At 42.9% G+C, this 144179-nt stretch overlaps 2 protein-coding genes and 1 long non-coding RNA gene across 5 annotated transcripts; 2 read left to right on the top strand and 1 right to left on the bottom strand.

Annotated features, from left to right (window-relative positions):
* Window positions 1-31681: 31681 nt before the first annotated feature.
* SLC16A12 (solute carrier family 16 member 12) lies at window positions 31682-95461 on the top strand. 3 transcript variants are annotated; one of them, XM_044240072.1, is made up of 8 exons: window positions 62531-62732; window positions 69943-70055; window positions 72307-72556; window positions 81416-81519; window positions 84412-84555; window positions 86080-86659; window positions 88927-89186; window positions 92840-95461. In XM_044240072.1, exons 3-8 carry the CDS (start codon window positions 72447-72449, stop codon window positions 93100-93102), a joined length of 1461 nt encoding a protein of 486 aa, XP_044096007.1. In that variant the 5' UTR covers window positions 62531-62732; window positions 69943-70055; window positions 72307-72446; the 3' UTR covers window positions 93103-95461. The 3 variants fall into 3 exon arrangements, with proteins under 3 accessions (XP_044096008.1, XP_044096007.1, XP_044096009.1); XM_044240073.1 differs by lacking the exons at window positions 62531-62732; window positions 69943-70055 and adding an exon at window positions 31682-31708; XM_044240074.1 differs by lacking the exon at window positions 84412-84555.
* Window positions 95462-111654: 16193 nt separating this feature from the next.
* On the bottom strand, window positions 111655-122877 carry IFIT5 (interferon induced protein with tetratricopeptide repeats 5). Its single transcript, XM_044240070.1, has 2 exons — window positions 122719-122877; window positions 111655-114576 (listed from the first exon to the last, which is right to left on the bottom strand). Exons 1-2 carry the CDS (start codon window positions 122721-122723, stop codon window positions 113133-113135), a joined length of 1449 nt encoding a protein of 482 aa, XP_044096005.1. The 5' UTR covers window positions 122724-122877; the 3' UTR covers window positions 111655-113132.
* Window positions 122852-139415, top strand: LOC122900909. The gene is made up of 3 exons (XR_006383330.1): window positions 122852-123019; window positions 132854-133041; window positions 138013-139415. It is a non-coding gene; the product is annotated as an uncharacterized LOC122900909 (long non-coding RNA).
* The last annotated feature ends 4764 nt before the right edge of the window (window positions 139416-144179 follow it).

The following is a 144179-nucleotide window of genomic DNA, read 5'->3' as shown; positions in this document are numbered from 1 at the left end:
ACTGAATCAGAATGACCAATGAGAGCTGACCTAATTCCGTTCGACGCCAGGCCCCTTCCCAGTTGGTAGCAAGTCCTAGAGGTCAGCAGGCCAGGCAAGCACTGTGGGCTGGACTGGTATTATCGAAATGAGTGATTACTGGGGCGCCTGGGTGGCTCAGTGAGTTAAGCCTCTGCCTTCGTTCAGGTCATGGTCTCAGGGTCCTGGGATCGAGCCCCGCATCAGGCTCTCTGCTTGGCAGGGAGCCTGCTTCCTCTTCTCTCTCCGCCTGCCTCTCTGCCTTCTTGTGATCTCTCTCTGCCAAATAAATCAATAAAAATCTTCTAAAAAATGAGTGATTACTGATATTATTTATTCATTCGCAAACATTGTCTCTCTTAATGATCTATTATAACCATGTGGGTATTTACATATCGGAGATACTGAAAGGAAAAAGGAAAGAAAGCTTCTTGTTCTGGAGAAGCTTGTTGTCTAGCATGTCAGGCAGATTAAATAAACCACCAGCTAGAACATGGGGTTGGAAGAAGGACAGGACCTAGCTGTGCATAAGGTGTCAAGGTATCCTGAAGGGGTGGGTGCTTGCCTTGTCAGGGTGGGGGAAGCTTTCCAGGGCAGGCTCGGATTAAGCTTGACTTGATGTGTGAAGAGGAGTCAGCCTAGATAAGCAGAGAAGGCACAGAAGGCTGAGGGAGTACAATCTATTCACAGAACCGTGAATGGCGGTGTACAAGAGAGTACCGATGACTCGGGCAGCCATCGGAGAAGAGCCCAAGAGGTAATTTCAGCAGACATCATTATCTGGTGTATAATTTGCCTTGTCCTGACCCCACCTCATTTCCTACAAATGCCCTCCCTGTTCCAGTCCCACTGGCCTCCTTGCTTTTCCTCCAAGACACCAAACACACTTCAAACTGCAGAGAGCCACAGGCCCACTCCCTCAGCTCCTTCCGGTTCCTGCCTAAGTGCCACTTCCCTGACTATCCTGTCAGGCATTTTTCCTGTGTGGTCTCTCTCCACGGCGCTCATCACGGCCTGACACACTGTATGCTCCACCCGTTACTAGTCTGTTGCTTGGCTCTGCCGCTCTGCCCTCCGGGATGAGAACAGAGCCTGACCTTTGCCAGGCAACTCACATATCTTTTATGTTTAAATGAACGCCACACGATTGCTGTTAATTCGAAGTTACGACAATACATCTCACGGGATGATACTTTTGTTCCTGTTTGTACATTTGTTTTTGCTGTACTGTCATGTAAAGGCTAAAGACATACAGAGTTCTTACCTGATCTTTCCCTATGTATGAAAGCAGCCAGGGCTATGATCAAAACAATTTAAGTTGCTCCTAAAAGATGTTACACATCACTCATCATGAGGGAAATACAAATCAAAACCACAATGAGATAACACCTCACACCTGTCAGAACAGCTAAAATTATCAATGCAGAAAACAGCAGGTGTTGTCAAGGATGAGGAGAGAGGGGAACTTTCGTGCACTGTGGGTGGGAAAGCAAACTGGAGCAGCCACTCTGGAAAACAGTATGGAGGTTCCTGGAAAAGTCGTAGGTTGACTACCCTATGACCCAGCAATTGCACCACCAGATATTTACCCAAAGAATACAGAAATACTAATTCAAAAGGGTACATGCACCCTCATGTTTATAGCAGCATTATCTACAGTAGCCAAATTACGGAAGCAGCCCAAATGAACATTGACAGATGAATGGATAAAGATGCGGCATAGATATGCAATGGAATATTACTCAGCCGTCAAAAAGAATGAACCCTTGCCATTTGCAAAGATGTGGATAGAGCTAGAAGGTATTATGCTAAGTGAAATAAGTCCATCAGAGAAAGACAAATACCATGTGATTTCATTCATGTATGGAATTGAAGAAACAAAACAAATGAGCAAAGAGGTGGGGGAGAGAGGCAAGCCAAGAAACAGACTCTTAACTATCGAGAACACATGGATGGCTGCCAGAGGGGAGGTGGGCAGGAAGAGGAGGATGGGGGAAACAGGTGTTGGGGATTAAGCAGGGCACTTGTTGTGATGAGCACCTGGCATGGTATGGAATGTGGAATCACTGTATTTTACACCAGAAACCAATATAACACTGTTTGCTAACTGGAATTTACATAAAAACTTAAAGAATTTAAGTTGATCCTGGGAAATGATGATGGAGAAATCTGTAAGAATTTTTTTATTCCTTTAAAAGGGGTTCACACATTCCTCATATTTAAGGAACACTGTTAGAGTATCTTGGTGTGTTTTGTTTTGTTTTGTTTTCAGTTTGTAAGGAATAGTAAGAGTTAAACATTAAACATCTTAGTACCACCACCTACAAGCTCTCTGTTCTTGGGCAAATTATTCACCTGCGAACCACCTGACTATCGTTTCTGAGCGGATTAGATGAGATAATGCATGAGGAGTGTTTAGCACAGAGCCAGAACATAGTAGGCTCTCCATAAACTGAGCTATGTTAGGCTAATTATAGAGCTGAATCATTTTCAAAGTCATATCCTTTCCTCCACAATATGTATTTGAAATACAAATTCCCTATGTTTTTGAAAGATGAGCATTTCTCTCACGAGATCTCAGGAGCTGTGTGGGTTTTGCCCATTATCGCTCTCTAGTATCTAGCCCTGTGCCTGGTTTGCTCAAGTGTTGACCGTCTCTCAGGTCAGCATTGAAAGGCCATGTAAGTTCCAATACTGAACACAAGAGGGCAGTGTTGTCCCACTTATCCCCACCCTGGCTCCATGCAGATAACTCGCCTGAGGAAAACGTATTGTTCAAGCCTACTTAGAGTCAAGGAAGCAAGTCCTTCATTTCTTGAAGGCTCAGGCTCTTCGTTTTTGCTCCATTTCTGCCTAGAATATAAACTATCCTTCCCACAGAAATAAAAAGAAATTCTAAAAGCTTGACTGTGTTTGTACCCAAGACTTCATAGTTTAAACGACAAATTATTTAAATCAAAGCAATTTAAACTGGTTATCCCTCTCTATTGGGTAACATAAAATATAATGATATTGCAATTAACATGATTATGTGGACCCTCTGAAACACTAGTTTGCTTGTGAATCATTGTGAACAACTTTCCAAAGGTAGTTGCTAACCTTGAACACTTCATTCTACAAATATTTACTGAGTGCCTTCTAGGTGCCAGGGATTTTTCTGGGCACTGGGGAGTTAAGTGAGGAAGACAGAAAATTGTTGTGTCTTTGTGTTTAGACTGGTGGATATTCTAGAAGGACAGAGAGGAAGAGAGATATATCTGCTTGCAGAGGCTCAACACCCTTGAAAGAATATCTTAGAAACATCTAGATGTATTTAGAGAGAAGGGGATTTAGAGATGATCTTGTGGAAATTCAGATGTTTAGAGGGGCTAGACAGATGATATAAATAAGTAAAATGGGCCAGGTGGGAACTAGCATTAAATGAAGAACAGCATCCAATTTAAAGACCACACCCTCCCCATCAGCTCAAGCTAGAATTTTCTTCTCTCTCTCTGTATGTGTGTGTGTCTCTCGCTCTTGTCTCGCTCTCTCTTTTTTACAACCAAAACCCCCCTCCCCTCAGCACACACACACCATTTTCCTCAGGTCACCAAACAGAAAGAACAGCTCTCAGAAAGGTGGCTTCCAAGAACCATCATCATCAGGTGCTACAGAAGAGGAAGGAGCTGGGTGAGCAGTGCCTTCCTATTTGCAAACATGAGACGTGAGATGTGGAAGGGAGTCTCAGAGGCCAGAATTTTCCAGGGAATTCAGATTTGGATTTTGCAGAAGAAACCAAGAATCTGGACTTCCATGGGCAATCTCCCAATTTTAGAAAGGTGCCTATGAATGAAATTTTTTTCTTTAATGCCATGAGGGCCAATCCAGGAGCTCAGCTGAGAGCTAAATTTGCCTCATTGCCTAGTAGCTTCATCTCTAATCTAGTTCAGTCCTCTAATTTCATAGTGCAAATAACAGACTCAGACATTAATGACTGCCCAACATCCCTATTCTTTCCATTCAGTAGTAAAACTGATAAAAAAAAAAAAAAGTGGAGGAAATGTCTGACAACCATGAGATAACTCCTGTCAACTTTAAATAAGTTGGGCTTGATATGAACCATGCTACTTGGCAGTGTTGGTGCTGAGACGATTCAAAGAATGTGATTCATCCCAACAATGAATGTAGTACCTAATGTGAAAAATGATGTTATTGCCCCGGCGGTTGGGAGGGGGGTGGGGAGAAGGGCTGGATAAAAGCACAAGACGTGCTCCAATGGCTGCCAGGGGTTCCAAATGGGCACTCCGATGGCACTGTCAAACGTAACATGGACACAAACCCGCATGGGAAACCAGCTGCAGGGTAACATGTCAAGAAATCCCGGGTAAGTGGGCAGTTGCATTATTTCACAAGACTCATCAGAGAAGGGCATATGCCTTTTACTATTAAATGAAGAAAGAAATGGCTCCGTATCACACAGGAAACACAACGGCCATGCGGATCTGGTGAAGGAGCTCAAATGAACAAGGGGATGAGGAAATGTTCAGGAGAGGGCAGCTGGGGCTTCAAATTCTGGGGCCGTTTCCAATGCATTGGAAATCCTTTTTCATGGAAACAGGAGCTAAAAATATTGTGGTACTCTTCAAGAAAGTTCCATTGTCTTGACTGTTCACTCTGTGTGGCTAATTCCTGTGTTTTGCTATTCCAAGGCGATGGCCAAGTGCTGACGTCACCCTCTGGATTTGCTAAGTCTTCTTGACCTCCCATTTATTCTGTTAGGGCAGAGTGGATGTCTCCATTCTCACTGTCCTATTCCCAGCGCGGTTTCTGGCACTCAGACGGCCCTCAGTAACTGTTTCTTTAGTTGGGTTGAGTTGGGAAAGGGGAACTGAGAAATCAGAAGCAATTGGAAGGGACCTTAGAGCTAGTTCTCATGGTCCCCACCCTCTGTCACCCCCTGAGTGTGACAAGGCTCCCTCCTCTCACACATCCTTTTCCGTCAGTGATGGGAAATGCAATGTACTATCGAGCCATACTTGGCAAGCAGCCAAATTGAACTGCTCTAGACCCTCCCTAGATGATGATTCCTAACTCCAAAATAGATTGTCCTAATGTTCTTGGCCAAAAGCCCATAGTTTTAAAATGAGACTTCGTGTGATTCATGGGTTTTAATATAACCATAATAAGTATTAATAACACATGCTGTGTAATCAATTGGCATTCTCCCACGAAGAACTCTAACTCTTCTTATTTCTTATTGTGATATCTTTATGCTTACAGATGAACATTAATAAATCTCTCTTCATAAGGGGAAAAACGAGCTTTTGGCTTCATGGAAGTTTCCTGACAGCAATGTGATCTAGCTCCGCTAGTTTGGAAGAGCAAAGGGCTGGGGAATTTCATTTTTTTAAATTTATTTTTTAATTTTATTTTTAAGTAATGTCCACACCCAGCATGGGGCTCATACTTACAACCCTGAGTTCAAAGGTTGCCCACTATACCAACTGAGCCAGCCAGGCATCCTGTGGGCTTGGGAACTTCAGTCACTGAGATCACCCTAGAATGATGTTTAATTTCTGAATTGCACACTCTTACCCCACCCAAATGAGAGTTTCTAACTTGTCTAAATCAGGGACTTTTCCACACCTTGAAAACTTGGGGTTCTTTTATCCATTCATCTAATAATCAAATTCCTAATATACGCTGGGCACTGTGGTACACGTAAAAGACAGGTTCCTGTTCACCTTGAACTTTTAGTTTAGAGCAGAAAAAAATGAAAGCAAACAGCAACAAAAAACTCAAGTTGCAAAAAAAAAAAAATTATGAAGGAAAACATAGGCTAAGATGGAGAATAATGGAGACTCAGGGAGACTGGGTTTAAGTGGCACGGTCTCGGGAGACCTCTGCGGAGATGACACTGAAGCGGAGGTGTTTGCAGAAGAAGATGCAGAGTTGTCCAGGAGGAGGAAAAGGAGATGCAAAGGCTTCTACCTCCTTGTCTTGATGCCAAGCAAAGAACCCAGCCTGGTCACAGTTCTAGGGAGACATGGGATGTGGCTCCAGGTGACGTAGGGGGTCTGACACACTCGCGCGCCGTGCTCCCAGGAGCCCAGACTTTGTTTTGGGCCTTTTGGAGCCGCAGAAGAGTTTTCGGCTGCAAGGCAATGTGATCCCAATTAAGTTTTGAGGAAAATGTTCTTGATGCTCTAATGGGACTGGCCTGGAGGAGGCTAAGAGCAGTCACAAGCGGAAGGGTTAGGAGTCGCAGACCAGACGGTGTGGGCAATGCCCCTGGAAAACAAGTGGGGCAGATCAGGTGTCGTGTTTTGATGAGGTCATGGATAGGATTTGCTGATGGATTGATGGGGGAGGTAAGGGATGACTTGGCTTGACAAATGGAATGCATAGAATCCTAATATAATAAAACCATAAGTAGAGCTGTTCTATTTAAGGAGGACGAAAAAGAAAAGGGGCAGGCTGGGTCCAGTCTGCTGGGTGCCTTCCTCCTCTCCAACCACCCTTGGGTCTCCCTTGATTACCCATGTATGGTTCTCAGTTTTTAGGGAGCTGAGCCACTTGGAAAGCTTGTTAAATACTGGTTCCTACAGGTAGTGTTCCTGGATCAGAGCATTTAGAGCAGATACAGATAAGATGGTTAATATGGATGTGTCTGCTGATAAGAACTACTATGAATCCACTGGTTTCAACTAACCTGCAGATTGCTGGGTAGAAATACCTTTTTTTTTTTTTTTTTTACAGATTTTATTTATTTATCTGACAGAGGTCACAAGTAGGTAGAGAGGCAGGCAGAGAGAGAGGAAGGGAGGCAGGCTCCCTGCTGAGCAGAGAGCCTAATGTGGGGCTTGATCCCAGGGCCCTGGGATCATGACCTGAGCCAAAGGCAGAGGCTTTAACCCACTGAGCCACCCAGGCGCCCCAGCTTTTTCTTTTTTTTAAAGGAGCTTTTTTTTCTTTTTTGACTTTGTGCTTTTCTAGTCTTCACTCTCTACTGAAATACAATAGGACAAATGGCTATTATTTATATTCCTAGAATTTCTATGATTGGTTCTTCCAGTAGTTGGGATGAGTTGTACTTTTTTTTCTTCTTTTTTTTTTTTAAGGTAGACGCCATACCCAGTGTGGGGCTTGAATTCACGACCCGAGATCAAGAGTCATGTGTGCTACCAACAGAGCCCATCAGGTGCCCCTGAATTGTACTTTCTTAACTTAATGATGTTATCATAACGTCATCTAGAACCACAAGAACTAAGTAATAAGGCTGTGTAAATATGTGTTTCTGCTGCAGACAGTACATACAACAGAACCCGTAGCACAGCTTGTAGGAACTTGCAGATGTACTTACAGCGTATAAAAAACTAAAAGTTACAAAGGATTTGGTCATTATTTCCCTTGATGCTTTAGTTCTTTGGACTGGCTTTATCCCCGTCTAACATGTTCTTCAATTTACACATGCTGAACTTATTAAAATGAATAAAGGTGAAGCAGAAACGTGCTAATTAATCCATTAAGAAGATCAACACAGAGGGTCAAAAAGGGTAAATCAGCCCCAAACAAAGCTGGCTGGCTTTCGTTTTCTGTTGTGTGGTTTCGTTTTCGGTTTTTGCAAACGAGTGTCATCAGTCCCTACTGTGTTTCTGTTGTTAGTTAGCAGGTGAGACGTCCAGCTTGGACCACGCATCCCTCCAGATGACTTAACTGAAGCCGCATGGTCCCATTATCACTCCTTCTCTCGGAAGAGAATGTTTCCGCTCTGCCGGTGTGTGTCTCCGACCTTCTCCGAGGGGTTATCACACTTCTCTGACTGCTCTGGCGCTTGTGACATCCTGCTCAGCGGGCAGCGGCACCTCTTGCTTATCTCCCCCACTAGACATTGCCGACATTCCCTGAGGTCCAGTCCTTGCCCTTCTGCTCTGGTTTCATCCCCGCTTGCTTGCACTGAAGGCTTTCAAGCCGGATCTCTAATGCTGCCCTTTCCCCTTGGCCCAGACCTGAATTCCCAGCAGCCTGCTGGGCATTTCACTCCCACCTCAAGTTCCGCCATCTAACACGGAACAGTTCACCAGCTGCTCCCTCCTAACTTCTCTGTTAATGATCACCATCCTCGGGCTGGAGACACACACACTCCTCACGCCCCTTCCACTCTATCTCATCAGGCACTTTGTCCTATTGATTTTCTCTGCTCTCATCAAAAGGGCTTATTTACTCCCTGCCAAATACACCTTGCGCTTTCCCTTTGCTGGTATTTTACCTGTCGCTAAGCCTACCGAGACAGGCCTCCCAGCTGCTTCTTGAAAGGCTCCCAGAAAGAGTTCCAGCCCCACCTGTCAAGTCAGCCCCCACCCGGGCAGTCCTCTGCCAAGCCTTCCACTTCTGAGTTCTAGCAAGGGCTGACTTCCTTTCTTTTCGAGACACAAGGTTATGGTGCAGGGTTCTTGAAATCATTTATTGTTATCCAGTTTCTCTCATTTCACGGCTACTTATGTGTCAATTAGATTGTAAATTCCTGGAAGACAGGAACCATGTCTTAGAATACGGTGGTACTGTGCAGAGTGCCTATACAGACCAGACACTCAAACTGCTGGTTGATTTGTTTGCACGGGGTTCGTCTGACGATAGAAGTGAAGGAGAAACACCTGCTGCGGTTCCGTTTGCAATTCAGCTGCTCATTCCATTGACCTACTAAATGCAAACTCTTTCCAAATATATTGCTCACAACATGTTTTTTCCTCCTTGAGTACTTGAAAAGAACAAAATAGCATGATAAAAACTGGGGGAGAAAAGACTTCTAGTAGAGGTGATGACGTTCTAGAACCTAGGTGAGGTTTGGTGGACTGAGGTCCAGAGCCCATGACCAAAAAAGAATTCTTGAGACATCTTTGGTGCAAAATGGTGGTTTATTAAGCAGGGGACAGGACCCGTGAGCAGGAAGAGCTGCTGCCCCAGGTTGTGAGGGATGGCAGGTTCTGTACCCTGCAGTTGGGGGAAGGTGAGGGGAAGAGAAGTTTCAATGGAGTTTTCATATGCTAAAGAGGGCCTACAAGGTGCCAGGATACCCGAGGCCCTTGCGGCTTGATCAATGTTCTTTTGGCAAGCCATTCACATTTCTGCTATCAAGCATCTTTGTTAGTGAGATTTGGGTTTAGAAGAAATTTAACTTTATTTAGGGCTGAGGAACTGAGTTATTTGCCTCTGGAAATTTGTGCTATTGATAAGGTAACTTCTTTGTAGATCTCTAGGACATTTGTAAACCAAGCGAGACTCTGTCTTGCAGGACTGTGATCTCTGCAAGTTAACTATTTGTTTCTCATTTATGGCAGTCAGGGGTGCCTGAGGAATGTCACACACCAAGGGGAGGGGAGCGGGTGGAGAGGGGGTGCAAGGTGCCAGCTTTTGCTTTGTCCTCAGCCAGCCTCCTGCTCCCTCATCAGAGGGATTTGCAAAAACATATCTCTTCATGTTATTGGCAGGTGCAAAGGAGATCTGCCGGCATTGTGAATTTATATTCTTCCTTGGTTAAATGATGATGCATGGCAAACAACCACAACACCTCAGTGGTTATGATGGTAAACCTTTATTTTTGTGTATGAGTGTGTGGGTTGGCTGGGCAGTTCTGCTGATCTGAGCTGTTCTTGGGGGGCTCACTAGTGCACCTGAAGCCAGCTGTGGGGACGGTAGCCAGTTTTGGTGATCCTGGCTTGGCTCTCCTGGTGTCTGGAGCCTTGGCTAAGGTGGCTGAACTGGGTTCTCCTATCATCCCACAAGCTAGCCCAGGCTTGTTCTTGTGGCCATGCAGCGTTCAGAGAATGAGGGGGAGAGAGAGAGAGAGAGAGATTAAAGAGGCATGGCCCCTTTAGACTCAGAAATGGCCCCAGGGCAGCTGGGTGGCTCACTTGGTTGAGTGGCTGCCTTGGGCTCAGGTCATGATCTCAAGGTCCTGGGATAGAGCCCCACATTGGGGGTCCCTCCTCAGCGGGGAGTCTTTCCCTTTCCCTGTCCCAATGCATTCTCTCTCTCTCTCTCTCAAATAAGTAAATAAAATCTTTAAAAGAGAGAGAGAGACTCAGAAATGGTCCTCTGCTATTCCTCTTTCCTACTGGCTAAAACAAGGGCCAGACTAGCCCCAATTCAGGGGTGGGGCAATATGGTTGGGGAAGATAAAAATTCACATCACAAAGGGTATGGAAACATCGGGAGAGGGTGCCCGCTGTTTTTGTATCCCGGCTACTCCAGACTTACGCCAGGTTCTACGGACCAGCACTGCTTCCTAGTTGCGCAATACTGGGCAATTCGTGTAACCACTGTGTAGGGGCTGCGGACAGGCCTCCCCAAGACCAGCCGCTGCGGTATGAACATTAGTTTGAGCTACAGGCAATTCTAGACCTGCTGGCTTGAGAAATTTTGCCCCTCAGCTAACTGCATGGAAAAATGTCAGTTGGGTGGGGGTGGGTCTTTCCCCAAATAAGGGTTATCTGGCAGAGGTGAATTTTATCTAAATGACCATCTATATGGCAGGGCAAACATCTACATACCAAAACTCTGCTTTTCTTCTTCTTTCCCGGTGAACTGCATTTCTTGTCTCAGAAGTGCCAGACACCTACCCCTTCTCCTTAGTTCAGGAAGACAAATATACGGCATCTGATCTGACTGTCTTCAGAATTTCCATGTCTGTGTGGATTCCCCGTAAGTACCCTAGTACATTTGATCTTCTCTTGTTAATCTGTCTCATGTCGATTTGATTCTCAGTCCAGCGAGATGGACTGAGAAGCGGACAGACATTCTTGCTCCCCAAAACTCTGAGCCACTTTCCCTCACTTGGAAAATTGTCACTGTAAGAATGAACGAATACACAGGACCCAGGGCCCTGAGGGAATTCGGTAAACCCCTCCTGCTCCCCCACCAGCCATGCAGAGGTGGGAAAGAAGAGTATACTCGCTGCAAACATTATGGACATTAAATAACTTTATTTAATTCAATTTGGAGAACCAAAAGGCTAAAACCAAACACATCTTTTTGGGGAAAAAAATGACTTAAAAGTTTCAGCAATAACTTGAAAGATTTTGGGTAAATTCACTGGGAAACAAAGCTTGATGTTATTAAAATCAGTAGGGCCTTTGGGCGCCTGGGTGGCTCTATCCGTTACGTGTCTGCTTTCTGCTCAGGTCATGATCCCTGGGTCCTGGGATCGAGTCCTGCATCGGGCTCCTTGCTTAGCAGGGAGTCCGCTTCTCCCTCGGCCTGCTGCTTCCCCTGCTTGTGCTCTCGCTCTCTGTCAAATAAATAAATAAAATCTTAAAAAAAAAATCAGTAGGGCCTTACACTACTCATGGGAGCAAGAAAGAGTGGGTCATGATGTCTGTGGGCCAGGCCCATCCTCAAGGGAGGAGTGTTTGTTATTTTCAGCTAACATGTATTTTAATTTTCCCCCCAGCTTTACTGAAGTATGACTGAAAAAATTGAAGTCATGTGCACAACATGATGATATGATACATACATACTTTATGAAATGATTCCTGCAAACTAATAAAACTTCCATCATGTCTCACAGTTAGCATTCTGGTGTGCGGTGAGAACACTTAGGATCTACTCACTCAGCAAATTCCAGTATATAACAGAGCACTATTACCTATAGTTACTACATGGTACATTGGATTCCCAGAGCTTACTCATAAGTAAAAGTTTATAGCCATTTCTTCCACCATTGATAAAGGCAACCACCATGCTACTTGCTGTTTCTGGGAGTTTGGATGTTCTAGAGTCTATCTGTAAGGGAGATCATACAGTAATTGTCTTTCTGCGTCTGTCTTATTTCACATAGCATGATGTCCTCTGGGTTCATCCATGTTGTTCCAAATGACAGGATCTTATTCCTTTTTTATGGCTGAATAATATTCCATTTTAGAAATACATACCACATTTTCTTTTTCCATTCTCATCAACAGATTTTAGGTGATTTCCATATCTTCCTATCGTGAACAACTTATTAAGTCCTTACTGTGTGTCAGCTCCTGTGCTAGGCATGAGAGAAGTCTATGTCCATTTAACCTTGCAACAGTCCCACAAGGAAGGTGTTCTTCTGTCGTTTCATAAGTGAAGAAGCTGAAGGTTTGCACTGATCTGGAACTTGCCCAAGGTCATCCAGCCAGCAAGAGGTGGACCTGGCTTTGAACCCAGGTTTACCTAACACCAGAGCCTAAATTCTTAATCACGAAGGGCTAGAGTTAGATGGGAAGGCTTTTATATGTTTGTTTTGGATTTTTTTTTTGTAATTTTATCTCATTTATTTTTATTAGGATAATTTTCAAACAGAGAAAAAGTTGAAAAATTATGCATCTGCTGCTTGCTAGATTCTAGGTGAATATTCAGGTAAATTGCTTTTTCAACTGACTTTCCATCTCTGTCTCTCCCTCCATCCATTCATCTATCTTTCTTTTGGGTGCCTTTCAAAGAAAGTTACGAGCATCAGTAGAAGTTGGGATTTGAATTGAGACTTGAAGGATGTTATCAAGACTATAAAGGCAGCCGAGAGGAAGGGAGGAAGCCAAAGTCCAGGTATGGGGGAAAAGTGTGGGTGAAAGAAAAGGGGCAGGAATGTGCATGATGACTTGACAGAACAAAAAGGAGACTATGATGCAGAGTGACAGGTGGGGGGTATGATGATGAAGGATAGATAGGAAGGCTGGATGGAAGAGAACCATGGCCAACCAACAGTGGAGTTCCATTTCAGTGAGAGTAAATAAGGGGAACAGGAACTACCAAAGTTTCCAGCAGAAAGAATGTAGGGCATGAATAGTATCAGGAAGGCTCTTTGTCCAGATGGGCAGGAGTAAGGAAACACTGGACTAATGGAAGTCTAGTAATTCTAGTGAGCTATGTGTAAGGGAATCTGAGTCTGGAGATCAGTCAAAATGATAGGGAGAGAACAAAACTATTAAGAAAATTTAATGTAAGAAATGTGTCTTATTGTTGCTTAAACTCAAAAACAGCACCTGCTAGGATAGAATAATAATGTAGAACAACACAATCTAAATTAATTTTTTTTTCTGAAAGTGTTTCTCAACTGTGAGTTTCAGAAAATTCCTCCCCTTGACAGAGCTTCAGGAGTGAGTAGATATCCATATTCTGCTGAGGCTGACCTGGTCAGGCTCTCTGCGGGCTGCCTTCAATGCCCAACAGTCTCATGGAATCCTCACAGACCCAGAGAGGAAGTCCCTTCTGCTCCCCCTAGAATTCCTCTAACCCAGTGGTTGCTAACAGGAGGTGATTTTGTCCCTGGCCAGGGGACGTGTGGCAGTGTCTGCAGGCAGTTGGGATTGCCATGACCAGAGGGTTACTGCTGGCATCTAATGGGTAAAGACCAGGGGTGTTGTTGAACATCCTACAATGCACAGACATCCTCACGATGAAGAATTATCTGGTCCAAAATGTAACGAGTGTGAAGGTTGAGAGTCTAAACTAATTAGCACAGAATCGGAGATAAGTATCTGCCCAAGCCATGTTTTTTGAAAGGTACTGTTGGTCTAATTTTATAAATGAGAAACATGAGGCTCAAGAGAATTAGGAAATTTCCTAATTTCCTCTTGCCAAGGACTGACAAAGATGGAAGTTTTTTTTGTTGTTGTTGTTGTTTTTAAGATTTTATTTATTTATTTGACAGAGAGAGAGGTCACAAGCAGGCAGAGAGAGAGAGAGGAGGAAACAGGCTTCCTGCTGAGCAGAGAGCCCGATATGGGGCTCAATCCCAGAACCCTGAGACTATGACCTGAGCCGAAAGCAGAGGCTCAACCCACTGAGCCACCCACATGCTCCAAAGATGAAGTTTTTACTCTGGTCTTTTGATTCCAAATTCAATGCCTTTCAGTTATACCACGACTCCATGAAAAAGAGAAAGGGGTTAAAATCATTCCATTGTTTCAAGTCACAGGAGATGGGAGAATTTCAGCACCAAAGACCAAGGCAGTGATATCAAAGAGGAGAAAATAGAAAGTCTGGGCTTGGGGGGGTGGGGCGGAAGCTAACCACAGAGTGTACTGATAACTTCAGTTCCTGAAAGGTTAACATTTGAAGTAATGGGGTAGGGAGAAGGTAAATGACAGTGTCTAGTGGGGATCTGGCGAGAAGCCCTGGAGAGAGGTCAGAACCAGAAATGTATTGCCTCTCAGACAGGTGTTAGCCACAGGCATGACAGGAGGGGTGTAGGATAGGGGTGAAGAAAAGAGAACAGAAAAATAGGGGCTGAATTCTAAGAAAATGTTCATAAGAAAAGAAGTGCTGAAAAAGGAACCAAGGAAGACAATAAAGAAAGTGGGAACCCAAAGCAGCCCATAGGATGTGATTTTATTAAAGAAGCCAGAAAAATAGGAGTTTGAGAAGAAGGTCATTCAGAAATCCGTGCTTCTCGGAGTGCCGGGAAGAATTTCCCTGCTTCGTGTTCCGCGTGTTGCCCTGATTTGTATAACTGACTGCAGACAATCTTTTTAAATGATGTTTGTAGTTATTCCGAGAATCTTTATTACTCATGAAAATAAACTTTCAACTTCTATTTAGGCAAAAGCCTCAAATTGTCAGTCCCAGGCCCCGCCCCCCAGCTTCTGTAGCTTCCAGTCTGATGTGGACACCCCAAATATTACTTCTCTGGAGCCAATGTTCTCATTTCTCTCTGCTGAGTCCACATACCCTTGTTTGACCAAATAACAGGAACAAACAATTCCTTCCATAATGTACTCTAAGGTGTCACAATTCTGAGAATTTCTACGGAAAATTGATTCCCCCGAACTATGGTGCAATATGATTTTAGTTAACACACTTCCTATTTATTGGACCCAAATGGTAGGGATTTGAGCAAGTATGCTGAGCCTCAGGCCAGAAGAGTACAGGTGGTGCCCAGCTCTGAGCAGGGAGGAGGGGAGGACAGGAGGAGTCGGGGCAGAGCTATAAATGGTTGCTGAGGGAGGAAAGCGGCTGAACCATGTCAGCAAAAGGCTATTTAACTAATAGTGATGTAACTGTAGGACTATGTCCCCCCGACAACTTTTCTTTACAGTAAAATAACTGTTAATGCTTATTCTGGTAAGATTTTTTGCACATTTACTCTATGCAGGGATGACATTCATTCCCTGGAATGATTATGGATTAGCCAATTCCGACCCTCCCAAGGACTCAGTGACCTCAATTTCATGATCAATTCCTACACCCATCTTAGGACAGCTGAGGTCCTGACAAGGATTTGGAAAAGCTGGAACACTGGGGCTTCCTTTTTCATCAAAATCCTGGCTTCTAAGCCACCACGGTAACTAAAATTTGTGTGATGAAAAAAACATCTTATCTGCCATCTGGTACGGTAGCTACTAGCCACACGCAGGGATGGAGCAATTGAAACTTGGTTGGTCCAACAGACTAGCACTAATGCACACTGAACACTAATGCACACAAAAACTGTGAGTTTTCATTAAAATATAAATGTAAATAGCCACACTTCGTAGCCATATGGACCACGCAAATGCAGAACATTTCCACCCATACAGAGTGTTCTGTAGGGTAGTACTGTTTAGGAGAAATGTTGTCTTTTTCCTTTCCTGCCTGGTTGGATTCCAAGGCAAGCAGAAGGGTCTTTTTCCTTCCCTTCCCAGCTCCTCCAAACCCCCAGCCTCTGAGAACGGAGATTCCTCTCCTCTGACCATCTTCCCCTACTCCACGTCCACACTGCTCATCTGCAAGCCATCAGCTTGTTCAACAGCTTTGGGTGGGCAGATGGAACTGACCTTTCCAACTCAGGCACTGTCAGGCAGCCTTACCCTCCTCCTCATCAACAATCTGCAATTACCCCACTCACACAAGACAGAAATCATCCTGCCAGAGCTACAATCAGGCAGACTAAATCTGAACATTCCAAGAATCAAAAACAAACACAAAACCCAAACACATAGCATTTAATGAAATAAACAAAGTGCATGCTGCGGGCTTTGCTAGAGCTTCTCTGTGAGTGATGACTTCAGTCAGATGGAAGGAAGGTGAGGTTTCTATTCTCAAAAACTTTTTCTTTCCAAAACTTATTTTTTAAAGATATTTTAATTTACTTATTTGACAGAGATGCGGGGGAGGGAGAGAATACAAGCAGGGGGAGTGGGAGAGGGAGAAGCAGGCTTGATCCTAGGACCCTGGGATCATGACCTGAGCTAAAGGCAGATGTTTAACGACTGAACCAAATAGGTGACCTCAAAACTTTTTTTAAAAAACTGGTTGTCCTACATTATTTAAATGAAGAATGGACCTTATTTGCCACCCAAAACAATGTTCTGAAATGTGAAAGTATTCAAGTCTTGAACCTAAAGACCTTCACAGGTGAGCATTCAGGGCTCTCCAAGGCTCTAGATTGATAAATCTGTTTTCAATGCTAATGAATTCTTTTACAAGCCATATTTGCTAATTCTTACGTGTGTTTTAGACATAGATGTACTAATCATTATTCAGTGGTAACCCAAAGGTTTTTGCAGTGAAAATAAGACATAAATCCAGATTTATAAAGAGCAGGAGATTAGAGAAAGGAGAAGAAATAAAACAGCCAGAGGGTAAAATGAGGAAGGGTTTCCTAGTCTATTTTTAAAAATAGACTAAAGTATTATATGGCTACTGCTCAGTAGCTTTGAAGCCCCTTTTTAAGATTTTCCAAGAAATTCAACTCTTACCAAACTTTGATGTACCACTGACTAAATCACCTAGGGATTCTTGTTAAGACACAAATTGTGATTTAGAGGTGCCGGGGGGGGGGGCGGTGAGCCCCAGATTTCGCGTTTCTAGCAAGCCCGCACATGACAAAGATGCCGCTGAGTGGCAAGGGTGTAGACCCCAAGAAACTGGAATCAGACAGACAATTCGGAGAACCTGCTTCTGACAGGCTGATTTACAGGAAGGTTAGCCTAGAATCTGCCTTACGCGGGGTACTTCTGGGCAAACCCGGGAAGCTGCCTCCCTAGGTCATTGAAACCGCCGCCTTTAAGGCAACATTTGAGGAATGGGGACGAGCCGCACACAATCAACAGCAGTAACGTCGACCGGGGGCGTGTGACATGCTCAGCGCTGCACTTCCCTTCATTGTGTCCTCTCGGCGAACACCTGAGCGGACTATTATTATTCTCATTTCACAGGTGAAGAAACTGAGGCCCAGGGACTTAACTTGCTCAAGGTCACAAGATTTTCAGGAGCGTTGGATCCAGGTCCAGCTATAACTCCCAGAGACAACGCTTTTAACTAACACTCCGGGGGCTCGGGGTCGTGCGCTGTGACCTGGGAAGCGCGGCCGGCGGCATCCCTGCCAGCTACTCTAAGGGAGTCCTTGAATTCCTTCTCCAGACGTTGCTTGTCGACCCTGCAGGGGAAAGTTCTTTTGCGAACGCCCGGCCGCCTCTGCTCGCTTGGGTCAGGGGCGCGCGCGGCTGATAAGGGTCACGGCGGACCCCGCGGAGACGAGGGCGGTGCCGGGGCGAGCTGGCTGCGGACCCAGCGGGCTGACCCATTGCATAACCGCGAGGTGTCCCTCCGCCCCCGCGCCAAGCCTCGGCCCAGAGAGCGGATCCCGGGGATAAACCCCTTTCGCCCACCCGGCAGAGTCCACGGCGGCGCTGGCGGGGCGGGGGTGGACCCGCCGGCGCGTTTCGCAGGCCGCACTCTGGGCGCTTCCCCGCGACGCTCTCCTCCTCCTGCGCTGCCCGCGGGGCCCCCGGCCCCGGCCCCGCCGGCGCCTCCGCCCCGAGCGCTCCCCGCCCCTCGGAAGCGCGGACCGCGGCGGCTGGGGCCCGGGAAGGGGCCACGGCACTGGGAGTCGGCCCGGTGGGTGCGCCCGCGGGGCATGTCCGCGCGCCGCCGCCCGGGGTACATCGGTCCACGCGAGGTGAGGACGCGGCGGGACCGGGCGGGGGCCGGGAGAGGGGGTACTGCGCGCCCGGGGCGGACTGCGGGGCTCGGGCACCGGCCGGGCGGGACTGCCCGGGGCGCAGCCTCCCGCGAGCGGCTGTCTCTCTCCCCGTTTCCCAGCGGCGTGGGGGCTCGGGGGGACCCGGGGCATGCAGCGTGGCGGGGCGGCCTTGGGCTGGGCATGTTGGAGCTGGCGGAGGGCGCTCAGTGGCTCCCGCGGCTCCAGCGCCCCCGGAGCCTGAACCCCTTCCCCAGCCCAGGTCATCGGGGCGTATGTTGGGATTGGGTTAGAGGGACAGACATGTGCTCCCTCGTCCTGTCGGCGTTGGGCCCGCGCTCCAGCTGTTTCTGGGCAGGTGGCTGGAAAGGAAGCGGCTTTGATCTCCGTGTCCTGTGCTTTCCAAAGATAGATTTCCCGGTGTTATAGAGACTGCTTTTCTGCTGGATTGGGCTTCCAGAGACTTTTTTCCCCCCTTTTTCTTAATCGTCTTCTGCTCAGGTAATAATATTTATTTCTCGTGTACGGTGTACTAACAACACACCGACTAGCCTTCAAAACCCTCAAATGACTGAACTTAATTTCTCAGCTCTTTCTTTCTTTTTTTTTTTTTAAAGATTTTATTTATTCATCTGACAGAGAGAGATCACAAGTAGGCAGAGAGGCAGGCAGAGAGAGAGAGAGAGAGAGGAGGAAGCAGGCTCCCTGCTGAGCAGAGAGCCCGATGCGGGACTCGATCCCAGGACCCTGAGATCATGACCTGAGCTGAAGGCAGTGGCTCAACCCACTGAGCCACCCAGGCGCCCCTTCTCAGCTCTTTCTTGTCCATAAGGAAGGCCGTGTGATCCCTGTAGTGCAAACTCAGGGACAAGTGTTGACAAGCAAAATTCTAAGCATGATTCCATTAAGTACTGAGGCCATTGGTTAGCCTTCCGTTTTCACAATTCAGCTTTCTGACCATCTTACAACTTTTTTTTTTTTTTTTTAAATGTTGAGTCAGATGGAACCTACCAGAACACCGGTTAAACCATTCCATTCTGATGGGACTCTAATTCGTCCATCCTGTTTGCTTCTTTGCTGAGATCTCGGTACTCTGAAGTTGCAGCCGGCTTAGCCCAGGAAGAAAGACAAGGCCTGACCAATTTAGAAACACACTGTCTCCACGGATTTCTGAGATCACTAGCTTTTAAAATCATCAAGGGGAGGGGGGGTGGCCTGGGTTGGTCCGTACATTGGGTGTCTGATTTAAGCTCAGGTCGTGTTCACAGAGTCCTGGGATCGAGCCCAGCATCCAGCTCCTTGAGCAGCGGGGAGCCTGCTTCACCCTCTCCCACTCCCCTTCTGCTCTCTCTCTCATTCTGTCAAATAGATAAGTAAAATCTTTAAAAAAAGAAAAAAGAAAAAAGATAAAATCATCAATGGGCCCTGCAGTTTGTCTCACCCTCCCTCCACCAACGTCCTGCTCAACTAAGCCAATGTCCTGCCGAATTAAGCCGAGGGTGTCTGACCCTCCTGAGGTGCCCAACGTCTGTCTGTTAAAGAAATAAATGGTGAAAATAAGGAATGGTAACTGAGTGACTGGATTTGGTCATGTAATGGCAGGATCTTAAAAATTGAAAAGGGGTTTTAGAGATCATCTATTCAAACCCTTCACCTGGCAAGCCAGGAAGCCAGGATTCCCATTGGCAAAGATTGGCTAAACTCACATTGTTCATTGGTGATGGAGCCAACACCACAGTCCATGCCTTCTTCTTCCCACTTGATGACACTGGCAAAGCATATTGTTGCTAGGCATTTTGAACAAAAATGATGAAACTAGAATCACCTATAATTATATTCCTATTCTTCTTATTTATTTATTTTAACTGGTGGAATTTTGAAATAAATGAGAGGTTGATTTAGCCAAACCACTTCTGTAGTACAATTTAAACAAATACAAACCTTTAAATTTAAATAATATTTACTTTCTTCTTGAACAGTGATGAATATTCAGATACATCCTAGGTGAACATCCAGAAAAGAAAACTAATCAAAGCAGGTGGACTAAATTTACCTGCACCTCTCCCTGGAATCTCAGCTCCTTCTGGTGATGATTGGTTAGAGTAAAAGGTGTAACATATGACTTCGGAGCCAACTTGAAAAAAGGGGTTTATATGAGGATCGTTTGTGTGTTGTGATTAACACCATGACCTTATAACAGAGCTGAGAAAGGGACTTTAAGCTGACTTCTTTAGCATTTTAGGCATTGCATACTTTTTTACGTTTCTCAATTTTTAACAGAGCTTTTTATTTACCTGCCGTATTCTGCAGTGACTACTGTGTGCCCGGTGCTGTTCTGGGCATTTGGGATCATCAGTGAATGCAGCAAAAAGATTTATTCCTGTGGAGTTCAAGTTATAATTCAATCATTAGAATGTTTCTGGATTTTGTTTGGCAGATAGAAAAGAATTTTGGTTTTGCCTAAAGTAGGGAAATGAACTTAAATGTTCCAGATTCTCTTCCTTCAATCCCCTGATCCTGCTGATTTTATAATCACTGGAAACAAAGAAGGGAATTCAGATAAATTACTTTGACTTCTTTGAAAGGATATCCTCCCACGAAGAGCAAGTGCCACATTTGGTTATTTTATGTATGTTCATTTGGAGTCCCTTAAATTATATTTCCTTTAGTGCAGGGACATCATTGTGGTGACATTAAACTTAATGAAGCATGGGAGGGTTCGTTTTCTCACTAGCGTTAGCGTGCCCGTGGTCATGTTGCTATTGTAATGGTACCAGTGGGTAAGATGTAGCTGCTTACTTATTTATGCAGATGGTGTTCTGCTTTCATTTTTTCTCACTTTATATTTTGTCCCCCACTCCTCTCCATATTCCTAGGCTTCACAGTGTTGTGACTTCTTGGTAAATCCGTTACCACGGAAGGCTTTTTTCAGACATTCCAGGTTTAAGCATTTTCTAATTCCCTCAACTGCTTTTTCTTCAAAACGGCATGGTTTGCAAGCTTAGGCATGTTTATTGTTTTTAACAAAGGCTTATCAAAATGAACTTGGCAGTTTTTCAGTCATATACAGCCAAAAAAAGTATTCAGTGCAGACTTTGGGGTTGTTTATGCATTCCTTACTACCCTATTGGTGTGCTTTTAAAAATCGCTAATTTGGAAGCTATTTGCTTATAAGGACCTTTGTAGGATATCTCAAAACTCACCCATTAAAGTGGTATGGTATAACAGTTTAATTGGGGGAAAACCAAATCCACATTTAATGTTGGGAGATTTTGAGTACAAAGATTTTCCGTCTGTTTTTATCTTCTCCATCAAAAGACATCAGGAAGTGTCATTATCTAACAATGTCCTATTTGAAAGTGGTCTCTGTGAAGCCCTTGGAGAAGAGTCATGATTTCTGATGGCTGCTAGGCACCCAGACTCGTTGATTTTCTTCAGTTGCCCTCTGCTTCTCCCCATTAGTCACTCATCCCTAAGCTCATCCCTCCTCTCCCTCTTCTTTGACCCCATGTTGATGAATGGGCTGAGTTGCTCTAGCCAGGTAGGAAATGCCTAAATAAATTAATTATTTAATGTGCTCCTTCTTTACTTAATAAATAAATAATAAATGCTTAGTGAATTTCTCCTTTTTTTAAAAAATATTTTATTCATTTTATTTGACAGAGATCACAAGTAGGCAGAGAGGCAGGGAGAGAGAGAGGAGGAACAGGCTCCCTGCTGAGCAGAGAGCCCGATGCGGGGCTCGATCCCAGGACCCTGAGATCATGACCCGAGCTGAAGGCAGCGGCTTAACCCACTGAGCCACCCAGGCGCCCCTCTCCTTATTAAATATTGGTATAAAGATTGTGTTTTGAGCACCTTCCCCCCCCCCCCCATGCTCTGGCAGCAGGCAAGGCAAAGACACAGACCTGCCTCCGAGGTAGCTTTCAGCCAGGTATGGAAAAAACCAAAAAGATGTTATGTGACTGGCTGTCATCCGGGTTATGAGCTTCATGAGGTAGATAAGTACTCTGGAAATTAGAAGGGAGGAGAGAAAGCATGCAGGCACTATAAGTAATCAGGGTTTAGGGAAGACTTATAGAGAGAGGACACGTTTGAGCTTCTCCTTGACAGTTTGGTAAAGCTTTCTAGAAGTAGAAGGGTATATCTATCTTTATGGGAATGTATCTCTGGTTTTTCTCTTTGTAGACCTATGGAGGACTTCCTTTTGGGGGGCCAGGTAAGGCTGTGTTGGGTTGTATAATGAACCCTGACCGTTTCTACACCCTCTGCATGCTTCCCTCTCCATCTTGGATAATGGCATACTGACCGACGCTACAACAACTCAGGGCACCTGCGTGGTTCAGTTGGTTAAATGGCTGCCCCTTGGTTTGGGCTTGGGTCATGATCTTGGGGTGGTAGGGTGGAGTCCCACCTCAAGCCCAGTGTTGGGCTCCATACTCAGTGGGGAGTCTGCTTCAGAATTCTCTCTCTCTTACCTCTCCACCCACTCTCTCTCTAAAATAAATGAATAAATCTTAAAAAAAAAAACAAAAAACAAAAAACAACCCAACTCAGGGTTAGCCATTACTCTTCTTCCCTCCGGAACCCTTCCTGGTTGCTCCTCAGCACAGAGGCTGCTGTGGGAAGTAGCTGTCATCACGATGAACTGGTGTACTTTGCTTTTATCAGCTCAGGGCCATGCTCATAGTTGTGTTTGCTCATAGTTCTGTTTATCACTAGCCTACCCCTAGTACTTGCTATTGTAATTTTGCAATTTAATGAAATATTACATAAAATGATACAATGTAAATGCCGAAGAATGTTTTTTCTATAAAAACTGAATGGATCGCCCTATAGGCCCATAAAAGTGAGTCATTTCTAAATAACGATGTCAACACATGCTACAGTGTGGATGAACCATGAAAACATGATGCTGAGTGAGAGAAGCCAGATATAAAAGACCACATATTGTGTGATACGTCCAACGTAGGCAAATCCACAGAGACAAAAAGTAGATTGGTGGCTGACATGGTATGGGGGTGGGGAAAGTGGAGAGTGACTGACAATGGTATGTGGTTTCTTTGGGGGATGATGGCTTTATTCTAGAATTAGATGGCAGTGATGGCTTTATAACATGGGAGTACACTAAAAAATCACCAAACTGTAGTCTTTAGGATGATTAAAAGGGTAGATTTTATCTCAAACCACACCCTGCAAAAGACAGTGAAGCTAAAAAGAGAAAGAACAACATCAGCAAGCAGGCTTCTACTCCTTACATGTGGAATGGACAGCTGTAGAAGATGGTTGTTGAACTCTAATAAAACGGATCTAGGAAGATTTGGCACCTGGGCTTTTCCACAAGTAACTTTAAGGTACAAATGCTTTTACTGTCTTCGAGAAAGTGTGGCAAGATGATAGACAAGGTGATAACACTGATCTAGGGGCGCCTGGGTGGCTCAGTGGTTTAAAGCCTCTGCCTTTGGCTCAGGTCATGATCTCAGGGTCCTGGGATCGAGCCCCACATCGGGCTCTCTGCTCAGTGGGGAGCCTGCTTCCTCCTCTCTCTCTGCCTGCCTCTCTGCCTTCTTGTGATCTCTGTCTGTCAAATAAATAAAATCTTAAAAAAAAAAAACCAACACTGATCTAGTGGACTTCTTAAAACTGATCTTAGTTGTTTGTTTGTTTTTTTAAAAGATTTTATACATTTGTCAGAGAGAGAAAGAGTACGCACAAGCAGGAGGATCGGCAGGCAGAGGGAGAAGCAGGCTCCCCACTGAGCAAGAACCCTGGGATCATGACATGAGCCCAAGGCAGATGCTTAACCAGTTGAGCCACGCAGGCATCTCAGAACTGATCTTATTTTTAATGACATTTAGTCTTATTTTACTCTCAACAGTAGTGGGAATTCTCACCCTCAGTTACCAGTTAGCTGTCCCCAAATGTGTTTTCACTGTTGATTTTTGTATTAAATGTAGTACTTCTGGGGCGCCTGGGTGGCTCAGTCAGTTAAGCCGCTGCCTTCGGCTCAGGTCATGATCCCGGTGTCCTGGGACCGAGTTCCGCATGGGGTGCCTTGTTTGGCGGGGAGCCTGCCTCTCTCTCTGCCTCTGCCTGCCACTCTGCCTACTGGTGCGCTCGCTCTTGCTCTCTCTGATAAATAAATAAATACATAAAATCTATAGATAAATGTAGCACTTTCATGGATCTTGATCAGTCTGAACTGTGTTTTACGGATTTCTGTGGGTTTCGAGGACTCTCGGGACATGAAGGGCATGGGGACGGTGTGGGGAAAGATGTCCTACATCCAGCGTGGCGATCCTTTTGGTGATCTCTGTGGCAACCCGAGTGCTGTGCTGGTCTTGATTTCACATTTTGGGTTTCCAAGTAAGATTTTCTCTGAACAAGGGATTTCTTGGTGAAAACAAGTTTGTAAATGATTAGGCCACATGTTTATAAGTTTCTGCTTCCCTTTCTCTGCCAGATTTGGTGTATGTCATTCTGGTAGCTCCTAATTGTTTCAAAATACTACCGTGCACCTGTGTTGAAAAAGCATGGGGGGGCGCCTGGGTGGCTCAGTGGGTTGAGCCACTGCCTTTGGCTCGGGTCATGATTTCAGGGTCCTGGGATCGAGTCCCGCATCGGGCTCTCTGCTCAGCAGGGAGCCTGCTTCCTCCTCTCTCTCTCTCTGCCTGCCTCTCTGCCTACTTGTGATCTCTCTCTGTCAAATAAATAAATAAAATCTTAAAAAAAAAAAAAGAAAAAGAAAAAGCATGGGAAGACATTGGTCTTATTAACTTTATATCCTCTGTGCCTGTGCAGAGAGAGCATCAAATGAGTAATGAGATATTCTGAGCAAGAAGCATAAATTGGAAGTCATTAGCATAGAGACTCAGTTTAAGTCCTGTGTGTGTGGAAATAATCACGCCAGGAGGGTGTTGATGGAGACACGTGAGGTGGGTCAAAGATGAAATCCTGAGGAATGGCTGTGCTAGGTCAGGTACTCTCTGTACTCACATTTTGGTCAGCGAAGTTCCTTCTTTAGTTTGCTATTTCCCCACATATGCTCGGGCATAACTGTCGAAAGAATTGGAGCATGAGTGTATATGTGTGTAGGTGGGGGTGTGGGGTAGGGTCAGAGCATAGGCCGTGGAAGCCAGCCAAGGAAGTTTCTCTTTGAGGGCTCCTTCTATATGTGTACTGATGTCCAGAATGAGAAGATAAACTTGAGTGTTTGCCTCATGGGTTTGGTAGTGAGAGAGCCATTGTGGTATTTTTGGCTTGCAGTGATTTGTTAAGAAGCATTACAGTTTCTTGATTTTTAAAATCCAGACATCCCCCCCGCCCTGCCCCCACCATGTCTTCATTTCCCTTGTGGGACTAGAGTGGTGACTACTAGGTTCTGGGTAAGGTCCCAGTGAGACCCCAGGTAAGTCCCCACGCCACGAAGGTCTGAAGTTTTATTTTGTGTCATTGACACAGACTTTGCCTTCAGTGTTGGCCAGCTGTTTAGCAAATGTGTTACAAGTCTCAACAGGCAACAGTGTATTAACATAATTTATAAACCCTCTTAGAAGAAGGCAAAGTACCTGATAAAGCCAAAGGACCTGATAAAGAATAAATAAATGCTCATAAGTAAGACACTGGCAAATATATTTTACTTAATAGGGGGTTCTAATAATAAAGCAGGCATGGTATGGGGGTGGGGAAATTTGAGAGTGACTTGTATCAAAAAATTAAGCACCACACATTTTTTTCCTCTTGTTTTTTACTTCTCTCAGTTGACTTCTTCCACATTCAGAAAAGAAAAATTGTAGACAACCCTATGTTTTAATTTTATTAGAGATGAAGGTGTAATTAAAATTTCAAATGAAAGTGGGGGGGGCATCTGGGTGGCTAAGTCAGTTAAGTGTTTGACTCTTGATATCAACTCAGGTCTTGATCTCAGAGTGCTGAATTCAAGCCCTGTGTTGGGCTCCATGCCCAGTGTAGAGTGTACTGAATAAATAAATGAATAAATAAAACTTCAAAAACTAAAAGAAATTTCAAATGACATTGAATAGCTGATGCATCTGAATTGGTCTCTCAGAATCGTTCTGGCACATTCTGCTTTCTTTAGAAATTCTTGCATGATCATATACCTAATTGGCTGCAGATACAGGCTAGATTAAGGCAAAGTTTCAAGTTTTTTTTTTTTTTAAGTTTTAATAGTTTTAAGGTTGGAAGAGCCTTTTGAATTAGATGGAATAGAATTAATTACTTTTAAAGGCCCTAATAAAAACATATTGTGCTTAAGCAATGTTAAAATAACTCAGTGAGTTTACCTCTTCATCAGGCAAATGTTTGCTGAGTCCCAAGCATGTCAGGTGCTGAAGGCCCACAGAGAATAGATGGGGTCTTACCCAAAGGCTTGCAATCTCCTAGAGGAGGCAGATTACTTGTCTCCTAGGCAGACAAGTTATCAGGGCATTGTGAGTCCCTGCTTTAGTTCAAAGCCAGAGGGTCTAAATGCTGCCTGGGTTGGTCAAGCCATTAAGGAAGTGTAGAAACTCATGTGGTGAACATCCTGAGGAAGGGTGGTCTAGGCACCAGGCACAGCATGTACAAAGGCACTGAGGTGGGAAAGTAACACTGTGGACTAAAAGACCTGCGTGGCTTCCCAGGGTGGTTAGGGATGGCTGACCTGCAGGGCTTGTGTATGGCTCCATGCCAGATAAGACCAGAAGAACCGGCAGGAGCAAGATCATTTAGGGTCTTCGTGGACCGCACTAAGGAGTTTCAGTTTTGCTTTAGCTGCTAAGAGTACTTCTTGAAGGCTTTTAAACTGAGGAGCGGGGGTGGGAATGGGGTTTTGGTGATAAAATTAGCTTGTGCTCCAAACATTTCTGAATGAGGCTTGAAGAAAGGCCCAAGAGAGTGACAAATGAGCGGTCTGTTGAAATGGTGCCTGGGGAGTAAGGTTCATGCCTCATGGTAAGACTTCCGCTTTATTCATATTTATAGTCTTTGTGCTTGGTGCCCTTACAGGGCATGTGGTGGAGAGGTCTGGTAGGCATTTTGATGTTCTAGGAGAGCAGTCCAAAATGTGGGCATTATCAGCTAATAGGCTCAGTTGAACATGACAGGATTGGATGAACAAGACATAATTGGATGTAATTACCTGAGGAGCATGTAAAGAATGAAGTATGAAATGGGTCAAAAAATTGTGGAGAATAACTAGGGTGTGTTCACATTATACCCAGGGCACATCTTGGTCACTGTACCCTCCTTTTTCCATTCTAGTTACATGCCGATCTTTTTCTAGAGCAACTGCGAGGGCAGAGACTACGTCTTATTTACAGTGTCACTGCCATTGTTCACGGCTTAAGCCCTGTGTTTGGAAATGATCACCCAAGGAGAGTGTTTATAAAGAGACTTGAGATGGGTCAGAGATAAAATCCTTGCACAATTCCAGAAAGTGCTATTCATATGTCTGCGTAGTTGTGCCTCACTGTGAATAGTGCCTCTTGGGGTTGTGCTTCAGCTGTCCCTACTCAGCTGGTCACAGCAGCTGTCATGCTACCTCAGATATGGTAAGTGTCCAGTATGTTTGTTGAGTGGATGAGTAAATGACATGACATCTAATGAGTGGCCAGAGAAAGAAGGCTCTAGCAAAGGAATGTAAGAAGCATAGGTCTTTGGGCGGGGGGGGGGGGGGGGAGGAGGATAAACAGGCGGGACTCTGATGGAGGAAATTCAAGGAAGAAAGTTTCAATAATGAGAGAGCGTGCCAAGCGCTACAGAGAAGCCAGTTAATTAGGGATGGCAGAGTTACTATTGGCAGTTAGGAGTCATTGGTGTCTACAACAGCTTGAGCGGTGTGTAGGGGAGGCAGGATGCAAATTCCATTCTGCTGAGGTGGGAGTGAGAAAAGGGATGAGGACACAGTCAGTGTGGACAGGTCCTTAGGAGGCTAGGTTTGTGAAGGGAAGAAAGTAGTTGGGGGCAGCTGAAAGGGCAGTAGGGGTGAAGGGGGCTTTCTTCCCAGGTGGTAGGGGTGAAGGGGGCTTTCTCCCCTTGGCTTGAGTTCTCTTCCCTTCTTTCCTCTCTCACATTCCTCCTTCTCGCTTTCAAGATGACAGATACTTGAGGAAATTTGTAAGCTGAAGGTCTAGGTTCAAAATACAGAATGTAGAAGAGGGGACACTACCCTGAGAAATCAAATACGAAGGGAAGCCTCTTTCTTTGCCAAAAGAACAAAAGGGATGAAGGGTGCACGTGGATAGGGAAGAAGTGGAAGAATAAGCTGAAGGGGGGAAAATGGAGTAAAAACAGCCCACATTTTCTCTATAAAACAGTAACTGGCATTTTCGGGGGGGCGCTTTATATGTTCTAAGCGTTGTTCAAACTACTGCCCTGGGTGAAGTCTCTGAGTTCTAGCAACAGTCATGTGAGGATGGAGTTATTTTCCTAATGTTATAAGTGAGGCAATGGCAGCCCAGATGGGTGAAGCCTGTGGCCTGAGGTTGAACAGCCGCCCAGAGGCAGGACCAGGATGCCTTCAGCGCTGTCCACCATCCTGCTGTGGGGTACATAGAGTACTTATTTTGAATAAGCAATGTGCAAATGGAATAGGTAGAAATATTGTTGCTGAGTCATTCCAAGCACTTGGTTTGTGTTGGAAATCATAATTGTGCCATTGATTTGCGAGGTTGAGAGATCTGCTCTGGCAGAACTTGCCTTACCAGTTATAGGAATGGAAATGTTTGGATGGTCTGGGTTGATTCAAAATTGAGGACTGGTGGCTTGGAAGGAATGGGGTGTCAGAAAGAGAGCAAGTGACATGATGGAGAAGGAGCTCTAGCCTCTGAAGAGCAGGCAAGCTGAGGGGCTGCGAGGGGAGGGAGAGAGGCCAGGGGCCTGGGAGCTCAGGGAGGTTGGAAACCAGGTGCAGTAGGAGTTAGGGAATTGTGAAGGATAGAAGGTTGGGGTTTGGGACATCTCACATCAGCTCTAGTTTTCAGAAGTGAGGACTGGCATAGGTGATGATTGATTGATGGCTTTGGGAGTACATGGCTGAATTGAATGGAGGTAAATGTTATGGGACGTGACGAGGTCAAGGTTGAGGCTGAGATCCGCAGAATGTTGGGCCCATGTTGACTAGACCCTCCCTCTTGTGGGAGGATGGTGCCCAGTAGCCCTAAGGACTGGTCTGGACTTTAGAAAGCTACAACCCAAATATGCTGTGGTTCTATCGAAGGATACAGAAGGCTGATCTCTGGCATGCAATAAGTACCACCACCTGCTCCCAACAGGGCAAGTCACAGAATGGTTGGATCGCTCCCATCTTGCACTGTAGTTTTTGAAAAAAATAACTTGCAAGTATTGGTTGGCAAAACAACACCTTTCAAAGCAACTTTGGATGCTTTAGCCAAATCATCTTTATCACACTGCAAAGAAAGGACTGTGTGCTCTGATGAAACCTCCTCCTCCTTCTCCCTCTTCATTCTCCTCTCTGGGAGTGAGCGGCACAGTGGGCGGGGAAGAAACTGAGGATCATCAGGCTTCCAGCTGTTGAACTTTGTTGTGCTTTGTGGGGGTGGGGGTCATGGGAGAGGGGCCAGAACTTGAGTGGGGCTCAGTGGGGCTTCTATAGTTAGCCATGTGATGGGAACCGGCAATGCATGCTCCCTTTGTACAGCTGTGCATACCACGGTCGGCTTTGCTCTTCTGCCCATTCAGGGTTGCAGGAAATCAAAATTAGATCCGAGGTAAGCTTAGATGCCCTACATGTGAAGATCCAGAGCTACTGCTGGGGGACAGAATATGTGTGCCAGGCCTAGGCGAGTGGCCGGCACGGATAGTGAATCAGGCAGGCTGTTCTGGGGTGTACGGAACAAAAACCCCAAGCTGGACTGACGGCACTGGTAAAGAAAAGGATTTCTTCAGTTAGCAGAATGTCCCGGGCTCTGGCTTTACTTCTCTGTGATTCTCTTGGCTCCGTCCCTGTCATGTGTTCATTTCATTCTCAACCTGATTGCCCTCATGGTCTCCAGATGGCTTCAGTTGTTCGAAGGATCACATGGAGACAGGAACATCCTCTGGGGGATGGGGGGGAGAAGCAGCGTCTTCGTGTCTTCTCAGTAGTGAGCGAATCTTTCCCAGAAGCTCCCAGAAGACTTCCTTGTCCCTGGCAAAGAAGGGGGTCACAGCCCTTTCCTTAAATCAGCCCATGACTGACAGGCCCAACAGGATTGCTGTGATTTTGATTAACCACTTGGGATGGACTGGATGTTGGGAATCATGTCTATGACAGAAGGCTCAGGGGCATTGTTATAAAATTCCAGCCTTTTCAAGGGGAAGGAGCCTCAGGATGGCGGCGGTCAAGTCCCACTCCAGCATTTGCTGGCACTATGAACTCCAGCAAATTACCAACTTCCGTGAGCTTCGGTTTTCTCTGAGAGGATCATCGTGGGAGTTGAAAGCTATATAAACTTTAAAGAACGAATTTTTCATTTAATAATGATGATGATGACAATATGAATAATGGTTCCATTTACTGAGCACTTATGTGTTCCAGACTCTTGCTCTAGTAATATAATTCACTAAAACATATCAAGCAACCATCATACTTAAGGCATTCTAAATGTTTTATTTCTGACCCTGTTAAGCTGAGATCTGGAACAGTAAGGCTAGAGAAGAGGCTGGTGGTCAGTTTCCCTGTGGGTTTCAGTGCTGTGGCCAGTGTGACTGGGAGTGGCAGCTGGCTATTGGGCCTCTGACAACTGCTCCGTTGTCTGCCACTGACGGTCTTTTGCTAACTAACTAGTTCAGGGCTCCCTGCACTAGGGGTTTGCAACACACAGGTGTACACGTGCTTTTAGAACACTCGATCGATCCTTTTCTTTTCTCTTTCCCTTTACTTCCCAAATATAAGATTTTTGTGTACTTATGCTTTTGAAATAGTAGAGGGATTTACAAATGTTTATTACACGCTTATCTCTATTGTCTCATCTGAGCCCCAGGAAGAAGTCAAGCCTGAATGTGCATCTGTATTGAGGGTTAGTGGGGTCATGAGTTCCATCATGTACTGAAGGCAGTAGGTGGTGGTGGCGGCATCATTTTTTTTTTTTTTTTATGTTGCAAATTACCCTGCTTTGAACATCACTGTGAAGTGAACTTTCCCCATATTTTGGTTTCTATCCATCAGATAGTTTCCCGGAAGAAGAATCTAGGTCAATGAGTTTGAAACTTTTTATAGGGATTGCCTGATTGGCTCATGGAAGGTTTCTGGATGGTGAAAATGACACACTTGTAGCATTATTTGGGGATTAAGCACTTTCTCAGTCTGTGGTGCTTTATCTGCCTGGGATCATAAAATATTTCCAGAAAACCTGAACTGTTCTGATAACATCTAACTTACATTTTCCCAGGTCCCCCTTGCAATTATAATAAAAACTGTGATTCTGTGGCTCAGCTGATGCCATTTCCTCCCCCATTCGTTTGTAAAGTCCTGGGGAGAAACTAAACTGGTCCATCCTGATTCATCTTTTCCTTAGTGTGAGTTACTGCCCTTGAGGCTTCTCGGTCTGCATGCAAATAGACTCCCCGAAGGTCTATCTTTGATACACATCTGCTTTTTATTCGTAGTTCTGGCCCTCCTGCTGGGACTTCTGCTCTACTCTGAGACAAAATGCAAGTCGTTGATGGCGAGAACGTGAAATGCAGTATGCTGGATTTTCTGCTGATGCAGAGTGATACGGAGTATCTGTTTCGGCGTTGTGGTGGGACTACGGAGACGTGCATTCATGTGACTTGACTTCCCAAGTAATTGTCCCAAGAGTTTCTAAACGATACTTCTCCCCAACTCTGCCAAGCCCACCAGATATATTGATGAGGGAAGCTATGTGAGCAATACAAAGTCAGAAGAAGGAACCATCAGTAATCTTAAATGAATTTTTTTTCAATTTATTTATTTTCAGAAAAACAGTATTCATTATTTTTTCACCACACCCAGTGCTCCATGCAAGCCGTGCCCTCTATAATACCCACCACCTGGTACCCCAACCTCCCACCCCCCCCCACCACTTCAAACCCCTCAGATTGTTTTTCAGAGTCCATAGTCTCTCATGGTTCACCTCCCCTTCCAATTTACCCAAATTCCCTACTCCTCTCTAACGCCCCTTGTCCTCCATGCTATTTGTTATACTCCACAAATAAGTGAAACCATATGATAATTGACTCTCTCTGCTTGACTTATTTCACTCAGCATAATCTCTTCCAGTCCCGTCCATGTTGCTACAAAAGTTGGGTATTCATCCTTTCTGATGGAGGCATAATACTCCATAGTGTATATGGACCACATCTTCCTTATCCATTCATCCGTTGAAGGGCATCTTGGTTCTTTCCATAGTTTGGCGACTGTGGCCATTGCTGCTATAAACATTGGGGTACAGATGGCCCTTAAATGAATTTTGTAAAACTCATAGTTGCAACCATATATGATACAAACTATATTTGTATTTTGTCCTCTGTACATTTCCTGAGCTAATTTTAAACGAAAGTGTGTCAAGTGGGATAAGCGGAAAAAGCAAAAGTGTAGGACCCTGGAGGTGACCATCAACAGAACACACAGTGTGACCAGGCCTGGGGAGCCAGGGTGGGGGGAGAATGCCGTGGCAGCAACTGAGTTGTTTGGGGAGGGCAGGTAGGAACTGAAGACCCAGGAGGCCGCTCCTACCAGATTACAGGGCCAGTTAGGGGGAAAGCCTGCATTTCTACCCAGATCTTTATGCATTAGAATGGCACCTTCTTTATTTGCTTCTTTTTCCAGATTTGAATGTTCAAAATTACCTCTAGAATAATCAGACTTTACAGAAGGGAACAAAAGAGCATACTGCTTCCCCCACTTTCTCTCACATCTCAGGTTTACATTATTTTTGAATGTACTGTGCCAGTGCAGTTAACATACAGTGTTCTGTTAGTTTCCGCTGTATAGTATAGTGATTCAATGCTTCCATACCCAGAGTGCGCTCCTGAAGCCCCATCACCTAACCCCGCATGCCGCCACCCCCCTGCCATCTGGTGACTGTCAAGGTGTTCCCTAAAGTTATGGGTCTGTTTCTTGATTTGCCTCTCTCCCTTTGTTCTTCTTTGTTTTGTTTCTTAAATTCTACATGTGAGTAAATCAGGGTTACATTGTGTATTTTTAATCTCCCTCCTTCTGCCAATAGGGTTTCATTTTGAATTTCTAAAAAATGGCTCTTAAACGTTTGAACTTGTCTTGAATTAGTCCTTGGCAAGAACCGTTTGCCTATCATGGATTCAGTGGATCCTTGACCCTTATTGGAAATGTCAGGTTGTCTACAAAACTCTTGTAACTTGGGCAGAATGCTAACCCAAAAGAAATGTTACAATTCAAATGGGACAGAGTCGCTTAATTGCTGTGATTTGCTGAGCAACTTGAGGGAATTTAAAACAGTTACTCCCTGTCTTCCTGTCCAGGTGGAGCTCAGCTTGGAGAACCTCCCAAGACTAGGCACTGAGCTAACATTTCCCTTTTTGGTTTGATTCAACCAATTTGCCCTGATAACAAGTTTGAAGGAATTTATAATCGAATAGGAAACAAGGTAGGCATTCACCTTGTCAGGTGAAATAGGGTGCTAAGCCCATAACTCGTGGAAACAAGATCACAGAGAGAATACATAGATTCCTACAAGAAATCTTATCAGTTATTTACAGTATCCATCTACAACTAAATGATCGGTGGTGGCACTTAAGCCAGGGGTTGTAAAATCCGCCCTCTTTGGGAGCTCAAGCATGAAGTAGCCGAGCTGTGATTTAATACGGAGGGACAGGGCTCTCGCCCAGTTGCAGAGAACATCATGTCACCATTGGACAGATACTCTGATTCTGTTCTTACTGCCAAGGAAGTATCAGCTGACAAAACCAACAAAAATCCCTGCCCTCCTAGTGTTTACAGTCTCATTTGTCACTGCCTTGGAAAACAAATGACTAAGCCCGTTAGAATGATGGGCAGAGCAAAAGTAGAGGAGTCAGACGCAGTGGTTCCTGTAATAAATTGCATGGATTCCAGATTTGTTCATTTTGAGGCCTTTTTCTCATAGCCAGTGTTTCCGGGTGAGTGTGTTGACTATAATTACAATAGAAGTTGAGGTAGCTTCTTTTTGGCATTCTGCTGGTTTTGTTGCCTTAATTTGCCAAATAACCTTAATCATAAAATATTACTGGCTCTACAAGGCAGCCCCTGGTTTATTTCCTTCCAGTTTTGTTGTTGAATGGAAAATAGAGCGTTGCAAACAATTCCATCTGTCCTGTGCTGGTGGTGATGACTAATTGATAATGACTTGGGCGGGGTCGAGCGCCCCAGCAGGCGGGTTCCTTGCCTCGGGGGCTCCCCCCACCCCAAAGCCCCAGCCCCCACAGGGCCGTGCTCTTACGGGCCTGGTTTTCTGCCCTGCGGTATGACTCTGATGAGGTCACTAGAATAACAAGCCTGGGAGCTTGAACTGAGGAAGCCATGTGCCTTTTCTTTGAGCTTCTTGTGGGAAAATGGGGATAGGAACCATCTGTGACTGCACTTATCTCATTTTCCCAAATAGAACTTCTGGTCTTGCAAAGTGAGGCCAAATTGATAGTTTTGAAAAGAGTAATGCTGGCCACCGGCAGGGATCTATCTAGTCCTCTCTTCTGTTCAGGCTTCAGTGCCCGGGGGGCTGTCTTTAGCAACTGAAGGAGTATTACCAATGTGAGTGTTTGTGGCCAGGATTCCTGACTCGGGAGCTGCGTGGATGTATGTGCCCAGAGCTCCTGCTTGTCTTGCACATTGACGGGGGAGGGGGTATCTGTGTTGAGCTGGGAGGCAGCGATCTGCCCAGCCAGGGTCTCAGCATTCCCAACCTGGGGCATTTTCCCCTGGAGGGACCTGTGAGTCCTGATGGGCACACGTCTTAAAGAAGACATGGGTGTTCCTACTGACACTGTATGCCCTCGGAGGATCACATCACCCACTGAAATTGTAGCCAAACATTTCTGGGACACTTCCACCTCAATACAAAGTCCAGTGGGCACTCTAGGAGCCTAGTGTTTGTGTCTTCCCTTCATACGCTGAAGCCCCAACCAGCAGTGGTGCATTATTAGAAGGTGGGGCCTTTGAAGTTCAAGTTTAGAGGTGGTCATGAGGGTGAACCCTGTGATGGGATTAGTGTCCTTAGAAGAAGGGGGAGAGAGAGAAGAGCTGAGGAGAGGCCATGTGAGCACACAGCCAGAAGATGCCCTCTGCAAGCCCCTGCAAGCCGTGGAGAGAGCTCTCACCAGTGCCCCACCTGGCTGGCACTCTGATCCCCCCTTCCAGCTTTCAGAATTGCAGTAAAATAAATGCATGTTGTTTAAGCACCCCAGACTGTGGTATTTTGTTAGGACAGCCCAAGTGGACTAGGACAGGCTCAGTGCCTCTTCTTAGAGTCTTACCTGATCTGTCAGTACGGTTAATAATATTGTTCCCTTTTTTAAGGGGGGGGCATTTTATACTTTTATTTATATATATATATTTTTATTTACATGTAATATGTTATTACATATTTTCACGGGTACAGGTCTGTGATTCATCAGTCTTCACAATTCACAGCACTCACCATAGCACATACCCTCCCCGATGTCCATCATCAGGGTACCTTATCCCTCCCACCCCTACCCTACCCTCTCCAGCAACCTTCAGTTTGTTTCCTGATACAAATGTAGTGATCAGAAGAGACACGTGCACCCCAATGCTTATAGCAGCAATGTCCACAATAGCCAAACTATGGAAAGAGCCTAGATGTTCCTCAACAGATGAATGGATAAAGAAGGTGTGAGATATGTATACAATGGAATATTACGCAGGCATCAAAAAACATGAAATCTTGCCATTTGCAATGAGGTGGGTAGGACTAGAGGCTAGTATGCTAAGTGAAATAAATCAGTCCGAGAAAGACAATTATCATATGATCTCACTGGTACTAAGAATTTGAGAAATAAGACAGAGGATCATAGGGGAAGGGAGGGAAAAATGAAACCAGACAAAACCAAAGAGGGAGACAAACCGTAAGAGACTCTTGTTCTGTTTTTTGTTTTGTTTTGTTTTGTTTTTTGAGCTCTGACCCTGTGCTTGTCTGGATTTATCTTTACCTTTCTCAATTTCCTTGCAGCCTCTGCTTCTTCTACCCCTCCCTGAAAGATTGGGATTCCTCCAAATCCTACTCATTCTTCTCTCCCACCCACCATCAGGACATCTGGCTCCTCACATTGGGGTCTGTGGACCAGCATAGGCCTCCCTTGTGAGTTTATCAGAAATTCGAATCTCAGGCCCCACTTAGACCCGCTGAATCTGAGTCTGCCATTAACAGGAGACGCCCACAGAAGTCTGAAAGGCCTATTCTTCAACATCTCTGTGACCAGTGGCGTGCCTGGACACTGAGTGCAGGTCTGGACACCAGGTCTCTCTCCTGAGCTCTAGACCAGTTTCTCTAACAGAGCCCCTGGTCCAACCACTTCAGGGTCCCACAGGGATACCGAACTTTGCCGGGTCTAGAGTTTTGTTTCTTTTTTCCCAAATATGCTCCTCTTCCTTCGGGCAACCAATACAATATAGGGGCTCTCCAGAAACGTCTACTTTAGAACTCCTGTTTAACATTGTGCTAGATGGTTTCTTTGGGGTTAGGAGGGCTAATAGCCAGGCAAGATACTCTGATCTGGCTCACCCAGTGTTCATTTGGCCTCTCCTCTGACTGATCTGTGTGGCTAATAGTCTTTTGTTAAATACTTTGAATATTGCCCATGGTGTCATGTTCCTTCAGCAACATGTCTAAGTTTTTTCCTCTGTAGTATGTTCGAAAGCACACAGGTACTAAATAAATTAGGTGCTAATTTTACATTAGTATTACTTATTATATTTGTTATTAATTATAATATATTAAAGGTACTAGTACTTAATATATATTTTTGAGCAAGTAGGAGGTTCTCTGCCTGCAGTGCAAGATTTTCAGCATGTCTGGAATTGACCACAGCTATCCCAAAGGAAGGTTCATTGGGAATATAGTGTGACCCGATGTGTCACATGATTGAATCCTACAATATCTGTGCAATGATAGAGGATGGTGACATCAATTATAGTGCATTTGTACAAATGCTTTACAGCTATTAGAATATCAGAATACATTTACTAACATTCATGGTATCAAATGAAATGACAAGAACAAATTATATAAAATGATTATAGTTTGGGATGTTTTTTAAAGATTTTATTTATTTACTTTACAGACAGAGATCACAAGTAGGCAGAGAGGCAGGCAGAGAGAGAGGGGAGGAAGCAGGCTCGCTGCTGAGCAGAGAGCCCGATGTGGGGCTCCATCCCAGCACCCTGGGATCATGACCTGAGCCGAAGGCAGAGGCTTTAACCCACTGAGCCACCCAGGCGCCCCTAGTTTGGGATTTTTTTTGAAGTGCGGTGAAATATATACAGTACAATTTACCATTTTAATGTTTTCAAGAGTACAGTTCTGTACCATTAAGTACATTCATCTTGTTGTGCAATGATCCCCACCATGCATCTCCAGCACTTTTTTTCTATCATTTCAAACTGAAACTCCATACCCATTGAACAGTAACTCCCCATTCTTCATCCATCCAGTCCAGAACCACTGTTCTTTCTGTTTCTATGAATTTGACTATTCCAGATACCTCACATAAATGGAAGCATATAATATTTGTCCCTTTGTGACTGGGGAAAACATTCACTTAGCATGTTTTCAAGGTTCATCCATGTTGAAATGTGTCAGAACTTCCTTCCTTTTTAAGGCTGAATAGTAAGCCATTGTGTATATACACCACGTTTTGTTTCTTCATTCATCTGGACACTTGGATTGCTTCTACCTTTTGGCTGTTGTGAATATTGCCGTTATGAATGTGAATGTATGGATATCTGTCTGAATCCCTGCTTTCGCTTCTTTTGGGTATACCCCCAGTAGTGGACTTGGTCGATTGTATGATAATCCAATTTTAAATTTTAAATTACAATTAAATTAAAATTAATTTTAATTAAAATCTAAATTAATTGAAATGAATTTCAATCAAATTTAAATTTATTAAAATTCATTTTAATTAAAATTTAAATTTATCAAAATTAATTTTAATTTAACTCTAAATTTGATTTAATTTTGATTTAAATTAAAATTGATTTAAAATTAAATTTAATTAAATTTTAATTTAAATTAAAATGAAATTTAAATTAAAAAGAGCCACCATATCGTTTTCCAGTGGCGGCTGCAGCATTTTACATTTCCACCAACAATGTACAAGGGATCCAATTTTCCTGCATCCTTGCTAACACTTGTTATTCTCTGGTTTTGTTTTTTGTTTGTTTGTTTGTTTTTTATGATATTCATTGTGATGGATATATGGAAAGATATATTTACAGGGGCGCCTGGGTGGCTCAGTTGGTTGAGCGGCTGCCTTCAGCCCAGGTCATGATCTCAGGGCCCTGGGATTGAGTCCCTCATCGGGCTACCTGCTCAGCAGGGAGCCTGCTTCCCTCTCTCCCTCTGTCTGCTGCTCTGCCTACTTGTACTCTCTATCTCTCTGTCAAATAAATAAATAAAATCTTTAAAAAATTGATTAAAAAAAAGATGCATTTACATATGTACATAATATAGAAACCATTTCTCCAGAGGACCTACTCCAAATGAAAGCAGTGTAGATGATTTTTATTATTCTCTCTGATGACTATTCTCTCCCTTTTCTCTCTCCCTTTTCTGCATTAAGGATGCATGATCCGTGTAATTAAAAACGCCTGAAGCTCAGAGTCAAGCTATGTCTTCAATTCAGGCCTTGGTAGTAACTCCTGTTTGTCTGGCTGTGCAGCCTTCAGGTGGGCCTCCTACTTGCTGATTTTGGACTTGGCGCCGCTGCTGTCACAAGGACAGTCTTCACGTTAAGGCTGTCCACCGCCACTCCTATGCTTGAGGCCTGGCTCACAGGGACAGTCTTCACGTTGAGGTCCTCCACAGCCACTCCCGTGCCTGAGGCCTGGCTGCAGCTCTTTCCTCTGCCGGGTGAAGCAGCCCCAGGCTTTGTTGGCTGTACAGGAGGCTCAGAAACTGATTACAACCAGGTCTCAGCATGTGGCTTTCTGTGCCTGAGGCCACCTTCCTCCCCCAACTGGATTTTTAGCACAAAGAAATCTCCTTTTTGGGTTATGTTTACTTGGCAAGCTTTTGGCTGGTCATCTTGGTTGATTACAAATGAAAGGGAAAGTTACTTTCTTCCTAGTCTGTGCATTATATATTCTGTAATTTTCCAAAGTGTTTCAGGGCTCATTCATCACAAGAGTCTGTGTCGGCTTCAAAAGTGGTAAGGGTTGCCTATGTACCAGTTTAGAAAGACCCAAAAGAAATCCTTTCACATAGTGAATGACTACATTCATGCACAGAAGAGTTGTCCAGAGTGCAATAATATAATTTATTCCTTTCTTTTTCAAATTACTATATTGGATCACGTGCAGACCGAAAGGGTGACTTTTCTGCTTGTTTTTGAGAACTCAGGAAGGAACGGGGCATGGGTGATAAGGGAAGGCTTAGCGAATGCTCTGTACTTGTGATGGGGTGTTTTAATCAATTACCAGTGACCTTTTGTTGGAACCTTTTCCTGGTGGTTTTGTTTGGACATGATGATCCTGGCTGCATAGTTTGAAGCAAAGTCAAAGAGACTTTTGAATGGTCCAGACTTGAGCTGTTAGCACTTGGAGCTGGTTTCGTGCGGATGTGAGCAAGAGTGGTGAGATCTGATGACTAAGTCTGGGGCCTCCGAGAGATGGAGGGAGTGGAAGCTGAGGACACATCCCCTACGAGAGGCAGGAGAGCAATTCTGCATCTTCATCCTGGTCTTTCTGGATGAAGCATCACTGCTCCTTCGATCTCAACACTTCTTCCTGTGCCCAGATTTCTCGGAGATGACATCTCAAAGGAGAAGCTGTTGATAACTTTGAGTTTGGCTTTGGAGCCCCTTCCTCCCTCACTTCCAGCCTCCCAGCACGCAGGCTCCTCTTCTTCCAGGCCTGCCACTGCGCGCCGTAGCCTCACCCAGCACAGGCCTCGGTGGCCCATCTTGCATGGGGACAGCTGCAGACATCACTGCCCACAGTCTGACTGCAGGCTCAGCTTCAGGGTTCCACCGATCACCCCCATCCCCCACCCTGCCGACCCCCTTGGTCTTTCTCAGTCACTGCCTCTGACTCATCTGCTTGTGTCTCTTCCTTCTCAAGGCACATCTAGAAGGTCATGTGCTCCAGCCCTTGCTGGACTTTCCCTCCCGTCTCTCCATACAGGCTACCTCCACTCCCCGCACATTCTGTTCATCACTGTGTCCACCCCTCACAAGAAGGCAGCCACCCACTGGGAGAGGGCCTTCTCAGGTTTGTGGGATTTTATGGGGAGCTTTTATCATTCTAGGTGGGATTGGGATAGCAACTATGGATGAGAGGACATTACATGAGCAGTTCATGAGTTTTCTTCTTACCGAAGTCACCACAGCATTTTACAATCTTTAAATAAAAATAAGGTCATGTTTATATAATGAGGTTAATCAAGGACCTACCACTTCTGTAAGACACAGTTAATATGAAAAGAAAGTAATGAACAAAAAAAGATAGAAACCAGTTCCATGAGAAATAAGTCATTTTGACATATTTATAATTTAATAAGTTCTGTTATTCAAAGAGAAGGTCGCGTTATCCTTTTTGAAGCCTGTTGTTTTGAAGGATCTGGGGCTGTTTTTGAGAATCTTCACTGGAGAGAAGGGAACTAAGTGCTTGTCTGTTTTGACAAGGTACTTCTTATCAACTAGAAACCCCCAGCCCCTGACCTCAGATTATAATTTTAATTGTGGGTAGAACACGAGTTTCCTCTAAGCTTTGCTGGGCACCGTTGCTTCTCATTTTTTAAATTTTTGCCAAAGAGGTAAGAGAGGGCAGACTGCTGGCTTCTTTGGACAGATGGAGGTCTAATGGATATGAAGTTGGGGAATTCCTGATCCTCTGCCAATTAATATTTATAAGCATCATGTTGGTCTCAGTCTGTGGCAGCCAATGTGACTTGGCAGCTGGAAACATAGACGTATGCTCTTTATGGAATGGGTATCGACTTTATTGATGCCTCGCAAATGCAAAGCCAAGATGAGTGATGTTTATTTGCTTGTGTAATCCCAAGGGCTCAAGGCACTTGACACATTTTTGATAGCCCTCCAGTTGCCTGGCTCTGAAACACGGCAAACCTCTGGGCAAGATGCTGAATTCTCAGGAGCATTGCCCATCAGCTGGTGAATGCGTGCAGGATCCAGTTCTCAGTTGTACCAGGAATATTTCTATGGGCATCGCTCCTGCCTGAATTCCAGCATCATAAGGTGGGTGTGCGGGCTGTGTACGCCCCTCACTCCTCTCAGGCAGGGCTTTTCAGCGGTCGTGAATCTGTGAGTAGCCAGTCTGCATAACAGAGATGGAAAACACCATGGTAAGGATCCAATTGTCTGCTATCTATGAAGCAATTCATCTTTCATTTTCAAGAAATATTCGTTGGGACCTTGCTAAATGTTAAACTTGTTCTAGGTCTTGGGAACCCAGCAGCATTTAAATAAAATAGGCAAAATTCCCTCCCTCGTGGAGCTTACAGTTTTGTCCAGAAGGCAAATAATAAACAATTAAATTAATGAATGATACTTCAAATAGTGGTAGCTCTAAGGCAATGAAAAAGCCCAATTAGTTGGAGAGTTATTAAGGGGTTGTGGGGATAGGAGACATCATAAATTACTATGGTGGGGAAGGGGTCTCCTAGAAAGAAGCATCTGGCCTGAGATCTGTATGACAAGAAGGAGCCATCCATGTAAAGATGAGGAAAGAGGGGGCTTTCTAAGCATGAAGGGGCTTTCAAGGCTTTCAAGTGCAAAGGCTATGAGGCAGAAAAGAATTTGGGAAGTTCAGAGAACAGAAAGAAGGGCTAGGATGCTACTTCTCCATGACTGAGGGAAAGGGTTAGAGTACTAGAAGGGGAAATATGATGATTTGAAAAGTGTCAGATCATTCAAGGTCTTATGGGTTATAAGGAGTTTAGGTTGTATTCTCAGGGAAAGGGGAAACCATTAGAGAGTTTTAAGCAGGGGAGTAATATGATCTGATGTATAGTTTTGCCCAACACCTGACTTTGCATTTATAGTCCATAGTCTTCCCTTTTCATATCCTGACTTTTTTTTTTCCAATTTATTTATTTTCAGAAAAACAGTATTCATTATTTTTTTCACCACACCCAGTGCTCCATGCAAGCTGTGCCCTCTATAATACCCACCACCTGGTACCCCAACCTCCCACCCCCCCGCCACTTCAAACCCCTCAGATTGTTTTTCAGAGTCCATAGTCTCTCATGGTTCATCTCCCCTTCCAATTTACCCAAAAGCACATACCCTCCCCAATGTCCAACCCTACCCCCCTTCTCCCAACCCCCCTCCCCCCATATCCTGACTTTTTAATATATAATGTTCTAGAGGTTTTTTTTGTTTTTTTTTTGTTTCTAGAGGTTTTATAAATATTTTTATTATATATATTTGGTAAAAATGGGGTAGATCATGCCTAGTTTTGTAACATAATTCATTCACATATCTATATATCATTTTTAAAAATTTTTTTATTTTTTATAAACATATATTTTTATCCCCAGGGGTACAATCTGTGTATCGCCATGTTTACACACTTCACAGCACTCACCATAGCACATACCCTCCCCAATGTCCATAACCCCACCCCCCTTCTCGTAATCCCCCTCCCCGCAGCAGCCCTCAGTTTGTTTTGTGAGATTAAGAGTCATTTATTGTTTGTCTCCCTCCCAATCCCATCGTGTTTCATTTATTCTTCTCCTATCCCCTTAACCCCCCATGTTGCATCTCCACTTCCTCATATCAGGGAGATCATATGACAGTTGTCTTTCTCTGCTTGACTTATTTCACTAAGCAGGGTATTCATCCTTTCTGATGGAGGCATAACACTCCATAGTGTATATGGAGTATACATCTTCCTTATCCATTCATCCATTGAAGGTCATCTTGGTTCTTTCCACAGTTTGGCAACTGTGGCCATTGCTGCTATGAAAATTGGGGTACAGATGGCCCTTCTTTTTTTTTTTTTTCAATTTATTTATTTTCAGAAAAACAGTATTCATTATTTTTTCACCACACCCAGTGCTCCATGCAATCCGTGCCCTCTATAATACCCACCACCTGGTACCCCAACCTCCCACCCCCCCACCACTTCAAACCCCTCAGATTGTTTTTCAGAGTCCATAGTCTCTCATGGTTCACCTCCCCTTCCAATTTACCCAAATTCCCTACTCCTCTCTAACGCCCCTTGTCCTCCATGCTATTTGTTATGCTCCACAAATAAGTGAAACCATATGATAATTGACTCTCTCTGCTTGACTTATTTCACTCAGCATAATCTCTTCCAGTCCCGTCCATGTTGCTACAAAAGTTGGGTATTCGTCCTTTCTGATGGAGGCATAATACTCCATAGTGTATATGGACCACATCTTCCTTATCCATTCATCCGTTGAAGGGCATCTTGGTTCTTTCCATAGTTTGGCGACCGTGGCCATTGCTGCTATAAACATTGGGGTACAGGTGTCCCTTCTTTTCACAACATCTGTGTCTTTGGGGTAAATACCCAAGGAGTGCAATTGCAGGGTCATAGGGAAGCTCTATTTTTAATTTCTTGAGGAATCTCCACACTGTTCTCCAAAGAGGCTGTACCAACTTGCATTCCCACCAACAGTGGAAGAGGGTTCCCCTTTCTCCACATCCTCTCCAACATTTGTTGTTTCCTGTTTTGTTAATTTTGGCCATTCTAACTGGTGTAAGGTGATATCTCAATGTGGTTTTAATTTGAATCTCCCTGAGGGCTAATGATGATGAACATTTTTTCATGTGTCTGATAGCCATTTGTATGTCTTGATGGGAGAAGTGTCTGTTCATATCTTCTGCCCATTTTTTGATGTGTTTGCCTGTTTCGTGTGTGTTGAGTTTGAGGAGTTCATTATAGATCCTGGATATCAACCTTTTGTCTGTACTGTCATTTGCAAATATCTTCTCCCATTCCGTGGGTTGCCTCTTTGTTTTTTTGACTGTTTCCTTTGCTGTGCAGAAGCTTTTGATTTTGATGAAGTCCCAGAAGTTTATTTTGGCTTTTGTTTCCTTTGCCTTTGGAGACATATCTTGAAAGAAGTTGCTGTGGCTGATATCAAAGAGATTACTGCCTATGTTCTCCTCTAGGATTCTGATGGATTCCTGTCTCACATTGAGGCCTTTTATCCATTTTGAGTTTATCTTTGTGTACGGTGTAAGAGAATGGTCGAGTTTCATTCTTCTACATATAGCTGTCCAGTTTTCCCAGCACCATTTATTGAAGAGACTGTCTTTTTTCCACTGTATATTTTTTCCTGTTTTGTCGAAGATTAATTGACCATAGAGTTGAGGGTCCATATCTGGGCTCTCTACTCTGTTCCACTGGTCTATGTGTCTGGTTTTATGCCAGTACCATGCTGTCTTGGTGGTCACAGCTTTGTAATAAAGCTTGAAATCAGGTAACGTGATGCCGCCAGCTTTATTTTTGTTTTTCAACATTTCCTTAGCGATTCGAGGTCTCTTCTGATTCCATACAAATTTTAGGATTATTTGCTCCAGCTCTTTGAAGAATGCTGGTGGAATTTTGATCGGAATGGCATTAAAAGTATAGATTGCTCTAGGCAGTATAGACATTTTAACAATGTTTATTTTTCCGATCCAAGAGCATGGAATGGTCTTCCATCTATTTGTGTCTTCTTCAATTTCTTTCATGAGTGTTCTGTAGTTCCTCAAGTACAGATCCTTTACCTCTTTGGTTAGGTTTATTCCCAGGTATCTTATGGTTCTTGGTGCTATAGTAAATGGAATCGATTCTCTAATTTCCCTTTCTGTATTTTCATTGTTAGTGTATAAGAAAGCCACTGATTTCTGCACATTGACTTTGTATTCTGCCACGTTGCTGAATTGCTGTATGAGTTCTAGTAGTTTGGGGGTGGAGTCTTTTGGGTTTTCCATATAAAGAATCATGTCATTTGCGAAGAGAGGGAGTTTGACTTCTTTATTACCAATTTGGATACCTTTTATTTCTCTCTGTTGTCTGATTGCTGTTGCTAGGACTTCTAATACTATGTTGAACAAGAGTGGTGAAAGTGGGCATCCTTGTCTTGTTCCTGATCTCAATGGGAAGGCTGCAAGCTTTTTCCCATTGAGGATGATATTTGCTGTTGGTCTTTCATAGATAGATTTGATGAGGTTCAGGAATGTTCCCTCTATCCCTATACTTTGAAGCATTTTAATCAGGAACAGATGCTGGATTTTGTCAAATGCTTTTTCTGCATCAATTGAGAGGACCATGTGGTTCTTCTCTCTTCTCATATTAATTTGTTGTATCACATTGCATATCTATATATCTTGAACAACTTTCCTTTTTAGTAATTATACTTCAGCCCATCGTATGTAAATGAGAGATCATAGCTAATGTAATTAACCTCAATCAATTGAACTAGTAAATATTTACTTTCTATTTACTGGTTATAAAAGTAATACTTGATTCTTGTTTTATTTTGTTTTTTGTTTTCTTATTGTTTTTAAGTAGTACACAATTAGATAAATTAAAAAGTTGTACCTATATCTAACTATATCTTATGTAGTCTGAGTGCCCTTATAATTTACAATTTGGAGGGAATAAATACATAGTTAATATACATACATAAAGTATGGGTTTGGCCTCAATAAGAAAATGTTATCTTATATATTGTTAGAAAGGGCCTTCTTTAATTAAGAGAAACATGCTTTTTTTTAAAGATTTTATTTTTTTGAGAGAAGGAAAGCGAGAGAGCGAGGGGAGGGGCAGAGGAAGAGGGAGAAGCAGAATCCCTGCTGAGCGTTGGGACCTGTGGGGCTCGATTCCACAACCCCAAGATCACGACGCTCAAGTGATTGCACCACCCAGGCACCTCCAGAGAAACCTGCTTTCAATGAAATCATTCTGGGTTTTCTTTTTTTTTCTGATGTCTATACCCTTCTAATGCTTAAATCAGTAATTGTGCACCGGATAGCAATAGCATGTAATAGGATGCAGCTAAATTAAAAGTCAGGAGATTTCATCCCATTCTGCTTCTAACCAACTGTGTATGCAGGAGACTATCTGGGCCTTGATCTAATGCTCTTTCCCCTGTACCAGGGAATTGAATTCCCAGGGAATGAAGAACAAGGAATTCTCCCCATGGGCGTGCCACTACCCCCGTTGCACCGCTGTGCTTTCCAACTTAAGCTAAAAAGACCTGGTCTGCGTTTTCAGAAATTTGATACAAAAAAAGTCATATACTATAGTTTGATTTACGAATAATTAACATTTCTTATTGTTATAAAGAGTTACATGTTAACTTCTGAATTTCTTTGTTTTTACCTGTATTCTTTAAGAACACATACATAGTAATCGTACTACTGAGTATTTACCCTAAAGATACAAATGTAGTGATCCCAAGGGGCACATGCCCCTGAATGTTTATAGCAACACTGTCCACAATAGCCAAACTATGGAAAGAACCTAGATGTCCATCAACAGATGAATGGATAAAGAAGATGTGGTATACACACACACACACACACACACACACACACACAATGGAATACTATGCAGCCATCAGAAGAAATGAAATCTTGCCATTTGACAATGTGGATGGAACTAGAAGGTATTATGCTGAGTGAAATAAGTTAATCAGAGAAAGATTTATCATATGACCTCCCTGATATGAGGAATTTAAGAGGCAGAGCAGGGGGTTTGAGGGGTAGGAAAGGAAAAAATGAAACAAGATGGGACCAGGGAGGTAGACAAAATATAAGAGACTCTTAATCTCACGGAACAAACTGAGTGTTGCCGGTGGGGGGGAGGGTATGGAGAGGGTGGTTGGGTTATGGACATTGGGGAGGGTATGTGCTATGATGAGTGCTGTGAAATGTGTAAGCCAGACAATTCACGGACCTGTACCCCTGGGACAAATAATACATTATATGTTAATAAAAATAATTAATAAAAAGAAAAAAGAACACATCCATAAAACCAAAGAAGCTGGATATTCTCTGTGACCTGAGGAGAACATGTTTACCGATGTGGTGTAAGACCTGATAAGATGGTTTTGAGTGGACGCAGCATGTGGATCTAGCAGTCCCCCCTTATCCTTGGGGGATATGCTCCAAGATCCCCAGTGGATGCCTGAAACCAAGGATAATACTGAACCCTATTTACACTATGTTTTTTCCTAAGATAAAGTTTAACTTATCTTTTTTAATCTAATTTTTATCTAATTTAATTTTTTTATTTTTTATTTTATTTATTTTTATCTAATTTAATTTTTATCTAATTTAACATATCTAGGATAAAGTTTAATTTATGAATTAGGCAAAGTAAGAGATAAATAACAATAATAAGAAAATATAACCATTGTGACAGTATAGTGTAATAAAAGTTATATGGATGTGCTCTCTCTCAAAACATCTTACTGTACTCACCTTCTTGTAATGATATGAGATGGTAAAATGCCTATGTGATGAGATGCACTGAGGGGAATGATTAAACACTGTCTTCTTAAGGGTTGTTTTACCTTTTATATTTTGTTCTATAATATACCGGAAATTGATGTTCATGAATGGGGTAAGATTGGGGGCTTTGGGGTTTTTTGTTAATTTTTTTTTTTGCACACTCTCATGTGGGTATGTTTTTGTAGTGTTTTTCATCATGTATATTTTCTGTTCCTGGGACACTTGTTCTCTGAATGTTGGATCTCCTGAGTTTGTCCAGTAATTTTCTTATTTCTCCTAATATTCTATATCTTTGCGTTTTTGTCTACTTTCTGGGTAGACAGAATTTTACTTTCCAATTCTTCTATTGAATTTTACATTTTTACTCTCATATATTTATTTATTTTTTAACTTTTATTTTAATTTTAAGTAGGCTCTATACCCAGCACAGAGCCCATTGCAGGGCTTGAACTCTTGACCCTGAGATCAAGACCTGAGCTGAGATCAGGATTCAGATGCTTAACTGACTGAGCCTTCCTGGCATCCCTCTACTCTCACATATTTTTTAAAGATTTTATTTGTTTATTTGAGAGAGCGAGACAAAGAGAGCGTGCATGAGCTGGGCTGGGAGGGGGAGGGCAGAGGGAAAAGGAGAAGCAGATTCCCCACTGACCAGGGAACCCGATGTAGGGCTCAATCCCTAACCCTGAGATCATGATCTGAGCGGAAGGCAGATGCTTAACCAACTGAGCCACCCAGGTGCCCCTCTCATATTTTTAATTCCAAGACTTCTTTTTTAGTTCCCGAATGTTTCTGTGTTATAGCCTCCTTTTCCCATTTCATTCGCGAGCTGTCTTTTCTTTATCTCTCTTGAGTGGTTTTAAAATTTTTCTTTCGGGGTGCCTGGGTGGCTCAGTTGGTTGGGCACCTGCCTTTGGCTCAGGTCATGATCCCAGGGTCCTGGGATCAAGCCCCACATTGGGCTCCCTGCTCAGCTGGGAGCTCGCCTCTCCCTCTCCCTTTGCTACTCCCCCTGCTTGTGCTCTCTTGCTCTCTCTCTGTGTCTGTTGAGTAAATAAGTAAAAATCTTAAACAAAAAAATTTTTTTCTTTCATGTCCTTGTCCTTTTCTTTTATGCTCTGAATTGTCCTTATTTCCTCTGTGTTCATTACCCGCCCCCACCCCCACTCCTGAGCCCTCCATCCCAGCTCTTGTATTAGAGTCTTTTAATTAGCTGGTGATCTTTGGTTGTCTATTCGTTGAGGAATGAGACACTCAGGAGCTGATCAGGATGGGAGGACTTGTGAACTGGCAGCTGTGTTATGGTGAGCAGTTCTGTTGGATTTAGTTCCTGCATCTCCCAAGTGAAAATGCTTTTTTTCTCAGTGTGGTCTGTTTCTCCAAGGCTGCATCTCTGGGTTCTGCCTGGTGGTCGGAAGACTGACGGCTAGTCATATGGCGCCAGGGTGATTTACCATTTAGCATGATATTGATTTAATCCGCTTGTGTTCATGTAGTGCCCCATTCTAGCTTTATCGGCCATCCCCAGTAACGTAGCATGCAGCGTTTCCACAGAGTAAAATCTAGTTTCTTCCAGAGAGGGGATGGCTAAAGACTTTCCATTAATGCTCTTATTTTTAACCCTGTCTCATACTCACTGCCTTTAGAAATCTCTGTTCCTTCATTCTTGACACTTCCTGGGATTCTGCGGTTGGCTTACTTCTTACTGTATTCCCTCCCTGTTGAATTAGCTTTTAGTTCCCTGCTGTGTTGCGTTGTATACCGTCTGTCCTTTCCCTCCCAGCTTCCCAAATGTGCTTTACATTGTTGAACTCACTGTCCTCTTCTCGCCTGGGCCCTTCCTCTTTGCAACTTCTTTTTTATTTCTTTACTATTAGTGGTGTTTCAGGAGAGAGTAGATATAAATATGTGTGTTCAATCTGCTATATTAAATTGGAAGTTGAATGTACCACAACTTATCCAACTGATTCTCTGCTCTTGGCAACTTACTCCAGCGTATTTGCAGTTAGAACGAATGCCGACGTGCCCTTATCCAAACATATATGTGCCTATGGGGGAGCGTGGCTGTATGACATGCCTGCACCAAAGCAAGTTCATTTAAACTTTTGGTAGATACTGCCTGCTGCAACTCAAAAAAATCGAATGAACAAACACTGTTAACAGTGTGAGATTGAACACATTTTTATTCATGAATTAGCTCTGTGTCCTTCCCAATCCTTGACTGAAAACCTTCTATTTAGTATTTTTGGCAGACTTTCATATTAGATAAGTGAAAATTTCAATACTAAACATTACTGTATTATAGTTCCTCAAGAAAAAAATTGTAGCGTGTGGGTGATTAATTACCAACAGGAATGGAGCCAATATGATTCCTTGGGTTTTCTTTATTTCTGCTCTGTTCCTGTGGCTCATAGTACTTCAGTCTCATAGGCTTCCAGAAGTTTAAGCACTAAAGGAACCGATGACTGATGTGGTAATAGTCTGCTTTGACAAAATTACTTTGGTGAGAACCCTTCATTTGTCTGTTTCACGTTACAAATTCATTCTCCTGATTCTTCTACTTCTGACGTGGCTGCTGGCCCATCTGATTACATGAGTGTTTGTGCAAAAAGAGATAAAAATGTGTTTGTTTAGGCCTGTAGAACACGGGTAGTATAAGCATGTGGGATGGAGAGCCAACTGGGGAATTGGGAAGGAATAGAGAATTGGGAAGAACCACAGATGGAGAGTTTGACAGCTTTGGGTTTGCTTCCTGCCTCAGCCACAAATTACGGCAAGATCTTGGAAAATCATGTAGGCTCTGAGCCATGAATAACAATGATTATAAAAACTAGATACGATTTTTGGGTGTAAGAGATAGAAATCAAATGCAATGTGACCAAAAACAAAAACAAACAAACAAAAAAGAATTCATCTATATACCTAACAGAGAACCCCAGGGGCAGAATTTAGACATAACCAAATTCAAATGTTTACACAACTTCGGAAATCTGTATTTCTCTCTCACTCCTTCCCTTTCCTGGTTGACTTCATTTTGGGTGGGGGTCCCTCCAAGTAGAGATAAAAACAGCTACCAGCAAGCTCTATGTATTCATTCTGGGACTTGAGAACCCCATGTAAAGAAAGCACTCTTTCCCAGTTGTTTCAGCAAATAACCCAAGGCCGACTCTTACTGGTTGAGCTTGGCTCACAAGTGTCTGGATAAATCTGTGTCTCCGACTGGCCAGGCCTCTCCAGGAGCATGTAGTTTCCTGAGGCGTGTGAACTAAGAATGGATGGGATGACCAAGGAGAGCAGCTGCTGCCCAGAGGAAGGGCCAGGGATGCTGGGCAGAAAAAGAAGCAAGAGTTGACCATTAATCACCCTTCTCTGTTTTTCTCACTAGAGGGTGGGAGGCTGAAATACAGTAATAAATGTCATAATGTAATAAATAATGTAATAATGTGATAAATAAATGTATTATAAGCTCCATAGCACTATATAACCAATGTAAGGTATTCTTTTTATTCCACTTTATGGAATAAATGATATCCATTTAATTATATCCAAAATGGAATAAATTGTATCCATTTGATTCCATTTTATGGATACTCAACTATGAGTAAGTAATACAGATTCACCCACATAAATGATTTGTAGTTCTTTTTTGCAAGTTCTTTTAGGCCTGGGTGGGTTGTCCTCATGCCTGTTTCTAAACTGGTCTTGTCTCAGCCACATGAGCTAAGGATGACTTCAAGGGAAGATCGAGAAGAACCTTTAGTGGATAGTCTCTGTACATTTATCATCATCTACATAGAGTCTTGTTTAAAATGTCTTGGTCAATGAAATAATGATCATGACAGATTATTCTGTCTGGGTATATAACAGTTATGGCCAATGAAGATTACACAGTTTTAAAATACAGAAATTGATCTTTTGTTTGCTCATAAGTATGACACCAGAAACAAAAGAAGCCAGGGGGAAGACATGGTTATCACGTTAGCACAAAGTGTGACAGCATCTTCCAAATATTCCCTGTTTCTCTTGGTAACCCGTTTTGATATTACCCATGAATTGATCTAAACTTCTCTTGAATCTGTTTATACTTAAATTGGTATTGCCTCTGGAGATGAGTTCCCTAACTTTTTTGTAGGTCCTATTAATATGACTCATTTTATATGGGTGGTATAGGGAACGAGTCCTACTTACAGAATGTAATAAAGTGGCAACTTTATTTTTCATCTCCTATTTTCCTTTAGAACCTGCTCAGTGCCATCTCTGAATGAAAACCTGGTACCCTGGCTTTCCATTCATTCTTGGGTTACAGGTGGTCCCTTGGTCACCCCAAGTCACAAACACGGTCTCGGTTCAGAAATTAGAAGAGCTAACTCATGCAAATAATAAGAACATAGAATTGGATTTAATGCCAGTCCTTACCTTCTCATGCAGGGAGGGCCACTAAAAAGTTGGCCATTTGGCGTGGGAGAGAAGGCATGATTCTTTCCACTTTGCCAGCCTAATGTCTCTTTCTTACAAGGTTGCTGTAATTTTTCTTTTTTCTTTATTTCTTTTTAAGTCTTCTAGAGCCTGGTTCAAGTAGAAGTGGGGATTAGGAGAAGAGGGCACAATCTTGCACTTGTCAACTCTTAATATAGTGTGTGTTTTTTTGTTTGTTTGGTTTTGGTTCTTGTCTTTTGCTTATTGGGTTTTTGTTGGTGGTGGTTGGTTGGTTGGTTTTTTGCTCAACCTTTCCAGGCACAACATCTGTGAGACATGTAGTACAACCTCCTTGGCTCCCGCTTCTCCAGCAGTTAAGGACCTTCGGTGTTAGAGGAGCACCCCATCCCACTCTGGCAGGATGTTCTCTTGAGCAGTACTGGAATGGCTCCAGGCAGCTCTTTCCTCAGCAAGGTCTGTGTCTGACCCAAGGGAAACTCCTCTGCACCTGTTGAGTTTTCTTGAGAGAAGGGGCAGTGAGGCTGTACGGTATCCAGAACTGATAGGGATGAAAGCCACTCTAGTCAGTTTCTGACATGTGTATTTTCATTTTGGCTCTTGTCACATCAAAGCTTCTAATTATCCTGATACTGTGCAGAATAAACTCAACCAGACCTTGCTGTGTCTGGGTAGAGCCTGTATCTTAGTTCCCTGTGAGCTCTCCGTGTCCTGGGCCATAGCCATCCTCCTTATTTCCTTTACATGAGGGAGGTAGTCCTTTGGGAATCCATACAGCTCAGAGAGGGAACATCTCTAGGCTTCTAGGGCATCTGTTGGGAAACTGTCACTCTGGTTGGTTTATTGGGGCTCCTGTCCCAGGCATACACATTACAATGACCAAATTAATTAAAGCTAGATTATTTTATTATTTTTTAAAGATTTTATTTATTTACTTGACAGAGAAATAGCTCACAAGGAGGGGGAGTGCCAGGCAGAGGCAGAGGGAGAAGCAGGCTCCCCGACAAGCAGGAAGCCTTATGTGCGGCTTGATCCCGGGTCCTGGGATCACGACCTGAGCAAAAGGCAGATGCCTTACTGACTGAGCCTCCCAGGTGCCCCAAATCTAGATTATTTTAAAACTTCTCTGAACCTCTTCTGCAGCCCATCAGTTTGAGGGAGGGGGTTTGTCTGCCAAGCTCTTATTTATTACTTCTACAGTCACAGAATCAATTTGGGCAGGAAAATGAAATTCTGCTAAACGGAATTATGGTACCGTGATGCCGAGCTCCACTGACAGTGAAGGGCATGTACCCATGTCCTCTTCTGAAAGACCATCATGTATGTGAGTCCCTGAGCACAGTGCCTGGACCACAGATCAGTGCTCACAAAACAGTAGCTGTGGCTATTATGATGCTATTCATCTATAGAATTAAAATGTTGAGTTGTCTTTTTGCCCCACCATTCTGGACATTTCCTTTAAACACCCAATTCATCAAATGTTATTTGCCCTTAGAGAACCCTTGTTGCATTGCCCCGATTGGCCATGCTCCTTTGGAGGAATCTGACCCTTTGAACAGATTGCACAGAGCCTATGGCCTCCTTCCCAGCTGGCTGTGAAAGGGATTGGTGATGGCCGCCCACCAGCTTTCTGGATCACAGCCTACTGGCAGTGAAAGGGTCTGCGTGTCACCCCTTTCTTCCAGATTTCATCCTCGAGCGTCTTTTGCCCTGCAGGGGTCAATTCGCTACCAGCAAGCACATGCATCTCTTCTGGAACACTGTGTATCTACTGTTTTCTGACCTAGGACATTTGACCTGTCAACTGCAAAAGTAACTTTCCCTCAGAGTCACGTTACCCACATGAGAAGCAAAGCTGAGGCAAAGAGAAATAAGGGCTCGAAGAAGCCTCTGTTTCTCTAACATTCATTTCTATTTCTCTCTGTTTTTAGACTTGTTTCTACTTATTTCACGTCACAGTCACAGAGTTTACATATGTAAATCACAAATTGCATTTGACTCTGGCTTTGACAATTTTTCTTTCCCAGAGAGATTTAATAAATTAAATTTATTTTAATTCATTAAATTAGTTAAATTTAATAAAAGTCTGTTTTTGAATCCTGAACCCCCTTCTTAGACTGAGGTGAGGGGATGCCTATTTCTCAATCTTTGTGGCCTTTTTCTTTTTTCATATATAGAAGGAACCCCATGGGGCTCTTACACGCAACCCCAGATGCTCCTTGGTGTCAGGCAGTGAGCTGCTGTCCACCAGCTCCAAGACATGCCTCAGCCTCCCCTTCTGTCTTCAGGGATCCAAACACCTCCTTAAGAACTCTTTCAGCTGATAGCCACAAATGCTAGAGAGTTCAGCCTCTGCTCTGTTTATTTAACAAAATGACTCCAAGCTTTTGAATTTTCTGGGTCTTTTCTTAATCTTTCTCTCTGTTCTTTCTTTTTGTCTAGGTTGTCTCTATTGCTCTTAGACCTGTAACAATGATCTCATCCTTGGTTACAGATTTGTCCGTGATACCTTCCCCCCCGCCCCCCGCCTCACTCCACCCACTGTGATTACTGCTTGTCATTGGTGGGCCTGAAAACCAAAACCTGTTCATGTAACATGCCCAGTAAAAATATACTGGCCTTTGGAATGTGGATGTTAGCCATTCATCAGCCTTTTTTGCTGTGTTCTTAATTGGCTGTGTTTTTGAGAAATGAGAAGTCCAATAAATTGAATTTATATTATTTGACACTCGATTCTCAGTGAGGAATATAGGTTTAAGACGAGCAATTAAGCACACACAGAGCTATACTTTCAATCTTATACATGATTGTTTTGTTGAAATCAAAACGTTTATTTTCTCTGTTCATATTATTCTCATTCCAAGATTCTAAAACTAACCAGTATAACTCAAGACTTTACTTATTCTTGGGGCACCTGGGTGGCTCAGTGGGTTAAAGCCTCTGCCTTCGGCTCAGGTCATGATCATGGTGTCCTGGGATTGAGCCCCGCATCGGGCTCTCTGCTCAGCAGGGAGCCTCCTTCCTTCCTCCTCTCTTTCTCTGCCTGCCTCTCTGTCCTTAAAAAAAGGACTTTATTTATTCTTATCCTGAACACATTAAATAATTCCTTTTCCCCTCGCCCCCAGGGAAGACAATTTTGTCATTGTCAGCATCCTCTCAAAAAGTTTGTCAAAGAAGCGGGAATGATATTCTCATGTGAGCCTAAAATTCTGTGAGCAAAAAGGTCACATTCTCATTCCATCCAGGACAGTTGTCCTAAAGTGGACTTTTTCATTCCCTGTTGTTTACCCATCAAATGTTGCAACACTTTCTAAGAGGAAAACAAACTTGAATATTGTAGTAAAAGACCATGCTGGAATAAAGTCTTTTATTTTATACACACACACACACACAGACACAGACACACACTACACCAGACACATATATGAAGAAAAAACAATATAAACTAAATTCTGTCAACTTTCCTTAGACAAACTTAAAATATGATTAGAAAGGTTTTCTTTCTACAAGTCAATTTCTTGTTTTCAGCCTGTTGGGAAGAAAAGATGTGAGGGGTGACATTTAAAAGCAGCAAGTGCATGCTTAGTTGCAAGTCTATAAAAATGATTTTATTACTTTTCATAAGAAGGCTATGAGTCCTCCAAGAAATTCAGAGAAGAGCATTCATATCTTCCTTTCTTCACACAATTTTCTATTTCTGTGCATTGCTTTCTCATCTTGTCTTTATGCATACCTATTTTCTGTACTTGTACTCCTAGTGCTTACATTTTGTGTTCTGATCGTGAGTTAGCCCAGTTATCGGTGTGGATTTGGTGCTGCTACAGTCCTTGTGACCATCCCTGGGAAAGGCTTTACTGGATCCATGGTGGGGACGTGCCATCCGTGCACCTCTTAGGAAAAGTCATCAAAAGGAAAGAGAATGTGGATCAGATACTCTGTGTATGGATAATTGCCTGCAAAGAATTTCAGTGTGCACTGCAAAGAAGTGAAAATTGGTTTGAGTGGTCAAAAACCGTGGTATTTCTTCAGTGTTTTCTTTGTCATTTTCTCTGCCACTCTCTGCCCATTATTGGCCTCTTTTGTATTGTCTCTAGATTGTAAGAGAAAGTTGACATAGCAACATGAAGTCATTGGGCGCCTCCTGGCCTTTTTCCCCTTTGGATGCTCTAGGCAGTGAAATATGGCTGTGCTTTCAGCTATGGTGAAGATATTCATTTATTAATAATTTGGTAGTCATGTCAGTATTTGAACCAGTAGCTGATACAGTTTTAACTTAGGTAATCATGTTTTGAGTTTGTACTGTGTTAATACGAGAATATTTTAATAGGCGGGAAGTGCTTTCACATGTACTTTGCCCTGTATTCCTCATGAAGGCCCTATTAGAGAGGGACTATGAACTCAGATGTCTGCGACAGGAGTCTGGGATTCAGAAAACTAGGTCCCGAGTCAAGGTCATTCAGCCAGTGGTTGTCTGAGCTGGGTTTCCAAGCCAGACATGTCTGAGCTACCCCAAGTGTACCATTGTGTGTGCTTAACAACGGGATGCAGTGTTCATATTAGAGGCAGGGTTTTTTTTTTTTTAAGATTTTAATTTATTTAGTTGCCAGAGAGAGAGAGAGCACAAGCAGGGAAAGCAGGAGAGGGAGAAGCAGACTCCCTGCTGAACAGAGAGTCTGATGGGGGCCTCGATCCCAAGACCCTGGGATCATGACCTGAGCCAAAGTCCGATGCTTAAAGGACTGAGCCACCCAGGCACCCCTCTTCATGGCAGTTTTCAAGTCCTCAAGAGCAGTAGTAGAGGGAGTAGGGAACCTCTGGAATCCTTTAGAGAGGGGTTTCCTGTCAGAGCAATGTGGGTCTCTTTTTTCTTTCTTTTCTTTTAAAGACTTATTTATTTATGAGAGAGAGAGAGAGTGTGTGTGTGAACAGGGGGAGGTGTGGAGAGAGAGAGAGAGAGAAGCAGACTCCCCCCGGAGTGCAGAGCCCCTATGCTGCAGGAATCGACCCCATGGCTCTGAGATCATGACCTGAGCTGAAATCAAGAGTCGGATGCTTAACTGATGGAGACACCCAGGCCCTCCCCTTTTTTCTTTAAAAAATATTTTTGTAGCCGTGTTATGTTACTACATACAAGTGCACCATGGGCTAAGGGCCTCCTGTAAGCCTCCTTCTGAGAGAACTCTCTCAGAACATATTCACAGCCAGCCTCAGAACACACGTACATGTCCCAGTGTGAAGTCTCTGGGCAGGGAAAGATGCCAGGTCTTCTTTTGCAGTTTATAAAGTTCTCCCTGGTAGAACTGTGACTCTCCTATGCAGTTTTGATACAAAAAATTTCATAATCATAGAATATTGAAATCTTAAATTCCTCAGCCCTCTCCTAATGCTCCGGGAGGCAGTCTATTAACAATGAGTGTGATAATAGCTACCATTTATTTGAATGTTTATGCTGTGGGGCAATCCTGTGCTTCATGATATAAGACGGATTACCTCATTTTATTTTCCAAATAATTCCACGAGTTAGGAAAGGGGATTTGAAAAAAATCAATTAGAAATCATTCATCATTTCCCTAAGTTCAAAACCAACGTAGAGGTGAAAACAGGTATCCAACCGATGAAGATCAAAATCCCACCTTCAAAATCTTTTTTTTTTAAAAAGGGGGCGGTGAATTGTAAGGGGAGGTGAATCATGAGAGACTATGGACTCTGAAAAACAATCTGAGGGGTTTGAAGTGGCGGGGGAGTGGGAGGTTGGGGTACCAGGTGGTGGGTATTATAGAGGGCACGGATTGCATGGAGCACTGGGTGTGGTGAAAAAATGATGAATACTGTTTTTCTGAAAATAAATAAATTGAAAAAAAATTTTTAAAAGGGGGGGGCAGTGCACCTGGGTGGCTCAGTCAGTTAAGCATCTGCCTTTGGCTCAGGTCATGATCCCCAGGTCCTGGGATCAAGTTCTGCTTCTCCCACTCCCTCTGTCTGCCATTCCCCCTGCTTGTACTCTCTCTCTGTCAAATAAATAAATAAAATCTTTAAAAACAAAACCAAAATGCCACCTTCAGGGTTCCTGATACTGAGAATTGGGGAATGAGGCTTAGGACAACAAGCCAGGTAGGACTGCAATTCTTTTCCCATAAAAAAATGCAGGTTTACCTACTCGCAGTCCCTGCCAGCCCCAAGCAAGCATGGGCCGACTTGCAGGGCCACCCACCCCTATTTCACTTGTCGCATGCAAGACCCGAGAAGGAGGAGCTCTCTCTACTAACAAGCAGATCCCAAGTGGGAAAAAAAAACAAGGAAGAGAAGGACTGAACTGACCAAGTGCAGCTGTATCTGTTTTCCCCAAAGTCACAGATCAGACAACTTCTTTCCTCCTCTGGGGAAAAGTCAGCAAGGAGGTTGAGAAAGGCCTGGGGTGTCACATCTACCAGGATGTCCCACATGTGGATTCAATGGAAAGGAGGTCTCTGTCCCTGGTTGCAGGTATTGTCCACAAATCTGTCCTGCAGATAAGGGAACCGAGGCACTGAGACACTAAATAAAAGCTTGCCGTGTGAGTAGCAGGGAGGTCCAAATAGGGTCACCCGTCAGTGACGGATGGAGCCGGGCAGGCCGCGACAGGCTCCGGCTTAGTTCAGGTACGAGACAGAGGGAAATTCAAGTGGGAGGACAGATGTGAGAGGCACGTGAGTGGACGCGGTAAGAATTGGCCTCACTTGTTATGAGAATTGGGGAGTTGTCACGGTGACTCAGAGTGTTCTAGTATGCCTAGCTGGAAAATGCTAAAAGCATTACATGCTTGCACGTGTGTGTGCATGTGCACACACACACACACACACACACACATATATTGTGTTTCCAGGGGAGAAGAGCCTATGATGTTTTTGGACACGTGAATTTGAGGCGCCTTGTAGGCTCTTGGAAGTCTGAGGAAGGCTGCAAGCAGAGATGCCCATTTGGGCCTTGTCCCTTTGAAGGCAATTGCTGGCTGAAATTAAGGGAGTACTAAAGTAAGAGCAGCAAAAGAGGAGGTCGGTTTCACAACTGAGTTTTGTATTTGAAATAAGCCGAAAGATTTGAGTTGGTAACCTTGAGTGACTTGACCTTGTTCAAAGGCAAGCCCACGATGGCTCAGGAGTTGACCTCATCTTTCAACCACAGGCCTGGTGCACGACCCAAGCAGCCCACGCTGGTGTACATGATGGCTTCTCTCTGTCCCTCTAAGGTCACCGTCCATCCATTTCTACCCCGGGAGACGGACATGCAAGAGCTGTGACAACTGGGTCCCCCTGGGTCCAGCCACCGAGAGGACTCAGAAGCGTCAGGAATGTGAGGCTGGTGTATTTGTGTCCTCGGCTCTTTTACTGTCTGATCCTGGTGGCTTGGCTACTTTCCTTTGCCTAAGACTTCCTATGGTAACTTTATAGAAGGTCCCAGGTATCATTCTCTCCCTCTGCCCTTCACGCCCAGCAGTGGTAGTATCTCTCACCGTTACTAGCCCCAGGGGACTCTACTGACCTTTGTTAGAGTCTATGAACATAGCTCACATGTTTATAAATGTCTTTGTTGAAGTCTCCCCAACTTCCTGGCCCCTACTAGGACCTTGGGTAAATAATACACCTAGTAAACCAGAAGGAATTTATGTTCCCCGAGGCATTAGCCCTACCCTTAATAAACAGAGAGGGGCTTCTAATCAAGGTCGGCGGCAGGGAGGGGGCAGAATCTCTGACCTGGAAAGAGATGAGAGATTTAGTACAGGGTGTGCAAATCCACGATACACACAGCATTGCCTATGAACAGAATAATATCTTACACTGTTGTCAGGCTTTGTCAAATGTTTTAAGTGCCTTAGTGATTTATAAAATAAAATAAAATGTATTTGAAAATACCATGAAATTCATTTTAACTCATGTCTTTATATATTTTTAAAAATATTTTACTTATTTATTTGACAGAGAAAGAGAGAGCACAAGCAGGGGGACAGCCGGCAGAGGGAAAAGGAGAAGCAGGCTCCCCGCTAAGCAGACAGCCTGATGTGGGACTTGATCCCAGAACCCTGGGATCATGATCCAAGCTGAAGGCAGACACTTAACCCACTGAGCCACCCAGGCTCACCTTTATATAGTTTCTTAATCAACAAATAACATTAAAATATAACTGTTTCCATGTTTAGCTAAGGAAATATTTTTTTTTTAAAGATTTTATTTATTTATTTGTCAGAGAGAGAGGGAGAGAGAGCGAGCACAGGCAGACAGAGAGGCAGGCAGAGGCAAAGGGAGAAGCAGGCTCCCTGCCGAGCAAGGAGCCCGATGTGGGACTCGAGGAAATATTTTTTTTATTTACTTTTAGGAAATATTTAAAAATGTATGGAGCGAACTCACCCGTGAAAAAGTTGGCTGGGAACTACTTCTAAGGTCTTTGCTGTGAAAGTTCACTAAACTTCTCCCTGGGTCCAAAACGAGGAGGGACTAGAATGAACTGGTTCCATTCTAACGACTTCTGTCAGGACAGGGACAAAGACAGCCACCCACATCTTGAAAGAATTTTTGTAAAATCGTTTCTAAGTTTTTCGTTTCCAGAAAGAAATTCCGGTCCTCGGTCTTGTACTCAAGAGTACACCACATTCTCAGGCTTGGCAACACCTTGTCCTTTGTGTGACCTACCGTGGCTCAAGCAGTGAACAGAGTCTACAGAGCGCGTAAATAAACATCTCTAAGGGCCTGTGGAATTTGATGGCCTGTGCAATGTGGGGCAGACAGTGGGCCGAGTGCCAGGCTCTGTAGGTGAACCCTCCAGCAACCCACGTGCATTTTTAGCCACTCTCTTGGTCACCCGAAAGGCCAAGCCATGATTAGAAGCTTGGGATTTTCAGCCGCACAGCCCCCTCCCTTTTTCAGAGAGAGGAGAGGGGCTGGAAATGGAGTTAATGATTGATCACGTCTCTGTGAGGAAGTGTCCATAAAAAGCCAGCAGTCAGGGGCTTGGGGAGCTTTCAGGTTGGTGAGCACGTGGAGGTGCGGGACAGTGTCCTCCCAGGACAGGGCATGGAAGTCCCCTGGCTTGTGAGTCCTGCTCACATACCTCAGCCTACATACCTCTGGCATCTAGACGTTCGTCTGTATCCTTTATCATAGCCTTTCACAGTAAGCTGGTAAACATAAGTGTTGCCCTGAGTTTTGTGAGCCGCTCTAGCAAATTCGGGGAACCAAGGAAGAAACCGTCGGCACTGCCCATCTACTGTTTGTTAGTCAGAAGCTCAGATGATACCCTAGGCTTGTGACTGATGTCTGAAGGTGGGGGGTGAGGGACAGCCTTCGGGGACTGAGTCCTTAGCCTGGGGGATCTGATCCTTTCTCTGCATAGAAGTGTCAGAATTGAGTTGAATTCTTGGACACCCTACTGGTGTCCAAGAATTGCTTCTTGCTGTCGGGGTGACCAGAAGGGTCAGATCTGAAGTGTTTTGTGTGTGCAGGAAAGGAGACTCATGAGAGAGACACACATAATAGGGAAGAACTGGATTTTCCCTACACAAGAAGGAAAAATCTGCATTTTTCCATTACACTGGCAGTGAAATTACATTTGCAGGTTTGGCCTGGTCTGATGTCGGGGCCTGGCTGTGCTGGTATTCTCAGTGAGATATATTCACTTGAGGCCCTGTTACCCAGATGCAGGGAAAGCCAGTTAATCTGGTCTGACAGTGGATAAAAAGAATAAAGAACCGATGGGTAATTTCTTGCCCTCATTCCTCAAGCTCCCTGTACCCCTTCCCCCATGTGATTTGAGAAAACACCCAGAACTTGAGAATTGGGGATGTTCATTCCCTAAATATCTACTGAGTGCCTGTTCTCTGCCAGGCAGTGTCTGAGGCATGAAGCATCAAGGGTCTGCCGCTCTTAGGGACCTCACACTCTGAGCAGACCTGAATTCTGCCTGCACTGGCTTTCCAACACCAGTTCCCCCAACACTGCATGACTCGAGGGGTTAACGTCTAGCCAACTGAAATATTTGACAGGTTGCCTCTCCCATTCCAGCAACATGGCCATAGCCGTGGTTATAGAGAGAGGAAAATGTTGTGGTATAGACCAGCAGCCCTGTCCTTCAATAAAAGACTCTCTGTGAACTAACAGAAAGACTCTGTGCCATCCATCTCAAGCCCCGAGGTTCTCCTCTGCAGTCAAGGAGGCTCTCATAGAACACAGTCTGACCTAATAGTTCCACACACTCTAAGAGTGCAAAATTAGAATTCGAGACTTCTGCAAGGCACAGGGTTAGACACGAGGATTTATTCACTGAGTCACACCAGCTTTAGACCAGACACTGCCAGGAGCAGACATTCCTGATCACATGTTATATATATATATATTTTTTTTTCTTTTTTTTAAAGATTTATTTTATTTATTTGACAGACAGAGATCAGAAGTTGGCGAGAGGCAGGCAGAGAGAGAGGAGGAAGCAGGCTTCCCACAGAGCAGAGAGCCCGATGCGGGGCTTGATCCCAGGACCCTGGGATCATGACCCGAGCCGAAGGCAGCGACTTAATCCACTGAGCCACCCAGGCGCCCCAATATATATTTTTTTATCAGAGAGGGATACAGCCCAGGCCTATCCTTTCTTTTACATGCACTTGCAAAGAGGAGAGACAAGAACTCTATCGCTGCAGAAAATGGTAATTGGGGGCAAGCTCCTGGTTATGAATTGCACCGTCAACAAACTATTAGACGCAGAGGTAAGCATTTTTCTGATGTTGCCTAGAATCAGCAGCTCTGCGGGGTAGGAGCTGGCAGGGAGGCAAAGAAGGTGCTTTCTACTCTCTGCGTCTTATGTGAATCACAGGTTGTACCCTTTTCCCCCTCTCTGTAGACGAAATACCGTATAAATTGCTCTGCTGTTTATCCTAGGTCTTATGTAAAGTATTCCTGTCCCCAGAGTCTCACACCGAGCATAGGAACTCGGGCAGCTTCGTTACCAGAAGTCAGTGTTTCAGTTTAGTGCTCAAAGGCTCCCAACAAGAAGAATAAATGAAACAAGATGGGATAGGGAGGGAGACAAACCATAAGTGACTCTTAATCTCACAAAACAAACTGAGGGTTGCTGGGGGGAGGGGGGTTGGGAGAAGGGGGATGGGGTTATGGACATTGGGGAGGATATGTGCTTTGGTGAGTGCTGTGAAGTGTATACACGTGGCAATTCACAGACCTGTACCCCTGGGGATAAAAATATATGTTTATAAAAAATAAAAAAATTTAAAAATTAAAAAAAAAAAAAGGCTCCCAACAGACACCCCCAAATTTCTGGGTGAAGTCAGTAGTTATTTATTCCCCTGTTACCAGGATCCGTGGGAGGACTAAGCAGAGAGAAGCAGAAAGGAGAGGGAAAAAAAGCAAATCACTAGTTTTTTTTACTAAGAACAATATTATTTTTCATAGCACATGTGTAATACCACTGAGCAACAAAAATAAACAAATCCATATGCAGTAGAAGGCATCCCTAAGACCCAGAGACTCCAAATGGAAAAAATAGTTGGCTTTCTGGGCCAGAGACTGCAAAGTCCAGCAGACAGAGGAGTTTCTTTAACTTCCCTCCACACTGGGTCCTTCTCAGAGAGGCTGGGCTTGCCCCGGGCTATGAGGCTGTAAGGCTAGCAACAGGAACACGGCTCCCCAGCTCTAAAGGCTTTGCGGAAAAGTGTTGGAATCCTCTCCCAGCATACTTGGAAGACTGACCCAGTACACACATGGTGTCTTCTGTGATTCCCGGCCATTGAAAATATCGGTCAACTTGCGTAGATTTGACATCTTCCATGGAATAAACATGGTATCTCTCTCTCTCTCATAGGCATTTATAAATTTCTTTCAACACTGTTTTGTAGTTTTTAGTGTAAAAGTAATACAAATATTAAGTTGATTTCTGGGCATTTCATAGTTTGGGATGCTACCCTCAAATTTAAGTTTTAATTTGTAGTGGCTCACCACTAATATCTAGAAATACATTGGACTCTACAAAAGAAAAATAATAAATTCCAGTTCATCAATGTTAGTAACTTCTGCTCTTCAGAATATACCACTAAGAAAAGAATGGGCAAGCCACAGAATGGGAGAAAATATTTGTAATACGTATGTCTATGAGGACTTGTATCTACAGTATACAATGAATTTTTACATCTCAATAAAAAGACAAACAGCCCCCCTCAAAATGTGAATGATATTTGAATAGACAAAAGAAGATGTATGAATAGTTAATAAGTACATGAAAAAAAGCCATTAACATTCTTAGTCATCAGGGAAGCACAAATTAAAACTATAATGAAAATCCATTACACGCTGGAGCAACTGGACTTCTAATCTATTACTCATAATATCGTGTAGCTGTTTTGAGAAAGTCTGGGAGTTTCTTCTAAAGTTAAACATATACTTACAGTATGACCCAGCAATTTCAATCCTACATATTTACTCAAGAGAATGAAAATAGATGAATAGATGTCCACAGAAAGATGTGCATATGGGTGTCACAGAAGCTTTGTTCATAATGTACTAAAACCAGAAATGACCCTAATGTCCACCAACAGATAATACATCAATAAATTATAGTATATCCATAATACACATTGCTATTCAGCAATAAAAAGGAATCTACAGATACACACAACATCCTAGATGAATCTTGAAATACTCATCTGGAATCTGGAATCAGAATGGTCTGTATTGTGTGTTTCCATTTTTGCAGAATTCTTGCCTGACAAAACTTATCTATATTGGAGAGAAAGCAAATCAGCCATAGTGTGGCACTGAGGTTGATGGAGATTGACTACAAAGGAGCATGAGGGAGAATATGGGGTGAGGATTTGGGGTGAAGAAAATGTTCTCTATCTTGGTTGTGGTGGTTGTGGTTATGTGAGTGTATACATCGTCAAAAGTCTTCAAAACATAGATTTCAAAATGGGTGTGTATGAATTATATCCTGATTTTTAAAAGTTTCTAGCAGTCTTTGCCAGTTTAAAGTACTTGCTTTGATATTAGCTCAGTCTTTTTGGATCAATATTTAGCTAAATCCAAGGTTAATCTGTAAGTAAATGTTGTTTCTCCTTTCTGTGGTGTTTGCTCCTCTGTCTCCTTTCTGCCTGTCTGGCTTAGGGGAGAACTCATGTGTCCTCATGGTAATGGTGGACAAGGTGATTGGCAGGCAGGTCCCTGAGTTCTCATTGGCCTAAGCAGAACTTTCCTTAGTATTGGTGTCTTGGCATTCTGCTGGTGACACTCATCTTGCTGGTTTCTAAGTATTGGCTTCACTCCTCACTGTGTACCGTAGAAGCCAACCCAGAAAGGAAGGGTGAAAGCTCTTTTAAAAGGAAGAGTGATTTTCAACATTTTGAGGAATCTCCATGCTGTTTTCCAGAGTGGTTGCACCAGCTTGCATTCCCACCAACAGTGTAGGAGGGTTCCCCTTTCTCCGCATCCTCGCCAGCATCTGTCATTTCCTGACTTGTTGATTTTAGCCATTCTGACTGGTGTGAGGTGATATCTCATTGTCGTTTTGATTTGTATTTCCCTGATGCCGAGTGATATGGAGCACTTTTTCATGTGTCTGTTGGCCATCTGGATGTCTTCTTTGCAGAAACGTCTGTTCATGTCCTCTGCCCATTTCTTGATTGGATTATTTGTTCTTTGGGTGTTGAGTTTGTTAAGTTCTTTATAGATTTTGGACACTAGTCCTTTATCTGATATGTCGTTTGCAAATATCTTCTCCCATTCTGTCAGTTGTCTTTTGATTTTGTTAACTGTTTCCTTTGCTGTGCAAAAGCTTTTGATCTTGATGAAATCCCAAAAGTTCATTTTTGCCTTTGCTTCCCTTGCCTTTGGCGATGTTCCTAGGAAGATGTTGCTGCGGCTGAGGTCGAAGAGGTTGCTGCCTGTGTTCTCCTCAAGGATTTTGATGGATTCCTTTCTCACATTGAGGTCCTTAATCCATTTTGAGTCTATTTTTGTGTGTGGTGTAAGGAAATGGTCCAATTTCATTTTTCTGCACGTGGCTGTCCAATTTTCCCAACACCATTTATTAAAGAGGCTGTCTTTTTTCCATTGGACATTCTTTCCTGCTTTGTCAAAGATTAGTTGACCATAGAGTTGAGGGTCTATTTCTGGGCTCTCTATTCTGTTCCATTGGTCTATGTGTCTGTTTTTGTGCCAGTACCATGCTGTCTTGATGATGACAGCTTTGTAATAAAGCTTGAAGTCCGGAATTGTGATGCCACCAACTTTGGCTTTCTTTTTCAATATCCCTTTGGCTATTCGAGGTCTTTTCTTGTTCCATATAAATTTTAAAATTATTTGTTCCATTTCTTTGAAAAAGATGGATGGTACTTTGATTCCCACACACCTTTTATCTCTTTTGTGGCTGCAAAGCAGTTTATGAAGAAGGGTACAGCTAAAGGCTAAGACACCAGAAGTAAAAGGGAATGGAGGAAGGAAAGAACAAGATAGTATTGGGAGCCCTAACAAAACAAGTGTTTCAGGGGCCATTGTCGACTTTTCTCAGCAACACATGGACTGTAAGAGATGCATAGGTCTTCTACTGGCAGAAGAGATCACTTCAGAAAACTTTACCGAGGTCAGCATGAAAGATTTGCCCCACAAATGCAGTGCTTTTGTGGAAAGTTATTGACTGTTAGCAAGAATTCTTTGCAAATGGTTAGATTTTATTTTAAAAAATTTTTATTTATTTGAGAAAGGAGAGAAAGCATGAGCAGCAGGGAGGGACAGAGCACACAGAGAGAAGCAGACTCCCCAGTGAGATGGGAGCCTGACACAGGGCCCAAACTCGGGACCCTGGGATCATGACCTAAGCTGAGATCAAGAGTCAGATGCTTAGCCAACTGAGGCACCCAGGTGCCCCAGACATAATTTCACATTTATAGAAAAGTTGTAAGAATAGTACAAAAACTTTTTTTAAAGGTTTTGTTTATTTAGGAGAGAGTAAGTGAGAGAGAAAGCACAAATGGGGGAGAGGCACAGAGAAAAACAGGGGCAGCGAGAGAAACACATTCCCCAATGAGCGGGGGCCAACACAGGGCTTGATTCCAGGACCCCAGGATCACGATCTGAGCCAAAAGCAGATGTTTAAGAAATTTAACTGACTGAGCAACTCGGGGTCCCTGCAAATGGTTAAATTTTTTAAAGCCAGGAGGGTGAAGTGAAATTGAGCATATATCCTAATTTATGTATTGAAGAGTAATCTTAGAGGAACATCATAATATAGAGACTCTCGTGTTCCAAAAAGATTTTCTGGAACCAAAATGAGATGCTTTAGTAGTTGGATGTCAAAATGAAATAATTTGGAGGCCAATTAGTAAAATGAAGAATTACATGATGGTAACATGCTTCCTTTCCATATAGTTTTCGGTATGCTATTAATTCAGTAAAGGACTTTTTTCGTATATTTGTGCCATATCGGGGCAGTTAATTATTTATAAAAATGTGCAAGCTAGTATTCTAGGGGAACGACAGGCTGCTCCAAAGTCTCCAGGAAACGAGGTTAGCCTTGTCTAACCCGTGCATTTCTTCTGAATACATAGAAATCTATTGAATGACCTGTTTTGAGAGAAACACGAAGTGCTTTCTGGGCAGTATACCCTTGTGTTAACCTGTGGGCTTCCTCTCTTTCTTCTTTCCTGATCACTCATGGCAGTGGGTTCTCAAGCTTTACCATTGTTTGTATGGCTTGTTGATAGCAGTGTCCAAAAGCTGTTTGGAAATCTGGAAGGTGGATGGGTAAGCACACTGCCCAGATCTGCCAGGGTCTCTCGTCTCCACCCGTATCTCCATGTAGCACTGCCACGTGAGTCCCTTCACTCCTCTGGGCTTCAGCTTCATCATTGTGAATGGGAGAAAACAGCGCCCATCTCTGAGGCTTGTGAGGCTCAACGGGGCCTGTTCATGAGGAATTATTAATCATGGCACCACCCTCCAATGCTTTCCAAGCTGCTTCTCCCCACCTTGGAACCCTGTGAGAATGTTCCAGGTTCTGTGGTTTTACCCAGGTTGACTTTAACTTAAACAGACCTCTGTTCACGGTGCCGTCAGCCCCGCGCTGCTTGGGCGTCTGACTTAACTCGCTCATGTAGCTTCTTGCAATTGTATTTTTTTTTCCAATTTATTTATTTTCAGAAAAACAGTATTCATTATTTTTTCTTGCAATTGTATTTTTTTGAGAGATCCGCATGAATCAGTTCTTAACTAACAAAATGTGGGAATGCCAGAGAGATTGCTCAAATAAAACAAATGAAAATGGAATCATCTGGAGACACAAGAGACGAAGTAAAAGTTAATGATGCTTAAGACTTTTGTAATGAGACAGAACATTTTATTTTCGCTGGAGCTTGTTATGTACATCATGTCCTCTGCTGAACAATCACCTAATTTTCACTGTGTTGTTTCAATAACTGTGATATGGTTCTTTCTAGTCCTTGAGAGACTATGCAAAAGAAATGCCTGTGCTCATATTTACATCACAGGAGTAGACCTGAACTATCTAAGAAAGCTATATATAAAATGGTATTGAAAAGAATTTTCCTAACAAAAATACCGGATGTAGTTTTGCATCATCTTTACAACTATATACCTTTTTGCATATCCTTGTATTCTTTGCGACCGTTGCACGTATGCAACTTCTAGGTAAGTTTTACCTAACGTCTCCTCACAATGTGCATACTGTTTTAGAAACTGTTTTTCCCCTTAACATGGCATCATAGATGTTTTCCCCTATTATAATATTATCTTCTTGTTGATGGTTTGAAAGGATTGAATACTGTTTTGTTTGTTCATGTGTCATAACTCTTGAAACACTTCCCAGTTATTGAACACTTATATTGAACACTTTTATATATTATTCATAATGTAACGATTATTTTCCACCCCTAGTGTCCATCTTCTCTTAAATTGTTTTCTTAGGATAACTTCTCAGCAATGAGATTACTGCAAACTATTTGAATAACTTTCTAATTCTTCATCTGTTGCACTATATTTCACTGCACTTTTCAGCATTTTTTTTTCTTTTAGATTTTACTTATTTATTTGACAAAGAGAGCACAAGTATGGGGAAAGGGCAGAGGGAGAGGGAGAAGCAGGCTTCCCAGTGAGCAGGGAGCCTAATGCGGGGCTCGATCCCAGGATTCAGGACCATGACTTGAGCCAAAAGCAGGCACTTAACCAATGGGCTCTCGAGGTGCCCCTGTTCCAGCACCCCTGAACAACACCGAGCAGCACTGACTGGGGATGGTCTGGATACTGGACATTTATGTGTTGATGGACTTACAGTCTTCAGTTGGAAAACAGCTTACCCTTGGGGTTATTTCAATGGAAAAACTATGAAGAGGCTTGAACTAAACCAAGGCAGAGGTTTCTGAGCTTCAGCTGTTTTCCTTGTACAATTGATTCTACCATTTCATGACGCTTGGCACCTAATGGTGTCTAAGCAGTAAGTTATTTCATTGTGTCTGTGTGCAGGTGTGGGTAGAACCTTGAAGGCTGGTCGCGTTGAAATTGTGAGAGAGAGCCTGAAACATAAAGCATCCCGTGAACATGACTCACATCTGGCCCTTCAAGAAAGTCTGACTTAGGGCAACATGGTATGGGCACAAGTAGAGAAGCTGTGTCTGCAGGGGCCTGTCACGTGTTGTGTATGAGTGAGACCCCGAGGTCGGACAGGACAGGAGGTCAGGGACAGGATGAAAGGGGGGATACAGGCTTTACCCAGGAATGTGCTGCTCCTTCACTCCCTGTGATAGCTGCCACAAAGGAAGGCCTGCCTGCTGTATTCAGCATTATCCATTTCTCAAGGGAATTGGGACATCTAAAGCTTGAGTTGTCTTAGTCCATTCAGGCTGCTATAACAAAACTATTCTGGACTGGATGGCTTGCATAACAAACCTTTATTTCTCACAGTTCTGAAGGTGGGAAGTTCAAGATCAAGGTGCTGGTGGAATTGGTAGTGGGTGAGAACCCATCTCCTTGCTCCTAGACGGCCTTCTTTATGCCCTGTCCTCATGTGGCACAAGGTGCGGGGGAGTTCTCGGGGCCCATCTTCTAAGGGAATGAATCCCATTCACTATCTCTGCTCTGTGTTTGCTCTCTGAATTCACAGGCTGCCAGTTTGTTCTGGTGACTTTAAAGATGGCAAGATTCTACTGTGATAGAAATTTTAAGAAATTTAAGAAATTAAGAAATTTCTTCTTAAAAGAAATTTTGGCTTTAGAGTAAAAAAATATGTATTCATTTGGTTTGCCCATAATTTACCAAGTGGTACAGAGCCTGTGTTCCAAATAATGCATGCTTTGTCTTATTTGAAATGATGTTTCTTTGAATTAATACCACCTCGATTTCATCTGGTGATCATAATCAAATTGTACCAACAACTGAGTGATTTGCTCCATCCTGTGGGAAGAGGATCTATCAGAACCCTTATTTTTGTCTCTCAAACAATTCATCCCTAACAGTATTTCAGAAGCCTGCTTGACACGCTATAGAATAATTTAAGAAGCACCTTATATCACAGTTTCTGTGGGACCAGAATCCAGGACGGCTTAACGAGTTCCTCAGCTCTGTGTGTCACAGGCTGGGGTCAAAATGTCGGCCAAGCTCTGTTCTCAACCAGAGGCTCACCAGAAAAAAATCTACTTCCTACTTGGGATGTTGTGGCAGAATTTGTTTCCCTTTTGTTGTAGGATTGAGAACTTTAGCTTTTTGTTCTCTTCTGGAGGCTATCCTTGGCTCCCCCAGGCTGCCCACAGTCCCCCCTGACATGGCCCCCTCCACAGGCAATGTGCAATATGGCAGTTTGTTCATCAAGGCTGCAGGAGAGTGAGAGCAAGTTTTTTAACAAGACTGAGTCTTATATAACATGACATAATCAAGGGATTCATGTCCTGTCACCTGTGCCCTACTCTGGTTAGCAGCAAGTCACAGGTCCTGCCTGCACTCAAGGGGAAGGATTATACATAGTCAAGAACAACAAGAGGCGGGACCATAGGAGGGGCCCTGAAATACTGCCTGGCACCTAGTAGACACTCAGGAAGTGCTGGTAATTGAATGAGTTAATGTTGCAGATATTACTTCTTTGAACCATGTCTTGCTAATGGTTTTTTCGCAGGTCTGTGGTTTATCATTTGGCTTTATTTAGTACATCCTGTGATATGTGGAAATGTTAAATTTTAATTTAGACAAATCAACAAAAATTTCCTTAGTTTGTTTCATTACTTAATATCTCAGGGAGTCCTTCTCCTATCTAGAGATCAGATAAATGTTTGCCTGTATTTTCACCTAGATTTTTAATGCTTGCTTGCTTGCTTGCTTTTTTAAAAAAATTTTTTCATTTTTATTTTTTTGCATTTAACTCTGACCTATCTGGAAGGTTAAGAACTAGAAGGAGAGTTGTGACATGATATATTGAGTAATCCTTTTTTCCCCCAACCAATCTCTGCTACCTTATTTAGCTATATTGAATTATTATGTACTTCCTACTGGGCTCTCTATTCTGGTTCATTTATTTGTCATTCTCATCTTGCTTTCATTGCACACTTAGAAATGATAGCATTGAAGAAGAAATTTAAAAAACAAAAATAAATACAAATTATAGCATTGCTAGTCAGAAATGCCAAAGAAGTTACTATCAGAGTCATTTGGTGTCATAAGTAGGACATAGTCTAAGCTGTTGTGACAGAGAGACTCCAAAATACAGAGACACACACACACAAAATGGAAGTTTTTTGGTATGTTGTGTAACAGTGCAGAGGTCTGTGAAGTCCGGAGCTGAAGAGGCAGCCCTTCTCCACCATCACTGGGGACCAGGGCTCCTTCTACCCTGTATCTCTGCCAGCCCGCAGGATGCAGTCCTGGTCTGTGTGGGTGAAGCTGTCTCACCCCTCACATCCAAGCTTGTCTATGGGAAAGGGGGTGCTGGAAGTCCTGAGAAAGTGCCTTTGCTTTTGAACTCCTGAGCCAGAAATGGTGCATCACTTTTTCTTCCATCCCTTTTATTTAGATTAAACTGTGTTTCCACATCTACCTTCAAGAGAAGCTAGGATATAGGGTATCAAACTGGGTGGACATGGATTTATCTAAAATTTGGGAGGATCTCTTATTAAAAAGAAGAAGAACGGGTACCAAGGACAACTAATGGTCTTTGCCTCAGTCCAGCATTCATAGTTACAAATAATCGTATTTCACGAAAGTAATGATCATTTTTGTCAAGTGAAAAATCAACCTTTGGATATGACAATGAAATAAATATATCCTGATTTTTGGTTTTAGATGGCCAGTAACCTATGTGCCAGGTAGCATTCCATGCTAATCTTGAATGCCAATAGGAAGTCACTGGACAGCAAAACTCTTCCAGGATTATAACTGGGCTATCAGAGTAACCCGAAAAAGAAGAAAAAAGAATCGAAGTCATGGCCAAAGGAACTAGAGTTCAGTCTACCTCTCCTCCAGATGGAGGCTGGGGCTGGATGATCGTGGCTGGCTGTTTCCTTGTTACCATCTGCACCCGGGCGGTCACCAGGTAAGTGGGATTCTCCTCTTCATGGATTGAGGTGATCTGGTTTGTCTTTTTTTCTAAGTCTGCTTTGTTCTGTTTCTGAACCTGTCATTGTGAAAATATCTGTGTGTATGCATGGGTGTGTGTGTGTATTTCTTTGTTCAGATGTCTTTTTCTTTGCAAGGAATGGGATTTTGTGACACTTGCAAGTCCTGGGTAGTCGTGTCTTCTATGATATCTGGCACAGAAATCTGGAGTGTTAGGGCATTTTTAGACTAAATGTTATGGCTGTTCCAGCCATTTGTTTTCATAAGCAGACCATCCCAGAAAAGAAAAATACATAAGGTCAAAACAATCCTTGAAAACCTCTTGACTCTCCAGATACTGAGCTGTTAGAAGCTTAAAACCTAGAATTTAAATTCTTCATTTTACAGCAAAAGTACAGTCTTCTCTCATTCTTGCTTGTTCATTTCTCCTCTTTCTTTTATTCAAGAGCATAGTGTGGAATATGCTTAAGTTACGCTTGTGTACATTGGGACTCATTCATCTTGTTTATATTTGGAGAAAGTGCATGCTTGACATCTGCATATGCTAGCTCTTTCCTCTACGTGTGCTTTCATTCCAGTAGAGCTCCTTGTTGCTCTTCTTTGAAAATGCACCTTTAGCAGTGAAGCAAAGTAATTTGCACTAAAAACTTTATTTGATGACATCCTCAGTGAAAGCATTGATGTTCCCCCCATAACAATATATAATGCAGGAAAGAAGCAGGTTATTTGTTTTTACTACAATAAAGGTTGGTTGACTATGTATCATTTAAAAAATAATGTGATTGGTGTTGAGTCTGGATTTTATTCCATCTGTATCATGGACCTTGGGTTCTGGGTATGAGGAGTCATAGAGTTAAAAAGGAAAGTCTTGGTTCTTATATATGTGGAAGCCTCCATTATATCCATGATGTGAAAGTTCTAGAGGTGAGTTCAGTGCTTTATAAGGAGGGCTCAGGTTGATATCTTTCAGGTCGTTGAGTCTTCATGATGCACTTTAGGCAGACTAGGCTTACCCCGCTGTCATAAGATTAGGACACTGGTACTCAAAGAGCACAAGTGACTTACCTACAGTTTTGTCTGCTGGGACAGAACTGGACTGGATTTCTAGTATTTTTTTTTAATGTCTTATCTTGTGTATTTGCCATTGCATGTGCACACATAATCCATTGATTCCTTCCAACACAACCTAGGTGTTTTCCTATCCTGTTATTTCTCATATACACATCATACTTCTGCTTGTTCTTCCATTAATGTATATATCCACACACACACATCCTCTCTCGGTGCCTTTTTATTGCAAGAAGTGACCTTGCTTCACTCTCCATCTTTGTTCTGCTCCAAGATGTAGGCACTTTGAGGAAGCTCTGTGGCTAGTTCCTGTCCCCTCAAACATAGGACCTTCTTCTCTAGAACAGCATAGTCTTACCAGACATAGGTTTTTTTGTTTTTTGTTTTTTGTTTTTAATTTCCTTGGTGATGGTGTCATTGCCTTAAGGTAGGCTACTTCCTCATCTCCATAGTGTTGTCATGTCAGTGATGAGAAGTCATGGTGCCAGGGGACAGTTCTTACAGAGGCTCTCCACTCTCCCTGTCCTGTTGCTAAATAGTCACGAAAGTGGTCACCCCCTTTCATGTACAAACAACTACATGGCCGGGAGACATTGAATTCTCTGAGTGTTGTCCTCTGAAACTATGGACATAACTTGGGGTAGGGGTCTGTAGAAAACTGAGGACTTGCAGCAAGGACACTAACTTATTGATGGTCTTTAATGCTCATTTAACATCTTGTGTGGCTGGTCTTGTTTGGCAGGACACTGAATCCCAGTTCTTTCTCAGTCACAGTAGAAATGCCAGCAGAACCCATGACTGTCACCAAGGGCCGAAAGTCTTGCATATTTCTTTCAGGTTGTACCCTTAAGTTTTCAACTTCAATTTAATGAAATCAGGTCCACTAATATATAACTATGCATTCACTGAGGACAAGGATCTATCTAGGCACTTCCAAACACACAGAGATGTTGGAACACGACCCTGGTAGGCTCAGGCACAAATAACTGAAAATACAAATCAAAACGTGCGAAATATCCATCAGGTAAAAACAGACTGTAGAATAGCACGGGTGAGAGAGGGGTTTGTTCTGACATAGCAGTTCAGGGCAGGATTTCTAGGGAAGTCATCCCCAGAGTCTTGAAAAATGGGTAGCATTTGGCCAGGAAGGAATGAAACAAGAAAGAGGTTTCCAGCTGAATCAGGTCTGTGCCCTTCATCTGCTACTCACTTTGTGATCACGGTGGGCAGCCCTCCTTCCTGAACCGTTAAGGGTTTAGCCAGAAGGGGGTTGTGGCTAGTGGTGAAGATCTATTATCAGAGGTTAATAGGGGAGGCTTCGAGGGGCATAGCTGAGCCGAATTAAGCTCAGAGGAGAAAAATGTGAAGACACAGCCAGCATTGGAACTCGATGTCATGAACACACAGCAGCCAAGAGGACCGGAGATCCAGCCAAGGAAAGCAGCCACAAGGGTGGTTTGTCAGTGCAGAAGATCAGTGCCTGTTGTGCAATTAAGTCTTTTTTTTTTTTTTCCTATTTAAACTGTATACCTAAAAATTAAACCATACAGAGAGGGATGAAACTTGGGTGGCTCAGTAGATTAAGCAACTGCCTTTGGCTCAAGTCATGATTCCAGGGTCCTGCAATTGAATAAGGCTGCAAGCTCAGTGGGGAGTCTGCTTGTCCCTCTCCCTCCCTCTCTGCTCCTCCCCTGGCTCTTTTTTTTCTCTCTCTCTCTCTTTCTAAAATAAATCTGTTTTTTTAAGATTTTATTTATTTATTTGACACAACTGCAAACACAAGCAGGGGATGCGGCAGGCAGAGGGAGAAGCAGGCTCCCCGAGGAGCAGGGAGCCTTCCACAGGGACTCGAGCCCAGGATGCTTAACCAACTGAACCACCCAGGCACTCCTTAATGAATAAAACTTAAAAAACAAAAACAAAATTAAGCCATACATCCAGATGCTAAAAATTTGAATTCAGAGATGCATAAAATAGTCTTTTTCTCCTCACCTCCTGAATGCCAGTTTCACTTCCCAAAAGTTAACCTTGTTGATATTTTCTTCAGACCTTTCCAAAAAAAATTTTAGAACTTGTATCCGTATATAAAGCATATTCTTTTCATATTATACACACTGTTTTGAACTTTGTTTTTCCTTGATTAACAGTACCTCTTGGAAACATCTCCATATCAGCACATATGGTTCTCACTCGCTGAAAAATAACTGCTTAAAATTCCATCACAAGGATGTGAGCATAATTTATTTTACACATTTTTGAAGGACTTTTTTAAAAAAGATTTTATTTATTTATTTGACAGAGAGAGATCACAAGTAGGCAGAGAGGCAGGTAGAGAGAGAGAGGAGGAAGCAGGCTCCCCACTGATCAGAGAGAGACTCCGATGTGGGGCTCGATCCCAGGATCCCGGGACCATGACCTGAGCCGAAGGCAGAGGGCTTAACCCACTGAGCCACCCAGGTGCCCTTTGAAGGACTTTTGTATTGTTCCCTGGCTTTTGCTTTACAAACACTGCTACTATTATGACCCAGGACACTTTAAAATCGTATTTCAGCTCTTGCCTTGTAACTGATGACAAGGCCTTACACGTGAAATTTACATAAAGCTTAAAGTTGTCCAGGCTAGTAAAGCTATCCTTCTTATTTATTTTCTGTCTCTGTCAATGTGTGTTGGCTACTTGTTTTTTTCTTCAAGATATCTTATTAGCAAATACATTCTCTATTTTAAGAATCATATTTCATTGTGAAATTACATGATGTTCTATTTGTAAATGGACAACTTGAATTAGAGTTGACTTGAAAAAGCAATAGTTGATTTAAATGTTCAAAGAAAGCATCCAGCTGTAAGACCTATTTTTCTCTCAACCTCTTCTGGATGCAAATTAACTTAGTTGCAATAGATGTCTACAGTCTTGTGGGATTGGGAGCTCTTCTAACAACAGCTGAATTCCTGTAAGTAATAGCTAATGTTAGCGGAATGCTTGCTCTGTGCTGGTTAATGTTGTTCCAGGCACCCTTCATTCATTAATTCGTTTAGTCCTTGGAACAACAGAGAGATTGGGTATGTCCAAAGTTACACAGTTATCCTGAAACCAACATTTCACTGTATGTTAACTAAAATATAAATAAAAATCAGAAGAAAACTGTACAAATAATACACATTTACTTTAATAAAAAATTTTAAGGAGCTGCAAAAACAAAAAATAAAACAAAGTCATATGGTTAGTGAGTAGTAATTCTTTTAACTACTAGGCTACACTGTCCAGTGGATCACTTCTGCCTTTGATGCAGTGCACAACTCCGTCAACCAGAAGAAAGTCTTGACCAGTTACCAAATGTTCTCAGCATCTAGCTCTTCAGAGGCCAAAGAAGAATTCTCTAGCAGAGTAGCAAGGTAGAAACAGTAGGCATGTTGGCCCCTTGAGAGAAAGTATTTTTGAGAATACTAGATGACACTTGGGTGATATTTTGTTGTTGTTGTTGTTGCTGTTGTTGTTTTTAAGATTTTATTTATTTATTTATTTATTTGAAAGAGAGAGAGAGAGTGAGCAAGAGAGGGAGCCCAAGCTGGGGAAGGGAAGGGGGAGAGGGAGGAGCAGGTTTCTTGCTGAGCAGGGAGCCAGACATGGAGCTTGAACCCAGGACCCTGGGATCATGACCTGCACTGAAGGCAGGTGCTTAACCAACTGAGCCACAGAGGTGTCCCGATATTTTGTTCCTCATTCTTAGGAATAGAGCCTGTCAACCCCTGCAGGATGTTAGGAGTTTTTTTTGCAACTGCAGCATGATCTAATGCATTATGGCTGACCCAGTTATGTTTATCAAACTGCTTATGTCCTAGATGAGGAACATGAGACCCTGAAAGATGAAGAAGCATTATCAAAATTCTCAGTTACTCCGTATGAGAATCAGAGATGAGGGCCCAGCTTTCCTGACATGTCAGATGCACACATTTTCCAAAGGACAGTAAAAATTATTTCTGGAATGAGAAGCCCACATTCTCCTGATAACATTTGTTTTCTTTAAGGCCGCGCCTATGTTTAGAAGCTATAAATCCTGAACCTTTACCATTTCAAAAGTTCTTTTCCCTTTTGAGAACAAATAAGCAGTGATGCAGTATTATTCCTGTATTTTATGAAAGTCACGGTCAATCGGAGCATGTTTGTGGTTATTAAATTTCACCTCGAGCAGACCGGCTCCCATGTTTAGATAAGAATCTCAGGGGTTATTTTTGAATTTTACATACCTAGAGTTTGACCGATATGACTAGCCAAGTCAGTTAGGAAAACCTTTAAGCAGAAAACAAAACAGCAATAAAACAAGAAAGTCACGAGACAAACATAGTCACACAAATATTAAATCCGTCAGAACGATTTAGTGATGAGAAGAGACGATGATTTACAATCCCAAAATGTCATCGCCATCTGGGACTCTTTTTTCTTAGGCTGCTGCCTCTCCACCTTGTGTATTTCCCTCCTACTCATTTGTCCGTCAGCTTATGAACTTCAGTTCTTCACCTCTCTACTCCACCTTATCTCGCTACCCTTGCCTGAACAGCCAGCAGCCAGGCTTCCTCCTCCTGTTTCCTCATGTATGTCCTTGAAGTTTCTACTCAACCTTTTTACTTCCTCACCTTCCAGTCACTTCTTTACCAATGCTAATCCTTCTTTCTTTCCTTCCCTCAATACCTTGAACCTTGAACAATAATTAATGAGCACCCCAGTACACGAAAGGTGGTATACTGGGTATTTGGGATTAAATGCAAGATAAGACAGAGTGAGGGCCTTTGCTGACACAGAACAACAGTCTAGTGGAGAATGCAAACGCATGCGAAGGGAATTGCCATCTGCCCGTCATGTGGGAAGTGCCCTGCATGTCATGTAAACATGTAAGAGAGCCATCAAACCCAGACTCGGGTAGTCAGGGAAGACTTCCTGGAGGAGCTGACAGTTATCTTGAGACTAAAGGAATGAGGGAAGCCGAGAGCATCCTAGAAAAGAAGACAAATCTTCGATGCTCAAAGGTGTGAAAGAGTACGGGCGGTGTGTTGAAAGTCATGGAAAACCTTGGGTCCCACTGAAGTGAAGAATGCATAGTGGCGGGGAGCTGGGGGAAACACTAAGAAGAGCCAGCTCATGCAAGGTCTCAGAAGTCATGTTAAAAAGTCTGAAGCAGGGGTGCCTGGGTGGCTCAGTGAGTTAAAACCTCTGCCTTCAGCCCAGGTCATGATCCCAGGGTCCTGGGATCAAGCCCCGCATCGGGCTCTCTGCTCAGCAGGGAGCCTGCTTCCTCCTCTCTCTCTCGGTCTGCCTCTCTGCCTTCTTGTGATCTCTGTCTGTCAAATAAGTAAATAAAATATTAAAAAAAAAAAAGTCTGAAGCATCAGGGTAACTCTGACCATTGATTTCAAAATGTACCCAAGGCACATGTGGGTTCTGGGAGAATGGTTGGGAGGGTTTGGGTTGTAGTTCTTAGCACTCCATACTGTCCCTTTTCCCTTTTCGCTTTCCTATCCCCAGGACCCACAACATAACTGCAGGGTCCAGTGCAAAATGAAAACGCAGTCCCCTTTGTTCAAAAGGTAGGAAAATAAGGGCTGTTGAAAGTAGAAATTCACTGGTCTCCCTCAATTTTTCATGGAGTTCTTAATTTGCTATTCCAAGCTGTTTTTAAGAAAGAAAAATGGAAATATTAACTTATTAGCATGAACTTACCAATCATCTTTATATCCTGCCATACTCGTTTTGAACACAAATGTGAGTATTTAACTCCTGTGTGGGACCTCTGGGGCTCGTGCGTGCCTATGTAGTTCATTTTCACCAGAACAGGGGAAGCCGTGCGCAAAAACTCAAGCGCTTTTACTTCACTTCTCGATGCATGAATTTTCTTTCTTTCTTTTTTTCAAAATTTTATTTACATTCTAGTTCACTAACATGCAGTACAATGTTGGTTTCAGTAGAATTCAGTGATCCTTCACTTACAACACCCTGTGCTCGTCATCACAAGTGCCCTCCTTAATGCCCATCCCCCACCCGCATCCCTCCATCAATCCTCAGTTTGCTCTGGGTCATTAAGAGTCTCTTATGGTTGGTTCCCCTCTCTCTTTTTTCTTTTTATTTTCTTTCTTTCTTTTTTTTGTTTTACCCCTCCCATATGTTCATCTGCTTAGTTTCTTAATTCCACATATGAGTGAAATTATATGGTATTTGCCTTTCTCTGACTGATTTATTTCACTTAGCATAATACATTCTAACTCCATCCACATGTATACATAATGGACTATTACTCAGCCATCAAAAACAATGAAATCTTGCCATCCACAATGACGTGGATGTACGCGCTTTCTATGAACATTCTGTGTCTTCTGCTTACTGGTGAGTAAGGAAAGACGGAAAAGGAAAGGAATTGTGGATAGCCCTCCCTTTCCCCTTTCCTCTGTGCCATCATTTTCAGGGTAAGTGGTTGGCTAGTAAAATACAAACATAACCTGAGTAGGAAAGGATACACGAACCCTCAGTCCTTTGTGTTGCTTAGAATACCATTGCCTTCTTTCTGCATTTGAAGCAGTTTTGGTTTGAAAAAAGCATGGCCTCTCTACCCCCACACTTCCTCAGTCATAGCTTAACTTACCCTGTGCTCGCTCTGAGTCTCACCGAACTCCAACATGTGAGACTTCCAGAGTTTGTGTCTCTAGTAATACATGTGTCGACGGCAAGGTAAAGAATCGCAAACACACATTGTGTGTGTATCTCCTCTGGTCATATGCATGCCCCGTTGTTCTTTTGGACCTTGCTTACAAAACACAAATTCGAAGATAAAATTGTTAGGAATTTTAAGTTCTGTGCTTCTGGGTACCAGATCCTGGGCCTTTGCAGAGGAGGCCCACTGGTAAAGCCGGACCTGCCTAACACAGCTGTCCTGGTTATACCTGATTCTCTTCCTTCTTCTTTTTCCCCATCACCCACCTTCACACCCAACAGCAGCTGGAGAGGGGAGGAAGAGTGGAGTGGCAGGTTGCCGTGGGCTGCTGAGGCCTGGTGAGTTAGACTGTAGTCCTCTTCCAAGAGACTGATCACTTCCTATCTCATTCCCATCAAGGCCGGATTCACCCTTGCTGTCGCTGAGTACTGAGAACTCCTGCCCTGAGTTAGGAAACTTGCTGATCTGTAGAACATTCATTTCAAGTTGTACAGTGGTGCAAACTATCGCTCCTGAATTGCTTATGTCTTTTTATCCTAAGTAATTAACCATTTTTCAACATAAAGTTTCTCTGCCTCTATATGTCTGTCTCTCTCTAGAGTGGTCATTTATAATCTCACCATTCACATATAGTGACTGAGTACTTTTTTGTCTTACATGCTTTGGCCTTTTTCTATTTATATGAACTACGTTCATTTGTTTTTTAACCAAAATAAGCCTTATTATATAAGCTACTTTGTAACTTACTTTTTTACTTAAGACTGCCCTGTGAATTTATTCTGAGATCAATAAATACACACCAAATCATCCTAACACCTAAAAATATTTCATTTTATTGATAAGTTTAAATTTATTTGGCTGGTCCCCTTTTGATGGGCAAATAGGTTCGTTTGTCTTATCCTTTAGATGGTCCAATAGCTTTGACTTCCCACCTACAGTTGTCCAGCAATGTACCACCGAAAACCATTAAAGCTTACGGAGATTCAAACAGCGGACACAGAGCTTGAAGCTGTGGTTTAGATCCATGTTCATTCACCTTTTTTTCTATAAAATCCTTGCATTGTTTTTTTCAGATGTATTTCGATTTTTTTTGTGGAGTTCCAGACATACTTCACTCAGGATTACGCCCAAACGGCTTGGATCCATTCCATTATAGATTGCGTGACCATGCTCTGTGGTGAGTATCACTTGCCAGGGATAGACTGGTGACTTTTGAACTGTACCTGACAGTGACCTTCTACTGCTTTTGCTTACCCATTCTTTTCTGAGTAGGAAGGGTTTGCTAAAAATTGGCTAAGACTATACAAAAAGAGAAGACCGATCCTACTTTCAGCCAAACCCAACCAGACATGCTCTTGGAATTAATGGTCTTGGCTGATGGTAGATGAAACAGGCAGTTAATATTCTCAAAAAGACACATATTATTTGGTTCTCCTGTAATGAGATAGGATGCTGGGCATCACAGGACTCCTCCTGATTTGGGAAGCAGTTAAGCATACAATATATGTTTGGCTTCTCTCTTCTAAATGCTATGGTCCCCTCGTTCTCCAGTCATGTAAACAGCCATCGGATAGCACTGTGAGCCATTTCTATGCCGTCTCCTTAAATGAGGGCCAACAATATGTGCATCACAGCTCAAGTCTTATTTTCATTCTGTTTCCTTCCCAGAGATTCATAATTTGGCTAGTGGATTTCATTTTTCATGCATAAACATTTATTCTTAGGAAAGTATGTGGGAAGGATAGGATGGTGAAGTCATGAGAGAAGTGTACTCATCATGGTTAAAATTTCATTCAAGAGACCCCCAAGGGTACAAATAGGGTCTATGGAGTATTCTCAGAACTCATGGACTCTCTCAATCCACCAGTATGATAGAGGAGAACTAACCTTGAGATTTTTCTTTTTGAACATTTTAAACCAAAGTTGTTATGTTAATGTCTTAGAGAGTGTCTGAATTGGGTAAGTTGAAATGATCTATTTGTAGTCTAGGCTCATTTAAACGTTTCATTTATTTATTTATTTATTTTAATTTCATTTACTTCTTTATTTGACAGAGAGAGAGGGATCACAAGTAGAGTGGCAGGCAGAGGGGGAGGGGGAAACAGGCTTCCCGCTAAGCAGAGAGCCCGATGCGGGTCTTGATCGCAGGACCCTGAGATCATGACCTGAGCCAAAGGCAAAGGCTTAACCCACTGAACCACCTAGGCGCCCCTAAACATTTCATTTAAATGAATCCTTAGTTTTAAAAAAGAAAAAACTACTGTTAATCTTCAGGCCATGTCATGGTGGCAAAAGAGAAATACTATGTTATTTAATAACTCACAAATAACATCAACTGATTCCATTCTAGGTACTGATTCATACTTATTTTTTTAGGAAAAAATGTACATACACAGGAATCAGTTGAATCGTACAGAAATGTATTTCCTTTGTTGGGAGGAATTTGGGAACAATTCTAGGACTAAAAAGTTTCATGAGAAGGCTAAGTTGGCTCTGGCTACTGATAACACTGGAAGGTCTTAAGAGATCAAAAAATAATATCTTTGTATTTTCTAGCCTGTTTTTTTTTTAAAATCAGACAGTCCCTTTGTTTTCAGGGTCATGTTATTAGTCACAGCCTTTATATGAATATGCCAAGTGAGCCATGTTTATCTTTCTCAGAGGATACAGGTGACTCATTTCCCTCACCACTATCCTTTGGAGAATATTTATAATCCCCAGAAGAGGAATAAATGACCTTCAGTGACCAACACCATCACAGTGACTATGTGATCAAGCAGGGTCGTGTTAGATGCAGCATTTTTAAATTCAAGGGCTTGAGGCCATGCAAGCCGTCCGACCTGTTGTACACACCTGCTCACCGTACAACATTGGTGAAGTTTCAGGACATGGACAAAGACTGTGGAGTCAAGTATAGGGCACTCCCTGGTGGGTGAGGCGGTTTGCCCTAGGATAAACAGGGAAGTAAACATTTTTCATCGAGTTTGGTCTAAATTTGGTCACTTTCTGGTAGACTTAGATACAGTCTCAGGAGGGTCACTCCTTCCTGTCTTCCAGAGGTTCTATCTACAGCCAGCAACTGTGTTAACTAGACAGGAGACATCAGGCTGATGACTGGTTCTGTCATGTACATTGGAGTCAGGCTCCGGTTTCAGCTTGACCAATACCAAATTATACTCCCCAAATACCCAGAGAGCTTGCTCTTCTGATCTTGTTAGTAAGAACACTGGTACCAGCTTGTCCCACAGAAAGAATTTGCGTGCTGCCCCTCCACCGACCTCCCTTGCCGTCAGTCTAGAAGGCCCAAAGAGACAGAGTAAGAGGGTGAAAAAACCCTGCCCTTGGTGTCAGGTGCCCCAAGCAGTGCTTCTTGGCGATCTTGGACATGTCATATTCCCCTCAACTTCTATTTCTCTGCAGTCTGTTCCAGCTTTAATTAATATTCTATAAACCTGGCAGTTGGCACAGTTCTGACACATTGTTAAACCTCTACAAAGAAGAGGGAGGCCAACCAAAATATCACCATGGATGTGAAGCATTTGATTTCTCATCCACAGAGTTTCCTAAAGCCTAAAAACAGTACCAGATTGTGAAATGTGTCTGTGGTCTCTTTCCCTGGCCTTTCCTGCCTAGCACTGCCGGCCACGGTGTCTGCTTTCCTTCCCTGCCAGCTGACTGCCGTAATTATTGCTATTGGTGCATGATCAAAATCATATAAAACATACAAGGTACATCCCAGTCCAGGTGATAACTAATTGAAATAAGGAGCTGATTCACTGTTCAAAAAGCACCCCAGAGCCCTGGGATTATAATGGTAAAAGAATGAAGTGAGGGGGCACTGAAAAGCAAGTCAGCAGACCCTGTCCTAATTCCAGCTTTGCTACCTGTTCTCTGTGTGACTATGGGCAAGTCGTTTCCTCTCTCCTCAGTGACCAAATCCATAGAATGAGCAGGGCGGGCTTGATACTGTAAAGGCCCATCATTCTCGGCTTTGCCGATGCAACACCACAGTCTTCTCGCAGTGCCTTCAAGGCCCTTCTGTTAAACCCATTTATTATTGCTTTTGAAGCGCCGCTTGGGAGTGTTGTCAGTAACCACTTATCCTGCCAAGTGGGAATCATGCTGGGTGGCTTGCTGGCCTCTACTGGTCTCATCCTGGGCTCATTCGCCACCAATCTGAAGCATCTCTACCTCACTCTGGGAGTTCTGACAGGTAAGGGCACTTGGTACCCCTTGTCTCGCCCCACCCCCATTCAATTTTTGTTAAGCACATCCACAGAACCATAATTCATAAAATATTCATCTTGCTAGATGCACCGTTTAGCTGACCTAGTTTATGCTTACCTAACCTAGCAGTTAAAAGAGCTGGAAATCCAGCTGATTGTACTGCTATAATGAAAATGTACCGGCCGCATGATAGAAGTAAATGCTGGCTTCCCCTTGGGCAGCAGAGCATGGTGAGATTCTGTACTCAGAAGCAAAGAGAGATTAGCCAGGGCAACATACATTTTCAGCAGTGACCGCTCTCCCAGCATCTTTGCCAAGAACTAAATATACTACCTGTGGTCGACCTGAGTCAGCCCTGCTTTATAGTGAAGATCACACTGTCCAGTAAATGGGAGGTTCTCTCAATGTCATGGAAGTACACTTTAGAGAATTACAATGAACCCTGCAGGAAGAAAAGAAACCCATGTGCATCCATAAATCAGATGCTAAGGGGACTGCTTGGCATCAAGGTGGGATCGGTTGGTGGCACCGGAGTGGCAATATGCCCCATCACTCAGAGCGACGTGGGTTAGCACTAACTCACAGTCTGCGCACCTTGCCATATCAGGTAGCGTGATCTGGCCAATAAAAGCCATAATCTCATAGTGATTTTATAAATCTGGCTCTGTCGGCTAAGAAAATGTGTCTAAAGGGCCCGGCTGCTAGGGTGTCCAGGCATCTCAGTTTATCAAGGAGGGCCCTGGTCGTAGCACTGAAAACCTCATCTCCAGGAAACCTACCAGTCCCGGCAAACCAGGATCATTGGTCACCCTGCAGTACGGATGGAAAAGGGAGCTGACGGTGGTTCTGTTTTTCTATTTGGATGCCATGAATTCCCAGGGTTTACTCCCTTTTCGAATTTCTTGACTTAAAAGGAATTGAAGCTGAAAACCTTTCAGAGGCTTTCCGCTGACCTTAAGGACTATTTTCAAATTACTCTGTCTATATGCAAAGTCCGTGTATAAAGCTGGCATGACGTTTCCCAATCATGTGAAATTACCCTGGAATTTCACGGGGCCGTATATGCTGTTGAAACCCAAATTCCAGAGAGGTCCTGATGATCAGAGTTGTGTTTTCATAGGCCGTGAGAAGCTGAGTTAATTCTCTGGATAATTTAAGATAAAAAGATTCGTTGATGGGGAGAATAAGTTTCTCTATGTCAGCAGTATCCTGATTTTCTAGTTAATTCAAATTCAGTTTGTATGACAGTTTTAAAGTTCTTCATTGCATTTTAAGAAGCCATATCCCTTGAGGGTTTCTTCCCAAGAAGAAAGTCATATATATGCTGTATTTTCCCAACTGTGGATGACTGTTGGGGGAGACTCTCCTGCAGCTTGGTGTAGAAAATAGTTTTCAGAGGGTTTGACAGAAGGCCAGATTCTCCTTCATCCAAATAAATTTATTCTGAAATGTTTTCTTTCATTGGCTGTTCATGGCATGCCAGCACTCATGGACTTCTCTCCATCCTTAGGTCTTGGATTTGCACTCTGTTACTCTCCAGCGATTGCCATGGTCGACAAGTATTTCAGCAGACGGAAAGCCCTGGCTTACGGGATCGCCATGTCCGGAAGCGGCATCGGCACCTTCGTTCTGGCCCCGGTGGTTCAGCTCCTTATCGAACAGTTTTCCTGGCGGGGAGCCTTACTCATCCTTGGGGGCTTCGTTCTGAATCTCTGTGTTTGCGGTGCCTTGATGCGGCCCATCACCCTGAAAGAGGACCAGACGACTCCAGAGCGGAACCCCATCAGTAGAACTCAGAAACAAGACTTCAAGCGAGTGGCTCCCTGTTCCACTTTGACTAAAAAATGGGTGCAGACCTGCCTCTGTTGCTCTTTGCAGCAGGAATACAGTTTTTTACTGATGTCAGACTTTGTCGTGTTAGCCATCTCTGTTCTCTTTATGGCTTATGGCTGCAGTCCTCTCTTTGTGTACTTGGTACCTTACGCTGTGAGTGTTGGAGTGAGTCACCAGCAAGCTGCTTTCCTTATGTCCATACTCGGGGTGATTGACATTGTTGGCAATATCACATTCGGATGGCTAACTGACAGAAGGTAAAATCCTTTGAGACCACAGCTGGTTCCCTACCAGGGGGAAGTTTTCCATATCTGAAAGCAACTCCCTTGCTTGTTCTTCCAGTGAGAGGTCGGCAAACATTTTCTGTAAAGGGCTAGAGAGTAAACATTTTTGGCTCTGTGGGTCATGTGATCACAGTTATTCAACTCTGCTGTCATAGCACAAACCAGCTATAGACCCTATACAGACAAATGCAAGTGATGGTGTACCAGTAGGATTTTACTTATGGATACTGAAATTTTTAAATAATCTTTTTTAAAGATTTTATTTATTTATTTGACAGACAGAGATCACAAGTAGGCAGAGAGGCAGGCAGAGAGAGAACAGGGGAAGCAGGCTCTCTGCTCAGCAGGGAACCTGATATGGGGCTTGATCCCAGGATCCTGAGATCATGACCTGAGCCAAAGGCAGAGGCTTAACCCGCTGAGCCTCCCAGGTGCCCCTGGATACTGAAATTTTAATTTCTCATATAATTTTTACCTATCAAAATAATCGTGTTCTTTTTATTTTTTTCCAGCCCACTCAAAATTAGAAAACCATTCTTAGTTCATAGAGAGTGCAAAAACCAGGTGGTGGGGTGGATTTGGCCATAGTTGACCAACCGCTGTTCTAGATGGTTTGGGAGAGTGGATAAGTCTAAGTGGCCAAAACCTGTAGTAACTACAAGTTCTGGTGACAGATTTAATTTCATCCCAAGTCAAGTCAGTCCTCAGGCTGGGTGTTGTGGTTTTAGTTATTTTTTAATGACCCCAGAGGCTGGCTGGCAATGGAGCAGAATTCAGTCCAGGCAGGAAGACCAGGGGCAATAATCATGCATGATCTCTAGGCACATATTTGTGTTTGACAATTCAAAGAGCAAATACTTCATTGTAATTTTAAGTTTGGGAATCACAGTTGTCAGAAATCCACTAAGTGGTTTCTTCAGCTAATGCTTATCTGCTAGGATTGAAGAGAGCAAGGTCCTCCTCTTCTCCTAAACGGACTCTTCACACTTGAGCTATGAAGTGGGAGAGCAATGATCCTGTGTTATGTCTTTGGTAATTAACCAGGACTCCACTGCCGTTCTCTAGGGCTATGAATATTTAAAATTAACTCCAAAAATGTAGTGGGTAAGGAAAAGAGCAGAGAGCAGGGGCATATGCCTGGACAATCAACTCAACAAAGAAGTAGCCCGGTGTAGGTTTGATAGAGGAGTATGAAGTCAGAGATACGTGAGACCTAAGTTCTTGCGCTGACTCTGCGCCCTTATTACCCCTGTGAGCTAGGGAAAATCACTAACCCTCAGATCCTTAAGGGTCTTCATCGGCAAAACAGGCCAGTGCAATATTTTTCTATTAACCCTTAGCATTTTGTGAGATGGTAGGTTGAAAACTGTTTGTAAAGCATAAACTGCTGGTGCTGATATTATACTGAGTCTTTGTAATAATGATGGTATCAATGCCATTTGGTAACAATGATGAGTTTGGAGCTAGAGAGGGAAAGTGGAATGGAAGTACCACTGGGGAGGGCTCGAAATAAGACTTGGTCCTCGTACAAGACCTTCATAGTCTCTGGTAAAGCATTTTAATGTCTTCATATGCTAGCTTTTCCCTTTTATATGCTGGGGTTTTTAAAATATTTTATTTATTCAGAGAGACACAGTGAGAGAGAGAAAACAAGCAGGGGCAGAGGAAGAGGGAGAAGCTCCCGATGCAGGGCTTGATCCCAGGACCCTGGGATCATGACCTGAGCCAAAGGCAGACGCTTGACCGACTGAGCCACCTAGGAGCCCAGGTGCCCCTATGCTGGGTTTTTGAGCATATATGATGCACCAGATACCAGTGGATGTCCTATCTGAAAACATCTAGTAGGATAGGCTACTAGGAAATGTTAGCTTCCTGATACTGTACCTGTTATTTTAGAACTATCCATAGGGTAACCCTAACAAGATTGGTAACAGTCCCATTTTATAGCTAAAGAAATTGAGATTAGAGGTGAGCCATTAGGAGGTATAGAGCTGGATTCAAAATTCCCATCTTTCTAACTTCAGAGCGTATGCTACTTTCTGCCATACCACGTTTCCTGGGAAGATGCATTCTGTGTCTCCATATACCAGAAGAACGATAGGCAGACAACATAGATAACCATGGGAAGCCTTCTCTATAAGTAACATCGATGCTTATTGCTGGGGGCGGGGGGTATGGTTCTAAAGCTCTCAGATAGAACCCGTGCATACTACCCTCATTCTTGATCTTCAAATCCACAGGTGCCTGAAGAATTACCGGTATGTCTGCTACCTCTTTGCCGTGGGACTAGATGGGCTCTGCTATCTCTGCCTCCCAATGCTTCAGAGCTTTCCCCTGCTCGTGCCTTTCTCTTGTACCTTTGGCTACTTTGATGGTGCCTACGTGACTCTGATCCCTGTAGTGACTGCAGAAATAGTGGGGACCACTTCTTTGTCCTCAGCGCTCGGTGTGGTATACTTCCTTCATGCAGTGCCATACCTGGTGAGCCCGCCCATTGCAGGTAGGTTTCTGGAGAAATCCCCCAACCACCTCTTCTGTTTGTCATACCAATGTGAAAACAGTGAACTCATGCAAAGACAATGAGGATTAGAAAATAAGTTGGGAAGAGTGAAAGAGAAAGGGATTCAAGAGCCATCAAAATATCATGGTCTTACTTATATCCTTGTTTTATAACTTTCTTCCAGCCAATGGAGACTTTAGCCTACTTGGAAAGAAAAAATCCAAAATTAGGGTCCTGATTCCCTTCTACACTAACGACGGGAGTAATGGAATGGAGCAGCTGTTCAAAACTTGTAAATAAGTCAGGCACATGCAGAGGGAAGTTTAGAGGGAGTACAGGGTTCCACTTGGGGATAGCGGGCAGTGAGGCTGAAATGGTAAGTGAGCATGCCACAGTGGAGTGCTTGGGGTGCCAGCCAAAGGAGCCAAAAGGGCCCTATATTCTTCAGAGACTCTAGATAATATTATGGGTTTTGTTTAAAGGAGTAATATGGTAGAGAGTATATTTTAGAAACTGGGACCTAGCAATTGACCTGGTAATTAGGGGAGGAGCAGTTAGGATTCCATTCTAATAGTTCAGGATCAAACTGATAGAGACCTACAGTAGGGCTGCTGCAGCAGAAATAGAAATGAGCTCTTAGGGCAAAGAGGAAGTATTGGGGGGAAAAAATCAACTGAATTTAGCATGTGGGAGTGAGGGAGGAGAAAACACAAAGATAACTTAGAAAATAATGGCATGGTTGAAAGAAATGGAAGCTGGAAAAAGTGGCTTTGCCAGAAAAAACAATGAATTAAAAGTTTAGAAATATTCAGATATCTGAAATACCCAATAAAATGTCCAACAGAGCTGTTTAAAGATGAAATCTGAGCTTTAGAGGGAGGCCAGATTTGGATTTAAAGATTTGGGGATTATCAGATTAAGCATCTAGAATGGTTTGTGAACGTCAAATGCTATAGAAATTTAAAGCATGATTGAACAAGTGATTTGACAACTATTTATTGCTTACGTGCACCAGCATTTCCTTTGGCACTACTATGGCAGCAAACAGGTCAGAGTCCCTCCCTCCTTCCCGGAGAATGTGGTCTAGACCAGTGTCTCTCAAAATGGAAGTTCTGGGACCCCCTGCGTCAAAACCCCTTGGGGCCCTTGCTACAAAACATAGATTCCTTGATCCTCCTTTGTGATCTGAATCTTTCCAGGAATCTACATTCTGAATCAGCTTTCTTGTGAAGCTCATGCACACTAAAGATTGAGAATAATTGGTTCTTTTTTTAAAAGAGCTTATTTATTAGAGAGTGAGTACGTGAGCCCAAGAACAGGGTGAGGGGCAGGAGGAGAAGCAGACTCCCCACTGAGCAGGGAACCTGATGCAGGGCTTGATCCTGGGACTCCTGGATCTTGACCTGCACCAAAGGTGGCCCCTTAACCTACTGAGCCATCCAGGTGCCCCGAGAATAATTGGTTCTGATTTTATCATCTGCCTAAACTAAAACTAAGAGAGTGGTCTCTGAAAATAGGCAAAAAAGAAATGAGCCAAACATGTGCTTAGAAGAAAGGAAGGGAATTTTTGAAGAAGGCAGAATTTCTGCTTTAACTGATACTGTGAATAAAAAGTTTTGAATTATTTCCAAACTCTAGTGATTGCTAAAGAAGCACACTGGGGGGCAATCTGGTTGCTTCAGAGCTGTAGATAAAATATCCTGGTCAGTTTAAACTGGTGATATAGGGCTACATGTTTAATGCTTCATTTTGGGAAGTGCCCCCAAAATATTTTTGGGGGGGTCATTTTGGGGACAGTTTCCCAAAGTGTCCCCACATCCTCCCTCCATAGCCAATTTTTGTGTTCACCAACCTTTAGGAGCAGTATAATTCTGTAATTCTTTTAAAAAGTCACAGTGCATCAATGAAATTGGAATTCCTGGATCTTTTTTCAATCTGTGGCTTTCCTTTGGCAAATCAGACATTATACTTATTGTCAGGCATTGGAGAATCTTACCATTTATTTAATTACCTTTAAAATGACAATTCAGTCTCTTCTGTTTGGTGCTACCGAAATAAGTAAATCCCACAATAACTAAAATAATTGAGATACTGTGAAATGTAGGAAACTTTGTGGGGCTTATAACAATTTCTCCATAACATTTTTTAAAAGATTATTTATTTATTTATTTGACAGAGAGAGAGATCACAAGTAGGCAGAGAGGCAGGCAGAGAGAGGGGGAAGCAGGCTGCCCACCGAATAGAGAGCCCGATACAGGGCTTGATCCCAGGACCCTGGGATCTTGACCTGAGCTGAAGGCAGAGGCTTTAACCAACTGAACCACCCAGGCACCCCTCGACATAACATTTTTGACTAATGAATTGAAGTGGGTGAAAGGTAAAATCATATGCCTTCCCAGTGGATTTAAGTTTAGAGGCACTTTTTTTAAAGATTTGTTTTATTTATTTTAGAAAGAGAGAGAGAGAACATGAGAGGAAGGAGGGGGAGAGGGAGAGAATCTTCAAGAAGACTCCTCACTGAATACAGAGCCTGATGTGGGGCTTAACCCCACGACCCTGAGATTGTGACCTGACAAAACCAAGAGTCAGATGCTCAACCAACTGAGTCACCCAGGCACCCCAATTTAGAGGAATTTTTTTTAACTTTTTAATCAGAAAATAATTGCCTGCCGAGGTCTAATTTGACCCCATTGATTCTCTGATCATTGTGGCCCATGTTTTGCATATCATATGCCTTGATCCTCCTCAAAATTTAGAGGTGGAATAGCTATTGATATTAATTTGTTGCAAGAAGAAATCAAGGGGGAAAGAAAAACCCATGATTGCAAAATGATACCTGGTGACACGAGGTGCAGTTTGCATTGGCAACTTCTACGATGGCCCAAAGGTCTGATTTCAAACTGCCCAGGGTACAGTGACCGGATCCAACTGAAAATTTGAATTCTGCTTTATCCAGAAGCATGTTATGTTACTCAGGATAGACAGTATGTGGGTACTGGGAATACTACTAACATTCAGTACAATTATACAACAAACATAAATGATCCCGACTCAATAATTTGAATGACACTATTTTTTAAAAGATTTTTAAAGATTTTAAAGATTTTTAAAGATTTTAAAGATTTTTAAAGATTTTAAAGATTTTTAAAAGATCTTTTTAAAGATTTATTTATTTGACAGAGAGAGATCACAAGTAGGCAGAAAGGCAGGCAGAGAGAGAGGAAGGGAAGCAGGCTCCCTGCTGAGCAGAGAGTCCAATGTGGGGCTCGAACTGAGGACCCTGAGATCATGACCTGAGCCAAAGGCAGAGGCTTAAACCACTGAGCCACCCAGGCACCCTTGAATGACACTATTTTTATCTTTTCTTCCATACTTGCTGGTATTAATAATAATATTTGTTGTTTGTGATCACTAAGACTGGGACACTGCTCCAAGTACTTTACAGAACAACAATCTGTTTTATGAGTTTTCCTAGAAAACAGAATGCAGTTTTCAGTTGCTGCACAATATTTTTAAATCGGCTTTGTGTGTCAAAACTATGATGGTGGTGCTAACAACCTAGTGTTTATTATCTTAGAAAGCATTAGATTTGGGAGCACGTAAATAATTGGATTTTACACTCAACAATGTAATTTTGTGGTTGCTTATTACAGGATGGCTTGTCGATACAACTGGCAGCTATACGGCAGCATTTCTTCTCTGTGGATTTTCAATGATATTCAGTTCTGTGTTGCTTGGCTTTGCTAGACTCGTAAAGAAGAGGAAAAAAACCCAGCTGCGGTTCCTTGCCAAGGAATCGGATCCCAAGCTGCAGCTATGGACCAATAGATCGGTGGCTTACTCTGTAGCAAGAGAGTTAGATCACAAAGACGATCAGTGTGTGGCTCTGACAGTGCCTGGTTCCAACCCCACATGACCCATGGCCTTGAGCCTGGGAATCTTCAGGGCTGAGAGAGGTGGGGCCACTGGACTGCACGTGTCTCGGAAACATTTAATTTTGGCAGAGACATTGCCTTCCGAGGAAATTACTGTTATTATTTTATTAACGTTTATAGGGGAAATACCAAATAACAAAGCAAGTTGGACTGGCTCAGTTTCCTCATTTGCAATTTGTATTCACAGTCGAACTTGTACCTTTCAGGCAATGAGCATCACTCTGGAGAATGTTAGGACAGAGCTGCTATAATTCGCTGTGATTGGGGGTAATTTAGAAGCATGACCAAAGCAGATGACATTGGAAAGCTTTGTTGCCAACTCTGCCCCTCTGTCTGACTCCCTCAGTTAGAATGGAAACAGAAACAATGGCATGTTAGATTTGCTCACTTGATGCTTTCTTGGAGAAAGGGGTCTGTATTAATCACTGCCTTTTGCAGAATCTAAAGCGTTCTTCAACAACTCCATGTAAAGCCCTAGTGAGAAACTCTACTAGAGAAAGAGTTGACATCTTCACCTCCCACCTCCACAGAAGGCTTCTTCCTAAGGCTGAGCCCCTCCCCTCTGATTAGGCACCCACATCTGTTAATATAATACTGAATTTAACAGAATACAGCAAGTCACAAGGGTGATTTCTAAATCTTACCTGACATGTTAACACCAACGCTTCTCTCCCCCTTTTTTTCTTTAGAAACAAAGCTTTTATTTGAATTGTACACACAGTCCTGCCAGGAACTGAAAGTGTTGGCAGAATTCCAACTGGGCAGGAATTGAATTCTTGAATCAGCAGGTCTCGGATGGGAGTTTTTTTTTTTTTCAGATCAGACATTTCGGTTCATCATTACCCAAAACAGAACTTGGGAGGTTAGCCTGAAAAATATTCTAAAGGTGAGATTCCTTTCTCCCTGGGTTAAGTTTTTATCTTTTTATGGATAATCATTAGAAACTTGATTCTAACTTGGGCCTCTTCACCTGAGTGAGAAGGCTTTAGGGATTTGGCTGAGCATCCCAGTGCTCATTAATTAGAGCTTTGGTCGGGGGAGAGGGAAGAGAAACTTAAGAAGGCTAATGCTGTGACACCTTATAGTTCATAGAACTTGTTTATGTACCTTTGCTCATTGGATTAGAATAATTTACTCATTCTCAAGTACTCTGTTTTCCTACAGTTTGGAGTAATTTCTGACTTTTCAGAGGGAGGACGTGGGAAAGAAGAGAAAGGCCAGATCTGCTGGCTTGTCTCCAACAATTTGCATCCCCAAATTGTGTCATACCTGTAAATTAGGAGCAAGTTACACCGTTGAAGGGAGATTTTAACTATAGAAAAATTTAAAATCTGAGCCTCAAAGAAATATTTTGACCCCGAAGTCCATTTTATCCATTGTCCCTCCAGAGGCCTGCACTGAGGAAGATCTTAGGTTGACTAAGCATGTTCAGCAGGTCTTTGCCTATAACTGGATTACTTCATGAAATTACATATTAATACATTGCTTTCAGAATGAAATACTGCCTTGATTTAATGGAAGAAAGCTGTAGTATTTCATAGTTGTTTTCCAAAGATAAATTTGAATGTTGCCTGTTATCTTTTTACTTAGTTTAAGACTGTAGTTTTGAACCCATTTACTTTGTCACTTGCAATTTAAAAACAAGATTTGGAAAATATCTGTAAAAAAGTCAAAGTTAAATGAACTTATGTGTGTTTGGAGTACCACTTTACACTAAATGTCATTTCTTGAATCTTCAAGCCGAAAGATTTTTTGAAATATAGTTATAAATATTCTTATACATATTTTTTCCTGGTGATCACAGTAAAATTTTGTTTCTCCAGCTCTGCAATATAATTTCTCTAAAGTATTATAAGTATTCATGAAAAATGAGTATAGAAACCGGAGCTTTTAAAATTTTATATAAAATAATTCAGATATTTTACTTTATACATGCATAAATTTATATTTTACTTCCCTTTTGGAGCAGCATTTTTAGAAAACCAGCAAGGAAAATGTATATTTTAGAGTCTATCATTGTCTAACTTCACAAAATGTTACTGTTAAGGTTCCATGTGCCTATACTGTTTATTTCAAAAGGGAAGAATTTGTGGAATGAGGTATTTTGTGGAATTAAGAACAAGATTGTGGTGTGATGATTCAACATCTTAAATATTATTTTATATCACTTCAAGTTCTACTTTGAAATTGATAGAAAAGCAAAGAAACTAACTTCTATAGATACATTGTACCATTGGGCCTTCTTTTCAGATTGAGATTTTACTAATAGATCAGATATTTATGCTAATATTTTCTTATTTCAAAAGCATAATAAAGTGAGTTTATATTTGTGTTTGGAAAGATATTTTTTTTTCCTTGTACATGGGTTTGGATTGAATGGAGAATGGGCTTGTCTGAATTATGGTAAAATGTAGCTAGCATATAAAGATGTGGTGAACAATCAAATAATTTACAAAAGCCAAACCCATTTACTGAGTACTTCCAATGCATTAGCTACTATGCTAAGTACTTCCTACATATTGTCTTATTTAATTCCCATAATAACCTATATTATCACCATTTGATAAATGTGGAAACTGAGGCATCAAGTGGCCACTGCATTCCTCTGGCTCCAGTGAAATCCTGTAAAGCTAGGAAGCTGTGTGTGACTGCAACCTGCCTTGGGTTTTCTTCTTATGTGTGTTCAAAAAGCCATTTGGAAACAGACCCTCCTTTGGAAAGGTAAAATCCTTCGGATTATGCTTTCTCTCCCAGTTCGTATAAATGGGAAGATTCTAGAATGGAAATTTCCAAGAGTTTTCCCAAGAGTCTGGTTCTATCAAGACCATCACTTCCAGCTAAGTGGTTTAATTTGCTTTTTATTGATCCAGGCCTCTCTTTGGGAGCATTTATGTATGTGTAGCAGGGAGAAGGTTGGGAAGCACACATTGTCTCAAAAGAGAGTTCTTTCTTCTGCATTACCAGAATCATGCTTTCTCAGCCAAGAATTGAATTTTTTTTTAAGTGCCTATACCATTGCCCCGTGGTGACAAAGATGGTAATGTCTATCTGGCACTCACCGTCCTGGTCTTGATTCTAATTCTGAAATTGCTTATTGAATTGAAATAGTGTGGACTCAAGGTCGATAGCTGAGTTTTCCTTCTCATACTTCAAAGTTTGAGTCTTTATTTTTTTCTAACTCCACCAAACAATAGATTTTAAAAGATTTTTTTTTTAGGGATTTTATTTATTTCTTTGATGGAGAGAATGAGTATGGGGGGGGAGGGGCAGAGGGAGAAGGAGAAGCAGACTCTCCACTCAGCAGGGAACCCAAAGCAGGACTGAATCCCAGGACTCCGAGATCACGATCTGAGCCCAAGGCAGATGCTTAACCAACTGAGCCCCGGGGAACTCCAAACAATAGATTTTTATAACTGTTGCCAGAGCATCTACCAGTGAGAGATGACTGGGATTTGGTCCCATAACACAGAGAAATATTTGAGAGAGGGAATCTAGAAATATTCAATCACAATAAAAAGACTAACATTTAAAATAAAACATTTTATTATGGAAATTTTCAAATGTACAAAAATAGAACAGTAAAATAAACTTGACATAACCATCCCATAACATCTACAATTGATAAATGTGGAAACTGAGGCATCTCCCTTGATGAAGCTGACAGGACACGTCTTCCTTCAGCTGTCAAGGAATAACTGAACCTGGCAAGAATAATTTATTCACGCAAGCAGAGGGTACGGGTGGCTGGTATCACTTGTTAAAGAACCACATCATTAGGAAGCTGATTGGGTCCCCTTTCTTTCTGTGGACTTTGGGTGTCTGAATTACAAGTTGCAACTCTTCCTTCTTCTCTCCCCAGGCCTGATGTGATTTATCTTCCTCTAGCTTAAGAAGGTGTCAAATAAGTGAAAAGTGCTTTTGAATTCTGGAAAAGAGTGATGATTATTACATTCATTATTATTTTTTTTTCTAAAAGATTTTATTTATTCATTTGATAGACAGAGATCACAAGTAGGCAGAGAGGCAGGCAGAGGGAGAGGAGGAAGCAGGCTCCCGGCTGAGCAGAGAGTCCGATGCGGGGCTGGATCCCAGGACCCTGGGATCATGACCTGAGCCGAAGGCAGAGGCCTTAACCCACTGAGCCACCCAGGCGCCCCCATTCATTATTATTCTTAATTATTTAAGTGTCAGGGGCCTCTTTGTGGAGTCTGGACCTAGGATTGGTCTAAAATTAAATAAAAAGCACGTTATTTTTAAGGAGGTAATGTGTAATCGACTTAAGATATAAAGTGGCATTAAAGGACTAAAATTAACATTTTGAAATTAATTTTAATTAATAATTAAGTAATAATAAGCTAATTAAAATTAATTTAAAATTGGCATTATAAAATTCTTTCTTTTGCGATGGCAAGTTAGGTCTTTTCCCACTGACACAATGGTGAAGAATGAGAAGCCCCAGTCCTAGCAATGGTAAAGACATACTTTCATTCCCAAAGTACTTGTTTCTACAACAGGGGCCTGAGCAGAGTCTGGGTGTGGTTCAGGGTGGGGAAGAAGCTATGAAGGAGGAAAAGGGATATGTGGTTACCTGAGATTCCAGCAGACTCTGAAAGAGCCTCTGCGTCTAAATTTGCCAGTCCCTCCTCAGGTAGGGGTGGAAGAATTTGGACATCTGACTTCAGTTTCAACGTTCAGCCATCGAGGAGAGCCTATTTTAGAATCATAAGTTACAGGTCTGGTATGAGCCTTCAGTACCAACCCTGGTCTCCAAGGTCAAGCAGGGTGTAGATCCTGCCTAACTTACAGACTTGATGTTGGGCTGCACTCTTGCTGCCCGTGACCTTCTCGGTAGGTTCCCCAGTCATTTTTGCCTATGTTGATCCTTTAGTGTGCTCACTTCTCAACTTTTGGGGTACAATTTAAACATCACTTTCTAGGGCGCCTGGGTGGCTCAGTGGGTTAAACCCTCTGCCTTCGGCTCAGGTCATGATCTCAGGGTCCTAGGATCCAGCCCCACATCGGGCTCTCTGCTCAGCGGGGAGCCTGCTTCCTCCTCTCTCTCTGCCTGCTTCTCTGCCTACTTGTGATCTCTGTCTGTCAAATAAATAAATAAAATCTTCAAAAAAAATAAATAAAATTTTAAAATAAATAAATAAACATCACTTTCTAGACAGCCCGTCTGTAACCACTGCCCCATCTAAATTCTATATCACCACTATCACGACCCACATAACATTCTTATAACATTCGGTTCTTTTCCTTTAAAGAATATATTTTAGTTATAATTAATATTCATGTATGCATTTACTTAAAATGTCGTCTCCTCCACAAAACCACAAGCTTTCTGAGGCTAGGGATCATACTGACTCTTCACTAGTCAGTCCAGTGCCTAAAATATAGCAGGCACTGGACAAATACTTGGTGTGTAAATGAATGAATGAAGAAACTGCTAATGAGAATTTAACACACCTAGAACTGGGGCTGATTGAAGGGTTGGGTGTGCTTGAAGTTGCTCTTGGCCCCAGAATGGATACAATATCTTAGATAATTATAATCTGTGGGCCTAAATAAAACACCTGGTGAGATGTGTCCCAGTATTAGTAGGAGCTTCAGAGCACTGAGAATCGTGGCACTCAGGTTTGGAAAAGCAAATAAAGGTAGCAGAGAGAAGAGTTGGTAGAAATAAGGTAAATAACTAAAACTTTTAATTGAGGCCTGAAACTAGAAATGGTATGACTGTGTTCAACCCAAACAGGCTTAATTAGAAAGCTCTGTTGTGCTCAGATTGAGTAGAAGGCCTAGGGGTGGGGGCTTACACAGGGAGCCCTGGGACGTTAGGAAGAGGTGGAACACCTGTGCTTCATGCATGAAAAATGGGATTTCAGGAACAGGCAGCACACAAGCTGCTTTTACTTTGCAGGAAAACTACACCACTATTTGGCCAGGAGCAGAAGTCCCTGACTGGAGTCTTCTGCATAGTCCTACGGCTGGCCTCAAACTCAAAGGGCATTACTGAAAATTAGCATGCTTGTAAACATTTTTAAAAGTTGATGGGAGGGTTTAATCAATTAATCACTGTCTTTAAAGCACCTCATCAGCATCTGATATCGTATGGTAGGGAATTAAAAATACAAAGAGCACACCTTCCATGATTTCAAGTTAATTGCCTAATTGGTAAATTGAAACCATCACCATCACCTTCATCACCACAAAGTTGTTAAATGCTGACCTGAAGCTAAGGGCTCTGCGTACTATGGAGGTTAGGAGAGGAGGAATTCATTAAGGGCTGGAGAAACTGGAGGCCATTCCAAGGAATTCAGGTATAGGGCTGAATGGGTTGGAATCAGCCCCTACTCTTTCTAGGGGAAGAAGCTGGGAGTAGGGGAAAGGGAAGTGGGACAGCCACTTTATGTGGCTACCTGAGGTTCCAGCAGATACCCAAGGCCAGTGAAGCACTAAACACTAGTTAAACACAAATAATTGTGTTTAATGATGAGGGGATCCATGGTATCTGGAACTTTGGGTATTGCTAAGATCTTGGGTTGTATTTGGTGTCTATAATTTGAAAACAGGAATTTTCAGAGAATGGGTTTATACCTCAATATTCATTTCTCAACTCTAAAAAGGAAACATTTAGGGGCGCCTGGCTGGCTCAGTTGAAAGACCACGCCACTCTTGATCTTGGGTTGTGAATTTGAGTACCAAGTTGGGTGTAGAGATTACTTAAATAAGTAAAACATTAAAAGAAACCCAAATAGATAAAAGAGAATCATTTATAAGTTTTCTCTCTTAAAGGGTCCAGAGCTTCAGGAAGTTTTTTGTTTTACTTTGCTTTAAATTGACACGTTATACAGCACTGCCATCTGCTGGAATTAGTGAGACCGCCTCCCCAAATTTGGTGACTTCTAATTATAGTTCAAATGGACAGTGGTGCCTTAGAATAAACATTGAAGTTTGTTATTGTTTCTTTCCCTTTCAGCCTCCAGTTCCTGCTCATTACCCATCCCACGTTTATCCTCTTCCTTTTGCAGTACAAATATAGGAATAAAGATGGTGTATTGTGTTTTTCACCATTTTGATTGCCTAGGTCAGTTTTCTATGTGGAGTATCAAAGTTAATATGAATGATGGTTTTGATTGACTTAACTAAGGATAACCATTGGTAAAATTTAACATAAAGTTTTTTGAGCCTTTTGCCTTCCTTGGGAATCCAGATTGCCATCCTGGGTTCCCTTCTTAGTCCCTACTAATATGTTAATTGATTTGATTTGAGTTAATAAAGGGTTAAATTAAAGTATGAGACACAGACTCTTAAACACGTATCAGAATGTCAAATTTTGAGAAATGTTGAAACCAAGTAATCTAAAGGAGTGTATTCTGTGTCAATTTGGAAACATATATAAAACATCATGTTTATTACATCGCACACAAATTGCAAGAGACAGTGATCGGATTTCCTTTAAAATGTGTAATTCCTTTGAAACTGTGAAGGAATACTATTTGTGTCTAACAACAATTGCCTTCAGAGGGAAGTATATTGTATATTATCTTAAAAGGAAAGAGCTTTTTGTTGAACTAAGCATCTTGATGAATTTGGCTATGCATCTTGGATCTGTGGGTGAGATGAGGATGACTTCCAACGGAAATGCTCTTTAAGGAAAATGGAGGAATTTTCAGAGGGAGAAGAGAGGAAGGGAAGATTTGAGGCCCAGAATCATGACAAGAGGCAGGAACATCAAGAAGTAGTTGAGGGTGTTTCCTCCTTTACTTCTCTCTCAATCCCTCTCTCACTTTTCTTTCCTTCTTTCTCCACCCTCTCCTTTCCCTCCTCCTTTCATTCATAAAAAAGGGGGATTATATGATATTAAGTTGTTTTTTTTTAAAGATTTTATTTATTTATTTATTTGCCAGAGAGACTCAGCGAGAGAGGGAACACAAGGAGAGGGAGTGGGAGAGAGAGAAGGAGAAACGGGCTTCCCCTGCCCTGCGGGAGAAGCAGGGAGCCCGATGTGGGCCTCTATCCCAGGACCCCGAGATCATGACCCGAGCCGAAGGCAGACGCCCAGCAACTGAGCCAACCAGGCGCTCCTGTGATACTAAGTCTTAAGTAATAGATTCTTCCCTCTGAAACCTCAATAAAGGGTTTTATGTACAAATCATCTGCAAGTAGTTTTTGGTTTTTGTGTTTGTTTTGATGAGATTGAAGCATAAGGTTGCTGGAGTTCATGAGATATGGAGAAGGGAAAGCACGTGAAGAGAGGTGAAGCTCTTCTTAACACTAAATTAATGTTCAGTGGAATTAGGGTTCAGAGCCATTTTCCAAAGTCCACAGCTTAAAGGCCCAAGGCAAATCCAGACTATCTTAAAGGACTGTTAAATTATAACAACACTCTCCTTCCTTGCATTCTTGTGTTGCCTTCCACATTGGGAGGAGGTTCTGATTCCCTTTAGCGTGGGAGACATAGTTCTTCTCCAAGGACAAAGGACTTGGTGTCTTGGCTTTTACTTGTTTACTGGTTCTTCAGCCTTCCAACGTGGGTTTACTTCCTTTCCTAGGGAATTTATTCCAAATTTCTGTTTTCCAACATTCAACTCCTCCAACTCTCCCTTAAATTGAGTTTTCTTTATTTGACAGACCGAGATCACAAGTGGGCAGAGAGGCAGGCAGAGAGAGAGGTGGAAGCAGGCTCCCCACTGAGCAGAGAGCCCGATGTGGGGCTGGATCCTAGGACCCTGAATCATGACCTGAGCCAAAGGCAGAGGCTTTAACCCACTGAGCCACCCAGGCACACTGAGTTCCTTGTTTCTTAAGCCATTCTCTCCAGGGGTTTCAGAGCAGCTTTTAATCCCAGCATTAAAGACAGCTAAGGAGGACAACGAATTCTTTTTCACAATTCTTTCCAGGGAATTTTGGGACCCTATGTAAAACAGTGTTGGGTGACCTATGATTGTGGAATGTCTAAACTTGGTATGATCCTCTGTAACATTATCCCCGGGATCTCTGTAAAGATTGGTCCTATCTTCCCTCATCCCTCATTCCAAATTTTAAGAATACTTTGAAAATACTATAGAGAGGTTAGATGTTAGATTCTAGAACAAGACATCTAGGGTTTGAGTCCCTTTTCCACCTTTTCTCAGCTATGTGATCTTAGGCTTACTTAATTTCTTCAAATTTCAGTTTATTCACATGCAAAGGAAAGAACAAAATGATTTTCTATAGGGATTTCATGAGGATTTTGTAAGTTTAATACACATAATGTACTTAGAACAGTACCTGGTACCTAGTGCATTCGGTGTGGGTGTTTGTATGGTTATTCGTGTGTCACCAGCATCTACAGATGTAGCCAAACTAGAATTCCCCTTTTCTTAGGGCTTTCCTGCACTTTACTGGTTAGTTAGAGATGTGTAGAGGGGAAAGCCCTCCACAGGCTGACTTTTGCACTCTTGCGTGTTCATCTCTTTCTTTTTTTTTTTTCCCAATTTATTTATTTTCAGAAAAACATTATTCATTATTTTTTCACCACACCCAGTGCTCCATGCAAGCCGTGCCCTCTATAATACCCACCACCTGGTACCCCAACCTCCCACCCCCCCCCCGCCACTTCAAACCCCTCAGATTGTTTTTCAGAGTCCATAGTCATCTCTTTCTTTACCCTTACCCTGTTTTACCCTGGATGTAGGAATGGAAGAAGCTTAGACAGAAATGGCTTTCTCTGAAGGAAAGGCTAGTGTGTTCAATGTCTTCAGTGTTCAGTTCAAGTGACAGCAATCCATGCTTGAACTTCAGAGTTTATCCGTGAGGCACCTATGTCCTCTCATGAGCTATGGCTTTCCCAAACCTTACACATCTCCCCTTCATTATTTCATTGATTATTCTGTCTAGATGCCACCATGAAAGGAGATATTGAGAATTCTAGTTCATCACTTATAGAGACATAGGTTCAGAGCAATTATGGGAATATACACATGGCATTTCTGTGTATGTTTCTAGTAATTAGATGTTGTTTTTTTTTTATTTTATTTTATTTTATTTTTTAAGAATTTATTTATTTGACAGAGAGAGATCACAAGTAGGCAGAGAGGCAGGCAGAGAGAGAGGAGGAAGCAGGCTCCCTGCTGAGCAGAGAGCCCCATGTGGGACTTGATTCCAGGACCCTGGGATCATGACCCGAGCCGAAGGCAGTGGTCCAACCCACTGAGCCACCCAGGTGCCCCTAGATGTTGTTTTTTAAAATTCAGTTATAGTGAAATACAACAAAAGCTTAATGAAAGTTTATTTTAGTAAATATGAAACCGCCAGAGAAGGTGAGAGTTTTGTTTGGGCTCAGATGAGATGTATATGGCTTGACCACTGGAAAAGAGGAGACTATAGAGGAGAAGAAAACGCATCTCAATGATTCTGAGAACCTTGGCTAAGAAGAGAAGTGGAGACGCACAATAGGCTTAGTCCTGGGAAAGGAGTGGGGAAGCAGAGAAGAGGCAGTGTCAGAGCAGAAAGTTACATGATAAAACGTGTGGCCATTAAATATAAAATAGCTCTGGGGCACCTGGGTGGCTCAGTCAGTTAAGTGTCTGCCTTTGGCTTGGGTCAGGTTCTAGGATGGAGCCCCGCATTTGGCTCCGTGTTCAGTGGGGAGCCTGCTTCTCCCTCTCCCTTTGCCCCTCCCCCTTTTGTGCTCTCTCTGTCAAATAGGTGAATGAAATCTTTAAAAAAAAAAAAAAAAGAGGTAATTATTTAAAAAATAAATAAAATAGCTCTGTTGTTTTGTGGGGAGGGGAAGAGCAAGAAAGCTCAGGTTTGGGGGAGGATGCTATCCCAACCGGCAGTGGGTGCTCGTGGTGTGCTTATAATGCTATTGATCTATTTAATGTAGACTTTGTTGATTTCCTGCTATGTTAAGAGAGGATTTAATTACTGAATTTAAAGAACTCCTATTCTAATTCCCCCAAACTTTGACAGTTATGACTCAATTCTTAGTTACTTTATCAGTTTTATAATTTATAATAATATATTTAAACTTTTATTTATTCTTCCATCAAGTTATAACTCAATCTCTTGACTTCCCTTTTTACAAGAAGAAGTCTTTTTTTTTTTAAAGATTTTATTTATTTATTTGACAGAGAGAGATTACAAGTAGGCAGAGAGGCAGGCAGAGAGAGAGAGGAGGAAGCAGGCTCCCTGCTGAGCAGAGAGCCCAATGCGGGACTCGATCCCAGGACCCTGAGATCATGACCTAAGCTGAAGGCAGCAGCTTAACCCACTGAGCCACCCAGGCGCCCCAAGAAGAAGTCTTTTTTTTTTAATTTCTACCCTCCCTTAACCTCTTTCCCCTTTTCTTTTCCAACTCAAATATTACAAGGTGGAAAGATTATGTTCTGTTCTTCAACCATATTACCGATACAAAAAGTCGAAAAACAATAAATGGTATTTGATATTAGGTGAACATGATTTACCCTACAGTCAATTAGAGTCATCTAATTGCATTTCTTTCACTGGGTGAGTTAATTTGACCTCCAAAGGCAGACACAGATATAGGACTGTATACGATAAATTCATTAGGGAAACATCTGTTGGAAAAAATGGATTGGAGCAAGGAGAGGCTAGGAGAGCCATCAGATTGTGATTCAGGTCTCACTCCAAGTGCTGGAGAGAGAGGAGAAAAGTTGGGTGGAAGCATCTTAGAGTACAGTATAGGGTTTTTTTTAGTTTTTATTTTTAAGTAATCTTGACAACATGAGGCTCAAACTCATAACCGTGAGATTGAGTTGCATGTTCCACCAACTGAGCTAGGCAGGTGCCCCACAGTACAGTATAGATTTGAGTAAAACTTGGCAAGGGTGATGGGGAATCCTTGAGCCTAGGTCACCTGTCAGAGGAGTTGTACATCTCCCAGATCAGGGCCTGAGTTAGTGTCCCTGCCATGCTGGGAAGAATGGTCTCAATGCAAACGCAATGATGGATGTCAATATTTAGCAGATGGGAACCTCAGTCAGTATAATCCTTGTAGCTGGAGATCTGAGAGGTGCTTCTCATGGCCACCACCCCTAGGGTTATAATGTTATTGTCCCTGAACTACTCAAAGGATTCTAATTGTCGGTCAAATTAATTCTCATTTCTTCGAATCTACCAATTATACAAAAGCATGGTACATTTTAATTTATTTTATATTTCTGTTGTGTTCTTTAATCTCAACAATAAGCATAGTCCATAAAAGCCCCTTGGGCCTGCTTGTGTCATGGTTGATGTCATTTAGGCATAGTCACATCATGGCCAAACTATCAATTAAATTTTCATTGGTATAAGGAATGTTATTGATTATAGGTAGAAACTGTCAAACAGTGACGAGTACTACTGAACCAGGAGCAAGAAGAAATTATAGTCCATAAAGCAGTTGGGAGATCTTAAGTGATGTCGCCAATCTAGGTCCCAACTTTCTTACTGATGTATTTGTTTAGAGCCGGGTCCTTCTGATTCTAAAGTTCTGTGGGTCTATGTGGTTTTTCTTGAACTGAGCTTATGTGCATCTTGGACTTCTAGAAAAGAATACTGACTGCTTATATTGCCCTTGAAAGTCGACCAGATAGCATGTAATCAACTGCTAAATCAGCTCTGCACGCAGAAAGGACAGAGAGTATGTTTAAAAGGTCTATTACTCTGAAGCCAGTTTTCCTGCCAGCTGACCCACTTGTTGGAAGACTCATCTTTGCTTTCATGAGACTGGTAGCATAGCTTTAGTGCCGACAAAATAGCTTCCAAAGGGCTGTGAAAGAGGCACTTCTGTTTTCTTGAAGGGGCAAATTACCTGAAGGGCAATTACAACCACTCCATATTTTTTGGTTTGTCTAATAGGCAAAGAAATAAACTCAGGCCTGATATCCTGGACTTTATCAGGCCACATGATGAGTTTATCTAACTAGTCTGATTTGGACCCATTTCACAGGTTTTGAGTCAATTGGTAAGGCAGGCTTTCAGAGGTGGGGACAGGGTACTATGCAATTCAATTCAGGCAACTTTTGTTAGACTTATTATATACCAAGCACTGTGTTACATACTGAGAGATTCAAATAAAAATAAGATACTTGAGGAATTTAGGATTCCCTGACTTAAGCCTATTAGCCTAATTAATTTTATTTTGTTTATATTTTCCATATTGTAGACCAGAGGCTCTCAAACTTTGCAGCACAATAGTTTCACCTAAGGAACTTAAAAATCACAATGCTGGGTGCCTAGGTGGCTCAGTCAGTTAACATCTGACTTTGGCTTGGGTCATGATCTCAGGGTCCTGGGATTGAGCCCTGAGGCTGGCCCACGTGGAGTCTGCTTGTCCCTTTTGCAGTCCCTATCTTGTGGCCACTCTCCCTGCTCATGCTGTCTCTCTCTCAAAGTAAATAAATAAATATATATAAATATATTTTTTTAAATCGTAATGCCAATTTAGTCAGCCTCTGAGGTGGGACCCAGACACCAGTGTTTTGTTTTGTTTTAACTTCTCAGGTGATTCCAAAGTGTAAGGCGAAATCCGAGGAGCAATTCTATAGACTCTTACCTGAAGAACAGAAACATCATTATTGAGAGCTTGTTTAAAGTTCAGAATCTTGGGCCCTCTGTGAAATCTAAAGAATCAAAATCTACCTGTTAACAAGATTCCCAAGCGATCTGCATGCACGTTAACGTTCGACAGGTGTTGTGGTAGGCCCTGTTTCCCAAAGACTTGTTCTGTGGCTAAGGCAGCTCTTGTATACTGATTTATTTCTTTCTTTCTTTCTTTCTTTCTTTCTTTCTTTCTTTCTTTCTTTCTTTCTTTCTTTACTTGACAGACAAAGATCACAAGTAGGCAGAGAGGCAGGCAGAGACAGAGAACGGGGAAGCAGGCTCCTCATCGAGAGGAGAGCCCAATGCGGGGCTCGATCCCAGGACCCTAGGACCATGCCCTGAGCAGAAAGCAGAGGCTTTAACCCACTGAGCCACCCAGACACCCCAGCTCTTGTCTACTGATCTCTAAAAACAAGTTAGTTGAAACAAATAATCTTTTCTATGACTCACAATCTGAATGACTCCTGAATGTGAGAGTTTTATGAATTAGGTGCAAATGTTGGAGTTATTATTTACTTTAAGGTGAAAGAACAGGGTAACTGTCTATAAGTCATATTGAGGTCCCAGTGAAAGGCCATGTGGAAGGGGAAATGGAGGAAGAACTGAACCTGAAAATCCAAATTTGCAGTGTAAAGGGCTAAGGTACATGTGCACGTGAGAGAGAGAAGGTAGGAAAACTTTTTAGTTGCCAGCTTTGATGGATTTTGAGGAGTCTCTTCATATAATTGATGAGGTGGAATTTGGGGAAGAGATTCAAGGTAATCCTTGGTTATCTCATTCTACTTTAGTTGATGTGGCTTCAGAGTTTAAGTCAGGCTAACATTCTGAGGCAAGATCCTTCCCAAACCTGATTCACCATTCTTCTTGATTTTCCCCTCAGTTATTTCCCCTAACTTCTTTATTTGGAGAGTTTGCACATAGCAGATTGAGAATTCTGTGTCTAAATTTGGACTGTTGTTAACTTCACCTAACACATACACTGTTCCCCTGAGCATTTCTTTTTTTTTTTTTTTTTCCCCAATTTATTTATTTTCAGAAAAACAGTATTCATTATTTTTTCACCACACCCAGTGCTCCATGCAAGCTGTGCCCTCTATAATACCCACCACCTGGTACCCCAACCTCCCACCCCCCCGCCACTTCAAACCCCTCAGACTGTTTTTCAGAGTCCATAGTCTCTCATGGTTCACCTCCCCTTCCAATTTACCCAAATTCCCTACTACTCTCTAACGCCCCTTGTCCTCCATGCTATTGGTTATGCTCCACAAATGAGTGAAACCATATGATAATTGACTCTCTCTGCTTGACTGATTTCACTCAGCATAATCTCTTCCAGTCCCGTCCATGTTGCTACAAAAGTTGGATATTCGTCCTTTCTGATGGAGGCATAATACTCCATAGTGTATATGGACCACTTGCAAATGGAATGTGTGGGATATAGAACAACAAAACCACCCTGCTAATGGTATTATAGGCTCTAACCGTCATTTCCCTACCTGGCTAATCCTCTGAATTACTTTGGGTGCTTTATAAATATAAACTTCCAGATTTCACCCCTAGAGGTTCTGGCTTTGTGGGTCTGTGGTCATACCTGGGAATTTAATTTTTTTTTCCTCAAGATTTTTTTAATTTGACAGACAGGGATCACGAGTAAGCAGAGAGGCAGGCAGAGGGGGGGGGGAAGCAGGCTCCCTGCTGAGCAGAGAGCCCGATGTGGGGCTTGATCCCAGGACCCTGGGATCATGACCAGAGACAAAGGCAGAGGCTATAACCCACTGAGCCACCCAGACGCCCCGGGAATTAGATTTCCAAAGAGCTTAACCAGTGACTCTAATTTAGGGTTAGGGTTGTGAACCACTGATACAATGAAGAGTAGACTATAAATTAGGTCAGATCTGGTTTTAAATCCTAGTCCCACCACTTAGTAGTTTAGTAGTTAGATGATTTTCAGAATGTTACTTCTCTGAGCCTGGCTTTATTCATTTGTGGTGTTGAGATGGTTAAATAAGGTGACACACTAAAGTGCCTAATACAGGGAATGAAAAACAGTATTTTTACATGTTTGCCATCACAGAATACATATATACATACATACAGGCTGATCACACGGGTAACCTGGTTTAGTCCTTCAACGTTCAGATCTTTCCATACCTACTTTTATCCTCTACCTTTGTCACCTTGAATTTGAACGAGTCATGTTCAAGGCCTGGAGACCTCACAGAAGCTGGTGAATAAGCTGGTAATGGCTTTTTCAGGGGCTGCTCAGCTTCACTGGATATGTCTTTATTTCCGTTAACCCGATCATCTTTGGTACTCCAGACACATCCACAGGCCATAATGCCTCCTGATGGTTTATTTTCTGAAGTTGTCTGAGTTATAGTCAGTGGCTATCACTACAATGAGAGTATTACTTCTTCCCTCCATCTTCCATATCCCAACCCCTTACCAGCCAGCCCTCTATGACGCTGAGGTGGAGAGCAGATCTGAAGGAATAAAAAAGGAGTAAGAGAACTAGACTAAGGAGACACAGCACCTGAAATCCCAACAAAAAAAAAAGTTCACCGTGGACTTCAGTGGTAAGAATGACTCTCGCTCCTTTTTGAAATATTTTACTTGCTACAGAGAACTGTATGGAGTGGGGAAAGAACATATTAATTTGAATCTATATACCCTTGGTGTTTTCACTCAGTATCCAATACCAGTTTTCTTGATAATTTCACCCCTGTACCGTACAATCCACTTGCTTCCAGGAAGTTAATTTTCTCCCTATTCCTCAATTTCAAGGCCAGCTATGTGTCTCAAGCCTAACTAATGAGCATGATAACTTCCTCCCTGGCCATGATGACTGATCTGAGAATAGTATGTAACCTCAGGTGGTCCTATCAAACAGCATACTTGAACTTCTTATGTGGCTGGGGGAGCAGATATGCTCTTTTCCACTGCACTGGACAGAGTACATGTGGCAGCTATCTTAGTATCACAAAGATGGAGCTTTCTCAGAATGGAGCCAATGGATCAGAGCTCAGTAGAGAGTGATTATGTCTTGGTCACACTGCTTAAGGATAGGTCTTGCTTGAAAACAAGATTTATGGGGTGCCTGGGTGGCTCATTCAAGCATCTGCCTTTGGCTCAGGTCATGATTCTGGATTCCTGGGATCAAGCCCCGCATCAGGTCCCCTACTCAGCAGGGAGCCTGTTTCTCCCTCTCCCCCTGCCTCTCCCCTCCCCTTGTTCTCTCAAATAAAAAAATAAAATCTAAAAAGAAAAAATCACCAAGATTTATTTTTGTTACCATTAGAAAGAAAACTTAAGTTGGGTTTTCTACTATCTCTAGTGTTATTTGCAATTGGCATTTTATATACAAACTCTTCAAGAGGTACAGGTTATCTGAATTGAAGTGCTGAATGCTACCAAGTCACATAAAATACTTTCAAAAGCCAAATGCTCAGGTATAGGATGTGGAAAAGATGCCTTAAAATGGCATGTGTGGAAAAAACAACACATAGGTAGATACCAAGGAGAGATTTTGATTTTGGCTACATTCATAGAAATATAGTTTATAGAAAAAAGAAAGGATCATTCTACCATAGTCCTAAAACCTCACTTTGGATAGTAAATTAATCTCAGCACAAACCACTAGCAAAGGATAAAGACAATTTGGAGAGAACTAAAACTGACCATGATGTAGATGGGGATGGGGTGAAATATAATGGCATGTTTATCTTAAAAGGATTCTTAGGGTACATAGAATAATTTTCTTCAAATACTTTTAAGACATATATAGTAGACATTTGGTTTATGGCTACTCAGCATAACTTGACTTATAATAATAGCCACTGATCTATATTTGGTGATTCACTTATCTCTTCAAATTTATCCAAAACTAGTACCGCCTCTGGATTATTAAATTACAACAGCCATTACATTCCCATTTTTGCTTAGGTCAGTTTGAGCTAGGTTTTCTGCCATTTGCAACTAAGAGTTCTGATACAAAATGTCACCTCTCAAAAGGATTAGATCTTTGAGATCCCTAAAGACAGCCCAAAATGTGTAAACTTCAGGCCAAAAGTCTTCAGTTATATGGAAGAAACAAATGTGTAAGAATAAGGACTATCTGAAAATGAAATTATCATTTAGGAAGATAATTCAAGCTCTAGGTTTTGAAGGTTAATTGATAAAGGCAAATGAACTCTGAGGTCTTTTATTAAACCCAAGACTCTATGAAATTACCTCTTAATAGTTTTACATTTTAGAAAGGCAAGAACAATTAATGACAGAATTTACAGTTATTATAAACATACTAATTTTAGTTCAGGATTTTATAGAGTTGTATTTTTCATATGGTGATTTTATGCTTTATTAGTATTTATGACTTCTTATATATTGGTATGTTATAATATCTAGAGAATTTTAAAGTCACTTAATAGACTTTAAAGTCTAAATATCTGGGGCGCCTGGGTGGCTCAGTGGGTTAAAGCCTCTGCCTTCGGCTCGGGTCATGATCTCAGGGTCCTGGGATCGAGCCCCACATCGGGCTCTCTGCTCAGCAGAGAGCCTGCTTCCTCCTCTTTCTGCCTGCCTTTCTGCCTACTTGTAATCTCTGTCTGTCAAATAAATAAATAAAATCTTAAAAAAAAAAAGTCTAAATATCTAAATAGAGGCTTATAGTTGTATTGTTGTATTGGTATCATAACTGTATTATATTATGTGTGAATTTTCTACTTGGGAACGTAATTTTAATTACATTATTCTCAATAGGGGAAAATGTCTTGTTGCAAAATAAAATATTTGCTGCAAAATGTGACAAATGCTTCTACTGATAGGTCAGGACTTCAGTCCTGAATTTCTGAAATACTTAGGTAAAAATTGTTCCCTTTTCCCATTCTTCCTTCTTGAATAAACAAATGGAATGAGTAAAATAAAAACAGCAGGGACCTAAGTAAAAGATTTTCAAATTTTAATTTATGAAATACATTGCAGTATGGATGTATGTTTGAATATGCATAGAAAAAATATCTAGAAGGATACATATTAAATTGTTAACAGGTTACCATGCTGGTGTAGAATTAGGGAAGGGTAAAGGGGGGTGCCCCTACTTTTAAACTCATATGCTTCTGTTATGTTTGAAATTTTACAATGAGAATTCATTACTTTTATAATATTCACAACCATAATAGAAAATTTTTTTTAAAAAAAGTAACAAAAAGTAAAAAACACACAAATATGTATACAATAGTTTTAAGAGCTACATTAGAGGTATGGAGAATTAAATCACATGGCACACTTTTTCGCTAATACTGTGGTGGTAAATATAATTGTGTAGTATGTAACCAAAGAAACAACATTAGAGAAGCTACTTTTAGCAACATCCCAATTAAAAATGTCCCCTGGGATAAGAGCCCTTAAACACTGACCCTTCAAGATGGATATTAAAACTGAAAGCAGGACTTAACTATTCCTGTAGAATCTATAGGAAAACATGTCAATCTGAAAACTTTAGACAAAAGAAAAAGCTTCACAGAAGTAAATTTGCAATTATAAAACAATTAACCAAAAATCGGGAGTATGAGAACAATCCAGTCCAGACCCAAACCAAATCATAGAAATCTTGGTAATCTAAGGATGTAGGTTAGGGACATCTATTTTACCCATTTGTTTATCATTTCTCCCAATTTCTCAATTGGCCTGCTTTCTATCTCAATGATTTTAACCTAAGCATACTGGAATTTCAATAGGAAGGAGTAAAATTAATTTGGGAGATAATATTTGTTATTTCTCATGGGTCCTTTAAGTTCTGTATTTGAAGAAGTCTTTTTTTTTTCCCTATTTGTTTTTTCTCTTTTTATTGAAGTCACCACAGATGACAAGCTTTTTATTATTATGAACTTTCTTCTTTCAACAAAGAGGATTCTTTAGGTGACTATCAGGTTGAGAGTTAAACATTTTCATTAAAGTCAAAACATCTGTAACTGGAAGGGTCCATCTTTTGCAAGCTACATACTTAAGAGCTTAACTAATATAATTTTGCACTCCTGAAAGAGTATTCCTGACCTAGGTGTCAGGGTTTATACAGAATTATACTTACTGTGTGAGTAATATGAAAAATTTGATAACATTTAATCAAAAATTACTATAAATGGCAAAAATAAAGGGTATAAATGGCCATATCATTTTTAAAAGTACAATAGCTGAAATATTTGTTTCTCAGTGGACTATATTAGTTTAATTTTTAAAAAAGGAAAACAGCGTAAGAGTCATCATTATGTATATATAAAGTATTTAGCATCATGCTTGGTATATAACCATCCAAAAAAAAAAAATGGCTCTATAATGAACAATGGGTTAAAATAATAAACAAAAAAAAATAATGACCCAAAATGGAGAGAAAAGCTTAGAACTAATTTCCTAGAGTATGTATTTAAATAGAAAGTCGAAGCTCACAGAGAGCAGTAAGGAATTCTTCATTTTCTGGATCTACTTTTTGGGCCCTCTCATAGTACTCAGCAGCCTGCCTTTTTTCTCCTTCCAGCTTGTAAACAAACCCTAGCGCACTTAAACTCTGCACATCTGAAGCATTGTGACCGAGTCTCTTGACAGCCAATTTCTTCAGAGCACTTGTCAATTTGGTGCGTAGGGATGACCGGTCTTTGACCTTTAAGGCTTCTAAATAATGGTGGATAGCAGTACTTTCTGATTTACAGTGAAATTCCTGAAAGCGGCCATAGTGATAGTGGATCTGATGTTTGTGATCATCAGTTATGTTCTCCAGACGAAGGGCTTTTTGGAAAACATCTTCAGCATTGCTGTACTGGCCTCCCTCAGCATACATGTTGGCCAGATCTGTGTAGGCAAATGCAAACATAGAGTCCTTTTCCACAGCTGCTTTGAAATGAAATATAGCAGATGTAATCAGCTCATCAACTTTCAGTTTATCCTTTCCTTTAGGTCTGTTTCGTGTGGCCTTCTTGATTTGGATCATTTGTGCCCTATAGCAAAGTCCCATCTGGTGATGCAAGAAGGAAGAGGTTGGTGTCACCTCCAAAGCCTTTTTCAAAAGTTCGAGAGCTTTGTCCCAGGAATTTTTTCTCCTGTAGAATTTGGCTGCATAACGAAGGACATATGGTTGGGAGGATATCTGGTCCAGGATTTCTTCAATATACCTTTCCCCTTCCGCTTCTGCATGTACATCTTGAAGCTTCAGTGCCAGAAAAACCTTAATGTAGGAGTTATCTGGGTTCAAGGTAACAGCTTTCCTCAGAGGGCCCAGGGAAAAGCTCTTTATAGACCCTTCTCTATCAGAATCATCCAGCCGGTACACTGTGATGGCATAGCCGATGTTAAATTCTGGATTGTCAGGTTCAACTTCCAAAGCCTTCTCAAAAGCTGCTTTAGCCCGTTGGTAATACTTTCCTCCAAATTTCAAGAGTGCCCATCCTTTTTCACAGTCAATCTCAGGACACTCCAACTTATAATTAGAAGGACTGGACAATTTCTTGCAAACATTCCCGATCTTGTCTATATACTTCTGAGATTCTTTGAGATGGTCCATATGATAATATACCCAGGCATAGTTTCCCCAAGTGACCAGACTTCGTATTTCCTCTTTGTCTGAGTGTTCTTGCCGGATTATTTCTTCTGCTTGTTCCAGGCACTCTAGAGCATCTTTATTTTGGCCTTTCAGGTGTTTCACATAGGCCAATAGGTTATAAAGAGTGAGTCTAGATTTTGTGGTAAGAAATTCAAGTTGTTGCCCAATTGTATCTTCCACATCAAACAGATCAATGTCTTCCTTAAGTAAATTCCATGTAAAGTGACATTCTAACTCCAACAGGATGGCCTTCAGGGAATCCTTAGGAATTTCACTGTCAAAGATAAAATCCCTTTTAATTTTGAAGAAATGAAGGAAATAATCAATCTTTAAACCTTATATACAGTTTTTTGTTTAACAACAATTCTACCTTTTATTTGATCTTACAGTTAAAGCACTAGTCCTCTATATCTTCAAACTGGTTTCCCTGGTGTAGAGTTAAATTCTAGAAATATCCTCATTATTTATTGCAAAAGCAATTTTGGAGCGATGACAGGATTATCTATGTCACAGGATATTTATTCCCTTCTGGTAGTCACTTACCCATGAGTACCTCCAATTTTTCAGAAGGGAATTTAAAATGTTTTATTTACTTCCCTTGAAAATTAAGAATAATAAATATATATAGCAATAATTAATATAAAAGTTCCATTTCTATATTATGAGTAGGAAGGGAAAGAAGAGGTACAAAATAAGAAAAAGGAGTATACTGAAGAAGACACAGAAACCATACCAATATATCATTTTTACAGAGGAAGCAAAGAAGGGAAAAAGAGAGGGAGGAAGGAAGAGAGAGGGGAAGAAAGAAAAGAAGGAACTCCTACAGAGAGAAAATGCACAGAAACAGATAGTAACTGGTATACCAACAGATGGGGAAAAGCATTAAATTTGAGATAGATAAAAGGAGAGTAACAGATTTCCAGAAAGATGGGGAAAAGGGACAAGGAAATTTAGTAAGCTTAACAGATTTGATGTAAGTGCCACATCCTTCTGACCTCTAGAATTGTAGGCAACAATAGCTAATGCTTATTATTACCTTGTCACTGCTATTAAAATTCACTTCACAAATATTTGTTGAGCTCCCTTTGTGCAAAGCACAGTGTAATCTCTGCAGGGCACACTACAGGCACTATCTCTGAAACTAGGAAGATACAGAGGGAAGGAAGGGCAAGGGAATATTTATTCATTACTGAGACAATTTTATGCGCAAGATCTTCTAAGTAACCCTGGGTATGTAACTGTGAACAAGACATAGCCCTGCTTATACAAAGCTTGTAAGTAAACAATTACAATTCAGTATAAAGTTCCATAGAAGTGACCCAGGAAGTGTACATAGTCGAGTGCTGTGGACATCTGTGGTTTTTACTTGGTGAGGACCCATTCTTTTGGTTTCCATTTCTGAACATTCTCTTCTACTCAGTCCATGTGATTTGAAATGGACTGTCTACCTTTGAGTCTGGGAAGGGACATAATATTCTAGCCGTTCCCTAGTTTCAGTGATATATTCCGAGGTAGTCCAATTAAAATATACTTTTGTTGAAATCGGACTTTGATGGAACTCTCTCTCTTCCTTCTAAAAATTTTATGTTGGTAGAATACAACCTTGGGTTTGCTGATGGCCATCTTTCCAAACTTGGGGGCAGTCTGCCTGACTGAGAAAAAATCTTATAGAGAGGAAAGCAGAGTTTAAGATAGTGACTATAAACAGTCTTGCCTGGATCACCTTATCTACCCCTGGACTCCTATTTACTTAAAGAAATAACCTCCTGCTTTAAGCCACTCTAAATTAAGTTTCTATTGTCAGCAACCGACAAAATCCTAATTAACATACCTGGTTTTATTTTTTTTGCTTTGCTGATAGTGGTAGTGTGGACAGTCAAGAAAGACTGGGTGGCTCAGTTGGTTAAATATCTGTCTTCGGCCCAGGACATGATCCCGGAGTCCTGGGAAGGAGCCCCACATCACGCTCCCTGCTCAGTGGGGGAGACTGCTTCTTCCTCTTCCTCTCCACCATCTACCCCCCTTATGTGATCTCTCTCTCTCTAATAAATAAATAAAGTCTTAAAAAAAAGACTTTCTCAATCTATGATTAATCATAATTAAGAAATGTATAGAAAAAGAAAAAAGAATTCCTGTGCTTGCTTCGGTAGCACATATACTAAAATTGGAAAAAAAAAAAAATTCCTGGGTGCCTGGCTGGCTCAGTGGGTTAAAGCCTCTTTCAGCTCGGGTCATGATCCCAGGGTCCTGGGATCTAGCCCATTGGACTCTCTGCTCAGCAGAGAGTCTGCTCCCCTCCCCACCCCCCCCAACCCCCGCCTGCCTCTCTGCCTACTTGTGATCTCTGTCTGACAAATAAATAAAAATAAAATAAAATAAATTTAAAAAATTCCTTAAGTCTTCTCTCAGAGGAAAATGCCCTAATTATGAACAGTATCTGAACAATACAGGGTATGTGCATGTGAATGTGTGTTTATTTCCTTCAAATGCATACAAAGACCCCCATCCCCTTGTATGTTAAATATAAATATATAGTTGTATAAATGTTTATGGGAACTATAGTAATAGTGCCATCAAAACATTTATTGACCACTTCATGTCATATGTGTCAGGCAATATCCTAGTTGTAGTGGATAGTAGTGAACAAGTTAGAAAATGGCTCTTTCTTGGCAATTACATTCTGGGAGGGGAAAAAAACAAAAGGAGTTGATGGAAAACAAATATGTAGAAAAATCAATATGAAAACAAACAGACAACATAATTCCAGGTAGTAGTAAATGTTAAGAAAAAAATTCTGGGTAATGGAATTAAGAGTGGTGGTGGTTGGGAAGGTACTTTAGTTATAATTATGAAAGGACAGCTTTTGTAGAAAGGGGCTATTGAAGTAAGATCTCAACAATGAAATGGAGGCAATCATAAAAGATCTGAGGGCAGAATGGTCTAAGATGGTCTCAACCAGGGTGCTTTTGCTCCCTAGGGGATATATGGTAATGTCTGGAGATAAGGTTGGTTGTCACCACTGGAGGAATGCTACTAGCACCTACTGGGCAAGGGATGTTGCAAAATATCCTACAATGCACATGTCAGTCCCAACAATGAATTATCCAGCCCGAAATGTCAATAATGTTGAGAATGAGGAAACCTGGTTTGGGCTGAGATCAGTGAGTGGAAAGACCTTGACATGAGAACAAACTTGGTGTGTTCATGGGACAAAGGAAGAAAAATGTGGCTGAAGCATAGTAAAGAGGAATAGCAGAAGATGAGGTGTAGAAGTAGGCAGGGACAGATGATGCAGGATTTGGGAGTCCATGATAAGGAACATAAATTTTACCCTTAACTGCAATGGGAAACCTCTGGGGGAAACTTTTCAAGTAGAAAAATGATAATGTTTGATATAAGTTTTTAAAAATCCCTCTGGCTGCTGTGAGGAGAATGAACAATCAAGGATCAAGAGAGGAAGTTTGCAAACTGATATGGAAGCTATTTGTTCAACCAAGATTAACTGAGAAGTACAATGTAGAGGGCATGTTCTAAGTGCTGGGATACAGCAGTGATTAAAACAGAAAAAACACCCTGACTTCATGTAGCTTATATTCTAATAGGGCAGTGGGGTGGCCAAGAAAAGATTAAAAAAAAAAAGACAGAAAATATAGAGTATGTTAGATGGTAATAAAGAGGAAAAATAAAGCAGAAAAGGAGAAAAAAATGGGAAGTTGCCAGGGAATTTGAGAGGTGGTTAAAATAGAAAGAGCATGGTGAGAGCAAATCTCCCTAAAAGAGGCTTGAAAGCAGCTGTCAAGGAAATCTAAGGAGAGATGATGCAAGCTTACACAGTGGTTGCAATGGAGGGTTAGTGAAGACTGCATTGGTTATACTTGAGGCAGAGCGGACAGGTCTTTCTGATGAATTTGGTGTGGGGAGGGCCATGAGGAAAAGAGAGAATCCGGGATGATTCCTACGCTTTTGACTTGAGGAAGTGAGTGGACAAATCAAGGAGCCTATATGGAAATGTTAATTTTGAGATGTCTATTACACATCAAAGTGAAGATGCCAAGTATGAAATTGGATATTAATGAACACAACACTGGGGATGAGGAGGAGTGAAGTTAGAACTAAGGATATAAAATCAGGAGTCACAGACATGCAGATGGACTTTAAAACCACAAGATCTAGAATGAGATTACCTAAGGAGTGAGCATAGACTGAGAAGAAGGTAAAAAACTAAGCTGTAAGACACTCTAGGTCAAGTAGACTAGAAGGACCAGGATAGGAGGCAAAGAAAGAATCATTAGTGAGGGAGCTGGAAAACTAAGAAATCTGGTATCAATGAAAGCCTAAGGAAGAAAATGTTTTAAGAAAGAGAGATGAATATTCAATGTGCAAAATGATTCTAAGAAATTGAGTAATTGAGGACAGAAAAGAGATCACTGTTTTGGCAGGAGTAAAGCTGTGGGGGACCAGGGCAAGTGTTTCAGAATGAAGGTAGGGATGAAAACATTATTGGAGGGTGCCTGGGTGGCTCAGTGGCTTAAGTGTCTGGCCTGGGTCATGATCTTGGAGTCCTGGGATAGGGTCCTGCATTGGGCTCCCTGCTCAGTACACTTCTCATTCTCCCTCTGCTCCCCCAACCCCCATGCCCCGTGCTCTCTTTCCCCCTAATTAATAAATAAAATCTTAACAAACAAATAAAAAAATTACTGGAGTGGGTTGAGGAGATAATGTGAGGTAAAGAAGTAGATATGGGGAGTAGAGGCCACTCTCTCAAGGAATTTTACTATGAAGGAACTAGAGAAATAGAGCTGTATCTGGAGGAAGGCTGATGAAAATGTCAAAATAATTTTTAACCACAATATTTTTAATAATTTAATGATATGATATGCCAATAGGAATGATCCAGTAGTAAGGGAAAAAATGATGCTTGTAGAAGAGAGGCAGGGATAACTACAAGAAAGATGGAACATGAAGCTTAAGTGAAACTATACATTGTTAATATTCAAAACTTTATCTCCAGCTTCAATCTCTTAATCATTGTTGCTATGCCCTTTGTCATCCAGCCCATGTCTACTTCTCTAGCCTCATTTTGTACAACCTTCCTTCCACTCCCTGCACTCTAACCATACAGGTCTCTAAAAAAACTGTTACTTCTTCTGCCAAGTATGTATCTACCTCAGGGCATCTGCATGGGCTTTTTCTTCCCTCATTTTGTGAACTCTTCCTCAGCGAGTTCTAGCGCTTACTTAACTCTCACAATTCTGGTCTTGACTCAAATGTCAGCTCTTCAAAGAGGTGTACCCCTGACCACCTTGGCTAACGTCTAGTCTAGTCTAGTCTAGTCTATCTCATTTCCCTTTCTGTATAGCACTTTATATCAGTATTTGGTGGGAGTTGGGAAGGAGGAGAAGAGTGTTTTAAGTCAAATACTAGCTTGATGTTTTAAACTGAATCAAACAGAGTTTTAGGAACTGGAAAGGGGTTGTCCTAATAGCAAAAAGTGACAGAAGTTACAGAACTGAATTGCACAATTAGTAGTAGTGAATGAAAAAATAAAAGTATTTCATATTTATAACCTAATCTCTGATCTAATCTCTGATCTCTCCCCTGAATTCTAGACTTAATGAATTTTCACTTCACACCTTCAGTTAGTTCAGTTGGCATCTCAAATAAACATAAGCAATCCAGAAATCTGGATTCCTTGAGCTTGTTCCCCCCTCAATCTTTTTTGGCACCTCTTAGTTCCACAGGCCAAAGAATCCAGGAGTAATCTGATCTTCTTTTTCTCTCAACCTCTTATCCAATCCAATTGGAAGTCCTGTTAAATCTAACACCCAGATAAACCTCAAATCCAAGTACTTTCCTCCATTTTTACTGCCGTTTTACTAGTCTAAACCACAATTACCGTTCCTTTGAGCTGGAGCAAAAATCTGGTCTTGATCCCCTCAGAGTCCAACTAAACTTTTGAAAATGTAAACCAGATGATATCGGTCTCCTGCTTAAAATCTCCCAATGGCTACCCAACACCTTAGATATTAATCCAGTCCTTGCCATGTCCTTTAAGTCCCTAAAGAATCCCTTATCTATCTGTCCAACCTTTTCTTCTCCTATTCTCCTCTTCATTCACTGTGTTTTGGACCTTGACTTTCCTATCTTGCACACATCAAGTTCAAGGACTTTAAACCTGGTCATTTTACCCTGGGAATGTTCTGCTTCTAAATCTTTGCATAACTAGCTCTTTTCTATAACTCAGCTCCAACATTCTCTACCAAGGAGGCTACCCATAGCAGAAATATCTAAAATAGTCCCCTCCATTCTAGGTTACTATCTTAGGCCATTACATTATTTTCCTTGTAACTCTTAACACATTCTCAATTGTGTTACTCAATTATCTATTGTTTATCTATTGCCCCCATTTAAATGTAAGCCCCATAAGAATAGGGACCTTGTTCTGATTTTATATTTTTCACCACTGGGTCCCCAGAGCTGTGTCCCTGGAATCTTTTATTCTAGGCAGTAAATAGAAGCTCAATAAATAAAATATGTGTTGAATGAATGCAGTTATATACTGGCAGTTTCTGGCATGTCCAGCGCAAAGGTATAGGCTTAGCGTAAAAAGCACCAGGATTCCAGACGAGAGAATTCTTACTAGTTCTTCACCTTCTGCTAATGGCTCCAGGCTTTCTCCCATTTCAGTTTTCCCCATCTCATTTGTCTTAATATCTTGGCATGCTCTCTGTCTGGCTTCATGTTTGGATTTTGAAAATAAGTTTTAGGCTGTTTCCCATGGTCCTGACTGGGAAACCCAGTATAACTGTCCTTTGTAGTTGTTCCTTTTTCTCATGTAACTGCACCCAAATCATGGGCAAGACATCCCCTTAACAACCTGCCCAGATCCATGGCAAATGGGCTTACCAGACCCCTGCCCATCCATACAGTATAATGAACACGTTTCTGTTGCAAAGTTTACACCAGCCCAGCTCAAGGACGATGAAGAGGGATGCCTCAGGTAATATGAATGTAGTTGTGAGATCTCAAGGGGATAATCAGTCAGTCACTGAAATGCCTTGCCCAGACTCTGTGGAATTTAAGCCCAAATGGATGCTATGTGAAGTTTCACTTTTCAAAACTCTGTCTCTGGAAAGCTGGCAGAGAGAGGCTATTGTGTCTGAAGAGGCAACATTTATCTTTAGGGAATTTGGGGAGTTTGGCCAGGAAGGAGCAGTCTTTCATTGTCCCTGGGGGACAGTTAAACCCCAAGTGGGTTCCACCCCTCTTCCAGCCCATCCTGCATACCATTAGGCCCATCCCTTTTCTTCTCATTTATTCAGACATCTTCCTGATACCTCCTCCCCATCTTACAGGTATTAGAAGTGAAGCACTTATTAAATCTCCTTTTTACTTAAAATAATAATAAACATTTGCAAATATTAAGTACCAAGCAATCAACTAACGCCACAGTCCTAAGACTGGGAGGTCATTGATTTGTACGTATAAGAAACTGACTCAAACAGACTTAAAACTCTGTTTTAAGCAACTTTGCATTGGGTCACCCATCTAGTAGGTGTTCAGAATGAGGATTTAGAAGAAAGGGCTGTCTGCTTTAGGAGCCCAAGAGCTTATCATCTCATCCCTCTTACTAACTGCGGTTCACTCATTGCGCACAGGGCAGGGTGCCAGCCCCTGGGGACACAAAGTGGGTGAGAAAAGGACCCCACTACCATAAGGCAGTAAAGGAGACAGAAGAGAACACACCCCCCCCCCTTCCAGTAGCGGACTGGGCGGAATAATAAGAATCAGGACGCGGTACAAAGGCAGCTCACAAGAAGGGAAGAACTCAGACTCAGAAACCAGAAAGGCAAAATGGCAGTAGCCGACCTAGGTGACAACTGCAGGGCTGCGGCCAAATCGTGTCTGCCCACATCAGGGGAATGGCAGCTGCCGGGCCGGGAAGGGGAGGAAGGCGACGGGCCTCAGGAGACGCCTGCCACGTAGAAGCCGCCTGGAATAGCCGTGGTGGCAGCCGCCAACCAAGCACGGTCGCCGCCGCCACCGAGAAGAGCCGCAGGGAGCTCATCTCCCGGGGAGCGTCGCCTGCCCCCTCCCCCGCCTACCACCCTGGCCGGACAGTCCTGACTCGAGAGGGTCAGGCTTCGGGGAAGCGCGCGCTCGGCGACCTTCCCCGCCAGGCCCGACTCCAGATGCCCGGAACCGAGTCGCGGCTCCCGAGAGGATGCCCCAAACCCGACGCCCGGCTGCTGGGCGCGAGGGGCTCGGCCACTTGAAGGGCCGCGGCGCTGTGCGGTCAACGGGCTGGGAAAAAAAAAAAAAACAACAAAACAAAACAAAGCATCACAACAAAACACCACCTGCTTGGAACAAAGGCCTACGCAGTCTGGGGGGCAGAAGCGGGGAAAGCCTTTACCTCATGGTGGCTGGGCGCTGCGTGTAGCCCCGGGAGGCTGCAGTACCCTCAGGCTTTCTCCTCAGGACTGGAATCCCGGCCTGCGGAGCTGCGGGGCGCGCGCGAGAGCGGACGTGTGCGCGTGCGCGGGCAGTGTGGGCGGGCGGTGGGCTCTTGCCCCCGGGTCTCTACTGCGCTAGGTCGCTGCCCAGGCGTTGGCTTTGTTAAACGCAGGACCAGAGCGGGAAGAGGGAGCTGGAAAGTGAATCTGATCTCGGACTAGGCGGAGTCCAGTTCCAGGAAACGGAAACTTCTGCTAGAGGTAAGTGGGGCCCAGCTCGGCTGAGAAACCCCGGGTTGGGGGGCGGGGGCGGGGTGGAGGGGGCGTGCATGTTTGCAGAGCTCCGTGTGGTTCCGTGTGGAATTTGCAGCTGGCCCGCTGGACTTTGGCCTGGGCTCTCACCTGTCTTGCTAAGCCTGCGTGGTGCTCGAGCAACCTTTTAAATTTATTGTTAAATAAAATGAGAGGAGATTGTTCCGTTATTCTTGTTGTAAGGGTGGCACCGATGCTGTTTCCAGCTTTCTGTATCCTAAGCTGAAATTGAAGTCCTTGCTTCCCGTCTTCACTGAAAAAAACAGGTACAATGCTGTACACCAATGCAGTTATTTCTGTTGGGTAAATTTAAGGAAGTTTTGGGGTCAAGATGTATAAACAGTTTAGCAGTTGATAGGCATTGCTGCATAGCTTTGAATAGAGGTTTATACACATCCACTCACAATTGTGTAAGAGTGCTTGTCTTCTGTGCCCTTGCCAGCCTTACTCACCATAATAAGATTCTAGTTGAAGATGGGGGTGGTATTGGGAAGCTAAGCAGAAAATGCCAAATATCAATAAACCTAGACTTTTGTTCCACTTGAATTCAGTCATTCATTCATTCAGCAAATTATATTGAACAGCTGCTAAAACCAGACATTGTTCAAGGTACTATCAATATAGTAATGATGAAAATAGAGGACCTACTTTTTTGGAGTTATCTTCTAGTATGGGAGATAAAAATAGTAAAGAACAAATGAAACATTATGTATCAGATGATATGGAGAAAAAGCACAGAGAGGTTTGGAGTGCCGGGTATTTTTGCTAGTATAAAGCTGTTGGTAATAGCTGAATAGCTTGTTTCACTAAGAAAGTGGCAACTGAGCAAAGATCTGAAGTGGGTGAGGAGAGAGCACTGGAGATAAGGAGCTAGCGAAGAAAGTTCCAGGCATGGGAAACAGTAGATACAAACCCCTGGACGTGAAGCATACTTGGCGTGCATGGATGGTGTGTTTGGAATGGGAAGAGCAGGGAAAAAGTCCCTAAGAATTGAGGTCTGAGAGGTAATGTGGTGGACCTAAAGCTATCATAATGTTTTTCTGAAGCGGGAAGCCACATTTTAGAAAAGGTATTGAATGGTTTAGTATGGGTAGAAAATAAACCTAGAATTTCCTTCTTACTAAGAATTTTAAAAAATTTAAAAGAATTAAGAATAAAAAGAATTTCGGGGCTCCTGGATGGCTCAGTGGGTTAAGCCTCTGCCTTTGGCTCAGGTCATGATCTCAGGCTCTCTGCTCAGCAGGGAGCCTGCTTCTCCCACTCTCTGCCTGCCTCTCTACTTACTTTTGATCTCTCTCTCTCTCTCTCTGTCAAATAAACAAATAAATTTTTTAAAAAAAGAATAAAAAGAATTTAAAAATTAGTCCTCCACTGTTTGAAAAAATTTCCAGTATGTTGATCGTGTTTTTTCTTCCTGGTTCCCACTTCTTTCCCTTCCTTTCTTTTAGCTTATCTGGGTCAAGAGATTGTCTTTCCTTATAAAGGTTTAAATGAATAGCAACTAAGCAATCAGAAGTAAACATCAACGGAAAAAGAAATCCTGGTTATCTACATATATTGTTAAGAATTCAAATTCAGAAAGACAAAAACTACCTGTAAAAAATTCAAAGAATATGGGGCTCCTGGGTGGCTCAGTGGGTTAAAGCCTCTGCCTTTGGCTCAGGTCGAGGTCCCAGGGTTCTGGGATCTAGCCCCCCCCCCCACATTGGGCTCTCTGCTCAGCAGGGAGCCTGCTTCCCTTCCTGTCTTTCTGCCTGCCTCTCTGCCTACTTGTGATCTCTGTCAAATAAATAAACAAAATCTTTAAAAAAAATTTAAAGAATATGCATTTTCAGGATGGAGGAAACGAAGACCTGTTGAGTGGGTGTTGAACATGTTGAAATTATTAGGAGGAATTTATAGATCAATCTTTATTTTCACAGAAAGGTGGATTGGGTGCGGTCTTCAGCAAATCAATAGTGCATTGTCTTTTGAATTTATTCTTTTCAAAAAATGTTTATTTATTTGACAGAACACAAGAGAGCGTGCAAGCAGAGAGAGTGGCAGGCAGAGGGAGAGGGAGAAGCAGGCTTTCCGCCAAGTGGGGAACCCGATGTGGGGCTCAGTCCCAGAACCCTGGGATCATGACCTGAGCCGAAGGACAGACACTTAATTGACTGAGCCACCCAGGTGCCCCTTGATTAATTCTTACCAAAATGTAAAACACAGCAACTAGGGAAAAAGGAAACAGAAAGTGAAACATGGCAACTGACCTAAAATCGGCTTGAGAAACTGAAGCTTAAGTAATAACTCCTCTAAGAAAGAGATGTATATGTGCTGCAGAGTTTCTTAATCTTGGCGGCTATTGACGTTTGGGCTGGATAATTCTTTGTTGCGGGAAACTATCTAGTGATGTTTAAGAAGCATCCTTATTTATAACCACTAGATGTCAGCAGGACCCTGCAGATGTGACCAAAAAAAAAAAAAATCATCTCTATTAATTGGCAAACACAACTTTTTTTTTTCTCTAAGGCCCCAAATCCTCTCCCCTATTATGCCCCTCCTCCAAGAATCACTGGAGTACCAGACTGAATACCCTCATGTCTTCAGAGCACAGCCTGAAATACATAGGAGGTGGACTTTGAGTAGAAAAGAAATGGCTGAATACAGATAAAGGACAGTTGGGGATGATACTGGAGTTCAGAAGGAGACCTGTGTGGATGGGTGGATATCAAGGGGAATGTCCCAGAAGGCCTATTCCCTCCAGCATGGACTCCAGCATGGAGGTGGCTGTCTCACATTTGGCCTGGCTGGGTATAAGCTCCAGAGCTGTGGACTCAGACTGAGGGTGAGACATTCAAGCTGGGCAGGCTGCAGGTAGAGGCCCTTAATCCCAGTGCAGTTCCAGCACTCAAAGCATCGTGGGAATGGAGACGTTGGTGGCTAGGGTGATCTCCAAAGAGCTGGAACCTGCCGTAGCGTGCAGACCGCAGTTAGCGAAGACCTGGGCTGCAGTACTCAACAATAGTGAATGGCAAGCATTGTGGCTTGGCCTGATTTAGGGGTACATGAGAGACACCCCCTTGGCACTTGGAGAAATTCCAGAGGGGACGTAACTAAGGACACCAATGAGGTTTTGTCAGTCATTTGTATTGGAGTAGCAAGCTCATGAAATTCAACTGTCAGTTTAAAGAGACCACTTGCTAATACCTAGAGATATTCATATGTGAGGCTGGCAATTACATTTTTGTTTAAGATTTTATCTATTTATTTAGAGGGAGCATGTGAGTGGAGAGAGGAGCAGAAGGAGAGAGGGATTCCCAAGAAGATCGCACTCTGAGCGTGGAGCACAACTTGAGGCAGGATCCCGCTACCCCAAGATCATGACCCAGGCCAAAATCAAGAGCTGGACATTTAACTGACTAAGCCATCCAGATACTTCTAGTGGTGGCATTTTCAGTACTAAAGAGTATCTGTTTTCCTAAATTTGCTGCTTGTCATTCTCTGCAAACATCCAGGCTGTCCCACACTTTAGCGTTACTAAGCCCTGAGAAGTGCAGCGTTCTCTCCCAGAGTAGGGAGGGATGGGATAGAGAGACAGTATTGGGTTGTAAGACACTTCAGTAACAGTAATCTCTGGAAATTGTCAAAGCACAAACACATCACATAATCCAGGGATTTATTTTACATCATTGAACACTGCTTTTTGCGTGTAAGTGGCGAATAACAATACCTGGGAAGAGTTGCCTAATAAAGAATGAACCAATTCTCCAACGAGTAATTACCTTTCATATTTCTCACTCTGGTAGAATTGGCAGTGGTTAAACTCATTTTAAAACAGCATGCTTCCCCATACAGAAGCACTTTAAAATATCATTCCTGTTAAATCTAACAGATCTCTTGTTTCAGTGATAAAGAAGTTGGGAAGATGGTTTCTACCTGACTCTGATGCCTGCCCTCAGTGATACAAAGTTTGCTTCTCTGCAATTTCTGTAAAATTTCAGTAGAAATCCAAAACCCTACTGATTAGTATTCTGTTAATTACTTGGGGATTTGTAATTTTGTAGATTAGGAATCCCTACCAGGGAATGAAGGGAGCTTCTAGAAGCCAGGAAAGGTACAAAAAGCATTGTCCCCTAGAGCCTGTGGAGGCAGTGTGGCTCTGCCAGCACCTTGATGTTAACCCAATGAAATCCGTTTCAGACTTCTGACCTCCAGAACTGTAAGATGATAAACGTGAATGGTTTTAGCCTACCAAGTTTGTGGTAATTAGTTATAGTTACAATAGGAAATTAATATATCCTCCTCCAAAACAAATATAAAAATGAAAAAACAGTAACATTGTTTCCTTATTATTTTTCTTCTTAAATATATTACTTGGTGTACAATGTCTTTTAATAAAATGTCCTACTCAAAAGTGACTCAAATTATACAGCAACCTTTTCATGTTTCTTGATCAATACCAGCAAATGACTGAATTCATAGTGCTTCAAACCAAATGGAATAAAAGAGAAATGCTTGGACAGTTTGACAAATTAAATTCCAAACTTCTTTTTGAAGAAAACATGACTTTTAATTGACTGCATACTCATTGTACTGTTTTTCTCACTGGATTATAAAAGGCATGAGGTTTGGGGAAAACGTCTGCTTTTTTCACTGAAGTTAATTACATTGAGGTAGACCGCATTTGTCCATTCCTAGTTCCTAGAAGAATGTGCTGTCCCTCATGACATCTTATGACCACGATATAGTTTAGATCCATGTATTCATTTCCAAACCCAACAAATCAAGATTACCTAAATAACAAGAATCCCACTCCCTAAGTTTACTGTAGTTACAGAAGTAGGTAGTGACTCTAAGCAAAATACCACAGAAATGGAAAGTAGAACTATCTAAGGGAAAAGAAAAGGGACCATGGCCAGGCTGGCCCACTATGGGAGCCTAAGTTCACTTAAAGGGAAGAGTGGCTATTAGACAAACCTTGTGTTATCTGGAGGTAAGCAAACCTAAGGCATTAGAAGGAATTCTTAGGCCTGTTTCCTTGACAGAACTACCTGATTGTAGTGGATTCCTCAGACATACACCATCTCACTTATTATAGGGGTGCGTGCTCTGCATTGTGCAAGAGGGTAAATCTCCATTACAGAAAAAGCCTTAATGGGACCAATAGGACATTTTTTTCCTGAGATTCCCTTCACACCTCTTCAGCTTGGGCACAATATTTCTTATTGTGACATTAAGACATTCTTTTTTTTTTTTTTAAGATTTTTTGTTTGTTTATTTATTTATTTATTTGACAGAGAGAAATCACAAGTAGACAGAGAGGCAAGCAGAGAGAGAGGAAGGGAAGCAGGCTCCCTGCTGAGCAGAGAGCCTGTTGCGGGGCTCGATCCCAGGATCCCGGGATCATGACCTGAGCCAAAGGCACAGAGCCTTAACCCACTGAGCCATCCAGGCGCCCCAACATTAAGACATTCTTATTAAGACATTAAGTCTTCTTATTAAGACATTTCACCTTTATTTGCTTCTGTGCCCTCAAGACACAGTGGCAAAGACCAGCTGGAATCACATTGTCTGTTTCAGTATTGGACTTTGGCATTACTGGCTATGTCATCATGGGCTGGTTGGCTCACCTTTTTTTTAAAAAAAAAACACGTTTATTTATTTATTTATTTATTTAGTAAACTCCACCCTCAACTTGGGGCTCCAACTCATGACGCTGAGATCAAGAGTTGTGTGCTTTTCTGACTGAGCCAGCCATGTGCCCTGGTTCATCTTTCTAAGCCAAAATTTCTTACCTATGAAATCAGAATAGTCACAGATCTTTCCTCATGGGGTTGTGGTGAAGTGAAATGGAGTAACACATGGAAAGCATGTTTACACACTAAAAGCATGTGCAGAGCAGAGCATTTAGTAACTGGATGTTACTATCATTATGTATGACAAATCCCTGCATCTGCGCAGTGGGCAGTCTGCACTAACCTCTAGCAGGAGCACTTCCCCATTATAATTTGGGGAATTATGTCATGTCTCTGACTGTGCAGCTGCTGGAGCAGGTGCTCTGCTGTGATCCTCAGGCCAGGGCAATCTAGATCTTCCCACCTTAGGACCCAAGTCAGAAAGCCTTGGACATGCCCACACATGGAGCCTGGTGATGCCTTTTGGGAAGCAGGCATCTAGCCCTTCCCTTGGATGGACTGATCTATGTGGGGAGAAGAGATTTTGGAAAGGTGATCACTTCTCAGCTCTCTCCTAGTTCTGTATCAGATAGGATGTTTCTAGAAGACCAACTGAGTTTCCAGGTGAAAACATTTTCTGCAAGGCACCAGCTCTAACCTAACTCTGAAATAAAGGGATGGAAATGTCAGCAAATACTGAAAAGTTAGAAGGGCTATATGCACTAATAGCAGTATGTCTTTGAAATTTTTGTGCATAAAATTATTGCAAATAAAATACTTTTTAATTGAAGTATAGTTGACATATTGTTTCATATTAGTTTCAGGTGTAAAAATAGTGATTCAGCGTTTATCTACATTATGTAATGATCACCACAGTGAGACTATACCATTTGTCATCCTACAAAGTTATTACGATATTATTGATTATATTCCTATGCTGTACTTTATTATCTCCATAACTTATTTACTTTATAACTGAAGGTTTTTACCTCTTAATCTCCTTCCCCTATTGACACCTACTTTCTCTGACACAGAAACAAAGCAAATCTTTATCTTGTGATCACTATGAATTTGGCAGCAGTCCTGGTTCTGTGGGGTTCTGACTTAGCTGATTAGGTATGCAGAATCTTGACCACGTGTCTTTGGCATGAACAGACCCATGAACTCACAGGACAGCAGCACTAAGGAGAGAGGAAACAGTCAATATAGTGTATAAATGTGTCTATGTGTATGTATGTGTCTGTGTGTGTTTACAAATAGGAAAGAATAGTGAAAAGTAAAGAGGGAAACTCATTTTGAGTGGACAGGGTTTTGACTTGAGGAAATGAAATTTGAGCATAGAACTATGAGTCCAATATCAGAATTCTAGGACCAGTTCTGTGTTTGACTAACAATCTAGATGAGTCAAACTCTATGAGTTGTCTTATCAGTTAAATAAAAGTGTTAGCCTTGGACAGTGGCTTGCAGCCCTGGCTGCAAACTAGAAAATTCCTTGAGAATCTTTTAAAACAAAGCAAAAAAAACCCAAACCAAACTAAACAAAACAAAACAGAGAAGCTGATCCCTGAGCTAATCTCTAGACCAGTGAATCAGAATCTCTGGTAGTTAGGCCCAGGCATCAGAATTATCAGTCATTGAAAGAAAGAAATCCCAAGGTAATGTTAGTGTGTAATCATGATTTAAAACCACGCACTAGGGGTGTCTGGGTGGCATGGTTGGTTAAATACCTAATTCATGGATTTGGCTCAGGTCATAATCTCAAGGTGGTGAGATCAAGCCCTATATCAGGCTCTGGGCTCAGGGAGGAGTCTGCTTGAGTTTTGTTCTCTCCCTCTCCCCCTGCCCCCACTCTCACTCTCTCTCTAAAATAGATAAATAAATCTTAAAAAAAAAAAAAGGAAAAACCCAAACAAACAAACAAAAAAGCCCACTGGGCTTGGTTTTTCTTCTTAGTATGGTCTATGGACCAGCAGCATCAGCATCAACTAAAGCTTGTTAGAAATGCAGGGTCTTAGGTCCCTGACACAGACCTACTTAGAGTTTTTCTTTGAACAGGATGTCTAGGTGACTTGTTGATTTATTAACGTTTAAGGGGTGCCTGGGTGGTTCAGTTGGTTAAACCTCTGACTCTTTAGAGTGAGAGAAAGAGCGTGAGCAAGGTGAGGGGCAGAGGCAGAAGCAGACTCCCCGCTGAGCAGGGAGCCCTATGCGGGGCTCAATCCTGGGACTCTGGGATCATGACCTGAGCTGAAGGCAGACATATAACCAACTGAGCCATGCAGGCACCCCCTAAATGTCTGACACTTGATCTCAGCTCAGGTCTTGATCTCAGGGTCATGAGTTCAAGACCCATGTTGTGAGTTCAGACTCAGCATGGAGCCTACTTTAAAAAAAAGTTTGAGAGGTCCATTTTTAGATGATTCCTGGGTCCCTTACAGGCCAAATGACATAGGAGTATGAGTAGGGACTCATTCCCAGTACATGTCCATCTTTCTTTGAGGCTCTGAGTCAGCAGCTTCTTTTCTCTGTGCCTTGATGTCTCCACGTTTACCTTAATAATTCACACAATATGATAAAGGAACGTAGGTCAAAGTGCTTTGACCTCTATATGCAGTGTCTGATGTTTGCCTTAGAGATTACTCATGTTTGCAAATTCATGCCAGTCACATCCATAAGGAAAATACTCAGCTATCTTCTCTGAAAGTTAAAGTAGTTTTCATACCATCTCCGGTGTTCTTAACGGCTGCTTTGGCCTACCATAATTTATATCCCTGGCTGACTTTCTTATATTCCACATGTAAAATAAGGAATATATGGGATTTTTGTGTTTTATTTTTACATGTCAAGCAGTCATTCACTTGGAATTGTCAGTATAAATGTCAAGGAACATTTACGCCATTGACCTAGTCTCAAGACATTGCATAGCCTGCTCCTATAATGTCTATGAGAAAAGTTCTCAGCATCCTACGAGGCAAACACTTTTAGACTTGTCTGAAATATCTTGGACTTAGGGAGTCCACTCAACTAAAAAAAATAAGAAGAGGTAAAGATATTTCCTAATTGCGTTGAAGTTAAGAATTCTAAGCTGGGCCGAAAAGCACAAGTTCTACTACTCACATCATTTCATCATTTTCATAGCTCTGCGAAGTCCTTAAATGTTTGGGGAGCTGGATTCAAACATGTTGTTGGTATGTCTAAGACAGTCTTCATTGCCATTAGCTCCTTATTTTTTTTCAAAAGCCAGCGAGCTGGGACACTTGAGTGGCTTAGTCAGTTAAGAGTCTGCCTTCAGCTCGGTCATGATCCCAGGGTCCTGGGATGGAGCCCTGCATTGGGCTTCCTGCTCAACAGGAGACCTGCTTCTCCCTTTGCCTGCTGCTCCCACTGCTTGTGCTTGCTCTCTGACAAACTTTTTTTAAAAGTTAGCAAGCCATGAATGGTCATTAATTACATGCAGGCTGCTTTTTTGGTACCTGGATATGACATATTTCCTCTTCTCAAGTGACTTGCCATCTAAGTGGAGAGACAGATTCATAAGCATTTATTCAAATTCAAAACCACACGGCCACCCTGACCAAGTGCCTTATATCCTGGTCTGGCAAGACATGATTGAGAACCCTCCCTTCTGGCTTAAACCTTTTCTCCCTCCCAAAGCAGGACCTACGTCCTGCGGAACCCAACTCCTAAGTCTAACAAGAAAACGGAGTCCAAACCAAAGACTCCGCTTTGCCCAGTCCTTCAGGACACTTCCACGGAGGACCTGATTCTTCCACCACCCTGCCAGGTCTCCCCACCACCCTGTCTGCCCCTCCAGAAGAAGCATTAGGGGCTGCTGAGGGAGTGACGCTCCCCCTACCAGATGGAGGGGCCCCCATGCATGGGCCAGTGGCAGGGACACGTGGGCGGACCCATCGGGCAGCCCCAACCCCAAACCTGGGACTGGCCGATTCCACTGTCCTTCCCCTCCGCACTATGGGACCCCCCCAATGAAACGGGAAGACAGCCAATGTTATATTGGCCATTCTCTACTAGTGATTTATACAACTGCAGAACCCAACATGCAAAGTTCTCCGATAAACCAAAATATCTGATTGGTCTTTTGGATACTGTTCTTTTCACCCATCAGCCCACCTGGGATGACTGTCAGCAGCTCTTGCAGGTTCTCTTTACCACTGAGGAAAGAGAGTGAATCCAGGTGGAAGCCCAAAAGTCCATCCATCCTGGGTGATGACAGACAGCCAACTCAGAACCCTGATCTCATAAATGCAGCTTTCCCCTTGTCTCGCCCCACTTGGGACTACAACTCGGCAGAAGGTAAGGAGAGGCTCTGGGTCTACCGCCAGACTCTAATGGCAGGTCTCAAGGCCACAGCATGCAAGCCTACCAATCTGGCCAATGTATATGATGTAAGACAGGGTAAAGATGAGAGTCCGGCGGCATTCCTATGAAAGATCATAGAGGCGTTCAGACAGTACACCCCTAGGGATCCAGAGGCCCCAGAAACCAGAGCTGCCATTGTTATGGCTTTTGTTAACCAAGCTGCTCCAGACATTAAAAGGAAATTGCAGAGGGTAGAAAGACTGGGAGTAAAGAGCCTACAGGATCTGATAGTGGTGGCAGAAAGAGTCTACAAATAACAGAGAGAGCCTGGAGGAACAACAGGCTAAGATAAGTGACCATCAGACCTGGAACCTGGCTAAGATCCTACTGGCCACAACCATGGATGACCCACATGAAAAACAGAGACGTCTCAAGAAGTTGGCTTCAGGAGCAGGTAAGAAGGATGGCCCCCTTTGAGAATGCCCTAAACTGAATAAAAACCAGTGTGCTTATTGCAAAGAAGAAGGCCACTGGGTAAAGGATTGCCCCAACAAAAGACCAGAGGCCTCCACTACTATCTTGGAGGTCGAAGATTTAGATGACTAGGGGGGTCGGGGTTCGGCACCCCTCCCCAAGCCCAGGGTAACCCTTAAAGTGGAGAGGCAACTGATTAAATTCCAAGTAGACACCAGGACACAGCTCTCTGTCTTGCTACTGTTAGGGTCCGTGATCAAAAGAACAAGACTGATACAAAGCGAAGGTCAAGCAAAGCTTTATTTCGCGCCAAGCATCAAGAATCACACTGACCGGTCAGGGCTTTCTTTTATAAAAGGTGACAACTTTGAACCCAGCGAGCCTACTCCCAACAAGGTTGCTGGCATCTAGGTCGTTTCTCACTGTGACACTGCTGAGGGTCCTGGTGTGCGGGGCAGGGCCGCTGGCGTCTCAGGGACTGCTGACAGCTGGACCGCTGGTGTCTCAGGACCGCAGGCGTCTAGGGACCACTGACAGCTGAACTGCAGGTGTCTCAGGACTGCAGGCATCTAGGGACCGCTGACAACTGGACCGCTGGTGTCTCAGGCGTCGAGGAACCGCTGACAACTGGACCGCTGGTGTCTCAGGCGTTGAGGGACCACTGACAACTGGACTGCTGGTGTCCAGCGGCTCGGGGCCGCCAGAGGCTGGAGGCTGCAGGCGGTGGCTCGGGGCCACCGGAGGCTGGACCGCCAAACGCGGTTATAGCTCTTACAAGAGCTGTTACAGCTCTTCTATTCACCGTTGACTCCCCTGCTCTCCGCCGACTTCCACCGCTCTCCCACTCTCCGGGGGCTCCACCGCTCTCCTGCAGCAGGCCCCCTTTGACAGCCTGGCAGAGTAACCTTTATGGGGGTGGTTGAGCCCCGCCCCTACACAGGTGGCCAATTGAATTCCAATTTCCCCAGTGGATATACATACGCCCCACTGATTGGATGTCTCCAGTCAGTCTGCCCCACCCTTACATTCAGAGTCCACAAGCAAGTTCCTCTGGGAGGGGCAGACCCTTACACTACAACCTCAAGGGAAGTTGACAAATAAGACCTCATGGGTATAGGGGGCCACAGGCACTAAACAATATTCATGAACTACCCGAAGAACAGTGGATCTCGGCATGAGCCAGGTATCCCACTCCTTCGTGGTCATCCCTGAGTGCCCCTACCCCTTGTTAGGCCAGGACCTACTCACCAAGATGGGAGCCCAAATTAGTTCCCACCCTAAAGGGGCAAAGGTTCTGGATAAAGAGGGGCACCCGATCTAGGTGCTTGTTATGAACCTCAAGGACGAATATCGTCTTTGCCAAGCGCCCCCAGCACCAATGACTGACATTGACCACTGGTTGCAGGAGTTTCCCCAAGCATGGGCAGAAACGGGGAATGGGACTGGCCCCACATCAGCCAGCTATATACATTGAATTAAAGCCAGGAGCAGATCCAGTCAGAGTCCACCAATACCCCATGCCTCTCACAGCACAGACAGGGATCACCCCACACATTCAGCGACTGCTAGACTCGGGCATACTGCGGCCTTGTCAGTTGGAATGGAACACTCCCCTGCTGCTGGTGTGAAAGCCACACTCTAATGATTATAGACTGGTCCAGGACTTGAGGGAAGTTAACCGATGGGTGATGGACATGCACCCTACGGTCCCAAACTCCTACACTCTCCTCTCCACCTTGCCCCCAGACAAGACTTGGTACACAGTGCTAGACCTAAAGGATGCCTTTTTCAGCTTGCCCTTGGCCCCAAAGAGCCAAGAGCTCTTCACTTTTGAGTGGGCGGACCTGGAGAAGGGCATCAATGGCCAACTCACCTGGATTCGACTACCCCAAGGATTCAAGAATTCGCCCACCATCTTCGACGAGGCACTGCACGAAGACTTAGGTGAGTTCCGTACCAAGCTCCCTAATCTGACTCTATTACAATAGAGTCCTGTTGACAGCAGAGGACCAGGAAACATGCCTACAAGGCACCAAGGATTTGCTCCAAGCGATAGCAACTCTGGGATACCAGGCTTCAGCTAAGAAGGCCCAGATCTCCAGAACAGAGGTGAGCTACCTGGGGTACAAATTAAAAGATGGACAAAGATGGTTAACGGATGCGTGGAAGGAGACTGTCTTGAGAATCCCACAGCCTCGAAACATCTGCCAGGTACATGAATTTTTAGAGTCGGCTGGGTTCTGCCGATTGTGGATCCCTGGTTTTGCTGACATGGCTAGGCCCTTCTACGAGGCCACAAAACAAAAACAGGACTTTGTATGGACTGGGGCCATGAACAAAGCCTTCAATGACCTTAAACAAGCCTTGCTTTCAGCCCCTGCACTCGGGCTGCCTGATCTGACTAAACCCTTCCACCTTTATGTGGATGAAAAGAAAGGGGTGGTGAAGGGAGTCCTAACTCAATACATAGGCCCCTGGAAGAGACTGGTGGCCTACCTCTCAAAGAAATTAGATGCTGTGGCCGCTGGATGGCCTCCATGCTTAAAAATTATTACTGCAGTGGCCATCATGGTCAAGGAGGCAGATAAGCTGGCTATGGGGCAGGAACTATATGTCACTACCCTGCATGCCATTGAAGGGGTGCTCAAACAACCCCCCAGACCAATGGATCAGCAATGCCCACTTGACCCATTACCAGGGCTTGCTTTTGAACCCTACCAGAATTTTGTTCCAGGTACCAACAGCCCTAAACCCAGCAACACTGCTCCCTAACCCTGACTGGGACATCCCCTCCCCCCAACATGACTGTCAAGAAATCCTGGCTCAGGTGCACGGAGTCAGAGCCAATCTCCAGGACCGACCACTGCCGAACTCGGATGACACCTGGTATACAGACAGCAGCAGCTTTGTCTGGGAAGGAATCAGGTATGCAGGGGCAGCTGTGACCACAGACACAGAGACTGTCTTGGCGGAACCGTTAGCAGCTGGGACATCTGCCCAACATGCAGAACTGATTGTGCTAACCAAGGCACTAACAATGGGAACAGGCAAGTGGATAAACATCTATACTGATAGCAGGTATGCCTTTACCACAGCCCACATCCACGGAGCCATTTATAGAGAAAGAGGGCTCTTAACAGCAGAAGGAGAGACTATTAAAAACAAGGCAGAAAAACAACAAGAACAAAAAACAAAACAAAACAAAACAAAACAAAACAAGGCAGAAATCCTTGAGCCCCTAAGGGTCCTCTGGCTGCCTAAGGCACTGGCCATTATGCATTGTCTGGGACACCAAAAAGCAGACACGCCAGTGGCCAGGGGAAACTGGCTGGCCAACTTAAAGGCAAAAGAGGCAGCTCTTTTGGTGAACCATGTCTTAGTGACCACACTGCCTGATCCAGGAACACCGAACTTGCAAGATGCCCCCAACTACACTGACACAGACTTACAATGGATTGGGCATCTGCCCATGACACAAGGTGGAGAGCTGCAGATTCCAGCATAATCCTACCAGAGGAATGGGGACGGCGAGTCCTATCCAAAATGCATAAGAGTACCCACATGGGAACAAAAAAATTGGAAGACTTGGTGCGACATGCAAGGATCACCATCAAAGACTCCCGATCAAAGACCGAACAGATTGTGGCAAGCTGTCATGCATGTCAGTTAACTAATGCCACTGCCCATGGATCTAACCCAGGCACCCAGCTCCAGGGGGGACCACCCAGGAGCTTACTGGGAAGTGGACTTCACTGAGGTAAAACCTGGAAAATACGGATACAGGTATTTGCTATGGTTTGTAGATACTTTCTCAGGATGGACAGAGGCACGTCGCACCAAACATGAAACAGCACAGATCGTGACCAAGAAGCTTCTGGAAGACATCTTACTGAGTGTGGTTTTCCTGTTAAGATTGGATCAAACAAACCAGGATTCGTCTCCAAGGTAACACAGGAAGTAGGGCTAGTACTTGGGGCAGATTGGAAATTACATTGTGCATATAGGCCCCAGAGCTCAGGACAGGTAGAGAGGATGAATAGACCATTAAAAGAGACCTGGGTGGCTCAGTTGGTTAAGCAGCTGCCTTCGGCTCGGGTCATGCTCCCAGCGTCCTGGGATCGAGTCCCACATCGGGCTCCTTGTTCGGCGGGGAGCCTGCTTCTCCCTCTGCCTCTGCCTGCCATTCTGTCTGCCTATGCTCGCTCTCCCCCCCCACCCCCTCTGGTAAATGAATAAAATCTTTGAAAAAAAAAAAAAAAAGAGACCTTAACTAAATTAGCCCTGGAGACTGGCAGGGACTGGGTGACTCTCCTCCCCTTCACCCTATATAGGGTATGAAACTCCCCATATAAGATGGGACTTACTCCCTACAAGATCATGCTCGGTATTCCTCCACCTATTATTCCCAATTTAAAACCTGAGGTGCTTGCTGAGTTTGATGATCACTAACACCTTTTCTCCCTCTAAATGTTACAACAAACCCATGAACAGGTGTGGCCTAAGCTGAGGGCCCTCTACGAGATTGGGCCACCCCCGGACCCCCATCGATATCGGCCAGGTGTACGTCCGGAGACACCAACATCAGACACTTCATCCCGGCTGGAAGAGACCCTACATCGTGCTCCTGACCACTCCCACATCTCTCAAGGTTGACGGGATTACTCCCTGGGTCCACTACACCCACGTCCGGCCAGCTGACCCACACGCTGTTCTCAAGGACTTTGTCCCAGAATGGAAAAGCCAACCAAACAAGGACAATCCCCTGAAGATAAAACTGCGGTGGTGGTAATAATACTCTTAACCTTGTTTACCCAATGCCTTTCCAACCCCCATTTGCCACAAAATCTGACATGGATAATTTATAACGCAGCCACTGGAGACACTTTGAGTACCACCACCGGCTCTCACCCACCTGGGACATGGTTTCCCTCTTTACTTGGCTAAACTCCTTCACCTAACCTGGGATGAAACCTTCATTAGTAAACATCATTTCTATGTCTGCCCGGGGCACACCAAAGAAAAAGCACAACAGTGTGGAGGCACCAGCAGTTATTACTGCTCTTCATGGAGCTGTGTCTCCACTGGCCACATCTGGTGGAACCCTCCTGTAAAAAAGGACCTTATATCTGTCAGCCGAACTGGTACTACGGGCCAGTGCTCTAAATCTACTAAATCTATAGAGGGCACTTGCAATCCAGTAAGCATTACTTTTACTCCTGAAGGACACGCAGAGACAAGATGGAGTACTGGACTCTGGTGGGGAGTAAGACTTTATGAAAAAACCAGAGTTTTCCCCAGAGACCCAGGTGCTATATTCGGAATCAAACTCCTCCAACAACCCTTAACTAACCCAGTTGCCTTAAGCCCAAGCCCTGTGCTAGCACCTTCTCTGCCCAAATCTCAGACAACTCCTTCCTCCCCAATGCCCTCCTCTGTACCTACCGTGCCGTCTGCATCCAATAACACCCCTGATACAGACACAGTCACTCCCACCCCAACCTAAACCAGCCTGGACCCATGATTGGGTCTTTCCTTAGGTACATCTGAGAGGGGGGAATGTGGAGGTCGAGAAAATTAAGGACATCCCACTGCAAGTTTAACCTTAGGAAGAGTACAGCCATCTTAGCTTCAGCAGCCATCTCAGGCTCCAGTGATCAGGGGCTGAACTTTAGTTCCAGGAAAAACCGCTAAGCTTTAGTAATAGGAAAAACCGCTATACCCAACCCTGCAACACCCCAGCAACAGCTAATCAGCTTACTGCAGGAAAGTCTGAAATTTCCCCTCTTCCCCCCCAAAGCCTCTTGTAATGACACATAAATACCCCTGTCTTAACTAGACTCGGGGTCCAAGTCCCTACTCCGCTGTGTTGGGTATACTTGGGCCCAAACATAAGCTTGTCAAATAAACCCTCGTGTGATTGCATCGGTGTTGGCTCCTTGGTGGTCTCTTGGACACGAAAACTTGGGCATCACACTTGGTTGCCTTGTTAGTACAGAAGAAGCAATGTTTATCTCTTCCTTGGGTATAGGAAAACTCCTTCTTTAGTTAACTCTTGAGCTTTTAGCTGAAGCATTTGGCAGAATCATAGTCATGCTGGCTCTCCATCCAGAGAATATTCCCAAGAACGTATGCTCTGACCAGGCCTGGCTCTGCTAAGGGAGGTTTTTGAAGCTACTCCTGTAATGTGCTGTGATGCTGGCTGCACATGCTAAGGTTCCAGAAGGCTCTGGCCTGGGACGACCAGACCAGATCTATGTCAAGTCACAGTAATCCTGCAAAAGCAGATGAGAGGGAATATGTGTCTGTGAAAGTGCCGACTGACAACCAACCTGATATTCTAGAAGTGGGAAGTTTTATTTGGTATATGTCCTTAAGTGTCCACTCAAGTATGAGTTTGCTTCATGTGTTTTGGTAGTTGTACCTCCTGAAGGTACTCAGTTGTTCAATGGCCTATAGGTGAGTTCTAGCCCCTGACATTCCCAAAGCCAGGCAAATATCATCTGGAGACAGACTAGACTCAGAGAGCCAGAGGTGCAGAGATAGAGCATACCCATTTCCTCTCAGGGGGTTGGCTGATCGGGTACCCTATTTGATGCCAAAAATGGAAGCAAAACTGGATGTTTTTCTGATGAAGAATTCTTTACATTCCACCTGGGCCCATCACATTCATCACTTCAGCAGGTGAAGAGATATATAAATGGTGGTACGTCCATACAATGGAGTATTAGTCAATAGTTGAAACAAATGAGCTCCCAAGCCATAAGGACATGAAGGAACATTAAATGCATATTGCTACATGAAAGACATACTTAAAAAGACTACATATTATATAATTCCAAGTATATTACATTCTGGAGAAGGCCAAATTATAGAAATAATAAACAGATCATTCCTTGCCGATGGTTTAGGGTGAATGGTACAGGGGGAACTCAGGATACTTTTAGGACAGTGAGACTCTTCTTATGATGCAATAATGGTAGATACCTAATATTATATATAATACAAAGAATGAACTATACTGTAAACTCTGGGCTTTAAGTAGGAATAACAAATCAATACTGGTTCATCAGTTGTGACTAATATACCATACAAATGCAAGATGTTAGTGTAACAGCATAGCAGCTGGCCTTAAAGGTTGACTTGCTTCAGGTTAACACTCCTTACTTGCTGACCTAAGTCCCTTGATCTGCAACAGACTAATTTACTTTCTTTGAGGTTTACAGACTATTGACCTTGAGGAGTGAAGGACCAGACCTTTCCCAGGCCACAGAAGTTAGCAAGTCTGTTTGAAATAGTCTTGGCTCTCTGATTAGCCCAGCAATTTTTTTACAAAATGTTTTTCTTTCTTTCTTTCTTTCTTTTTCTTTTTCTTTTTTTTTTTTTTTTGTCACACAAGTGATTTTACTGACTTCCCTTTGTATATCAGTAGGTGTTGCCTTCCTTTGCAGAAAGAACAGAATACTCCTGCACATCCACACACACACACACAATTCCTCCTCACTAAGATAACTTTTGTAGCTGGTATCATGGAATCTGCACATAATCAAGAATCCTTGCAGGCCACTGCACTCCCTTTGCTGATTAACTATCCTACACTGTACCCCACACCCCTTAAGAAACCCCTAAGGCAGAATCCTTGGAGTTGTCTTTTGAACATGAGTCCGCCTTCTCAGGTTGCCAGCCTCCTGACTAAAGCTCACATTCCTTTCCAGTCAAACATTTGTCTCTTGAGTAATGGCCTTTTGAGGGACTGGTAACGGAATTTGTGTTCAGTAATCTTAGTAACAGGGAAACTGTAGGAGGGGTGAGGGAGTAGAGGAGGCAAGTAGAGTAGAACTTTGGACTTCATGTGCATTTTTTCTATAATCCTACAAGTGTTCTAAAAATAAAGTTTATTGAGTGAAACAACAACAACAACAATAACAAACCTCTTGCAGTAAGGGAGCTAACTACTGCAATTGGGGAGGGTGACTATAGCCACAGGGAAACAGCTCCCATCTTAAGATCTGCAAATGTCTGAAAGATTAGTCACAGAAGTGTGTGTGTGTGTGTGTGTGTGTGTGTGTATTTACAAATAGGAAAGAGCTCACAGAGTAGGCAGTTAGATAGGAGCCAGTGATAAATAGGTGACATGTTAGAAGCCTGAGGGTACAGCATTCTGACTCCAGTGGCTTTAACAAGCTGCCCTTAGGGCTTCCAACACTCCAGGGCTGACAGACCCACAGCCACAGGTGCAGACTATGCCTCTCCTCTTTAATCTCTGCCCCAGGGTAATCTATAGCTTCATTACAGTTTATTTACACTGTGGTTTCAAGGACGCCCCCACCCCATAGGAGAAGGTGGCCAGGAAAGTTGCAACAAGAACCTTGGAGGGCCAAAACTTCCCCTCCCAAGTGGTAGGAGGAGTCCCTTGTGTAATTAGAAACAGCATCTGTTAGAGAGGGTCCTAAACGATGTGGTTTGGGAATATAGTGATGTCCATTGGGGTGAGGTCTGGAGCTGACAATCCAGAAAGAATTCTTGACACGCCTTTGGTACGAAAACACATTTGGTATTAAAGCACAGGGACAGGACCCATGGGCAGGCAGAAATTGCTGCTGCCCTGGGGTTGTGAGGGGTGGCTGATTATACACTTGGGAGTTGGAGGAGGTAAGGAAAAGGAAGGTTTGGGAAAGAACTTTATATGCTAAAGAGGATCTACAAGATACTGGAGGCCTGTCACTGTCAAGCTAAGGTTGTTTTTCCCTGTAACATTAACATTAATGTTACAGTTGGGAGCTTCCTGGAGGAATGTCACACAAATCCCACCCAGGAGTCGAGATGGGGGGAGTGGGTTGTAGGGTGTCTGCGTGTTCTTTGTCCTCAGCTAGACCTCTGTTCCCTCATCACTAACTATGACTCATAACCTCCGCAAACATAAAAAGTAAATACACCTTCAACCCCTGTGTGATGAAGTTCTAGAATATAGGTGAGGTTCGGTGGGGTGAGGTCTGGAGCCGATGACCAAGAAAGAATTCTTGAGACATCTTTGGTGCGAAATAGTGGTTTATTAAAGCATGGGGACAGACCCATGGGCAGGAAGAGCTGCTGCCCCACTATCCTGAGGAGTGGCTGGTTATATACACAGGAGTTGGGTAGGTGAGGACAAAGGGGATGATGTTAGTCTCTAAGGAATTTTGGAAGCAAGGTCTCCAGGACCTTGAGGGGGCTAGCTATTGTTGGGAGAAAGGTTATTTATTACCAGTAAAAAATCTTCTCAAGAGACCCTTTAGATGTATATCAGTGGGTCATATGCTTGGGAATGATTGCTGACACTATCTTGGAGGTTTAGAGATAAAGTTTCACATTTCACACATTTCACACAAGTGTCCTTGTTAGTGAGATTTAGGTTTAGAAGAAATTTAACTTTATTTATATTTTCTTCTGCCTCAGCCTCCTTCAGTTTTTATGGAGGGGAGGGCGACATTGGGGCCTGAGGAACTGAGTTATTTGTCTCTGGAAATTGGGCTATTGATAAGATAGCTTCTTTGTTGTAAATCACGAGGACATTTGTAGACGGAGGGAGACTCCTGTCTTGCAGGATTGTGATCTCTGCAAGTTAACTATTTGTTTTTCTTTTAGGGCAGCCAGGGGTGCCTGAGGAATGTCACACATATTACCGAGGGGAACGGGTGGAGAGGGGGTGCAAGGTGCCAGCTTTTGCTTTGTCCTCAGCCAGCCTTCTGCTCCCTCATCACATGCAGTGGCCACTTTCCAGCCTGCCCACTCTCCCTTCTCCAAAGTGTACTGTCCTTAATAAACTGCTTTGGGCTTGCTACTTTCTTTCCGGCTGTATTTAGTGGAGCGTGGATCCTCAGCTAAATCTTTCATGGGTAATCCAAGAATCAATATCTCCATTCACACGATGTAGACTCTCCCACTGGTAACACAGCAATGGAAACTAAAGAGAGAAACTCATTCTTTTAACGGAGCTGTAACAAGGCAAGAAAGAACCGGGTGTCAGGAGCAGGGGATTAGGTGGCAAGATCAAGAAATACCTTCTTTATTGTCAGCCAAGTTTTGGGAGGGACTGTTTGGCATTCCTATACTTGATTAACCTTAGGAGTAAATCAAATTTCAGGGTCGTGTGGGGGAGAAAAAAAAACTTGGTCAAGTCAAGTTTACAGGTATGTTATGCTGATTGGTCATGGGGGCAAATGGTTTGGCTGATTATTTATGAGACATAGAATGGGACTTTGGTGGGTTTGTGTCTGGTTTTTGTAAGGGCCTATTTAGCCAGAAGGATTCCATCTTCGGTTAAACAGTGATTTTGTTGTTTATGCAGTAAAACTTAAACTGACCCTGCCCGGGAAACCAGTTCCAGGTAACAAAGCCCAAATACAAGGGTGGGTCAGGAGGTGGAGGTATCCAATCAGTAGGGGCGCATACTGGTCTCCTTAGCTACCAAAGAGTATGGGCCCCGCCTTTTGGGCACCAATTCTGACCAAGGTGATAGGCTAGTTCAAATAACTACTAGGGTAGGGGCTCCTGGGTGGCTCAGTGGGCTAAGCCTCTGCCTTCAGCTCAGGTCGTGATCCCAGAGTCTTGGGATCGAGCCTCACATAGGACTCTCTGCTCAGCAGGGGGGCCTGCTCCTCTCCTCTCTCTCTCTGCCTGCC

Source organism: Neovison vison, chromosome 2 (genome assembly GCF_020171115.1).
Source record: "Neovison vison isolate M4711 chromosome 2, ASM_NN_V1, whole genome shotgun sequence".
NCBI classification, from domain to species: Eukaryota; Metazoa; Chordata; class Mammalia; order Carnivora; family Mustelidae; genus Neogale; species Neogale vison.
This window is presented reverse-complemented; position numbering and strand designations above follow the sequence as displayed.

Excerpts from the sequence above, each read along its gene's own strand:
- SLC16A12 (XM_044240073.1), top strand. The coding sequence starts at position 72,447 with ATGGCCAAAGGAACTAGAGTTCAGTCTACCTCTCCTCCAGATGGAGGC. Across the intron at positions 81,520-84,411 it reads TTGCGTGACCATGCTCTGTG|CGCCGCTTGGGAGTGTTGTC; the intron begins GTGAGTATCACT and ends TTGCTTTTGAAG. Across the intron at positions 86,660-88,926 it reads GGATGGCTAACTGACAGAAG|GTGCCTGAAGAATTACCGGT; the intron begins GTAAAATCCTTT and ends TCAAATCCACAG.